The 107,885-nt window shown below is 37.6% G+C and overlaps 12 protein-coding genes, 2 long non-coding RNA genes and 2 pseudogenes across 15 annotated transcripts; 9 read left to right on the plus strand and 7 right to left on the minus strand.

The window, feature by feature from the left end:
- The first annotated feature begins 8,959 nt into the window (after nt 1-8,959).
- On the plus strand, nt 8,960-9,457 carry LOC121745968 (late embryogenesis abundant protein D-34-like). Its single transcript, XM_042139916.1, has 2 exons — nt 8,960-9,229; nt 9,302-9,457. Exons 1-2 carry the CDS (start codon nt 8,960-8,962, stop codon nt 9,455-9,457), a joined length of 426 nt encoding a protein of 141 aa, XP_041995850.1.
- A 4,153-nt stretch (nt 9,458-13,610) lies between these two features.
- LOC121745969 lies at nt 13,611-14,474 on the plus strand. The gene has a single exon (XM_042139917.1). It carries the CDS (start codon nt 13,611-13,613, stop codon nt 14,472-14,474), a length of 864 nt encoding a protein of 287 aa, XP_041995851.1.
- Nucleotides 14,475-19,678: 5,204 nt separating this feature from the next.
- LOC121743068 (40S ribosomal protein S18-like) lies at nt 19,679-21,692 on the minus strand. Its single transcript, XM_042136250.1, has 4 exons — nt 21,555-21,692; nt 21,308-21,468; nt 20,098-20,286; nt 19,679-20,012 (listed from the first exon to the last, which is right to left on the minus strand). Exons 1-4 carry the CDS (start codon nt 21,555-21,557, stop codon nt 19,907-19,909), a joined length of 459 nt encoding a protein of 152 aa, XP_041992184.1. The 5' UTR covers nt 21,558-21,692; the 3' UTR covers nt 19,679-19,906.
- Nucleotides 21,693-25,624: 3,932 nt separating this feature from the next.
- On the minus strand, nt 25,625-27,395 carry LOC121744405. The gene is made up of 3 exons (XR_006038594.1): nt 27,028-27,395; nt 26,829-26,881; nt 25,625-25,956 (listed from the first exon to the last, which is right to left on the minus strand). It is a non-coding gene; the product is annotated as an uncharacterized LOC121744405 (long non-coding RNA).
- A 7,906-nt stretch (nt 27,396-35,301) lies between these two features.
- LOC121745970 lies at nt 35,302-36,722 on the minus strand. Its single transcript, XM_042139919.1, has 2 exons — nt 35,907-36,722; nt 35,302-35,841 (listed from the first exon to the last, which is right to left on the minus strand). Exons 1-2 carry the CDS (start codon nt 36,720-36,722, stop codon nt 35,302-35,304), a joined length of 1,356 nt encoding a protein of 451 aa, XP_041995853.1.
- Nucleotides 36,723-40,003: 3,281 nt separating this feature from the next.
- LOC121743790 (N-terminal acetyltransferase B complex catalytic subunit NAA20-like) lies at nt 40,004-48,378 on the plus strand. Of its 2 annotated transcripts, XM_042137160.1 has the most exons (7): nt 40,004-40,176; nt 46,064-46,197; nt 46,296-46,386; nt 46,663-46,795; nt 47,721-47,790; nt 47,943-48,003; nt 48,105-48,378. In XM_042137160.1, exons 2-7 carry the CDS (start codon nt 46,120-46,122, stop codon nt 48,194-48,196), a joined length of 525 nt encoding a protein of 174 aa, XP_041993094.1. In that variant the 5' UTR covers nt 40,004-40,176; nt 46,064-46,119; the 3' UTR covers nt 48,197-48,378. The 2 variants fall into 2 exon arrangements, with proteins under 2 accessions (XP_041993094.1, XP_041993092.1); XM_042137158.1 differs by lacking the exon at nt 40,004-40,176 and having other exon boundaries at nt 46,005-46,197.
- LOC121743789 (pre-mRNA-splicing factor 18-like) lies at nt 42,708-45,479 on the minus strand. The gene is made up of 2 exons (XM_042137157.1): nt 44,506-45,479; nt 42,708-43,338 (listed from the first exon to the last, which is right to left on the minus strand). Exons 1-2 carry the CDS (start codon nt 45,340-45,342, stop codon nt 42,928-42,930), a joined length of 1,248 nt encoding a protein of 415 aa, XP_041993091.1. The 5' UTR covers nt 45,343-45,479; the 3' UTR covers nt 42,708-42,927.
- Nucleotides 48,379-48,505: 127 nt separating the features above from the next.
- Nucleotides 48,506-52,269, minus strand: LOC121743788 (annotated as a pseudogene).
- On the plus strand, nt 49,110-53,207 carry LOC121743791. The gene is made up of 2 exons (XR_006038327.1): nt 49,110-49,217; nt 52,263-53,207. It is a non-coding gene; the product is annotated as an uncharacterized LOC121743791 (long non-coding RNA).
- A 3,870-nt stretch (nt 53,208-57,077) lies between these two features.
- On the plus strand, nt 57,078-57,473 carry LOC121745971. Its single transcript, XM_042139920.1, has one exon. The coding sequence runs from the start codon at nt 57,078-57,080 to the stop codon at nt 57,471-57,473; it is 396 nt and encodes a 131-aa protein (XP_041995854.1).
- An 8,177-nt stretch (nt 57,474-65,650) lies between these two features.
- On the plus strand, nt 65,651-66,481 carry LOC121745972 (annotated as a pseudogene).
- A 20,397-nt stretch (nt 66,482-86,878) lies between these two features.
- On the minus strand, nt 86,879-91,735 carry LOC121745633 (BTB/POZ and MATH domain-containing protein 2-like). The gene is made up of 4 exons (XM_042139615.1): nt 91,042-91,735; nt 89,530-89,878; nt 88,042-88,318; nt 86,879-87,389 (listed from the first exon to the last, which is right to left on the minus strand). Exons 1-4 carry the CDS (start codon nt 91,437-91,439, stop codon nt 87,208-87,210), a joined length of 1,206 nt encoding a protein of 401 aa, XP_041995549.1. The 5' UTR covers nt 91,440-91,735; the 3' UTR covers nt 86,879-87,207.
- Nucleotides 91,736-92,660: 925 nt separating this feature from the next.
- Nucleotides 92,661-95,653, plus strand: LOC121745082. Its single transcript, XM_042138859.1, has 5 exons — nt 92,661-92,878; nt 93,638-93,809; nt 94,037-94,460; nt 94,847-94,915; nt 95,044-95,653. Exons 1-5 carry the CDS (start codon nt 92,789-92,791, stop codon nt 95,543-95,545), a joined length of 1,257 nt encoding a protein of 418 aa, XP_041994793.1. The 5' UTR covers nt 92,661-92,788; the 3' UTR covers nt 95,546-95,653.
- A 148-nt stretch (nt 95,654-95,801) lies between these two features.
- LOC121745083 (auxin-binding protein T85-like) lies at nt 95,802-97,843 on the minus strand. Its single transcript, XM_042138860.1, has 5 exons — nt 97,683-97,843; nt 97,498-97,604; nt 97,056-97,259; nt 96,506-96,573; nt 95,802-96,093 (listed from the first exon to the last, which is right to left on the minus strand). Exons 1-5 carry the CDS (start codon nt 97,762-97,764, stop codon nt 95,985-95,987), a joined length of 570 nt encoding a protein of 189 aa, XP_041994794.1. The 5' UTR covers nt 97,765-97,843; the 3' UTR covers nt 95,802-95,984.
- Nucleotides 97,844-100,141: 2,298 nt separating this feature from the next.
- On the plus strand, nt 100,142-102,119 carry LOC121745543 (membrane-anchored ubiquitin-fold protein 3-like). The gene is made up of 5 exons (XM_042139497.1): nt 100,142-100,346; nt 100,758-100,852; nt 100,987-101,207; nt 101,439-101,609; nt 101,837-102,119. Exons 3-5 carry the CDS (start codon nt 101,075-101,077, stop codon nt 101,902-101,904), a joined length of 372 nt encoding a protein of 123 aa, XP_041995431.1. The 5' UTR covers nt 100,142-100,346; nt 100,758-100,852; nt 100,987-101,074; the 3' UTR covers nt 101,905-102,119.
- A 148-nt stretch (nt 102,120-102,267) lies between these two features.
- On the plus strand, nt 102,268-105,070 carry LOC121745542. The gene is made up of 2 exons (XM_042139495.1): nt 102,268-104,150; nt 104,730-105,070. Exons 1-2 carry the CDS (start codon nt 103,911-103,913, stop codon nt 104,988-104,990), a joined length of 501 nt encoding a protein of 166 aa, XP_041995429.1. The 5' UTR covers nt 102,268-103,910; the 3' UTR covers nt 104,991-105,070.
- Nucleotides 105,071-107,885: the final 2,815 nt, after the last annotated feature.

Genomic DNA, 107,885 nt, shown 5'->3' on the forward strand with positions numbered 1-107,885 from the left:
AACCACTGCAATGAAAAGAATGCATGTATAATCCATATGCCCATTTAAAAATATGACAAAAATAACACAAAACTCTGTCCATGATTACCTGTAAACGGCCTTTTTTTTATGAAACCTGCCAAACAAAGAAATATAGTTTCTAGATATTGAGAGCCGCAGGAAAAGCTCACAAAAGATAACAGTGTCCATCAAACCCCAAGCATTAACGTTGACACGAGCAAACTCACTAGACCCAACTCCACATGGACCATGTCTAAGAACTAAGAGCGGAATGATACTCTAGTTTGATTTCCCTTCCCATTTTTCTATTCAAAAACCAGAAAATATAGCAAAGGGAAATCCACATCTTTGCAATGCAACAAAGAAGTCAGCAACTATTGTTAAGAAATAACAATAGATGGAAGAAAAAGTGATGATTAATTATAGATCTACATGAGACATAATTTAAGAGTTCAGCAGGTGAAAAGAGAAAGCTAACAAGATTAGGAGTAATGGCAAGGCTAATAACAGGCAGTATCGGGTGGAGGATATAGAGGTATATCCTAGAGAGCTTAACCAAGTAAGATCCTGAAATATATACAAGCTGCAGAAAGAAAGGACCCGAATGCAATGAGGTAATAGGTAGAGCGAGAATGAGCCAGCCCACATAGAGTTTGAGAGAGCTTTATAGCTAATCCAACAGCAACAAACATTCCTATGTCAAGATATATTCAACTGATCAAGTGCAATATCAACCACCATGTTAGAGCTATCCAATACCATGGCAGCATACGCTCACCCTTACCCTTACCCTTACCCTTACCTTTTCCTTCTACTAACAACTGTACAGGCAAAATATCCATTTCTGACCCACCAAATAGAAACAGAAACACCAACCAACCAAGCCCATCCAAACAGAATTACCAATATCCAGATAACTTCCCCGAAAGTCAACCAATCCAGCCGTCACATTTCTAGAACTTCACAAACGCCACCACTTCCAAACAAAAAGCAATCAAGGCAAGTTAGCCTACGGATAGACCTTATTCTTTATACCGAGTCTACAACTAACCACCTAAAACAGCAGATAAACTTCTTCCCTACTTACAGTTATACGTCATTCATCGGTAATATCAAGGTTGAGGATGTGACAAAGGTTCTTTGTCGCAGACTCAGTCCTGTCCAACAGATGGCCAAAAGAAGGGGGGTCAAATGTATCTCTGGGATAACTAGGTGAACTTCGATCATATTCATAAAGATCAGATGGACTACGGCCCCTGGTGGGCGAAGCAGGTGCAGATTTAGCAATTGGACGCATATTGATTTCTGATGCAAAGGTAGGTAATCAAGGGAAACCGTTCTTTTGGGGTGCACTGTGAGCATCCGCAATGGGCGGACGATGGTATGCCCGATGGCGCCATCTATCGTCCGCACCAATTGCGGGTGTGCGCCATAGGGCGCGGACGATAGTCGCGCCCTATACTTCGGTCGCAGAGGATAGTGCGGACGATGGCCATCGTCCATCGTCCGCGGCCATCGTCCGCGATAGACGATGGTCATCGTCCGCGCCATCGTCTGCCCATTGTGGAGGTCGCGGACGATCGACCGCGGACGATGGCACGCGGTTTCATTTTTTTATAAATACAGTTCATTTGTAACATTTCATTTCACGCGATTTCATTTTCGAAACTTACATTTACATAATTACTACGAAATGGATTCAAGCCCCAATAGTCCTACGTTTAGTGCAGGGGCGCATTGGCCGGGTACAGAACCCGGCGATTATCGTAGTTCGACACCAACACCCATTACGATCCCGATTTCAGTACGGAATCGTATGGGTTGTCTGACATGGAGCCGTCTCCGCACAGCCCGACCGCAGCGGCCGATCCCGACCCCGCCGCGACCGCTTCCGCCCCAGCCAGAAAGAAGCGGAACAGGCAGCGGGCGCAGAAGTTGTCGCCTCCCGGTGATTGCGATGAGTACGCCCCCGGCCGTACGAACTACAACGACGACGAAACTCTCACTTTGGCCCGGTGTTGGGTAGATATATCGGAAGATCCAATATTCGCGAACAACCAGCGAAAGATCGCGTACTGGGAACGCATCGCGGACCTCTACAATTCGGTCAAGCCGTCGACCGCGTACAAGCGCAAGCGTGAGCAACTCCGCAAGCACTGGGATCAAGTCAAGAAGCAAGTGAACTTGTACGCGGCGGAGTTCGAGAAGTTCACGCGGTCACAGGTGAGCGGCGAGAGCGCGAGCGACGTGCGCACTAAAGCGATGTTGTCGTTTTCAAGCACGAGGCCATCTGGGCGCTCTTGAGGGAGAAGCAGAAGTTCCAAGGTGGAATTCTGCACACTGGTGCGCCGAAGAGGACAAAGGTCACCGAAGTTGGTGACTACACGAGCAGCGGCAGCGGCAGTCACCCGGTTGACCTCAACCGGACGTACGTGGATGAAGGGAGTTGCGGCACACCGGTGTCCTTCCGGCGTCCTCCCGGCGTCAAGGCTGCGAAGGCCAAGGGGAAGGCGACCGCGACCTCATCGTCGAGCGCTGCAACCCAAGCTCCGGTCCCGGTAGAGCTCTCGACCCAGACGGCCACCGCGTTTGAGTCGTTAGCAACAGCGTCGATGGCAAGGACGATGTAGCAGACGCACAGGGCCCTCAAGAAGTGTACCGACCCCGACGAAACCGAATATCTCCGGGCGTTACTCGATGAGCTGCGTCGGAAGTTGGGAATTGGTCCGACTTAGTTTTTTTTTATTATTAGTTCAATGATGTAACTTTTTTTTATTAAAACTTCGCTGTTTGTTATTTAGACCGTTTTTTATTTACTCGTTACTTGTTTATTTGAAAACAGTTAAATTAATTAAACAAAACTATAAAATGATGATGTGGCGCGCCATAGGGCGCACCTTAGGGCGCCCCACTGCAAGTGGGGAGGTAGGAGGATAAAACTGCTGACGTGGCGCGCCATAGGGCGCCCCATTGCTAATGCCATGAGAAATTCGGTAAAGGCAATGAACTCGGTGGAGGGCATATAGCCGAACGTTCAGAGAAATGAATTTTCCCCACATCTTCAAATTTGATCTTAAATGGGATAGCAGCCAAACTGGTTTTGGCATTTGGTTTACGGTCCTTTTTGTTTTCACTAGAGGGGGTTCTGGGTGACAAGGGAGTAGATAAGGAATCCTTAGTTAAGGAGTGGGAGTAAGATCTCAAAAGGGGTTGGAAGTAACCCTTTCCCAGACTGAAATTTCGGGCAATTAATTCCCCTAAAATTATCAGAAGCCGCTGAACCAAATGAACCGAACTTTGACGAATCATGGCGACGATTCCTACCATAATATTGATGGTGATTCCTATGATGAGTAGCAATAACTAGAGTCTCCATCTCAAATCCACTCAATGAGTCAATTCAATTTTTCCCCCTTCTCTCCTAACTGTTCATAACCAAAACAAACTCCAATACGTACGAGACAACAATCACAGCTCCCGGAAACAATTAAATCGACCGTAAACTTCAGATCGCCTCCAAAACCACCCAAATCGGAGCAAATCAAAACCAATTTTCAGAAAACCATACACACGCAACAATCGCCTTCTCACACTTCAGTTTCTGCTTCAGATCTACACGCAACAAACAAGAGCAAACGCAGAGCGAAAATGACGACATAGAATTGAAAATAACATCGAAAACCAGAATTAAGGATAGAAGCTCAACACATAGGAACACGAAAGTAGAACTAGGGGTGGCACGGTACGGTATACCGCACTCAAAATGTCATACCGCATACCGTACCGCAAATTGTGGTATGGAAAAATATCATACCTATACCTTACCGAATTTTGTGGTATACCTCATTGCGGTATACCACAAAATTCGGTATGATTATTTTCGATACCGTTACCATACCGTCTATGCGGTATACCATACAGTGGACTTGATTTGCATCTTTGCATATGTATGTTTGGGGTTGGGGGCGGTTGAACTAAAATATGAAAGTATGGTTAGAGATTTTAACATATTAACTATTTTTTATATAAATTTTAAATACAACATATATATCAAATTTTTGGCAAATACCGTAAATGCGGTATGTTGCGGTATACCGCGGTATAGGAAAATCTATACATTTACCGTACCGATAGATATCGGTACAGTATCATAACGTACCGCAACTTGCGGTATACAGCAAATTCGGTATTTTCGGTATTTTTTCGGGACGATAAGTGCGCTATTTCGGTATTACGGTATATTTTGCCAGCCCTAATGTAAAACAATAAGCAGGAAATGGATCCAAATCGAGGAATAACTGATGGTTGGAGTGTAGCGAGGTCAATCAGAGTTAGATTTTTGTTTTTATCGCTCTACAGAATACAACAGTGTTTGCGTTTGCGTTTGCGAAGAGAGTGAAATATAGAAAGTGAATAATAGTGAGGGGAGAAATGGGAATCCACACAGATACAGATACAGATACAGATACAGGCGAGCTTTTGCTTTGAAATCAGAAAGGAGAAATCGCAGGATCTCAAAATTACTTTTAATTTGAATGCCAATTACTGACACCAAAGTACCTATAAAATCGTGGATGGATGATTCTGCCCTCAATCTAAATTCGATGTTGCAAAATCGATCCCATCCCATTTTCTTTTTTTCATATAGTATAAATTTTCAAGAGTAAAGGCCAAAATTGGTCCTGAACATATAGTCATTTTACGATTTTGGTCCTAAACATTATCTTTTGGATTTTTTGGTCCTGCACATATGGACATTTGATCATTTTGGTCCTCCGTCAATATTTCCGTTAAAAACTAACGGTCAACATTATCTTTTGGATTTTTTGGTCCTGCACATATGGACATTTGATCATTTTGGTCCTGCACAAAAATAATATTTTCTTAAAATCTAAGCATAATATTCTTAAAAAATTAATTAATATTTTTTAATTAATAAAATTAAAGTATAGTGGTATTTTTTAATTAATTTTTTCATGAATTTGAAGAAAATATTATGCTTAGATTTTATTAAAAATAATTTTTTAATTATTTAATTTTATTATATAGATTTAATATTAATATACTTTAATTTTATTATTTTGATTAAAAAATGATTATTTTAATTTGGTAATTTTTATTTTATTGTGTAATATCATGTTTAAATCGTATAATAACATCATGTTTTAGTCGTTATAATATTTTTAATCAACAAAAATAACTAAAAATTAAAGTTTTATAATTTTTTAATTAATAAAAAATAATTATTTTTTTTCTTAACGTGTAACCCAAACCCGACCCAAACACGACCCGACCCAACCCATTGTTTTAGTCAAAAATCGGCCGTTGACCGTTAGTTTTTAACGAAAATGTTGACGGAGGACCAAAATGATCAAAATTCCATATGTGCAGGACCAAAATGATCAAATATCCATATGTGCAGGACCAAAAAATCCAAAAGATAATGTTGACCGTTAGTTTTTAACGAAAATGTTGACGGGGGGACCAAAATGATCAAATTTCCATATGTGCAGGACCAAAATGATCAAATGTCCATATGTGCAGAACCAAAAAATCCAAAAGATAATGTTTAGGACCAAAATCGTAAAATGGCTATATGTTCAGGACCAATTTTGGCCTTTACTCAATTTTCAACTTAGAAAAAACTATCACGAACTTTATCCGATTTTGTTATTTTATACCAGCGTAAAAACTCAAGCTATGTTAACGGATTGAAGAACAATTTTGAAGGGCGTGCTTCAAAAAAAACTACTACTACTCAAAGATGGAAAAACTTGAAACTCTCGAAGTTGTTGAGAAATTAACAAAATAAATCTGTATCACGATATTATTTACCCGAATTTTTTGTCAATAAAAAATAACAAATTCAGATAAAGTTCGTGATGTTATTTGCTAAGTTAAAAATTTGCGGAAAAAATCCAACTTTTTTAAAGTTAGGGGCCAATATCCTTTTTTATCACAGGTATACCGAATCCACTTTCGGCGGAATCTGACCAATCTTGCTCAACCGAGTTTGCAGATTAAGGGCAAAAGTCTCCCGGTGGATGATGGGGTTTGAACCCGTGACCTTAAGGTCACCACAGCTCCGCATTGTCAATTGCGCTACAATCAGTTGGTCAGCTAATATCCTTCTTTCACATCATCATTTCTCCCAATATTTTCATCAAAATCCTTGAACCTTTATTCATGATATAGGATTTTAGGAAGTTTTGTATTGTTGTTAAATATAGATGGAGAGAGAGTATAAATTTTAGATTAATATGAGAATTTTTTTTCTAAAATTAGAAATGAATATTTTTAGTTGGAAAAACTAAAAGGGACAGAGAAACATTTTTTATGGGACTGAATAAAGTATAAATAATAATATTAAAAAGTAAAATTCCGAAAAGTTAAAAGTCCTAATATGTAAGATAAAATGACTTCGACTTCTTTAGAGCGTCCACTATAACGTGGACGCGGCTATAGCCGCGAGCGGAGCGGAAGCGGGGCGGCTTATAGTGTGAAGGGTGTCCGCCGCGGGGGTGGACGCGGCGGGTGGAGGGAGGGGCGGCGGACGCGGAATCGCCGGGTGCGGGGCGAGGACGCGGCGGGGGGCTATAGCCGCGCCTATAGGCGCGGCGCCTATAGTGGGGGGAGGGAGGCCGCGGCGGCTGCTAAGAAAAAAGAAGAAAGTCTTATTCTTTTGGCTGACGATTTTGTTTATTTAGCATTTGACACTTTGTTTATAGTTTTAGACAATGTATTGGCACTTGTATCAAGATTTTATGTTCACTGTATGCTTCTCCAATCCTTTTGTGGATATCTACTAGAAAATCTATTGACTCATTGATAAAATTCTTCTCTCAGTAGTCAGCTTATGGTTGCTTGTTTTTTTAACAACAATCTTGTTTTTTAGTTTTATTCGTATAGTCGGCTTCTTCTAACTACGTATAGCCCGATAAATTTGTTCATAATTACTTGAAATATTATAAAATGAATGTTGATTATAAAATTTGGGGGCTATTGGAGGTGTCCACTATAGTGCCGGACACAAATATTTGGGGCTATGGACAAAAAATTGGGGCTATGGACAAAAAACTGGGGCGGGGCTATTAGGCGTGTCCACCTTATAGTGGACACCCTTAGGCACCGTTCGGTTGCCCCGATACAACCCGACTACCCCTGACAAACCATACAATCTGCCGTTTGGTTTGCGAGATTCATTCTTGTTAAGGCCCGCAACTGTATACAAGACCCGTTACTAACGCACGACTCCAGGTCCGGCTCCCTCCCCTGCGACAAATATTATCTTGGCTAAAGACAATCTTCTCCTTCATTTTTTTACCTTTGCTTTCGCCACTTTCTCTCACCAATAGAGAAAATTAGGTATATAATGATATAAGAAAAAAAAATTAGTGTTGGCACGTATATGATTTTTTGTATCCCCTCATCTTTTATTTTCTGTGCATGTTAAAGCTTTGGAGGGTGTTTTGTGTTTATGGTTTTATGAAGGGGATGATGATGATGGAAATTTATTTTCGAAAAAGAAAATGGGGAAGATGGTGGAAAGAGAAAATGACGGTGGAAAGAGAAAATGAATAAATTAAAATTAGGAGACAACGTGTGCGATGGAAGAAAAATAGTATATTGTGAGTGAGTCATCGATGGATACAATAGTGATGTTTGGATACAATAGTGATGTAATGAAGAGGTTTTTTAATTATTACTAATATAATGTGCTGGCGCAGCTAAGGTTATTTTAGTAAATTCGCAAATTTGGGTATGTATGTTAAAAATTAGCTGATTAACCGAACACCTTTCTTTTTTGCATGATTTAATCTTTCCTTATCCAATATTGACTCTAGGTATAATTCTATCTAAATAACCGAACATGACCTTAGGGTATAATTCTTCAATCCATCCATCCCCAGTAGGCAATTTCTCGCCCTTCATGTGTTGTTGTGAAAGTTCAATTTCGTCGACTCCATAATAGTCGATATTCACCATTGACGACAAATCCGTTAATAAATAAGCAGGCACATTATCCGTTTCGATGTTCCAGCTAGCCAAAAAAACTCCAGAGGTCGTTGGAGCATATCAAGTGAAGCGACGTTTTCAACGTATCCGGCCCGGCCATTAATGGTGGTCCCGCCAAGTCTTGCAACTTTAACAATTGTCGGATACCATCGCGGAAGCCAATTTTGGCAGGTATCAATTTTAAGTTTTTAACGGAAGGTTGTTAGTGGATGACAAGTAAGTCTATATAATTATTTGAAAAAAAAGTAAGCCACTATAATTATCTATTCCACAATTATTTATGCAGATTTGAAATATTTTGTGGGCGTTCGGTTTGCAAGATTGTATCCCGAGATTAAATATGTAGCGTGTTTGGTTCATGAGATTCAACACCACAACTCAATCCTAGATGGATAATCATGGGATAATTAGTCATAGCTAACCCTCTATGGGGGTGTTCGGTTTGCAAGATTGTATCTCGGGATTAAATATGTAATATGTTTGGTTCAAGATATTCAATCCCACAACTCAATCCTAGATAGATAATCATGATATAATTAGTCATAGCTAATCCCCTATGACTAAAATAATGTAACAACTTAATCATAAATTATATTTTTGTATTATTTTATCTTGAAAACCGAACACCACATATGATAAAAATAATCTCACAACTCTATTATAGATTGTCTCTTGGTACTATTTTATCAAGTAAACCAAACACCACCTTTATTTGCTAATTTAGTCTTAGAGTCATCTTTAATAATAGACAACGAATTGTATTAAAAATTATACACATCGAAAATCATGCATCGTTTAACCACATGTGCTTGAATATGTGTATTGAGAGGTTTTATAGGAAAACAATATAAAACCAAAGCATGCACACTAATTTAAATTAAGATTATTTACATAGAAAATAAAACTACAGATTTGATCTAGTTTATAAATACGAGCGGTGGAGATGGAAATCGATCGGACTAAATCTGCGGGTGATGACGACGACGACGACGCGGTCACAATTGGCGAGGCTTTGGAAGCGACAGCCCTCTCCGCGGGAAACAAGGTGATTGACAAGAGTGACGTTGCCGCGATACAAGCGGCAGAGGATCGCGCGACCGGGCTCGGCCACCTTGTGCCTGGTGGCATCGGCGCAGAAGCCGAATCTGCGGCCGCACACAACATGAAGGCCACGAGGGATGATGAGAAGACCACGCTTGCCGACGTTTTGACCGTAAATAATTATTTTGAAATTTGAAAATGTCATGGATTTGTTGTTTATATTTATGTGTGATTGATTTTGTAGGATGCTAGTGAGAAATTGGTGGCCGATAAGGCGGTGACGAGGGAAGATGCGCAGAGGGTGATGTATGCGGAGCTGAGGAACAACGATGATCAACCCACGAACCCGGGTGGTGTAGCTGCTAACGTTGCGGCCGCGGCCATGCTTAATCAGAAGTGACGCAGTGTTAGTTTGTTATTTGAAAATGAATTGAAATTTAAAGCACGGTGAAATCAAGCTACTTTACCACTAGGTCAATTCACACACACGACAAACATGTTTTTTATATGTAAAGTAGTCGTTAGTTAAACGCTCTAAATACCTTCTTCTGTGTGTACTGTGTAGGAGTTGTAGCCCCTACAATCATACTAGGATTGTTTAGGATCGCATTCTCGATGAGTGTATTAATTTGATGTTCTTGGTGACAAATTTGTTCTTCCCATAGGGTGGTGGTATATGAATTATCCGAGTTTGAGTCAGCTGATAGTAAAGATTTGTCGTTCAAAGATATATTCTCAAGTAGAATGAGCAAACTCAGAATTTTGTGTTATACCTTGAAAAGTATTTTATCAGCTATTTATAAAACTATACCCATACATGTTATCTAGTGTATCAAAAATAGAAATACCAAGAAGCGACACTTGCATGTGAATGAGATGATAAAGACGTATGCATGTTAGTCATTGACGGATCCAGAAATCTTAATTCGAGATCGAATACAATAAATAAATAAATAAATAAAATATGTAGATAATAAAATGTGATAAAAATATATACTTAAGTAGCACTATCTATGATTGTGCGTGGTAGAGGATATCCATATCTCAAAAAATACCTTTCCATTAATTATAAAAGTTTACAAGAATCCAACATTAAAAAGAAAGAAATATTCAAGAATTATATTTCAAGATCAACTACTGTGTAAGTCTACATAATCAAGATTCATTAATGAAATACATACTATAATTTAAAATTTTAAAATATATGATATAGCTATTTATGTTAATTAACTTTTAAATTTATTATTAGTAATCAATCGTGGAACACACGATTCAATTTATAATTAAATATATCAAAAATCAAAGACAATAATATAGAACAATTTAAATAATCCAAAGAATAAAGGTTCAGTAATAAAATTATACAAATAAATTAAACACATACTACTATTAATAGATAAATATGATAAAACAATAAAGTTAAATAATTTTAATAGTTTAGTACTTGAAAATTTGTTTTAATTGATACAGCGGCCGACCCAATAGTAAGAATACAATATACTTTAACTTTACTATTGAGTTTAGGAATAGTAGAGTGTCCTATTTTCAAATAGGGAAACTAATAAAATGTACTCCCTTCGTTCTATAATAGGAGTCATATTTAGTATAGACATAGATTTTAAGAAATATAAAGAATAGTAGATTGAAAAAGTTAGTGGAATATAGTCTCGACTTTTTTATATTGATTTTATAATATAATGTGAGTGAAATGAGTTAGTGAAATGTGAGATGTACTAACCATTTATGGTAAAAATGAAAGGTAACTTTTATTGTGTGATGGATCGAAATGACAAAGTATGCTCTTATTGTGACGAATGAAGTAGAATTTACATGGGCAATTGGCCCAAGAGCCAATTTTTTTTATTTTTAATAATCTAAATCCCAACCCCGAGTAGATATATTTCCTCACTTTTTTTCATTTATTTAACTTTTACATAGCATAGCATAGCATAGCATAAGATGAGAGTTAAAACTCAAGATTGTTCATCTTCTCGTAGCAATAGACGGCCAACGTCTTCTCCTTGCAAGGTTGCAACATAGAAACAGTGTAGTGAAGTGGGGTCGAATAGGAGCCATCATGATGGTCGACGGCCGACTCTAGTGGTATTGCATGTGATAGGAATCCAATGCAATCAAATACTTTGTGAGATAAGTGTTTTGCAACAAACTTATATTACATGACTTAATTATTAAAATTAATATTACATTAATAAAAACACATCAAACTAAGCCGCATAAGCGAAAGTTGCAAGTTAATACTCACTCCGTCCTTTTATAATTGAGTCGTATTCCTTTTTTTAGTTGTCCCGCTATAGCTGAGCCATTTTTTATGGCAAAAAGCAACATATTTCTTCTCTCTTACATTACTCTCTTTTACTTTATTATCTCTTCATCTCTTTACCTTATTCTTTTCCAACTTTATTTTCCCTTCACTTAACTCACTTTTAACACAATTTCTTAAATCTCATACCGAAAAGAAACATCTCTACCACAGAGGAACGGAGAGAGTATTACATAACTAAAGACAAACAAAACTAACTCCAAACTAAGTTGCATAAGCTAAAATTACAAAGCAAATATTAAATTTGTTTTCCAAATACAATTTTCGTTAGTGTTCGTCTCAGATTCATCAACAAGAATTAAGTGATCTCTCTCCAACAGCTTAATCAACATTTTTGCATCTTTTTTACGCTCTAACTCCATTCGAGTCTTCACTAGCTCAATCTCGCTATCTTTGGTTAACCTTAACGCGCGAATTTCTGCAGCAAAAACGTTATTAGCATAATCAGATTGTGTTGCCTTTACTTTCCTTTTTCTTTTTGCCTTGTCTCAAGCCATAGACCATGAAGTAGTTGGATTTCCCGATAAGGGAGTTTTTGGATTTAAAGGGATAGAAAAATCTTCAGATTCAGAAGTCGTTGTCATTTTTTAGTTGTTGCCATTTTGTGATCATCAACCTTGTAGCATGAAGAACATGTGTATTATCATGAATGCTCCATTTGGGATGTTTGCGCATATCTTTATTAAAAACTATCAAATCTTGAAATTTATTGTCGCATGCTCTCTAGATGCTAACAGCTTCTTTCTCAACACCATGATTGCTCATTACACTCATCTTTCGTATGTTTGTTTCCTTGCAAGTTTGCATTTTCTTTAAATTGTTTCCATTGACATTTTCAAAGATTCCATGTTTCTTATGTGGATCTGAATTGTATTTTCTGGAAAATTCGGAAATTTAAGGAGCCAGGATTTTTGGATGAGTGTTGCTATTTTTGAGGATTCTGATAATTTTGAAACCAAATATTATAGTATATAATTTGGTTCATTTGGATCCGTAAATTTTTATGATGCAAAGTATGTGAAAATAACAATGCAAAAAACATTGATGGGAGAAAAAAAGTACTCCATCCGTCTCACCAAATATGACTCACTTTCCTTTTTAGTTTGTTCATCCAAGATGACTCATTACTGAAAATAGAAACATTTTTATCTCTACTTTATTCATCTCTACTTAACATATAAAATAAAACTTCATACATTCTCGTGTCACCCAAGGAATGAGCCATCTTCCTTAGAACGAAGGGGGTACTAACTTGGATTTGAAATGGTAAGACATTAGTAAGGATAAATATAGTAAAAAATAAAAAAAATATATAATAGATAAATAAATATATTATGAAATAAAAAGCTCATAAAATAATACTCCCTCCGTCCCACAATAATTGTCACGACCGCCCTTTAGGGTTATTAAATGCGGCGATCGCGACCTAACAAGACTTAAATGCAATCAAAGAAAAGGGACTAGGGTTTTATAAAAGGGGTTTGACTAAGGTAATTAATGAACAATAATCAAAAGGAAAAGGGTCAGGGTGACGTTTTCACAGATAGACCAAATAGAGAAAACAATCATCATCATTGATATTCAAAATAACAAGGGTTCGACGTACTCAAAAACATATCATGCCTTTAGATTCTAAACGGAAAATCAAAATAGTTTCAAGATCAACTAAAAAAATAAGTAAAACAGGTTTCAGCGGAAGCATCCAAGAGAAGAGTGAAGTCGTGTAAGAAGACACGACGACACTCGGAGTTTCAAGACAATACTATCAATTATTTTAATTTGCTCAACACCGCCAACCGCTCGTCGCCGCTCAACCCGCACATAAGGAAAACACATGCAGGGCTGAGTACTATAAAAATACTCAGTGGACTTATGCCGAAAACATTTTCATAAAGATCATTATTTATTATGCCATACGTAAGTAACCCTTCAAATCATAATTCATCAAATTAGCTTGAAATATGTTCACCATACACAATTCAGTCACTGCTATTGATTCAAAGTACAAAGAGGGAAAGCTAAAAATCAAATTTCCCTCTACAAAAAAAATGAGGGAAATTTGAACTCCTAAAAGTACAACTTCAAAGCTGCTATTAATACCTCACCTACACTCATTTACTCCACTTCTAACCACCTCAATCTGAAAAACTCCCAAAAAAAGCTCCCAACAGTTTTGTTGATGTAAATCCCTCAGAAAAAATTCATCATATGGATGGATATTGGGCAGCGGCCAACAAAACACTTGAATAGCAGCATCAAGAACAACATGGTGCAGTTTCTACTCAAGCACAGCCATGATGGAGTGCTCGCAAGAGGGGCTGTTATGGAAGCAGCAGATGCATTTGAAGTTAGTAGGAAAACCGTGTACAGGGTATGGAAGGCAGCCAAGGAGCTGATGCAAAGGGGAGAACCTGCAATTATGCAAGGAAAGATTAAAGGATACCATCATGCTGATCAATTAAAAATTGATGAAGAAAAGGTTAGAAACTTATCTACTCTTGAGAGAGCTTCACTGAGAAAAATGGCGGTCAAATTAAATGTTAGCAAGAGCACATTAGGTCAGTGGGTAAAGCATGGTAAACTAAGGCCACATACAAATGCAATCAAACCTGCACTCACCAATGTCAATAAGATAGCAAGGGTTAGATGGAGTCTTAGTCAACTTCAGCCACAAATTACTCAAGGTAGAGTTCCATATCAAAGCATGCACAATGTAGTGCATATAGATGAAAAATGGTTCTATATGACCAAGGCCTCAGACAGGTACTACCTCTTGCCGGATGAGGATGAGCCATATAGGGCATGCAAATCAAAGAGATTCATAACCAAAGTTATGTTTATGTGTGCTGTCAGTAGACCACATTTTGGTATGGATGGGCAGCCAACATATGATGGTAAGGTGGGAATATTTCCCTTCACTGTAAGTAATGCCAGCATAGAGGAGATCAAAGAACAGGCCCAAAGGGACCATGAAAACCAAGGCAGTCCATTCAGTAACAAAGGAAGTGATGAGGGACTGCCTGATCAACAAGGTATATCCAACTTTTTCATGCTATCAGATCTTAACAACTCATGAAAGATCATCATTTAGCTAACCATAATGTTCTCCATGACAGATTATACCTGCAATAAAGGCCAGGTGGCCTGTTTGGGCAAGTAAAGACATCTACATTCAGCAAGATAATGCAACCCCACACATAACAGCCATGGATCCAGAGTTTCAAGCTGTTGCCAATTCAGATGGATTTAGAATCCAACTGATTTGTCAACCAACTAATTCCCCTAACACTAACATCTTAGACTTGGGTTTTTTTAGAGCAATTCAGTCACTGCAGTATGAGAAACCATGCAAGACTGTGGATGAACTTGTGGGGAATGTGTGTAGCTCTTTTGCAGAGCTTTCACCACAAACACTCAACAGAGTATTCCTAAGTTTGCAGGCTTGTCTCACTGAAATCCTCAGGTGTAGGGGTGGAAATGGCTACAAAGTTTCACACATCAACAAAGATAGGCTACAAAGAACAGTGGGACTGCCCAATCAGCTTGAGGTGGAGGAGGATGTTGTGAGAGAGGTGCTACAATGGCTACAAATGCCAGAGAACAATTATGGGTCAGTGTATGATATAGGCCACCTGTCAAGTGCATTTGGCATCTAAGTAAGCCAAAGTGATTGTCACGACCGCACTTCCTAAGGATAGAAAGCACGGTGGATCGCGACTAATGGGGGAATTAAGAAGCGGGGAAGAAGGGGAAACGATCAAGAGGAGTACGACATATCGATCAAAATACGAAATTTCATTTATCACCAAGGTTTCAAATCCCGAAGGTACATAACGTGAATGACATAGTTTGACAATTCAAAGGAATTAAAAGAAATTCTTAAAACTTGACGTAGCGGAAGCATTTTGAGAGTTAGCTACTATTATGTATGAAGACACAATAGCAACCGGATCATTTATTGAATACTGTCTCTGTCCAATGCTCAACATCCTCCGTCCCCCGTCCACGCTCAACCTGCACATAGGGAAAACATATGCAGGGCTGAGTACTTGATGCACTCAGTGGACAAATGCCAAAACAGTTATATCATGCCACCATTGAGTGACCTCGGGGTTTTAACTTGAAAAGGCCCGAGACACTAAAAATATCTCAATCACAACCTTTCAACTCATCCTCAAATCATTTTTCCTCATCATTTCAAAACACAACCATTTCTTCTTGATTTATTTAAGAAACTGCCATATCTGTTCTTTAGGGTGCCGTGTAAGGGGCCACTTTCCACGAGCACGAAAACCGGCCAACCCATTCGATGACTCACGGTCCTCATCGTGTACACTAGTCCGAGTAGTGACGTACCCTTGCTAGGACCCGAATTCGATTAAACGCATAGTAGGGACTCACTCCCCACTAAGCAATCATCAACATCATCATCAATCTCATCAACATCAATCTCATCAACATCAACATCCTGTGAACGAGAATGTGGCCGCAAACTCGATCACTGGACCGGCCGACCCAAAAGACGGCTCACGATCCCCATTGGTGTACACTAGCCTGAGTAGGGACTCACTCCCTAGTCAGACCCGAATTCGATTTCAATAGGTCTAGTAGGGACAACTCCCTTGCTAAACAAACAGATAGGCATTTCTCAAAACAAAACATGGCATGATATTCCTTTTACAAACTTTATTTTCCTCAAAAACGTATTTGAAACATAAATCACTTTTCTGTTAAGGTCGAGCATCAATTCACATCACATCAACAAGTCGAGCATTTCACTACCACTTAAAAAGCTACACAGCGCAACACTTGACAATCACTTTCACTTTAAGCACATAAATCACATAATCATGTAATAATCGCAATCACAGGCATTTCGTCACATAAAATGATGCTCGAATCAATATATTAAAACTAAAGCTCTTGAAAGTATTAGTTCGAAAGCCCACCTCGATCGTTTAAAGCTTTAACTTGTGCTTCATTCCATCTTTGAAAAGCGTGCGTGAAAAGCCTTCGTCATCATGAGTGTTTCCCTTAGCCTATCTCTTTTAATTTGTAATCTGGCCCAAATTAATTTTCTTCTTGGCCACCTTAATTCTCCACCAAATTAATTTTCTTCTGAGGCCCAAACAAAAGTGGCCCAACATCATTTCCTCTTCACCATCGGTATTTCGCCTCTTCCTCCATTTTAAATTCTTCCCAAAAAAAAAAAAGAATTTCCCAAAGTCTGCGCCGCATCAGTTTGCAAAGGCACAATGAATTCCTTGCATAATTTCCAATTTCCTCATCAATTGGAATCTTCCCCAAATCATCTCCTCTTTCTCACGTGACTTACATTGCTGCAACTCTTTCTCTCCATCTAATTATCTCTCAATTTTGACAGCAACTCTCCCACTCTATCCCTCCGTTCTCGGCCTCTCTTTCAACCTCGTCACTTCTCATTCTAACTCGCCGCTGCCTTTGCTTCGCGGCGCTGTTGCTGTCTCGGTTGGCCGTCATCGCCGAGCAGCCGCTGCTGCGGTGGCTCTTTGTCACCACGTTCCATCCGTGAGTCCATCGCCGTCACGATCAGCCCTTGCTGCCCGTTGTTGCTGCTGTCCGTTGGTTGCGAGGCTGCTGTTCGGAGTAGGAGTCGTCGCCGTCCAGTCCTCCATCGCCGCCTCTGTCCAGCGCCGCGTCAGCCACTGTTCGTCGCTGTTACAGTGCAGCCCGTGCTGCTGCTGTCTGCCGTTCGTGTGGCAGCTGATCGGAGCAGAAGTCGTTGCCGTCATCCCGATCAGCGCCAATCTCTTCTTACAATAGGCCATATGCTTTCACCTTAACTCTTCCTTCTGTTTTGATTGGAATGGCTAAAGATTGTGAAGAGTGAAGGGGTTGATATAATTAAATTGTGTGACCCTTGGCCTGTAGGATTAATGAGGAAGATGGAAGGTTTGAAAGGCGGAGGGTCTACATGAACAAAGGAACCGGCCGAGAGGGAAGGAAAAAGAAGAAAGAAGAAGAGTTCTTGGGCTTACCCCATTTTCTTGGAGAGATATTGGGCTCCAAATAAATTAAAAGGTCTTGGGCTCAATTTAATTTGGAAGCCCAAGTTAGTAATACTATTATTATTTGGTGGATTTATCATAATTAGGATCCAAGCTATTTTGTAGGTAATTGGACTCTAATTTATTTTGAAAAGCCCAAATAAATTCATACTTTATGTTTTCATATTTTCCTTCGACAATTAAAACTCACGGGACTTTATTAAATTTTGTTATCTCGTTCTTCACAAACAAAAATTAAAGAACGCTTAACGGCACGACTTATATTTGGTGTTGTTCCAAATATAATTCCTTCAACCATTAATCGATTTACGCGCGTCGTCTTCCAAAAAAAAATATATATATCCATCTCCACGTATTTCATCCGTCTTGCCAAAAATAGCAACTTCATCGTCATTCTTTCAACGAGTCCTTCAAACACGTCTCCTAGAAAACTCCATTATTTAACTAAAAGAGACGTCCTTACTTCACGACATATTTTAATTAGTACTTAAAAAGTACGGGCGTTACAGTGATGTTTTTGGAATATGGTAGTCTGATTTTTTTAGTGTGTTGGTCAGCCCCTATTATTTTTGGGTTAGGGTCTGCTGTTTTTGTTTTTTTGGTGTATAGACATAGTGCAAACCTAATGTAATGCACATAGAATGATGATACAAGACCCTTAGAAAAATTTCATCATAGGGTATGGACACAAGCCTCCAAACCTATTAAAGGGGTGGCTTTTAACTTAACCATATTGAACACATACAAACCCCATCATCACAGAGACTACAAACAGCATATTCCACCAAGTATAGCCACAATTCCAATCAGATTAGCAACTCAGAATAATTTCATCATATTGCAGCAAGTAAAGCCTCCAAACCTATTAAAGTGGCGGCTTTTAACTTAACCATATTGAACACATACAAACCCCATCATCACAGAGACTACAAACAGCATATTCCACCAAGTATAGCCACAATTCACCATCATATTAGCAACTCAGAATAATTTCATCATAGTTCAGCAAGTAAAGCCTCCAAACCTAACCAAGGGGTGGCTTTTCACTCACAATAACCAGCACATACATCATCATAAAAGCAGCAGAGACTAATTTTCGAAATTCCATCACATATCAGTAGATTCAGCCTCCTAACCCAAACTGGGGGTGGCTTAAACAGAATACAATAACCAAGAACAGCCCAATGCACAAATTCCACCAACAAACATTCAATTCCACCAACAAACCTAATTTCAGCACATAGGGCAAGATCAAACCTCCTAACCCAAAATGGGGGTGGCTTAAACAGCAACAACTCAAAATAACCCTACAGAAACCCCCAAAATCAGACCAAACGAGAATCTCCAAACCCTAGATAGGGGGTGATTCTTAAAAACTCACAACATTAGAGGAGGTCTTTCATGCCAGGCAAGAGAATCTCCTTGAACCACTCCTCTTCCTCAACAGGCATCGTCGCCTCTTTACCCGCGGTGTTTCAGGCACCACGGTGGAGTCATCAACACCATAACCCGGCGTATCAGGGACGATGAGCTCCGAATCGAGCCAAGCATCGGGCGTATCAGGGACGTGTAGCTCCGAATCGAGCATGGTCTCCGGCGTATCAGTGACGACTAGCTCCGAATCGAGCTTACATTCCAGATCTGGGGTTTCAACGGACATAGATGGCTTAGAATCGGTCGAATCGACCTTCGATTCCACCATCGGAGTTTCATCAACCACAGTGGACATCGAATCGAACGAATCGAACCCATTGATGGGGGATAGGGTTTCAGAGGGTACATAGTCCATTTAGGCTAGAGTGAAGAGGAGGAGGAGGCGGCGAGTAGATCTAGGGTTTTGGAATAGAGAGAGGGTGAGAGACCGAGCGAGCGAGAGATAAAATGAGGTTGAATGAGAGTGAGAGTGAGAGAGAGTGAGGGAAAAAATTAGATTTTGGGTGGGTGTTTTAATTAATGGCATATAGTGTAATTTGTTGAGAAGGGTGGGGATAATTAAATTGTCCAAATATGGTAAGTAGAACCGGGACTCCTATTGCCGGACGGACAAAAACAGAAAAACGGGACTTCTATTCGCGGACGGAAGGAGTATATCCCACTTCAAAACTTGAACTAATACATGGAAACCGAACACCTCTGGAAAGGTTTAATTATGTGGGCCCAAAAGCCACAACTATTATCAGCTTTAATTTCCAATAAACCATCTCAAGCTTTCATTTCTAATAAAACCATCTCAAGCAAAGTAAACACACACTTAAAATTTCATATTCTTTTCGGCGGTAATAGTTATACAAGACCAGTTATTACAAAATTGAAAAATCAAAAGCTCGCACAATTGATTAAGACAGAATCTGGAACAAAACTGAAGCAGAATCCAAAATTCAAATCTTCAACAATAAAAAAACTCAAGACATATATAAGTGATTGAAAGCCTAGATATCCATAAGACAGAGAAACAAGATTCTCATCGCTTCTTTGAGACACCGACAGTCTTTCCCCTGCGACCAGTAGTCTTGGTGTGCTGACCACGCACACGAAGGCCCCAATAGTGACGCAGACCACGGTGGTTCCTGCAGGTATCAAATACAAGATACAAACATAAGGTGAAGAACAACTTGTTAATACAAAAACACGGGAATGTTTAAAGAATCTGACCTGATCTTCTTCAAGCGTTCAAGGTCATCCCTGAGCTTCATGTCCAAGGCATTGGACGTCACTTGGGAGAACTTCCCGTCCTTGTAATCCTTCTTCCTATTCAGAAACCAGTCTGGGATCTTGAATTGGCGGGGATTTGCCACGATCACCATCAAGCTATCTAACTCAGCAGCGGTCAGCTCACCAGCCCTGTACAAGCCATAACAAACAACTCTTACACATTTTCCTACAAAGCACTCACACCTAGCAAGAATTCATATCCATAAAAGTAAAAAGTAATTAAATTCAACAAGATGCAACATGAATCTAACACCGGATGACTTAGATATAAATCATAATTCATTATCCTTTAGATAAAAATACAATTATTTCAAAAATTCTTACTGTATAAGCACTGAATCAAAGAACCTGACTGTTTTAAAATACAAATTTTGTGCTCAAAATGAAAGTTTGTTATGTTAAGAAGAGCAAAGAAAAATCTGTCCAGTGCAGGTTAGGTGAGTGGGCTTTCGATTGAAGGCAAAGGATTTCCAAAGCTAGACAGCAGAGTTGTACTTCATATTTGGATGAATAAAACACAGGAAATAAAACAGTGACCAAAGACATGATAAGGAATCTAAAAAATGCGTGAAATTCAGTCCGAAGTGCAGAGTTTACCTAGTAAACCAACATCTAAGGTACCGTTAGATATGGCTCATTATCAGTATGATTATCCATTTAAATTTGACAGGTGGTTATGACTCATTATGCATGTTCAAATAATCTTTCAAACCAAAAGGACCCTAGAGAGACTATTTCTATCTTATATAAGAAGACACGATAAAAGCTACTCCATATTTTCCTCCATTTCATATAAATAGAGATTCAAATTGTTTCCTAAAATCAGAAACTCTCCATTTTAGAAAATGACCCAACAATGCACTGACACTAATTACACTACTTTTTTTCTCTCTCTTTTTTACTTTATCCTTTATTCATTTTTTCTCATCTGTCTCTCTAACTTAACCAATTTCCGTGCCATTTCCAAAGATTTATTTTTAGGAAACGGAGGGAGTAACAGATTTTTTTAATCAAATTAGATCAAACCTAGCAAGCAACCTACGAAATTAGGAGTACAAATAAAGCGAACAATAACCCGTGGCACACTGCAAATCTAGTGAATGAGAAGCAAAATCGAAAAATTGAATTGGAGTGTGAGAGAGAGTGAAACCTCTTGTTCATGTCGATATCAGCTTTCTTACAAACAATGTTGGAGAAACGGCGACCGATACCCTTAATCGAGGTCATGGCGAACATGATCTTCTGCTTGCCATCGACATTTGTGTTCTGCACACGCAGAATGTGCTGGAAATCCTCGTTTGCAACAAGCGACTGCAAAATTGAACATACAAATTAATCAATAACCAGAGATGAACATATCGCAGAAATCACAAGGTAATAATTTTAAAGAGACGAACCATTGCTCTGGACTAGGGTTCCCTGAGCCGTCGAAACACTGATGAAGAAATTTACAAAACCCAGATAAGATGCAATATTGCATACCCTGATTTATACGAACCCTAAGCCCATAAGTTTGGGCTCGTAATAAATTGGGCCGAAATTTGAGAAAAGTATCAATAATCGATTATGAAATTTCGTTGGTCGACTAATTTTTTGAAAAAATAATTAAATAAGCTATTACTTGTATAAAAGCCGTATGTTGGAAAAATTTATAGCAATATCAATTCGTTACATTCCACATAATGTCAAGTTAAAAACACGATTATGTTCTGGTATCAAAATAAAGAAGGAAATTGTTACTTGTTTTAGGGTATTATTTCAAAGCATTGGTGAAAAAATGTAGTAAATAGGTGTTTTTTTTTTCAATAAAAAACGCCCTTTATGAGGCGGAGGGTTTAGGCAGACCCTCAACCCGTAAATAAGATCAAAATATAATGTAGCCCAAAAGTGACTAAGATCGAAAATAAGAACATGAAAATGTAAATCAGGGGTCCCACAAGCCGGGATCCTCCATCATATCAAGACGCAAAGAAATGCTCGTGAGCTCACGCTCAATCCACATCTCTAGGTCGGAAACGGAAGTTAGGATATCCCAGCTGGTTAATCCTAACAAGCGCCTTCAAGTACCGAGGCGCAGAGATAGGGTCAAAGTATGTAAGTGCAGGGATCTGGACCCCCCCCCACCTGCCAGAAAGTCGGCAGCCAGGTTCCGTGTGAGAAGCGAACGTGCCGCTGAGATGTCATGCTCCGGATCAAAGCCATATGATGTCTAAATCTACGGAGTCAAGATGTCCAGATGATAACAACCTAACCAGAGCCGCTGAGTCCAGCTCTATCCAAATGTGAGTAGAGAGCTCCATAGCCATCTCCAAACCCCGAATCAGAGCCAATAGCTCCGCTTCAAAGCTCAATGATGCAGCAACCGGAGCACAGAAGGCCCGCAGAAGGCCTCCATCAGAATCACGAACCAATCCTCACTCCCCCGCCTCCAGTGTCGATGTAGAGAAGGCACCGTCTGTGTTCAGCTTCACCCAAGGTGCATCAGGGGGATGCCATAGAACCATGAGCGACCGCAGAACACGCTGTCTGGGGGTGAAGGGCATGAAATGTCACACCTCAACCCCTCTGACGTATACTCTTATAATAAATAAATCCCTTATCATAAAAGCAATCAATACAGTGTCTAATTCATAGAACACCCATATTATATAAGTTCAAACCAACACTTATTCGATACATATTTCAAAATATCTTGTAAAGTAGTAGAACCCTCTCACCACTCTATATACTATACATTTATCTACATGCAAAATGATGAGGAGGAGAAGGTTGCCAATATGCGTCAGCCGCCGAACCTGATAACACGTGGAGTTCCTATGACCCATGTCAGTCAAAACTTTACTGTTATCTTATTCAGAAAGCTCTGACTTCCAATCCACGGCCCTCCATCCCTTGAATAATTTTCTTTTTCTTCAACTGTTTTTTTTATATTGCCACTCTTTTCTTTTTCTACTGATTCTTTATTTCGATTTTTTTTTTACAACTAACCCTCGATAATTCCCTTCCTCTCTTTTTTTTCCTTCACCGAAATAGGCATATATATATTTATAGGATCGGTGGAAATTTTTAAAATTAAACCGACCTCAGACTAAGCAAAAATATTGATGTGTATACACGACACGTATTTCTTAGCATTACACTTGTGAAGTTTTTATCATCTCTATATATGTGTTGTGTCTCATACACAACACCTACGTGTCTCACTCCCATAATATTACACATACTATTAAACACACACACATTATTACACATACTAATTTATAACTATAATTAGTTGTGCATGGCTATACGTAGCCATATACACACATTGCTATTGGACACATACTTATTTATATATATATATATATATATATATATATATATATATATATATATAGGGATGTATTCATATCCTTTTCTCATATATTCTTCTTTTTCCTTCTTAATCTCAACCTTTAATTTTATAAATCGGATGGCTGAAATTAATCACTGATTCCATTAAATTATAATACCTTAATAAACGATTAAGGGTAGATTTGGTACATGATTATTTGATAGTTATGGAAATCCCATGATTCTCTCATGGGAATATACGGCAGTTTTTTTCCAAAAAACACGTCGATGAAGGAAGGTAATGTTGCGGTGTATATGATTTCGAATCTCTATTTTTTTCCAAGGTTTCAATTATCACAATTCTCAAATCTTTGCTCAATTAATCCTCGGGAGTGTAAGGTTGTCTAATTGGCGTTGGATCTACAGCTTTCGTTTCTAATCAATGGAAGAAGGTAAATCTCGAAGCTTCACGATTCTGTTTTTATTGCGGATGTTTCTGTCTCAATTTGTAGCAGTTTGATTATCTGATTTTTAACCAGCAATAATTAAGTGTATTGTGTTGCCATGGTATAACATGAGCGCTTGCTCTGAAACCTTCCTTCATGGATTCGCTCTCGGCATGTCGAAGGTATTAGGTTGAAACGAGACATATAATGCACATCTAGATGAAGCATAATGAACTTATGATCATATGTAATGCATAATTCTTTGAACTGCTATGTTTTCGGGGTAAAACGGTTTTTTCTGGTTTGCGATGTGTGGCGCACGTTGCTTTTTTCCCCGTAAGGGTTTAATAATCCTAGGGGCTAGGGTATAGTATGTAAACATTAATAATAACATTTAACAAAGCTTTGTGTCTGACCCAGTAATAAATTACGTAGGTCTATAACGTACATAGTTTAATGGATAAAGTTTTTAACAATAATGCATCAACTGATTAACCGTAATGCACTATATTGTTTGTATAATGCATAATATATTATTTGGAATGTGTATGTTGTACGAATTAAAACAGGTATGATTTTATGTGCATTATTACTGGATGTTACTGCTTTACGCATTGCCGCAAGTTGCATTATGATATGTTTACGCTACTGAAGAAATATATATAGTATGCATTATTAATTGATGTAAGTGCATTACGAATTACAATATGTTGCATTATGATATATTTTAGATTCTGACTGCAGGTAATTGTCATGTATGCAGGTATTGTATGATCTTCACTCCTTTCACTGGAAAGGATAATCATGGTAGTCCTGTGACATTTGCAGCGGGGCTGGTTTGCAGCGAGAAAACAGGGGCTTTTGCTTGGCTGTTCAGACATTTTGTAGATTGTATGGGTGTAGCACCCAGGATGATTGTGACCGATCAAGATTTGGGTATGCGATCAGCGATTGAAGAGGTCCTAGTCGGCACACGTCACCGTTGGTGTATGTGGCATATTATGCATAAATTGGCAGTCAAGGTACCAAACAGATTATTGCGGGACGACAATTTCAAAAAGGAGTTTAACGCTTGTGTTTGGTCGGACCTATTAGAGCCGGACGAATTCGAGGAGGAGTGGAATAGATTGATCGTACATCATCAGCTAGAGGACGTCGAATGGTTCAAAACATTGTATACATATAGGGAGGTTACCATTGCATTACACATTAGGGGTGGTGCATTATTTGGTTAAAATTCACAAACAACGTTTAACAATGCATTACGTAGTACGAATACTTACATTATATGTAGATATGACGCACATAAAACTGAGGCGTACCTTATATGTTGCTTAATAAATGTAATGTAAAATATACAAATGCATTATGTGGAGGTGCCATTGCATTATTCCTACGCATTGGTGCATTATTTGGTTAAAATTCACAAACAACGTTTAATAATGCATTACGTATTACGAATACTTACATTATATGCAGATATGATGCACACAAAATTGAGGCGTACTATATACGGCTCAGTATATTAGGTGTACAATATACACAAGCATTATTTGGTTATGCCTTTGCATTACGCATAAGGTTTGGTGCATTATTTGGTATATGTTGGTCATTATGAGAGTACATCGTCCACCTAAACAGACCAAAAAAACATAACACAAACAAGCAAATAACATAATACATCCATTAATGGTCGCCAGAGTTTCACATGATAGAAATCAAAAAATGCTATTTTAAAAAACATTGTTCAGTGTATTCAAGCTTGCAAAAAGGAAATAAAGTGCAAATTCTTCCAACAAATACTAGAAATAATCACGCCCTACAACCCATAATTTTCTACCCACTTTTCGAAATTGAAAATTTTAGGTTTATCTCTCCAGAACTTGGTTGCCTTTTTTTGGTTTGCGGCACCGCGGACATTGTAGGGAGAAGTCAGTAGCACCCTTGCAAATTTGATTCGAAACATTTCAAGACTTTTGCTTCCCTTTACCGGAATCAAATCATCGACTGCATCATCGAGTTCTGATCTTACTCGTTTTTTCTGAAATTGCACAAACAAAGAATCAAATTCAAACCTTTTCCATACAGTAGAGTACGATATGTGTAATGATGTGTTCGTCATAATGTGTTCATATTAATGCAACCGGCATACTTAATCAGATCACATGAATGATTGCGTAACACATTCGCATAATGCATTAAACATCCCTGATAATGCACTAATAATCACTGATAATGCACTCAATATTACTGGTAATGCCAGTAGATACCACTGACAATGCAATCAATAATAATGATAATGCATTAGATAATACTGATGATGCACTAAATATTACTTAAAATGCATAAAATACTACTGATAATTGACAAAATATTACTGATAATTCATTACATACTCCTGATAATGCGTTATTATTTCATCGGACTACACATTTTTTCACAGAACCTCTGTACTGCATATTTTATGAAACACAATTCATACATTATGTTCGGAAATTCAAATGACCTTATCACGCATTTCATCCAAAATGCAAATGTACTTGTGTTACCAACAAATTGTAATACAAAACACACAATTTCAGTTCGACAATTAATCTGTAATGCACGTTTTGATAAACATAATGCATAACATATGTTACATAATGCTTAGTTCATATGAATTAAACTCCATATAAAAAAAGTATTTTTCAATTTGTAACTAATATACCACAAATAATGCACATAATAACTCCAAAAACCCATGCTTATAGTTCCACAAATCATTGAATATATCTGAAATTATGAACCGTGTGAAGTATTTAGTCATCACACCACACAACATGTATACTGGGGATTTAACAGAATTGCTAAAACCATCACTCACAATATGAAAAAACAAATATTGATTTGAAGCAGGACGATGTAAAATTATACCTGCAGCCTCTGTTACTTGCGATAGCGGACGACCCCTCTTCGGCATTTTCGATCTGGCAAAACCAACAAACACGTATCATGGTATTGGAATTCATCATTATATAACCGAACCCAAAAACGGGTCTGCGAAATCACGAAACCACCGCTTTGGTCTGCAAAATCACAAAAAAAAGACACGTAAATCACTCTTGAAACATACCTATTGGAAATTAGTCGGGGTTTCCGAGTCGATTTCAGCGTTGAAAGCTAATTCCCTCGGAAAATTTGGTCGAGAAAATCAAAAATCTCCAAAAGCGGCGCTGGGGATGTTGAAATATAGGGTTTTCGTAGTGGAGAGAGTGGGAGTAGATGTAAGGGTTGTGGGATTAATGACTGATGGAAGAAGGAGAATTGTTGCGTTCGAAATCCCGTAAAATTAGCAGTTTCCAAGATTTGGCGGTTCAGCTTCTGTCAAATGGCCAAATTACCCCTATACTGCATTACGCCAACTTCTATAATGCAACGCGGATGAAAATTTAGGCACACAATCCAATCCGTCGATTCCCTAGATCTAATGGTTATTATTAAGAAGGAAAAAGGATGTAAGAGTGGAAAAGGAGAATAAGGCCCCCCTATATATATATATATATATATATATATATATATATATATATATATATATATATATATATATATATATATATATATATATATACTACTACTACTACTACTTTAAATCCCATGCACACACAACTACTTTAATTCAATGATTTAATATACTAAACAAATTTATATTATACATAATATATTCATTATTTATTTTGAAATACGGAATAAAATATGCAATGATGCAAAATGATGTACGTTTCGGGTTAGGGATGTCACAATTCTTCCCCTCTTAAAGAATTTTGTCCGCAAAATTCGCTTTCCCCCTGAGCTAATGCATCCAATAAAATCACTAACCCGTAAACAGATGTGGATAGTTCTTTCTCATTTTTTCTTCAGTTTCCCAAGTAGCCTCTTCGACTCTGTGATTCCGCCAACTAACTTTAACCATTGGGATCTCTTTTCTTCGTAATTGTTTAACTTGTCGGTCTACAATATTAACTGGTTCCTCTATGTTACTCAGATTCTCAGAAATCTGTATATCAGGATCTCTCAGAACATGTGATAGACCAGATCGATAACGTCGAGGCATACTGACGTGGAAAACATTATGAATTTGTTCTAACTCTGAAGGTAATGCTAACCTGTACGCTAACGGTCCAACTCTTTCGACAATATCATATGGCCCAATATAACGAGGACTCAACTTACTTTTATAACTCTTCGGTCTATCCCATGTCGCTTTCAATCTGCTTTTAATAATGTCAATCTTGGACAGTTTCTCGAATAATCTCTGACATTTCTAGAATCTCTATATATTGCACTTCTACATTTTCTACTATACAATGTCTCATATTCAACTCCTTCTAACTCATCAAATATTTCAATCTGTTATGATCGGCCGAAATTCAAAAAGTCTCTCCATGCAGATAAGGATGCCAAATCTTCGAAGGAACACAACACTGCTAAATCCAGATCAGAAATAGAATAAGAAGCTTCATGTACTCGTGATTATCCTTGATGCATAAGCAATAAACTTTCCATTTTTTTAATAGAAGAAAAACCAAATCCATGTTGCAGTGCATTACTGTAAATAACATAATATCATATACCTGTGGAAATAACCAATATAGACGACATAGTCAATCAATGCTTCAACTCATCAAAACTGTTTTGACATGCTTCACTCCATATAAGAGGAGAACTCTTCCGTAATAACATCTTCACCAATTCAACCATAATCGAGAATCCTAACCTTGCAATAAGATGTTTATCTCTCAAACTTGTAATGCTTACTGCAAGTGATTAACATGCTCATCTGTACTTCGTGAAATATACTAGTAAGTCAATAAAAATAATCACTAAGTGATATAGGAATGGTTGAGAGACTTCGTTCATCAATGCCATAAATAATTGTAGGTGCAATAGTTAATTTGAAAGACATAACCAAAACTCATAATAGTCGTACTGAGTTTAAAATGGTGTCTCTCAAGATTCTCTTTAGCTATCTTTAACTGATGGTATCTTGATCGAAAATCAGTACTCGAAAACAGTTGCATACCTTGAAATTGATCAAATAAGTCTTCTATTCTCGGCAATAGATATTTATTCTTCACAGTCACTTGATTCGACTTCCAATAGTGTATATAATGCCGCAGTGTGTCGTCTTTCTTCTTCAAAAATAATATTGGTGCTAGTAAAACATTGAGTCATACATATCTCTTGTCTGACAACTCTTGTAACTATTTTTTTTAACTCTTGAAACTCTAATCAAGACATTTGATAAGGATGAGTAGAAATAGATACAGTACCTGGTAGTAACTCAATAGTGGAGTTTGTCTCTTGATCAGGTGATAACCCAGAGAGATTTCCACTTCGAATAAATTGAAAAGTCGATGTAGCTAATATAAGACAAGTTGCAATTGGTCGATACCATTAAATATCATTCGATCTCGTCTCGATGATTATATTACCATTTCTTTAACATGACAAGCTGCCTTAGTTCGATGAAGTGACAACCAATTTATACCCGTGATAATATCAAATTTGTGTATGAACAAGAAAATCAATATTCGCTAGCAGCTCAACTGAATTAACTCGCACCACGTAGTCTAGATAAACCGTGTATACTGAAACAATGTCAGCTCGTAATCAATAACAAACATAGTTCCTTGTAAAGACAAAAACTCTCTTTACTTCCATCACACACTTCTTGTATATATTTATCATTAAATTCTCTAGGAAAATCGTCTGAACTGAGTACCAGAGGTTGTATCATAGATTGTGGGACTGTTTATCACCAATAGTAAGTATTGCTCCAAAAAAAAGTGACACTGTATAATCAAAACACTCATCTGACATACAACTCATCTGATTGAACACATGTTCTATCCTTTTCAACCATATCTCGTACTCAGCCGGATCAGTAGTCTCATAAAGTCAACAATTCCATTTTTCGGTGCTATTTAATATTTCTACCTCTTTGACTCATCATTGGTCCATGTATTTACTGGAAATCACCATATAATGCAATATGTATGTGAGATGTTTCTATAATTAATTGATGATGCAGGGCGGCTGACCCTTCTCTCCTCAGTGAGATATGTTTATGACAATACAAATGCAAATGATACTTATAACCAATACGTATCATATGCAATGCATGGATGCAATGTCCCAGCGGGATCCTTATCCCTGCTCTGATACCACCTAAACTGTCACACCTCAACCCCTCTAACGTATACTCTTATAATAAATAAATCCCTTATCATAAAAGCAATCAATACAGTGTCTAATTCATAGAACACCCATATTATATAAGTTCAAACCAACACTTATTCGATACATATTTCAAAATATCTTGTAAAGTAGTAGAACCCTCTCACCACTCTATATACTATACATTTATCTACATGCAAAATGATGAGGAGGAGAAGGTTTCCAATATGCGTCAGCCGCCGAACCTGATAACACGTGGAGTTCCTATGACCCATGTCAGTCAAAACTTTACTGTTATCTTATTCAGAAAGCTCTGACTTCCAATCCACGGCCCTCCATCCCTTGAATAATTTTCTTTTTCTTCAACTGTTTTTTTTATATTGCCACTCTTTTCTTTTTCTACTGATTCTTTATTTTGATTTTTTTTACAACTAACCCTCGATAATTCCCTTCCTCTCTTTTTTTTCCTTCACCGAAATAGGCATATATATATTTATAGGATCGGTGGAAATTTTTAAAATTAAACCGACCTCAGACTAAGCAAAAATATTGATGTGTATACACGACACGTATTTCTTAGCATTACACTTGTGAAGTTTTTATCATCTCTATATATGTGTTGTGTCTCATACACAACACCTACGTGTCTCACTCCCATAATATTACACATACTATTAAACACACACACATTATTACACATACTAATTTATAACTATAATTAGTTGTGCATGGCTATACGTAGCCATATACACACATTGCTATTGGACACATACTTATTTATATATATATATATATATATATATATATATATATATATATATATATATACTACTACTACTTTAAATCCCATGCACACACAACTACTTTAATTCAATGATTTAATATACTAAACAAATTTATATTATACATAATATATTCATTATTTATGTTGAAATACGGAATAAAATATGCAATGATGCAAAATGATGTACGTTTCGGGTTAGGGATGTCACATGAAATCAACTGACGGTGCGCATCCCCTCCAATGCTTCGGGGCAAGCTTGCCGGCCAGAACAAGCACATGCATGTGATGAGTGACCTGCCAAATAACATGTGAGTGACGAAAAGGACGACCACCATGTTTGCAGTCGTTCCTCTCCGTCGAAAGAAACCAAGCAATCAAACAAGGAACCAGAAAACTAATATGCATGGTGGAAGCCCTCTGAAAAGAGGACCTACGCCAGTGACCTAATCTAAGTGCAATATCAGTCCTCGTGTTGATCGGTGTGTGCGAGGAAGGAAACCAGGCATCGAAATACTCCCATGCAAAAACCGCCGACTAACTCGAGAAGAAAACATGACTAAGAGACTCGACCGAAGGAGACCTACAACACTGACACCTAGACGCTAACTCAATCCCCCTTCTCTGCAACCTCTCATCCACCGGCAACCTACCAAATAAAAGCCTCCAAAAGAACACCGAGATGGTAGAAGTCAACCCCTGATTCCAAATAAGGCTAAAAATCTCCCTCTTCGGCAACCTAGTCCGGATGCTCTCCCAGACTGAGGTCACAGAGAACTCGCCATGGCTAGTCAGACTCCACCGGCTCACATCCTTCCCCCCCAACTCGATTGGCGTGGCTCTAATCTGGTCTATCACATCAAGAGGTACGCCAAACCTGAAAGATAAACTATGCAGCATATCCCCATCCCATGCATAATCATGCCAATATGATGCAACGGCCTGAGATTGGGAGGATCATTTCCCGGGATGCACATACTCCAGATGGGGCTAGTCCCAAGCCAGACATCATCCCAGAAGCTGATCTTCCCCTCACCCAAGGACCAATGAATATACTCATGCATGTATGACCAAATACGACGCAAACTAGGTGTTGAACCAAAGAAGACTCCTAGACTGGCTTCTAAGAGAAAAAATTCCCTAGTGTAGAAATACCAAATGGCATAATGAGTTAGTATGTCCAACAAATAGTTATTTGACAAATGGAACTCTAAAAAAGCCATATTCCAACTATACATATGTATACATAGAAATTAATTGATTTAAATCTAAATTCAATTATTACTTTAAATTATGGAAATTTCTCCAAAATATTTTGGACCATCATATACGTACTCCCAATTGCATATTGCATATTGTAACTAATGTGAGTAATATATGCGTACAAATGTACAATCATAAATTTTTACATGCTATCAATTTTTTTTTAAAAGCTGAAAATAATTTTTGCATGCTGTCAAAAAAAGTTTAAAAAAAACTCAAAATAATTAATAATTATATCAACAAAATTTAAATTAATAGCCAAAATAAAATTTTGTTGACATATTATTAATTATTTTCAAATTTTACTAGGTTTTTTATGACATGTAAAATTCAAGAAATTTGAAAATAAAAAAATAAAATAGCAAAGGCACTTATAATTGCACGATCCCATTAGATTCAATATGCAGTCGGAGTGTATGTAAGGGATGGTTTAATATATTTTGTAGAAATCTCCATATTTGAAAAGAATGAATGAGATTAGGATTTATATTCATTAGTTTCCATGTATAGGTATGTATAGTCGGAATATGACTTTTTTGGAGTTCCATTTGTCTAAGTAACTACTTGTTGGACATACCCACTCATCATGACATTTGGAGAATTTTTTTCTTGACTTCTAAACTAAGCTAAAAAGATGGATAACAATAATTAAATTGAAACAACGATAAGTTCAAGCATATGAAAACTAAGGGGGGAAAACCTAGTTGACAAGAAATAGTGTGATAGCTTGTAGTCAGACTTAAACTTAAATTAATTTAACTAATTATATTAAGGATCGTATTTGTTTTATATTCATCACAATTGATAAAATTGTAGTACTGTGAAGTTTGCGGCTCTTTTCAGGAAACCCAACCACATTTTAAGTTCGGGTCCAATATCAATATCCACTTCCACTTGGTGGTGGCCCTATTTCGATACGTGTCAACTTCTGAGTGGTTTGAGCTCCCTGACTCCTTTTAGCCTTGGTGACCTCTCTCATTATTCTCATTCACTCATTTTTCACCCTTTGCCTCCTTTACATTGTTTCTCCTTCTTTGCGAGTGTGAGGGATTGTGATTGTGGTGAGAGGCTGTTGCAATAACCTCTAGTATTAGGGTTGACCGATTATTGGTTCTTGGGTTGTCTGAATATTATAGTAGTGGTTTGAGAGTTCATTTGTTTGGTTTCAAGTGTGAATGTGGATCTAGGGTTCGATGTGCCAAGCTTGACAGATTGTGGTCTGCCTGTGTATTCCCTTAGTGCAAATCGGAGTTGCCTGGATATTGTGGGTCGGATATCAAAGGATCCGTGCAATTGTACTTGGTGCAACTTGAGCCACTTTGATATTAAGTTTAGCTTTGTTCCGGTTCCTATATGATTTATATTTTTTGTGTCTTGACATTACTAACAATTTACTTTGTGTTTCAAGCTAATTTCCTTGAGAATTGCTAACATTTCAATGCGATGTTATAACAGTTAGTAATTCTTGTATTAATCTAATGAGCGCAGCGGAAATAACTTACAAGAATAACATATCTAGATTCATAATAGATATTCGACGTTGAGCAGCAATCAGATATACTTACTTGTTGTGTATTTGTTTCCACGATTGATTGATTCCTGCTGATTGAATCCACTACTATCGAGGTCCACGTGTATTCCAATCCGATACAGGAACAATTCCCAGTACAATTGCTCAACCGATGAAAGCTAGGAAATCCTCTATCAAGCTTTAACGTAATCTATGACTGTGACTTTTCTGTTCTCTTTGATGTGTTCTTTCACGTTCTCCACAAAGAAGAATATAAACAAAAAATGGGAAGATGAATAGCCACATGGGCTTTGGGCCAATGAGCTTGTGAATAAATATAATTATTGCCGAACTATAATTATATAACTCATATTAATCTAATTCTAGCCCATTTCCGTTCAATAATATATTTTGGTCTTATTTTATACTCCCTCCGTCCACAAAAAATAGAACACAGTTTCCTTTTTTGGACGTCCACCAAAATTAGAACACAATCAAAAATGGAAAGTTTTCAACTACACTATAACCCCACACATCATTTTATTTACCACTTATGCCATTAGAATTAAAACTTAATTTTCTATTTAGCCTCATAATTTCTGACTCGTAAACTAATTACCCCAACTAATTAATTACCCCAACCCACCCAATTCCTAAACCTAAATTAATCGTGCCCTATCTAAAATTGAGATTGAAACATCTTCATCTTCGTCTTCATCTACATCTTCATCCTTCACGTCGCTCTCATCCTCCCTCTTCTGCTCGATCCATCTTCTCAATGGAGTCCGAAATGGAAACCGTCGTTCCGGATACACCCCCTAGTCGGCAGCGCAGCCGTAGCCCTCAGCAACGATTCCATCGAAATGTAAATCGAAGTTTGTTTCGAAGACCTGCTGTAAACCCTAGTCACGCTCGTGAACGTTTCGAGTCAGATCCAAACGGTGGTGGTGCCGGAGACGAGTTGGAAACGGTGGTGCAGGAAACGGTCCTTCCGTGCGACGAATTGAACGCGGTGGTGCCGGAGATGAGTCATCTGCTTGACGACTCTGACATGGTGGTGCCGGAGTTGGTGGTGTCGTTTGACGAATCTGAGACATTATCCTCCACATCCGAGACTGTAATCCTTGATTCTCGGCCGAGAACAGTGCGCCCTAAGTCGGATAAAGTTTTCCTCGAACTTCTGGCGATATTTTGTCCGGCAGTTTTGACACTTGATCTCTAATCAGGTGACTATCTTGCTATATCTGTCGATATATTGTCCTTGGTGTGCAATGCTGGTTGTATTTAATGTGTTGCGTCTGAATGTGACTGTCCTATGAATGTGTTACATTTGTTGGATGAATGTTTTGCATTTGTTGGATCATTGTGTTGGGGCAGAATCTGAATTTGAATGTCAATGATGCAATTCTGTATGAATATCTTGTGTTGTCTAATTTAGAAGTCACCCTGTGGAATTACATTTCATTCCATATGTTTGGAGGCTTGCAAATAAGCATCACACTAGTTGACAAACATGTACAAAAAGCTGAGACATTACATGCTTACCAAAATGTACAAAAAACTTTAACTTGACAACCTTACCAAAATGCACAAAAAGCCTACACTTCTAATGCTAACTATATCTGGAAATAGTCATTCAGAAATGACAGATCAATATCGGCACCAGCATCATTTTCAGGCAGCAGTAGGTAGTTCAAGCTGTCCCGAATCAAATCCTTGTCCACTTCAAGAAACATTGGTAGAAGCCCTAGATTTCTCAACCGTTGCTTGTTCATATGTGGAATCTTGTAGTTATTCCCACCTTTTACTCTCAATATCTCTGTCAAGCAACTTTGTAAGGTGAGGAAGACACTATCAAGAGTGTGTGGTGACAGTTCATCAAATGAAGCCACCACATTCTTCAAAAGGTCATCCACATTCTTGGTTGATTTGTCATCTTGTAATGACTGGATGGCCCTAAAGAAACATAAGTCATTAACATTTGTGTCTGGAGAGTTAGGTGGCTGACAAACTATCTTAATATTGAAACCATCCGTATTTGCTGCTTCCTTGAATTCTTGATCATTTGGCATTATATGTGGTTTCGCATTATCTTGTTGGATGATAATATCCTTGCATGAGCTAGCTGGCCATTTTGCTTTTATGGCTGGAACAATCTGATAAATAAATGATAAATGTATTAATACTGAAAAATTGAATAAACTTATACTCCTATACATACCTGATTAATGATGCAGTCTTTCATGATTTCTTTGTTCACTGAATTGATTGGCTTAGTCTCTAATGTACCCCTAACTCTATTCTTGGAGTTTCGTTGTGCTGCCACTTGAGTAGTAAATGGAAAAATTCCATACTTCCCATCAAATAGCAATTCACCATTACTATCAAAGTGTGGCCTGCTTACGGCACACATGAACATAACTTTATTGATGAACCTTTTTGATTGGATGGACCTATAGGGCTCAATTTTATCGGGGAGAAGGTAGTATCTATCTGATGCTTTGGTCATGTAAAACCACTTCTCGTCAATATGAACTACGTTTTGCATGCTGTTGTAAAACATCTTATCCAAATTATTGTCTAACCTCAGCTGACTCAAACTCCATTTCATCCTAGCAATCTTATTTGCTTCTGAAAGTTGAGATTTAATTGCATTTGTGTGTGGCCTTAGTTTTCCCTGTTTAATCCATACACCTACAAGTGATTTACTGACCTCAAGCTTTGAAGCCATCTTTCTTATGGTTGTTCTTTCTAACACTGACAGAGACCTGAATTTAGCTTCATCAATCAATAGTAAATCTGCATGTTGTTTGCCTTTCTTATTTGACTTGAATTGTATTGGCTCTCCTTTTGCAACCTGCTCCATTGCTGCTGCCCAAATGCGACGAACTGTCATGTAGCTGACTCCAAATGTTGTTGCTGCCTTCTTCTTTGATCCAAAAGGAAGATTTCCCTCAATGGTACATTGTAGAAGAAACTGGGCGATTAAATTTTTTTGGTCCACGGTGGTATCAAGGGTGTCTTTCTGTTTTACCATCTTGGGAGTATGGAATGTGTAGTTTTTTGTTTTGAAATGGCAGTTCTCTGTAATGAATGCTAATGAATGACTGGCCTTATGTATTTAAATGACTAGTTAATGCAACAAACTTTAATTCTGGAGGGAAATTTTCCCTCCGTCAAATTTAGCTGATTTCAAATTTTCCCTCTTTTCTTTTCATTGTAGGCGGTAATAAATGTGTTGAATTGGCTTACAATTTAATGCAATAATCATTATTGATTTACAAATTAATTCAATGCACTATTTGATGCATTAATCACCATAAATAATACAGAAACAATTTTCCGTACCAATTAATGCATAAACAATGTTCCATATTGACTTACTGCAATCAATTTCGTACTTTATTGATTTGGTTTGTGTAAACAATTTAAGAACAATTTCTCATACTCATTTCAAACATTAAATCCAAATCCATTAATTACGTCAATTTCCAAAATGAAATGAAAATTTCAAACCATCTTCAATTTTCCATAAGAAACTACTTTATGCAAATTTCCAACCATTAGTGCAATTTCCCAACCGTTAAAGCAGTTTTCCAACCCTGGATACAATTTTCCATTTCCAAAAATGAAAATTTGAAGTTAATTTGTTGAATTTAATTATAGTCATTGATCCTAGTTCCTAATTAAATATACTTGTGTTACCTAACACAATTAAACACTACTAATAATATGGACCCCACATTCCACTAACACTACTTCTCTCTTACTTTTTCTCCTTCTCTCTTATTTTTTTCCCTTCTCTCTTACTTTACCAATTCTACATTAAAACCCGTGCCGTTTACAAAGTGTTCTATTTTTAAAGGACGGAGGGAGTATATGATAATACAAATTTGAAGAAATTTATAGAAATGTGGAGTGAATAAAATAATCAACTAAATTTTGTTGAATGAGGTAATTGTTAAAAAATATTATGATAAATTTCTCATATCGTATACATAAGGTACTCTAACTATTACAATTAAAAACAAAATGACAAGAATAACTGAATCGGAAACTACAACGGAAATAGTAAAATAAACCAAACTATAAATTAAGTCGAGGAAAATGCTCTTTCCGCAAGACAAATTACGCCTCGGCTAATGCTCACGAATTGGCGTATTGACCCTAAAGATAAAACGACTTCCTCCTAGCGTGTAGCACTTCAAACCCACTAGGAACCGACGAACATGATGGAGTTCCGAGAATTAAGTTAGACAATGCTCATAAAATGCATACTATGATGTAGAGAGCTAGAAATAGTAGAGAATGTTTGTTGTGGTGTTTGTCACGCTGCAAGTCAATATCTTTATAGGCGCAAAAAGAGAATAAAGGTTTTAGACTTAAAATATAATAAATCATTATATTAAAATAAATATAATGGAAGTTAAAAGAAGTGGAAAGGCCAAATGTCTCTATTTTAATTCTCACGTATCCAACAGTAATGTAAATATGTAATAGTATGACATCTATTAGTATCATAGAAATGTGACTTGAATCTAGTTTAGCCAATAATTCATAATTTTATTAGCGATTTCCCCATTTTTGTTTATTAAAAATGCACAATCTCCATCAGACTTGCATTTCACAATTAAAATGTTAGGAGTGTCCACGGTTCGTAAACCGCCGGTTCCGGTTTTGAGAAAGGCGGAACCGGAACCGAACCGTGAGGCTATTTCACGGTTCCGGTCCCGGTTACGGTTCCGAACCGCCAGTTTTCGGACAGTTCTCACGGTTTTGGCAGTTTTGGCGGTTTTTTTTGCTATGTAATTTGAAATTTGGACTTATACAATAAATTGGAACAAGACAATGGATAATTAAAATTGAAATAAAACGAATAAGGTGAAAATCATATCAATTTTATTGAATTTGAGTTGTAACGGATAATGATACATTACAATTTACAATACATATACAAGTATACAACAATGTGATATAATTTACAAGTGTCGTCGGAACATAAATAAAAAAACATGAAATAGGGGGAAAAAGGAAAAAATTGAAAAGGGCTTGAGCTCAACTTAAACTTTCAAAGTTAAAACTTTTCAAATTTAAGTTAAGTTGCCTACGTATCCACAATTTTATTGAGAAATCAAAGCCCACGTAGTTCTCTTACCTTGCTTACCTTTTTGGTCGGTCGTGCTCGTCATTCACCACCCCCCCCCCCCCCGTCATTGATATTGTTGAGCACCCTCGCTTTCGACCTCGTCATCGGTGGAAAAGTCTTCACCATCACTCTCTACGTGGAAGTCGAAATCCGGCTCTTGTGCTCTCATGTCCGCCTTTGCCCAATCATCAAGTAACATAGTGGCTCCCATGTTTTTGGCGGAGAGATTGCTCCTTTTATCGTTTAGGACACAACCGCCGATACTAAAAGCTTCCTCAACGGCGACGGTGGAAGCGGGAATGGCGAAAATCTCCTTAGCCATTATCGAGAGTATCGGAAACTCTCGATAGCCGATCAGTTCCCAAGAATAGATACGTAAGGTTGCTTTTACGTTTTACCAGTGTTATCTTGTCTCATAAATCCAAATCAAATAGTCAAATCCAAACCGCAGGTTCCGGTTATAACCGCAGGTTCCGGTTATAACCGCAGGTTAAATTGATTTTTTTTATCAACGGTCATTTTAAAAAGGTACATTACTGATTCCCCTTCTCTCTCACCATAAATACAGTCGTTTCATTACTTAAATTCAGCCGATTCTGAACTACACTCACCTTCTTCACTTTTTCAAACCACCATTCCCTTCACAATCCTTCTTTTATTTGCTCAATCTTAGCTATGTCTAGTGTAGGAAGTGAGAAGAGAAAATGTAAGAAGCTGCGGGCGGTGCCACCACCCAAAGGCTACACTCAATTCGAAAAGCTAGTAGATCCGATCGCCGGAGATCTCAAAAATGGGGGGAAATGGATCAATTTGAATTCAAAATCAGAATAAAAAAAAATTGAAAATCGGCCGCTGTTTTGGGGTAAAACCGGCAGAACCGCCGGTTTCACGGTTAACCGCCGGTTCCAGTCAAAAAACCACCTGAAAAAGCTGCCAACAGCTGATGCCTCGGATACCTCGCCGGAACCGGCGGTTCAGTGACGGTTTCGTTTCGTAAAATCTGGAACCGGAACCGGCCCGTGGTTATACGACGGTTCCGGTTCGTAAAAATTGTCATGGTTCCGGTTCGGCGGTTAACCGCCGGAACCGAAAACCGTGGGCACCTCTAGGTAGGAGTATCTCTGTTCTAGAGCCATTCTCCCATTGTTCTCAACTTATCTTCTTCATTTTATCCCTCACAATTTCCAGCTCAAAGCTCTCTTGGGTTTTCAAGAATTCCCACAAAAGCAGAAGCCAAACAACCATTAGGAGGAGCGAGTTTGGCGATGGAGTCGACCCAGTTCAAGAACCCTCCTTCTTAATACAGGACATGGATGGCTATCTCAATTATCTCTCCACCTTCCTGGTAAAGCCTATTTCCCCTTTCTCTCATACAATAATATATATGTAAAAAATCAGCCTTTTCATTCCTTTTACCTGTTACTATTGTTTTTTTGAAATTTTATTTTTTTCCCCTCAGAAGATGATTTTAATTTACATTTCGTTTGCTTATTGTGCAACTGGTATTTGGTAGTTTGAAATTGAATGTTATTTAAACTATTTCAATTTTATTCATCCATGATTACTGAAAACCATGAAATGCATAAGTGACTTAATGCCAGTTACTCATAAATTAATGATACCAACCAAAATTTTGTGTTTGATATTGCTGTTAAGTTGAGTTATTCTAACCACGAGTCTTGTAGCATAGCAAATAGCTTTACCACTTAATGTGTATTTACCACTAATTAAGCTATATGAAGTAACAGACTCTTTGGAATAATCTTAAATATCAAATGAATATTTTGACAACCTTTCTCTAGATGGATATACCCAAGACTGCATTTTTGAAGCAGTTTGGACTTCCTCTAATATGATAGTCTTTTCTCTGCCTTGATGCACGGCATCTTTGTGCTGGTTATAGCGCTTCGGAAGAATGATCGCCTTGTTCTCATCCTCTAAGCCGACATCTATATTTTCAAGATCGTCAATAAATTAACTCAATTCGTCCAACTGCTCACTTATCCCTTTGTCAACTCCCTTTTCTTGGATGGGGATTGCTCATTTCCTTCTTCCTTCATCATTGGATCCACTATCAAAGCCTCAGCCAACCTTGTTGAATTAGCACGGCCTTCGTCTTTATCCTCCACAAACCGAAGTTGTTCTTGCCAAGGGTATTTCAGCCTCAAACCTTGCAGTTGCCATATAAATTTTTAAGGGCAAATTGTCCGTAAAGTCATCAACTTTCAAAAAAATTTAGTTTTTCCTGTGAACTTTAATAAGCCATGAACTTTAAACCCGTGCTCCGATTTCCCAAGTTGGGTTCCGGCTAAGTAGTGTGCTGATGTGGAAGATGATGTGGACGCTGAGTGTGTGATGACATGACATTTTTTTTAAATCCTGGATTACCACTTGAGAAACTCGCCACCTCAGAAAAAGATGTGAAATTGCGTATATCACCACATAAGAATGAAAGCCGTATTCAGCACATAAGAGTGAAATCGCGTAATTAGCACACGAGAATGAAATCCTAATTTTAATTTAATTCAACATGCATATAACGACGACGTCGTTTTATGTACTGTTGACGATTTGCCAAGTCACACATCCGACGTGCCACATAGGATAAGTTTGTGCCGAAATGAAATTTACACAGTCCGCTAAAGTTCATGACTTTTCATGCAACATTTAATGTTAACGGAAAAAACCAAACTTTTTTTTAAAAGTTCATAACTTTACATGCAATTTACCCAATTTTTAATTGTATGATCGACAAAATGCAATGCAAATCGAGGAAAGAACACAAATGAGTTTTACGTCGTTCGATTGTAAGATATACGTTCAGGGACAAAGGATGATGATATTTTGTTCAACAACAGTCAACAAACCACATATCTTGGTTACATAAAATGTAACTAGAACTGGCATCAAGATAATCCAAAACCCCAACAAGGATTTCTGCTCTCTTTACTCTCTTCTGTTTCTAGCTAAAAGAGTAAATGAATTACGTCTGCTTCTCATAGCTATGTCCTATATATATGGGCTGTGATATTAACTGCTCAGCCGGTCACCTTTTTTCAGCAGATTAACGTTTAACAGCTTCCATATGTAACACTTTAGTCTTTCTATTGCTAGTTGCACAGCCGTAACATCAATACTTGTTGTGTGGTCATGAAGAGCCATTGGTTCCCTCTCTCAACGAATTTACAGCTATTTGGCTTTCCTTTGTGACGGTGGCATCTTCCAATTTGGGCGGCACCTCCTATCCTATCCCATCCCCAAATCCTTCATCACCATATACTACTTTGCAAAACCCCAGCCCAAAAACAACTCCATCATGTCTTCGCACTGCCTGATTTGATTGGAGAACCTCGCTCAGCCCAATCACGTTTCCCCCTTCCCTGATTTGGTTGGAGATCAAACAACGACCTCAGCCATTCCATTCCATCACCTCAGTGTCTCCGCCGACGAAAATCGCGAATTTTCTGGTGTAGCACCGATGTTGCCGCCAAACCTCCTCATCGATAGAGTAACAGTGTTTGTTGCGGGTGAGATCTGGATCTGTGTATGGTTGATAATGAAGAGGAGAAAGGATGTGGGCAAAAATGGAACCAAATATTTTATCCATCCCAGATAATATCATGGATTATATAGTCATTCAATTTTCCTAACCGAACATAGGATTAATTTTATACATGATTCAGTTTCACCAACCAAACGCCCACGAAATATACTGTGTATTATATTAAATGTCGCACACTATCACTGCAAACCACCATACTTTTAGATTTATTTTTCCCAATATACTTTTATGCTTACACATTTCATGATCTATTTAATGAAGCATCATATTATTTCGTGTTCGAATAAAATAAAAGATTTTATGAAAATTACCTGTAAATAACAATTTAGGCCATAATCACTCAACACACATGCAATGTAAAAATGTCACCAAGGAATGAACAGCCAGAGTTAAAATACATCTGTATCGTTACACTTTTACAGATACGTGCGTACACCTAGTTTATAATCGAAGGAGACGGTAACACGGGGATTTGAATCCGAGACCTCTTCCTTTGACAAAGATCCTGTCTTTACATTTCGAAACATGCTAAACTTAGTCATCCTTGGGGGCAGCCGTCAATAGAAGCCTCTCTTCAGCCTGTTTCCCTTCAGAAGACATCTCCTCAGCTAGCAGCGACTGCAGATCACTACCGTTGGCCAGGCTGTTGAACTCGACAGCTTTGGAAGGCATTGTTGGATAGCGTCGTTGGGCGAAAGTCATCAGCCTTTTGATAGATTGTAAATACTTACGGGTAGTCTCATCGTTCATGATGTGTGCCACACTGTTCGTGTAGATCTTCTCACGGGCAGAACGTTCGTGGATACCAACCATAGTAACTCCAATGGGCCAGGGAGCATTCCCGATGGCCATTTTAATGTAGTGATCCATCGCAGCTAGGTAGTCCCGTTTCATACAGCACTTGACAACAATCATCAATGCCTGCCGGATATCATCAGGAAGAACCTAGAAACGAACAAAGGCAAACATAAGTCCTAAGTTTGTCTGCGCCTTGAAAATAAATCACTTGTATGGGCAGCAATATAGACAAAGAACATATATTTGCTTATTATTTTTCAACCTCTCTCATCAATAATTTTTATCCTTAACTATACAGTTCAATGATAAATCACATATCACTAAAATTATAATGCATCAAAATGAAGAAACAATATTTTCTCTTACACTAAATTTAAAATTGTAATGCATCAAAATATTGTGATTATCTTTTTTTTAGAATCAAATTTGCCATTTGTTATACAAGCATTACTTTATGCATTACTGAAGCAGACTCAAAAAAAACTCAGGCTTTTCTTTCAGCCACATTGGTCAGAACTTCGTAAAATAATTATTTGCCAGAATCCCTCAAACAAACCTCGACTACCTAACATCTCTAAGCAAGAGAAAAGATGCTTTATCCATGTATAGCTGCTAGTGAAAGCTTTTACAAGTTAGTTGCACATGAATGGAAATATGACATCTGGTTTTGCTTTAGTCACCTACATGACTGAAAACATATATCAAGTGTTATGTCATCCTAAACTGAATTCCTCATAAACAAAACTCCAACCGGCATTGATGTCCGTCCCTATAGATAAACTGAAACAATCTAGCCCGAGCATAAATAAAAACTCAAATGCATAAAAAGATAGCAAGTGTTATCTATCCCATCCTAATCAACATTGCCTAAATTCATCACCATGGCACATGATACTGATGGTAATTGACAAAGTTTAGAGATAGTAAAAAGTTATCAAGCCTACATTGTTTGCACTACATTTGGAGGTAGAAAAATACAAAGTCTTTTTGCTTGTACCAACATTCCTACACCTGTTATGCGCTACTACTGACACCTTTTCGGCTCACACTTTTCTACGAATTGTGAAACTGGGATGGTGGTTGTAGCAATGAATTTATCTAACAAGGTTGAAAATAGCTAGCAAATATTGACCATATACCTAAATTTGAAACTTTTGATTCATCAATTGAAGCTAAATCCAACACCACTTGCTCTAGATTAATCTTTCACTCAACACTCCAATAAACCATCAATTCAATTGTATATAAACAGAGACATCGTTTAAAGATGAAAGTAAAATCAGAAGAGTGAAAGAAATTAATCAACCAACTCACCTTCTTTCTGCAGAACTTGAACAATGGGCTCAAATACCGAGCACATTGCTTAAACGTTGCCACCATCGACTTCCCTTTGGCGGTCCTCTTTTCCGTCTCACTCATCTCATCAAGCTCCTGATTCCACTCATTCAACAACTTCTTGAAAAACACCAGAATCTTATCTTCGTCGCACAACTCCTCAAAATTCGCCTTCATTCTCTTAATATCCTTGTCGTGATCAACCCCCGAGGATGCCCCGTCGCCGCTGTGATCCTTATCCCCATCCCCACCGTCCTCATCCTCGCCTCGATCCTCCCTCGACTTCCTCTTCCTGTCGCTCACAATCCCCGACTTTTGCCGCTTCTTCAGCTCCACAATATCCCGCAGGAAGTCATTCGTCTGCCCTTCCGTCATATCGTCGTCTACCTCGAACAGCCCGGCCTTCAGCACGTACTTGAGGCGGTCGAGCCTCGCCTCATCGTCTTCGCCGAAGAGCGTCACCGGCTGTTTGAGGAAGCGGAGGCGGCGGATCACCTCCTGCTTCGGTAGATTGAGATTGTCGATGTTCTGCTCCTCGACTAGGGATTTGGACGAAGACGATTCGGGCTTGGATTTGGAGTTTTCGGTGTTGGAATTTGGGGCTGAGGAGGATTTCTTATCCTTACTCTGGTGATCTTGCTGCAGCTGCAGCTGCTTCTTGAGGAGGGCTTTGGCCTCGGATTCCCGCTTCTCCTCCTCGCGCAGCCGCTGGAGGCGTTTCTGCTCGATTTCCGAACGCTTGAAGAACTTCTTTCCGCCGACGTCCTGCTCCAGACTCTGCCGTTTCTTCAGCATTTCCTGCTTAAGAATGTCCATCGTCTCGATTCAATTACGGCGAAGATTGTTCGATTCAAGAGTAGTGAGCTGAGGATTGGGGATCTGTGGCTAGGGTTTTCTTCTGGTTTCGGTATTGGCTTTGTTGAAGAAGGGTATTTTCGTTAATAAATAACGGTCTAATTCGGATTCCTGTAATATTTTGATTTGAAAAAAATGAAAACCAAAAAGTTAAGTCATTACTATTTCAAAATTTCATTTTGATTTGTAAACTTCTTTAAAAATAAAAATAAAATAAATAAAAAAATTAATACTAGAATATCAGTGCTATTTTTATATCTACGTTATAAAAAATATGAATGGATTATATAGTGAAATGTAAAATTTATCAAATAAGATTTTAAATCATTATGGTGTATAGTGAAATTTAAAATTTATTAAATGAGATTTTAAATCATAAAAAATAATATGCCGTGAACTCCAGTTACATATACATTCATTGTTTTATTTTATAAGTTCAGTTTATTTCTAATACATTAAAAATTATTAATAACTTTTTTTAAATATATAAAATTTATAAAAATAAAAAATAAATTTATTATTTTATTTATTTAATTTCTATTAAATATATACAATTAAATATTTTAATAATATTTTTTAATATGTTAAAAATAAACTTAAGGAGTAACATTAAAACACACAACACGCGTTTCATATTTGCCTCTTCTTTTTCTTTTACCGTTCGATTGCTCTTGTGCCCCAGTGTCTGTTATTCTGTTCAGAAAATTCAAATCCAATCAATATCGCGAATCGGCGGATATGACGACGATCCGGAGGTTTTGCTGCAACGATCTCCTCCGCTTCGCATCGGTGAACCTCGACCATCTCACTGAAACAGTTACTTCTCTCTATCATCTCTTAATTTAATCCAATTTCTTGCTGCAAGCGTTAACGTAATTCCGCCCCTAATTACCGCCGTCAATTGAATTTTTCAGTTCAACATGTCGTTCTATATGACCTACTTGGCGCGGTGGCCGGATTATTTCCACGTTGCCGACGCTCCTGGAAACCGAGTTATGGGCTACAGTAAGTTCCAATCTGTAGAGTATTAGTAATTTTTTGGTTGATTGTTTGGGCTAATTTTGGAATTCACGTTTGTCGATTCCCGAAGCGATAGGATATTAGTATTTGTTTCTACAATCTGAAGAAATTTGTGTGGATTTAAGTCAGCATGAGAGCACATAGATATCTATACATCATAATCTAGCGAAGTAGTGGAAATGTCAACAGATTGTGAGTGTTTTAGGTTTTCTTCAATTTTTTTTTCGTTTGAGGTGTGAGTGCAATGCTTGGATCATGCAGTTATGGGCAAGGTTGAGGGGCAAGGAGAGTCATGGCATGGTCATGTCACTGCAGTAACTGTAGATCCTGAATATCGGAGGCAACAATTGGCAAAGAAACTCATGAACCTACTCGAGGAAATCAGCGACAAAATGTGAGAATGCTACTCTCCCTTATTAGCTCTATTAACCGCAGTAGGGGTTTATAATGCACCAGCTATCATCTTATAAGTTGTTCAAGAGCAAAGTGTTTATAAAATTTTTAAGATACTACTGCTGACAATTTTGTAACCTAAGAGTCATATCTAAACATTTCTAAGGCTAAAAAGAAATAATTTAAGGACTTGTTAGGTTTTTATAGGATATCGAGGTCCTAAGATCTTTTCTGAAGCTTACATGACCATTTCCAAAGTCCAAACTGAATCTATAAAACTCCAGCAAAAGATATTTTATAAGCTGTCAAACATATACATAGCTTGAATTCTCAGTAAAAGCTCCATCTTTCGTAGAAAGTTAGAAGATCTTATGGATTCTGGAAAGCCAGGGCGCATCAATGGGTTTGATTGCAATTATCAAAGATGTTCTCTTTTATAGAGAAATTACCAGTTTTATTCTCTATCACATGTCTCAATGCCTAGACCCTTTTCTCTCTTCTCTTTTTTGATGCTCTGGTTATGTTTGTCAAACTTTGGTCTAAAGTATATCCTACGCTGTTTTTACATTGAGCTCTTTTTCCAGACTTTGCTTTAAATCTTGTTCTCAGTTTTGGTCCTCGATTAAATTTCAAAGCATTTTCTCACTTTTTTATTATGTTTTATTTCATTTCTTCTTTTTTCAGGGTCTAAAGTGTATTATACTTATGAAACTGAAGCATTAAAATTATGATATGTGCTTTGTGAGGTTCCTAATTATTAGTGCAGTAGTTTCAAATTTGATTACTTCTTTGTATCTCAATGTGAATACTTAATTATGAGTCTGGCCACGGTAATGTTGGTGAAAAAACTCTTCTGCAAGCTAGCAAACATTAAATTTTGTACGATTTTCAGTTACAATATGCTAAAGTAAGCTTAATTTTTGAAGTGACAAAGCTTATTTTGTGGATCTTTTTGTGAGAGCTTCAAATACACCTGCCATCAAGATGTATGAGAAGGTATGTGTATGTCAGAGTAACTTTTCACTTCTTGGTTTTTTCCCCTTCATTATCGGTTCGTCTAATAATTAATATCTGTTGAAGCATGTAGATAATCTTTATATGTATTCACATAAGCTGTGATACTCATTTTGTTGTTTTTTTCCCTTCAGCTTGACTACGTTGTTTATAGACGTGTACTTCGGTATTACTCCGGAGAGGAAGATGGTTTGGGTATGTTGTAAAATGCATGACTCTAATAAGGTTATTTGTGTTTGGCCTTTCATTACTACCTCTTTTGATCCGTGTTCCTGATTTTTGTCTTTTCTTTTAAGATATGAGGAAGGCTTTATCAAGAGACGTGGAAAAGAAGTCTATTATTCCTCTCAAACGCCCGATCACTCCAGATGAACTGGAATATGATTAGCTGTGACTAATCATGAGGAACATTCGTTGATCAGGCATGCATGAAGCACCGGCCTTTGAATAATTTGGATAAACCTAAACTTTCTATTTTTAGAAACTTGACCTCTTTTATCAGACCATTGATTTGAAATTTTGATGTTAGAGAATGATTTTTACATCTATATACACATCTCTTTTGTTTCATATCATGAATCCTTCATTGCTGCATATCCCATGCTTTTTAACATACTTAAAAGATATAACATCAAACTTGTTTCATATCTTCCGTTCTAGTTTTTTACATTCCTTGTGCTGCTTCGCGACTTAGATCCATGTGTATATGATGTTATGTGTAAAATGTTCACTATCATGAATACGATTGACATAATGTATCCCAATCTTAATGTAATAGGAAAAGTGGGAAATAAAATTTGAAGTACGGAATGGTGTAGGAGACAATATCCATAGAGAAACTGCAGATTACTTAATAGTTTGTTATTGAAACTCTCTTGTGCAATGTATTTTTCGCTTATCATACACATGATTTATTCGGGCTCTCTCCTGGAAATCTAGTCAACTTTTTCAAACAATTCTTTGTTCATGTGGGAGTCTATAGTGTCTGTATGACAATAGGCAGTGTAATAGAAACTTCTAGCAACACTGAAAAAGCTTTGCTTGGTAGCAGAAGGCAAATCTTCCAACGTTTTTGTGAAAACTAATTTCACTAGTTCTTGCATGCCTGCTTCTATTTGGAAAGTTGTCCCAGTTACCAGTCGGCTTGTAGACCCTTGTGCATCATACACCTGCTTGGATGTGGATGTATTATCTTAGTATAATTGCTTGGAGGGAAAACTCCAAAAATTTCAAGTGTAAAAGGTAACTTTTCCTCTAACCTTTACATTCTGGAATACGCGAAGCTGGTGGCAGACTTTGCTTGTTGCCTCCAAGAGCTGCTGATATTTTGGATGGGAAAATGATGATTCATCCAATCCGGAGCTCAAATGAGTCGTGTGCAGGAGAAGCCGTGCTTCTGCTTCCCCCAGGTCACCTCCTTCTTCCCATGTCTTCAGCCATTTTTTCCACTGAATATATCATGTAGGGTACACGAGTCTGCTGAGTTGTAATCTTATGTTTGTATAGAACGTAATCTTGAATTAGTATGAGAGTTCTAGAGTTACCGCATTAGACAACTGCTCATATGTGCCTCTGCCTTCTGCCACCAGGGTTACATTGTTGATCAAAACTTCAACCAATCTGTTTACCTGTTTATGTCTGGTAATTGATATACATATGCAGATATGGGCATTTTCTTTCATTAGAAGCATTCTTGAAAGTTTACTTATACATTTATTAGAAATAAGTTGAGAGAGGTTACATTGTTGATCAAAACTTCAACCAATCTGTTTACCGGTTTATGTCTGGTAATTGATATACATATGCAGATATGGGCATTTTCTTTCATTAGAAGCATTCTTGAAAGTTTACTTATACATTTATTAGAAATAAGTTAAGAGACATGTTCCCACCTTCCTCCATTTTGGTTATTAATGATGCTTCCGTTTTCAAATTCATCAACAAACTCTCTCTTTTGTTCATCGGAGAGTTTTTGGTTGTTTCAACTAAAATTGTTGTTATAGCCCAAGCTAGCCTCTCACTTGATTTTTCCAGCTCAAATGCAGTTGAGGCTGCTATGTAGTAAGCTTGGAGAAGGCTTCTTTCGCTCAACCCAAACTCCCCTAGGTTGCAATCTCTATACCATCTACAACCACATCAAAGAAAGATTTATGTATTTATTACATTTTGATTATCCCAAAATGTTTTCTTACGTTTGCATGCTATTCCACTCCAACTGATGCACATACTGACAATGTTTGTAATCTAATTTTGCCAGCTCAAGGTATGTGTTGGAGTTCACATATAACATCCTGTGAATGAATAACAAGATGGTTAGTATCCCATGACTTGGACCGAGTTAGGTTGACCTTGCCATTTTTATTGCTTATGCCCCGAAAGACCCCGAATTTTGAAATGTTTATACCTCCCCCAAAATAACCTGATATATATTGAACCCATCCCGAAAAAGGTCGATACATATTTACTAGGATTGCAAATGAAATGATAGAGAATAAATTAATTACCTGTACAAAGTTTTCCCAATCCAAACATCATAATCACCCCCATATTGTTCTAAGAAGAATCGTGCTTCCAGCCGTGGCAGACTAGCGTAGAATGGGACATCCAATGCATATGCCACCTATTAGAATTATAGATAGTACTAATTTCTTATGCAAAACAACTTTAATTAGGGAAGGACTGCTAGATGAACTGATAAAATAGAACATAATTCAAATAGAATCTGGAGCATCCGTAGACCACCTCACCGGGAAGGTCTTTGGTAATGATCCACTTGTCTACTATTGAGTTAGTAGGTCTTTTTTGATGCAGTAAGTTAGCTGTGAAGTTTCTGGCATCAAGAAGTATGTGTTCTTGAGGGAACATAAGTTGAGAAGCTCTATACAAATTGTACAATCCCGTAACAGCATGGGTCATATCTCCTGGTAAGCTGTAGAATTCTCCAGCTTCCTCGAATGGTTTGAAAGCATCTGTTTGGATAAAAGGGAAAAAGAGAGCTGTGAGTGAAATAAAATGTTGGTATACTTTGTTGTTCGAGTTTGGGGGAGGGGTTAGCAGTGAACATTTTGTGTACCTATAGAAACATTGAAACCGTACAGCCTTAACAGCCTGAATCCCATTGAAATTCCTTCTGTCCAGTATCTGTAGCATCTCATACATATCAAATAACTAGATATAGTGTATACCAAATTGGTGAAATATCAATCAAATCATTTTTAAAACAATTATGGGGCTTATATTCGTTAATCTATATTAGTGCTCTAACTAGTACCTGTAAACATAGTCAAGGCATTCTTCAATTTCAACCTGAAAAAATCGAGAAATTCCTAATCTCCGCAAGCGATCCACAGACCATAGATGCTCAAACATGTCGACAGGGCATTATTTGTAAGTAGGTTTTCAATGTTGCGAAAAAAGAAGAGAGAAGCATACTTGTACCTCTGCCATTGAATATCTTGACAGTCTTGAGCAGAAACTCAAGGCATAACTCGTATTTGGTATGTTGGAGAGCGTAGGTAGTGATTGCCGGCGGGCGAAAGAAACGCACCCTGGCTTCGCAAATCCAATAGTTTGTCCCAGTTAAGGCTGAAGAGCAGTGTTGTTTGCGATCACCCCACTATCCATCATCCAACTGGTTGTTAGAAATCCAGTCTAGGCTCGTTCGAAACTGTGGCCTTCCACGAGCGCTACCCATGCTGTGTCGTATGGTGACACACACACAGTTATCTCGCCATCGTCCATGTCTTGGAACATCAAACCAATCATTTCAATCAACCGTATCTTCTCCGATTCTATCTTCTTTTGATACATATATTTGGTGTCAGAACCAAAAACGAATTCAGAATCAAACCTCGATATAGGACAAATGAATATTTTGTTCAAATCAGGATTACTACAAGATATAGGACAACGCTTGTGGTAACTTGGAATCTATTTCGTCAGTCTTGAACAAATGAATATTTTGTTGACTAGTAGTATGTTGTTAGTTGGATCGGGTCTTATTAGATCGAGCGACTCAATGAACAAATGGAGATTTATTTTGAGAGTAATTAATGTTTCTTACACATAGTTCCGGGGTGCTGTTAGCTTGATAACTTTCTTAAATTGGTAACTGACAACTATCTCAACAACCTACACGAAGATATTTGTATGTTAACTAATATAGTTATTTAGTTAACATACATGTCTTCTGTTGACATCAATATTTATATGAACAGAAGACATAGCTAAGGGATATTATCAAGATAGGGCCCGATGTAGATTAATGTCCTAGTTGTGGAACAAAATGACTTTGGTTCCATGTGTTTGATAAACTAGGTAAATAATTCTATATCAGCCACCCATATTTGATAGGAAATTTTCATATTAAGATAATAATATATATTTACATATTTGTCCTTCTGAATGTTTATAATCCCCAACTGACTCTGAGTAATGCATACCCACGCCCACAGATTAAAGTCAGTTGTCTCATTGTAGAGCTTCTTGGCAATGGCGGTCTTGTGTGACCCTCCCATTCCCCAGACTGATATAATTCAATCCTCTATATCTTTCCCTAGGTAATGAACAAGCTACTCTACCTCATCCTCCATGCCTAGGAATCAATCTGCCATCTCCAAATTGGGGAAAGTCTTCTTGGACATCTTGTTTCCAGCCGAGCTTTCCCCTTCTCTATTTGGATTGATGATTATGCTTCTTTTTATGATGTTTCCTCTCCAGATTCGATGTAATTTGTGAAATCTCGGAGCCTAATTGATGGAGTGAGCTGCAATCTGTCAAAATGCAGGAATATTTGTGAATGAACTGTGTGAGGCCTCTTCTCCTTGAAGAGACTTGATAAGCTGCGTATATTTCAATGGCGGATTCGGATCTGTAGATGAGATCTCTGATCTCTGAGATCCAATTGGAGATTGTTCTGTTTTTATGTCGTCTTTTGTCAGCATCTAGGAGGAAACACTTCATCTCTTTGAGCTGCCTCTCGAGCTCCTTGACTTGATCGACCGCACCAGCTAAAGAAACTTTCGTAGTTGCTGGTATGATTTTCTTGGAGAAGAGTTGGGGATGAAAGAAGGTTGAATGACAAAGGGTATGAAAGGTATAGTTTTCTATTTCTAGGTACACAATACAAGTCGGGATTGCTATCCCACAAAAATTGTAAGATACAAACCCACACATTTCCAGCCTATTTCAGCGGGCCTAGATAGGCCATATCAATAAACAAGGGATGGTGTGGTGGGCTAAATAGGTTATCAAACAGATGGAAATATGGAGATACATATTTATTTCTAGGCATTACTTAGTTATCAAACGAGACCTAAATGTCTTTGTGTTGACATATATAACATAAGTTGTTGAAATAGTTGTTAGTTTATAAATTTTAAAAAGTTATCAATCGATCATATCCCTATAGTTCTTCCTGAATTATGATGAAACACTGTTGAATTTGTATGGTTATTTCCCTACAACTAGTAAATTGAGGTTCTAGTTATTCATTGAGTGAGCACGAGTGTGTGTGTATGTATTATAACTAAAAATACATAATTACCAAAACACAATAAGAAATATTCGAAATATGGTTAATTATGTGATAGCACTATGAGATTTGTGAGGCCATCTCTAACCATTTATACTAAACTCATCCATTTTTGAGTATATGTCATACCAATAACTAGTTTTACTCACCATTTACACCATATTCAAATTTTACATAAATTTTGAGTATTTCTCTCATAAAATTTTTGCAGTAACACAATATTTGGTGCTAGGCCATCTCCAATCACGCACCAAAGCTCATTTTTTGTGTAGACAATTTTTCCTACCATACACTAAACTCAAATCCATTTTTGGAGTTTTCAATGGAATAACACCAAATATGGTGTTTACTACAAAATTTTTATGAGACAAATACTCAAAAATGATGTAAAACTTAAATCTAATGCAAATGGTTGGGGTAAAATTTGTAGTTTTCAAATATAAGGTGAGCTTATACACCACAAAAAGAAATTATAAAGCTCACCAGATTAATTGGAGTTTGACCGTCCGAATTTCTTGATGCTGCTAATTGACATCTGCAAATTCCCTCTGCGTATTTTATGCTTCCTGTGGACGCGCGTTCGGTTTAATAGAAAAAATAGTATTTCCTTTGTTTCAACTAAGTTGAGTTGTATTATTTTTTGTGTTTAAAGCTTTAGGATGTTTTTTAGGAAAAAGAAAATAGTTTGTTTTAATCTCTTTGTATAAGGATTGACCTTATTACCATTTTCAACTTATTCAATAATGCTTCAATAAAGAATAAACTAATTCATTTTCAATTTATTTAATATTTTTTTAGTTAAAAATATAATTCACTTGACATTATATAAAACATTAATATTCACAACACACACACATTAATATTAAAAGACATTGCATAAATATAATTTAATCCCTTTATATAAGGATTGACATTATTACCAAAACTAATAGGAGAATTGGAATTAATACCCTAGAAAGTTACTAAGTAAATGTTTACAATGCAAAGAATAAAAGACAGTATTGTGAGTACAAGAAGTTGGATAAAAATATAAATAAAAAATGGTTATATTAAGTGTGAAATTTTACCATAACATCGGCTACTAGGCTTTGGTTTGATTTGCTTAATGGGTGCGGGATAAAGAGCTTGTGTTGTCAAATTTTGGTGAAAAGGAATGCGAGAGAGAGGGAGAAATACGGCAGTGATGATGGCAAATGACATGTTTGCTTCAATGCTCACTATTTTTTCACACTGATTTAGAGATGAGATGGCTTGGCTTATTTATAGGTGATTTGGGTGGGATATTACTTGCTATTTGAGGAAATTGAGTATTTCATTTTTTAATCAATTTTTGCCTTTGAACACATGGTATTTTAAACGAATAGATATGCATTATATTTATTTTTTGATGATCTAAATATTCTTCCTCGATTGAGCTTTTATTCGAGAATCAAACAACAAACCTATTCATCGACAAACTTTGAGACGATGCATCAAAAACAGTGTCCATTTCGGCAACAAATTACAGACGAATGATGTCGTTAGGAATCGTCTTTGGCATTTACCAATAGACAATGTGGTCGTCATTACTACATCGGTTGTTTGAACTAATAGTAGTACTTGATATCAAACTATTGTTATTGTGACTTTGTTGATTATTATTGTTGCTTGTTTTCCTCTTATTGTTGTCAAAACTAGGTTATAAACACCTATCAGTTGGTAAACATGCGTAACAGACATCTCAAGATGGTCCTCCGATAAACTCAATTCATCGGTAAATTTTTATGGACGATGCTTTTTATGTCACTGTGCTATCCAACTCAAATATGTTGGTATTTGGTAAAATACATTACTAACAGAATTTTTAGGCTTACTAAAGGAAAATCAGTTGGTAATCTTTGCTCTATAATAGTTTGTCATTAAGAAATAAATATATTACTCCCTCCAAGATTTCTGGCCAAAAGCTAGTGACTTGACATGATGCGGTTGGGCTGACAATGAGACAAGATCGACAAGCTAATATGCAAGGGGAATTTAGCTACACAAGCTCACTAGTATATTGCCACATTAGAACATTATTTCATTAGGACATTCACTTAAATTTTGAACTACATTCACTTAAATGAAAAGGTCAATGAGACTAGGGTGTTGTGACTTGTGAGTGACTGAGAGAATAAAGAGAAGTATTGGTAGAACGATAGGGATTCTTAAACAAAGACTCTGGGGACAATGTCTGCTTGTTTGATGGAAACTAAAAATGTTAGGTATTAGGGAAAATGATTTCTGTCAATTTTATTTTTCCATGGTCTGAATTGCAAAGATTCTAGAAATTCTACTACTCATTTGGTTTTAATACGATACAAAGGATGATAATATAATTAATTTATAGTATTTTCTCTGTCCCTATCGAGTCAAAAATTTTGGGGGCAAGATTAAAAAAAATTGTGTTGAAAAATAGAAGAGTGGAATAAAATATGAAATATAAAGAAAGAGTAAATGAGGTTATCGAATAAAGTAAGACCAATTAGATGTTTTGTTTTTTTGTCAAAAAATGAAATGACTCCACTTAGTTGGAATCCCTCAACCAAAAATATGATTTAACTTAGTTGGGATGAAGAAAGTAATAAACAAGTACCAAACGTATAGATTATCACATCATCCGTTCTCTAATGCACAATACTAATTACGATTATGATAATTTTAGTATATTTATTATTTTAGTACTTAAAAATTTTTACTTCCTCCATCCATCAAGAATATGCACTATTTCCTTTTTAGTCCGTCCCACAAGAATATGCACTTTCTAATTTTGGAAAGTTTTTTTTTCTCTCTAATGAGGTGGGACTCATTCTCCACTAACAATACTTTGTTTACTTTTTCTCTCTATCTGTCTCTTACTTCACCAATTTTACATTAAAACTCGTGTAAACCCCAAAGTACATATTCTTTGGGGACGGAGGGAGTATTATTTACAAAATTCTATTACATCTGTTCACAAGAAATAGACTAATTTTACCATTTTTGCACCAAAATTAGATATGAAAGCATGTTAACAAATACTAACCTACAATCATTATAAATATAGATACAACAATCCACTAACACTACTTATACCACCTTTTTCCTCATTCTCTTACTTTACTAAATACACATTAAAACTCATTCCATTTACAACTTTGTCTATTTTTCATGGACGGATGTAGTAATAAATTACAAATATATACAAAATACATCAAAAAATGTTATATAAAATACTACTGAGTGTATTTAATTAAAATAGCAAAGTGTGTAAATAAGCTACAAATAATCTTTAAATATTCAATAAAAACAAAATATAAAAGTTAGACATGGAGCACATAAATTAAAGTAACATTATCTTAATAATTCTATTAAAATATACTCTCTCAATTCCATCATAGTTGAGTTATTTTACCATTTCAAAAATTCCTTCATAATTATGTCATTTCTCTATATGGCTGTTTGATTGCTTGGTTTCTTTGGACGGAGAGGAACGGCTGCAAGCATGGCGGTCGTCCTTTTCGTCACTCTCATGTTATTTAGCAGGTCACTCACCACCTGCACGTGCTTGTCTTGGCCGGCAAGATCACCCCGACCCACTGGAGGGGATGCTCGCCGTCGGTTGATTTCATGCCTTTCTCCCCCATACAGCGTGTTCTGCGGTCACTCATAGTCCTATAGCATCCCCTGATGCCCCTCGGGTGAAGCTAAACACTGACGATGCCTTCTTACATCAACAATGGAGGCGGGGGAGGGAGGATTGGTTCGAGGCTCTGATGGAGGACTTTTGCGTGCCTTCTGTGCTCCAATAGCCGCATCATCGAGCTTTAAGGCGGAGCTGTTGGCTCTGATTCGGGGGTTCGAGATGGCTATGGAGCTTTCGACACACATCTGGATTGAGCTTGACTCAGCGGCTCTGGTTACATTGTTGTCATCTAGACAGCTTGGCGCTGCGGATTTCAGACATCACATGGCTTTGATCCGGAGTATGACTTCTCAGCGACATGTTCGGTTCTCACACATCTACAGAGAAGGGAACCGAGCTGCTGAATTTCTTGCAGGTAGGGGGTTCAGACCCCTGCCCTTACTTACTATGATCAAATCTCTGCGCCTCGGTTCTGAAGGCGCTCGTTAGGATGGACCAGCTGGGATATCCTAACTTCCGTTTCCGACGTAGAGATGTGGGTTGATCCAGCTTCTTTGGTGGCTGGTTTTGATAATTTTTCGTTTCTCCCTCGTATATATATAGTCAGTTTTTTTTCCACTTGATAGTACGGAGGATCTCGACTTGTGGGACCTCTACTTGACTTCTTCATGTTCTTGTTTAGATCCTAGTCACTTTTGGGCTAAGATCATGTTGTTAGAACATTTTATCTTGATATTATTTACGGGTTGGAGGTCTGCCTAAACCTCCCGCCCACAAAGGGCGTTTTTTATTATTATAATAATAATAATAATAATAATAATAATAATAACAATAATAATAATAATAATAATAATAATAATAATAATAATAATAATAATAATAATAATAATAATAATAATAATAATGAACTCACTTCATTCTCTCCACTTTATTCATTTTTCTACTTTTTCATCTCTCTTACTTTTCACTCCCCCCATTTAACACAATAAATATTTTTTTTGTTAAACTTCGTGCCAAAAAGAAATGCCTCAACTATGGCGGAACGGAGGGAGTATTTTTCTTTAATGCCTAAACATTTTTTCATTTTGAATAGAATATACTCCCTCCGTCCCATTACAAGTGATGGATTTCTTTTGGACACGAGAATTAAGAAAATGATATGTATTTAGTTAAAGTGGAGAGAGTAAAGTACGAGAGAGAAAAAATAAGAGAGATATAGAGAGAATAAAGTAAGAAAGAGAGAATAAAGTAAGAGATAGTTGATGTTTTGTTTTTAGCTAAAAAAGGAAATTGATCACTTGTGGTGGGACAACTCAAAATGGAAAATTAATCACTTGTGGTGGGACGGAGGGAGTATGTAATGTTAAGAGAGTAACTACTTCTAAAATCCTCTTATTCAATATATAATCCGTTCGTCCCAAGGTAGTTGATTCGTTCTTCTATTGCACTCGTTTTGAGAAAATGGTACTAATAAATAGTTAATGTCGAGAGAGAATAATGTAAGAGAGTGAGTAATGTAAATAAGAGTTACGCTACTTTCTTTGGACTTTAATTATTTATTAGGAGTATCATTTTTTAAGACGGGTGTAAAAAAAAACAACTCAATCAACTTGGGACGGAGGGAGTGTGAACAAAAGGCTAGCTCAGTAGAAACAAATAGAGGCATCGTGTATTGTGCCCCTATTTATATATGATTATAAATGCAATAAGTAGGCCCGCAGGGGCATAGCGCAGTTGGCAACGGAGGGGCAGATCTTGCTGCAATGAGCCGGAGTTCAAATCTCACTGTTATCGTGCAGTTACTTCCATCTCTCAGGCACAAGTGTGAGGCCTTGGGAGATGGGCTTCTGGCAGCCAGTGGGTTAAGGCCTCCCCTTTAACGGGCTACTGTGTACCCTGATTTACCCCCATAACTAGATTTAATAATTCCTTTAGATGTCATTAGGTTGTTATGACTCATTATCATATGATTATCCATACAAGATTAAAATGTGGGATTTTAGTTGGAGGGGTGACTATGAATCATTATCATATGATCATGATAAGTTATAGGAGTAATATTCAATCTCATAAATCAAACATAATACTTATTTAATTATGAGATATAATATTTCAAACTGAATTTGTGTTAAATGAAAATAAAAAAAAATAAAAAGAATGTGAAAATATAGTAATAATATTTTCAAAAAAAAATAGACACGAAAACAAATCTTAAAAAACTATCAGGTTGTGTAACAAATCATAAATTTGCTAATGAATCCAAAATCTTACTTCCACCATCAAGCTCAAAATGGCAACATTCTTGATTGGCACGATGTTTTAAGTGAAATAGTTGTTTGTGATAAAATAGAGTGTAAAAGTGGTTGAATATTTTAATGGGGAGAGAGGAGAGAGGGATTTAATCCAAAATATAGAAAATGAACATCTTGAATTGGACAAACAAAAAAGGAAAGGTGGAAATCTTGAATGAGACGAATGGAGCACTTTGTTAATAGAGATGGTCAAATGATTTCAATGATACATGGAACATGAAGGGGAGAGATGTCCATAAAAAGGAGAGAATTAGAGGAAATAAGAAGAGAAATTTGTGCATGGGAAGAGCTATTGCTCTCCAATAGTCTTCCCACAACTCTCCCAAAAATACCCCCTTCCACATCATTAAGTCCTCCCAAAAGTACCCACAGCCCTACAATGGCCTTCAGCCCTCCCATTTTAGTTCATTTTAATTTGTTGGTATTTCATCAAATATTTAAAACAATGATTGCGAAATTAATTGGACATAATAAGAAGGAAATACAATCATACTACAATAAAATTTTAAACAAAAATTGTAAATTACTAGAACGAGAAGTGTGAATAAAATGAAGTGCAACAACGTGAATATATAGAGTTCAAATTAAAAAAAATCAAAATCGAACGGCGGTCGAATTGCGCGCAATAGGCGCTGAGCCACCGACGAAGTCACGGCGCCCCTCCCCACCCCTTTTTTGGCACGGCGCGCGCAGTGGCACCGTCCCCGACCGTCGAGCCACACGGCGGTGGCACGGTTGGTGACACGGGCCATTGTGAATGCTCTTAGACGATTGCGCCAACTAGGGGAAGACCGAGTAACAACTTTTTGTTACAATAATGGGAGTTAACGAAATGTTAAACAAGCTAATGATATTTGAATTTTAATTGCATAATTGTAATAGGCGTAGTTTAAATAGGGAATAAGCCCTTCATTTGTAGCATGACATTTATCAATTTAAATAATATCTCTCTTTCTCCATCCCAATCATCGTCTTCTGCAAATAGAACAATTCAATTCAGTCGGATCTCGGTTGCCTTTCACGACGCCGACGACCCTAGTTTCGTACCATTGAGGCGAGATACAAGTCAAAAATTGATAGTGAGAAAAAGGAAAAGAAATCTACAACATAAATAAATAGAAGTGAGAGAGATAATGTACTTTCCCGTTTCTTATTACTATAATTTTAAAATCAGAGACAAAGAATACCTTAGTTGTACTAAGAAGTCACAATCTTGAAATGTTATGTTAACAAACTTTTTTACTTTTAGAGATTTAATTACTTTCCTTTATTATTCACCCATATGAAGAAATTTAATAATTGAGAAATAGATTCCTTTCCTGTACAAACAAATATATACCTTTAAGTAGAATAGTTAATACTCCTTCCATCCTTAAAAAAATAAGGATATTTGGGACAACATGGAAGTTAATGTATAATTGATAAAGTAAGAGAAATCAAAAGAATGGTTAAAATAGTTTTAGTGAATAGTAGGACTCACATTATAATTACTCCCTCCGTCTCATAATAGATGTCACATTTTCCTTTTAGTTTATCTCATAAAAGATATCACATTTCCTTTTATAGAAAAATCACTCTCTCACATTAATATAAATATAATATTTCTTCTCTCCACCTAACCCAAAAAATAATACTCCCTCCGTCCCGGGCTACTCGCTCATTTCCTTTTCGGCTCGGAGATTAAGGAATGAGTGTATAGGAAAGTCAAAAATGACGGCTGTAGGTGAAATTTTTTACTAAAAATGGAAAGAGTGCAAGTAACTTGGGACGCCCAAAAAGGAAATAAGTGCGAGTAGTGCGGGACGGAGGGAGTATTTCCTAAAACCACGTGTCATTCTCCAAGTATGTCATCTATTATGGGACGGAGGGAATAGTATTTAATGGTGGACACGAGTGATATAAATTGTAAATAAATTGATGTATATAGTTAATGAGTTTTGGAGAAGTTTATAAAGTTTCTATAAATGAAATGAGATATTTTTATAAGATTGACGAAAAAAGAAAGTGACCTTATTTTTATGGGACGAATGGAGTAGCGTTGAACGATTGAAACAAAGATTGTGTCGAACTTTATATATCCTTGTCAAAAAGTCAAAATCAATTTTTTCGTTTTGTTTTTAGAAGTGTTAAACTAAATATTTTTGTCTATCATTTTCGGCTATTTTAGCATAATAAAACAATAAAAATTCCTGAATCGTTGTTACAACATTTAAAAAGGTTATCACAATTATCTAAACTTAATTTTCCTAAAGAAACATATATTCTCCAATTAAAGTAAAAACTAAGGTGGAATTGCATGTTAATTAACATAAATTTTTATACTAATTTCAGTCAAAAGGACAAAGTTGATTCCAAAATCAAATTTTCGTGCGAAATATGTCAAATAGAAAAACAAATCCGTGTCATTTAACAACTACTATATACTCCATATTTTAAAATGAGTGAACTACGTATTTAGTTCCCGAATTATGTGTTAATAGTCCCTAAATTTTAAAAATATAATCATAAATCCCTTGATTTTGCTTTAATCACGCTGGTGGTCCTTTTTCACTGCTCATAATGATTTTGCCTAAATTTTGTAGTTGGAGGACATATTTTATAGTATAATATTTTCTCTAGTATTGGATTTGACATATTTTTTTTTTATAATTTAAATGTCTGAAATGATATTATGGTTTACTTTGTTGGCATTTGGTTAGTTAGACAAGATAATATGCAATTATGAGATTAGCTACAATATGATTAAATTAGTCAAAAGGTGAATATAAGATGGTTAGTTATGAGATAACGAAGGCGTCACGGGTGGATCTTTTGAGAAAAACACAACAGAACAAGAGATAAGATTGGTCATGATCTTTAATCACAAACAATCATGATAATTGAACTGCTCCATTTGTGTTCTTGCACAATTTTCTTATAATATATTTAGAGGATTCAAAAATTAATAAAGAGCCAAAACTGAAGAGAAAATAATCGATAGATAGTTGATAGTGAGGACAAAATTCTATAAATGGGTGATTCGGGAAAAATGCTTCCATAAATCGGTTGTTTTTTTATTATATCAATGGGTATTACGCATTCTTAGAATGTGTATCTCAATTGAAAATTTAAAACCGCAGCAAACACGAACGAAACTCTGACTCGCCATTTTTTACACACACACACACATACATCGGAGTTCGTGATACATTTGGCAAGCTAACTAGCCCTTCCCAACCCTCGTGGCTCGTGAACTAGCCTCCCTCCAACCGGATTCGGTCTCGTGAACTAGCCTTGGTCAAGCTCGTAGACCAACCACCCTCCGACGGGTTCGTCCCGTAGACCAGCGCTGTCCCGGACGGGTCAAGGCTCATCAGCTTGCCAAGCCCCAAGGCAACAAGCCTTGTAAAGGCCCACAGGGGAAATTAATCTCAGGTTACACCATCCAGGATTCGAACTTAAGACCTCTTGGATGGGTGGTATCCTTGCCTCCATTCTCAACCAGTTGAGCTAGGAGTCATGGATACTCTGACTCGCCATTATGAACCTCCACTGTTGTTCTGGACTCTTTTGCCGCCGCCGTCGTTCCCTCCCCTCACGATATGTATCTCTCTCTATCCCTGTTGCCTTTTGCCTAAGGTTTGTGCACTCTTCTGTACTCCATCCGTCCCACAATATGAGTCACTCTTATTGTGGGTAGGGGTTTTAAGAAAATATAAAGAATAGTGGGTTGGAAAAGTTAGTGGTGTATGATTGATAAGTCTCGTTTCATACTTTGGTTCGTGAGTGAATTTACGTGCTTGTTGAGTAGATAATCTTTGGGATATGTATCTCTCTCTATCCCTGTTGCCTTTTGCCCAAGGTTTGTACACTCTTTTGTACTCCATTCATCCCACAATAGGAGTCATTCTTATTGTAGGTAGGGTTTTAAGAAAATGTAAAGAATAGTGGGTTGGAAAAGTTAGTGGTGTATGATTGATAAGTTTCCTATACTTGCAACCGCATCACATAAATGAAAGCATAATCTCTGGGATTAATACCAACACCTTCCAACCCACGCAAATTGGATAATAATATTTTTCAAGCTCCTATGCATGATCGAGTGTTGGGGCATATAGAACGAATTGGATTCGGTGGCATGTACCACAGTGGAAAGCCGAAGATGTTGGACGCTTCACTTATTGGCGCATTGATTGAGAGGTGGCGTCCCGAGACACACACGTTTCACCTTCCAGTTGGTGAAGCTACAGTGATCCTTCAAGATATCGAGGCGCTTTAGGGTTTAAGGGTCGATGGTGAACCTGTAATCCTTCCACAAGTGAACCACCCGAGGCAGTATTGGGTGGATACGTGTTTGTCGTTTTAGGGTATAGAACCTAGTCAGGTTGAATTGAAGTTGGGAAAATTTTATGCCACTACACTGAAGGATGTCGTTAGCCGCCGTCTTGACGACGATCTACCTAAGCATCATTACATGCAGCATGCACGTATATTCGTGCTACTCCTATTAGGTTGTTTGATCATCTCAGACACTTCGGGGAGAAAAATTCCCTTCTACCACATTCTATTACTAGTTAACAAGAATCAGTGTTCACAACTTAGCTGGGGTGCAGCAGCGTTCGCCATTTTATATCACTACCTTTGTGAAGCTTCATGTCAAAAGAGGAAAGATATCGGTGGCACATTGGCCCTGCTACAGATGTGGGCATGGGAGATGATACCTAGTATTCGACCGAGGTGGTTGATAGGGTAGAGTATGATGGTATGACATCGTGTGCAATAATGTAAGTTAAACCTTTATTCTTTCTCATTAACTTATGTATATCGTGTGTTTACAGGGATTTCAATTGTTTCTTAATTCTAATAATACAAAATGAAACTCTAATTAAAATGTTTTAATCTTCCACAATTTGCCAAACAAAATTAATTTTTATAAGTTGATATATTCAATTAATTGGTCAATCAGTTGATATACTTAATTGAGAATTCTAACTCTTCGATTAAATCTCATCAAATTTTCTAATTAGTAGTAAATAAAGTTCACATACAAACCAACATCATAGAGTATTAATGTTCAGCTACAAACCAACATCAAATAGTAAAAATTGTCCTACTTGTCCAAAGTTCAAGTACAGTCCACCATCAAATAGTAAATAAAGTTCAACTACAAACCAGCATAAAATAGTAATAATGTTCAACAACAAACCACAATCAAACTACAAACAATCACACAATGCGCCCTGTTGTGCAGTTACGCCTGTCGTGCCCTACTTGCCCACAGTTCTTGCAACTCCTCTGTCGCCTTGGCTGATCATGTTCATTTTCATCCATCTGGTTCAGTATCCTTGGTCTTCTATATCGACCGCGAGAATAAAGAACAAGTTTCCCTATTAAACACTCCAATGTCCATGGTGGTACCTCCCTGGGTGTCTATCAGATATGATGCAAACGTTTCCATTGCCTTTCATTACATGAAGTTTGATTAACTTCATAAACCAATTCCAACTATCACTAGTCTCAATATCAACAATGGCGTAAGCAACAGATAAGCACTTCTTGTTTGCATCAAACCCAACAGCGCAAAGAAGTTTACCTTTGAGCCTTCCATGCAAATGAGTTCTGTAAACTATTAGCACTGGCTTGCAAAGCTAAAAAGCCTCCTCACACGGCCCGAATGCCCAAAATACATACTTGAACAACTTTCGTGTCTCGGTACTATGTCTTTCACCATGATGTCACTCAGCAATTGTTCCACGGGTGCACTTTTGTAACTCAATCATATAACTAGGCAAATCTTCGAATGATGACTCTCATCCACCAAAACAAGCTCTATAGCATTCCTCCGAGCATACCATGATTTCTTGTAGGATATTTCAACATGATACATTTGCTTCACATCCTCAATAATGGAGTTAGGGTACTCGGGGTCCTTTAGAATATGATGCTTAATGCACACAACCACCATTGCTGATGAAACTTTGGCGTGGTCCATGGAGTTAGGATTACCTACAAAAGTGTGTCTATCAACCCATTGTCTGATTTCCCATTTGTGGTCGTGCTTCCTCAGTGTAGCTCGGAGCTTCCAAATACAAACTGTCTGGTTCCGTCGTCACCCTCCCCCCTCTTTTGAATTTTTGCATGCCACATTCCACTTTGTTGGTTTACTTTCCACCACTTTATATTCTTTTGTGGATGATTCCAAATGCCACAAAGTAAAAGCAGTCTTCAATTGTAGTTTGGTATCAAATTTTGTTCCTAACCCAATCCGTGTAGGATTCTTCTCATCCTAAAACCAACTGCTTGATTTTGAATAATCATTGTTATTTCCGTAGTAATTACCTTATGTCGTCGGAAGAGTATGAAAGTAAGGTAACCATGGATGCTCATACTCCTGCTATTTTCGCTCTTCAGGGACTACTAGGACATACCCATGAGGCACATTCAATGTCTCACATCCGCGTAAACCTGGTCGTCCACCTGGGCGGCCAGTACTTATTGGTCGATTGCGATAACAACTACACTTCATCCACCTATAGGCCCGCCGGCTGTCGCTCGGCCCAGTGCTCACTGGCCAGAGCCACAGGGTGCGGGGACTGTTTCAACGGGCCTCGGCCCCTGGGTACAACAACAACACCTGCAGCCTCACCCCCGACAACCCCTTTACCCGCACTTCCAAGGGCAGGGAGCAGGCCGAGGACGTCGTCTCGGCCCGGTCAACCGACGGGTCAAACCCGGGCCATAACGTCACGGTCCCCAGATTTTTATTTGTTTACGGGCCGACTTTCCTGACCCAGGGCATGGCGGGATCGGCCTCGGTCGGGATGCCGTCGCTATTCTCCGCGGCGTTTAATTTTCGCCGCAAGTTCGCTATCTGTCTGTCCGAGTCAGTGACCTCGGACGACGTGATTTTGTTCGGCGACAGTCCGTACAACTTCATCCGCGGGGGCATCCCTGGCATACACGCCACTGTTCATGAACCCGGTAAGCACGGCGGGGGCGTTTTCCCAGGAGGAGGCCTCGACCGAGTACTTCATCAATATCAGATCCAAATTGACGCTCCTCGAGATCAACGCCGAGGGGAATGGAGGGGCCAAGATAAGGACAGTCAACCAGTACACTCTGCTCGAGACCTCGATCTACAGAGCAGTAGTGGACGCTTTCTCCAGAGCCACTGCTGGGATCGGAGGGTTTATTCTGCGACCTTGATTATTCTTGGGTTTATTCCTTTCATGAATTGCTTGATCACCACTTGATTGTGTAGGATTAATTAGATTAATCGGGAGAAGAAATAATTAATCTAGAAATAAGAATAATTGGCACCTTAATATAATAGAACTCGGGAGAGTTGGGGTTTTGAGTGAGGTCTTTGATCTTATCGTGCTTTTGGGAGTTTGGGGTTTAGGATTAGAAGGGGACTTCAATTCTAGAACCTATTCTACAGGTTTCTCATCTCGGGAGGGGGTTTAATCTATAATTGCTAACGACTTAATAACTCTAGGGATACCAAAAGTTAAGGCAAATAGATTGGATAAGAGCTTGGAATTGTACAATCGAATCCTTGAGTTCTACAATTTTCTCCATATTATCTTTTCACATCCTGTTTACTTGTTCTTATTTGTTTACTTACTTATTATATGCTTTTATTAGTGTTAAAACAAATTAAACGTTTCCCTATTGTCTAGATAGTAGTTAACATTTGTTCGTGGTAGTTAAGTTGGTACAAATTTGTCTCTGTGGAATACGATACTCTTGCTTGTTAATTACTACACTAGCTCCATACACTTCCTGGTATTACTTGTGTTAAAATAAGTTGAGTCAGCTAGTCTTGCTTGTATCAAAATAGTAGCAACACAAATTTTGTTTTTGTTGCTTGAATTAAGCACGTGTAAGGTTGTTCATCTTTGTGTAACCTGAGTGAAAATGAAATGGATGTTATTTCTAATGCGTGAGAAATAGTCTGTAGTATCTCTGTTCGTGAAAAATAGATCCAAAAATTGGATTAAGTAAGGGAAAAAAGATGAATAAGGTATGAGAGAATTTTCTATTTTTGAAATTAGACTTTTTTTGTATGAATTTTAAATGAGAAAATTAGACTATTTTTTAAAGATCGAATGAAATATATAGAGTAAATATAATTATAATGAAAAGGCACAACTAATGTTAGCTTCTTTTTAAGTGAAAATACCATCCCCTAGGTAATTGAGGAGTTTCTTATTGGCACTAAATAAAAAGAGAGTGCTTAGTTAGTTCATTGGAGTGAGAATAAAGTCTAATGAAATAAAGAAAAGAATACAGTAGGACAGTAGGAGAAAATAACATATGTAATTGGAGTGAAAGAAAGTAAAAGAGAGAATAAAGTAAGAGAAATTAATTGTGTTAGTTTTTTATGTAAAATAAAATGACTCAATTATAGTCAGACAAATAAACAAGAGTACTCTCTCGTACCTTAAAAATATGAACTATTTTCATTTTAGTATGTCCCTTAAAATTATGAACTTTCTATTTTAGAAATCAATTGTCTTTTTTAATAGGGTGAGATCCATCCTCCACTAATTATATTTCAATAATTTTTCATTTTATATATTTTTCTTTTACTTTATCAATTGCGTATTAAAACATTTCCTCTTTAAAGGTTAACATATTTTCAAGGGACAAATAGAGTATTATAAATAAATGCTAAATCAAGTTGTGTTATAGGTTTAGTTCCAATGAAAGAGAAGACTATAAACAAAATGGAAGAAAGTGCAAATCCCTAAACACATCTTATCTCGAAGAATAAATGACTGTTGGTTATCTCTACAAAGCATGCATATCCTTATAAAAGAAAGTGCAAATCCCTAAACATTTTTCTTTCAATTGTTCATTCTTTGTAGGACCTCCTTCAGGCTTTGATGCTTCACCATAATAAGCATACCATTTAATTAATCAACCATAATTGGGGTAATGAAGACTACTTATAAAAGATGTCGGGGGATGAGAATATGCCATTTATATCCTTGTATTACCTTCACAAAAGGGATATACTTCGTAGAAATAAATTGTAGTAACAAATTAATAAACTTATTAAGTTACGTTCCACTATATTTGAATCTTTTTTTTTAATTTTGGGACATTCTACAATAATAGAGTCATTTCCTATTTTAGTAAAAAGTAAATTATTTTCTCTTTCTTATTTTATTTTCTCTCAAACTTTATTCTCTTCTTTTTTTCATTTTCTACTTTATTATCTCTTCATTTAATATATTTAATACTCCTGCCGTCCCACTTTAGGAGTTTCAGTTTACCATTTTTTGGTGTCCCACTTTAGGAGTCTCGGTTCGAATATTCTATAAATGGTAATAGGTCTCACATTCACTAACATTTCTGCAGATACTCGAACCCAAAAAAACTTTAATATTTCATTATCCGATCCCGACCCATTTAGTTAAACAGGCATCCCAATACCCGGATAGGGTTTCCCAAACCCGCCGTTGCAGGTACCCGAACCCGTTGGGTGCATGCAGCGGCGTATCCAATAAGGAACAAGGGGGTACAACTGTACCCCCAAAATTTTATAACTAGTATATTGAAATCTTAAATAAGTATATGTAATCAAAATGGTGCGGCGGTTGGAGTCTCCAGTGTTATGGTTGAATGCTTTTGCATGCCAGCTGTTTTATTATTCATCTTTCTTTCTTACTCTCTTACATGAAACTATGTTTTAATTATTACTCTTTCACTTTATGTTTTAATTATTACTCTTTGTTTAATATCATTTAGAATTAAATCAACTTTCTTTCAATTTTCATATTTTAATCACTTGATTTTTTGTTTTCGGCACACTTCTTTTATAGTACACTTTTCTTTCTTACACTCATTTGTAGCTCTCTTATGGCTTTGTTTTCTTCAATTTTTACTTTTTGTTGAAGAATATATATTTTAAAATCAAACATTTCCGGCAAAACACATTCATAGATCCTTATACTTTAATCAAAATGTTCATTGGATCCTCGTACAATTTTTTCGTTTTAATAGGTCCTTATACCTTTCTCATAAATTTCATCACATCCTCGTACAATTTTTTCGTTTTAGTAGGTCCTTATACTTTGATTATCACTTTTATTAGGACCTATTATGAAAATATTATGAAAAGTATAAGGACCTATTAAAACAAAAAAATTGTACAAGGACCTAATGAACATTTTGACTAAAGTATAAGGACGTAAGAATGTATTTTGCCAACATTTCCTCAATGCTCGTTTATGATCATACATAAAATATGAAAAATATATTTGACGTAAAACATGAGAAATAAATTATATAGAAAATGGTAAGGATGCATTATGTCGTTTTTTTAAGTAATTGAAGTTTTTGCCTAAAATAAGTCAAAAGATGATTTTTAATTAAAAAATACATTCTGCAAAATTTATTTTAATTTTTTCTTTAATCCATTTTTTATATATGATGAACTTTCTTAAGAAAAAGATTAAACATACAGATTTTGTTCAAAATCAAAATAAAGAGAAGAAAATTGATTTTTCGGATTTTAAAATTCTATATTGTGGTGATAATTTACGCACCCCAAATCAAAAATCTTGAATTCGCCACTGGGTGCATGCAATACGACACTGGCAACTACTGTACAATATTTATAGATGTCGCCAAGTCATCTTTCATTCATCATCGATGTGAGAATTATTTTTCAATCTTGAAATACAAATTGACATATTCAAGTGGGACTAACATATAAACATTGTGAGAGTTGTGTACATTTCATAAAATCCACTAAATTAAAATATTATTATTTAAATATAGTATTAGATACTAGTATATGATTAAAGTAAGCTTTAATTATTTTCTAAATTAAATATGAAAAATAATGGTATCAGCTTTATTTTTAGCACTATACCTTCAATAATAACGATACCCCACTCCCCAGTAGAAATCCTAATACAATATTTCAATAAATAAATATTGTAAATATATGTTCTATGGAAAAGTAATTTTCATAAAATATTGCCAATAAGATATCCAAATATTTTACAAATTTCAAAGCTAAACAACAAATATTCTTAATTAATTTGGTTTACTGTACCATGCCGCTTTTCTATTTGTTTATTTATTTTCCTTTTAATTAGAGAAGCCATACCTTTAGTGTGTTTATAACTTTAATTGCCAATTTTGATTTAATTTATTGTGTATATATGAAATCAATGGATCGGGTATACCCGATACCCGATGTTTAGCTACTTTTAATACCTGCACCCGACCTCGATCCCAACTTTTGCGGGTAGCGGGTATCCAATATCCGGTGGGTATCAGGTCAGGTCAGGAATTACTTGATACCCGCTACCTGTTTTGACACCCCTAAACCATTATATAAAAGTAGGACTCACATTCCACTCTCTTTTTTTACTATCTTTCCTTCATATTTCTTAAAACTCGTGTCGAACTCAAATGAGACTCCTAAAGTGGGACGGGGGGAGTATTTTTTTTTAATCTCTGCGTCAGATAGAAATGACTCTACTACCGTTGAACAGAGGGAGTGTTTGTTTTGTCTTATAAAATAAAACGTGTAACTACCTTTTTTTCTTTTTCGGGACATACCCCTCCGGTCTCCATTAAATGTTTTCATATTTGACTAATCCGAGTTTTAAGAAATTATTTGATTTTGTGAAGAAAAAAGTTTGTGGAATGTAGATCCAAGTTTTATATACTCCCTCCTCCCAAATTAGGCCAAGTCAAAATATGGAAATTTTTTAACCAATTACATACCACTAATTATATAGACTCAACAATCCACTAGCACTACTTCTATTATCTTTATCCACTCTCTTATTTCACCAATTGCATATTAAAACTCGTGTTATATATAAGTTTGTCTATTTTTTTTAAGAATGAGACAATATTAATTTTATAATAATTATAAATAGAATGAAGTAGTGGAATGTAACGTCCATTTACTAAAATTAATAAAAGTAAAATGAAATATTTATTAGGCACCATTCAAATAAAAAAATATGAGAAAAGTGATAGAACGAGTATTGTTTATAAAGAAAAAACAGGTCTCGCCAAATTATGTTTTTTGAGACACAATCTTACTAAAAAGAAGTGAGATCCAACCGCTCATTTCAAACATCCCAACCACAATCAGTAATCTCTTTAATCATTTGATTTATCCATCTCTTTTCATATTTTAATATCACTCTCACATTTTTGGTCAAATAACTTTAAACACTTTAGAATAGTAAAAACTTTGGCTTATTGACCAGTTTTACTATCACCGAATAATAAAAACTTTTCTCAAACCTCTCCAAGGGATATTATAATACCACACATGCACATAATTTAATGTAATAACATATCTTATATTCCCTCAATCCTATTAAATATGAAACATTTAGGAATCAAACACGAGATTCCTATTAAATATGAAACATTTAGGAATCAAACACGAGATTTTATGTAATGTTGTTTTGTGAGTTAATAAAAAAGGTAGAGATAGAGTTGTTTCCGTTTTAGAAAAATTTTATTTTTAATAGGACAAATCCGAAAAGGAAAATGTTTCGTTTTTAATTGGACAAAAAGAGTATATACTAGTCATCAATTACTACTATCTAAAATATCATGTTTATTAGTTTATCAAAAATCCGCATATATTGATAATTGATAAATCCAAGTATCATATGATTAAATGACAAATGTCATATGTTATATACAAATGTTATACTCCCTCCGTCCACTAATAAAGGGGGTGTTTTGATCCAACACGTGTTTTAAAAAATGTAGTACTTAGAAAGTTATTTGAAAAGATTAGTGGAAGGTGTGTCTTACTTTTATATTTCCTTCATCAACGAAAAATAGACCACATTATGAATGGCACGAGTTTTAATGTGGAATTGGTAAGTAAGAGAGAAGTAGTGTTAGTGGAATGTGAGGTCCATATTATTAGTAGTGTTTAATTGTGTTAGGTAGCAAATGTGGGGTCCTTTTCCAAACTTGGTCTATTTTTCGTGGACAACTAAAAATGACATATGTGGTCTATTTTTCGTGGACGGAGGCAATATTTAGTTTTATAATAAATGTGAATAAAGTAAAGTTAGTGGGATATAAAGTTCTTTACCAAAAGTAGTAAAAAGTAGTAGTAAATGAGAAGTTTAATGGTTGATGGAGGTAGTACTAGACTTCTGAAATTATATCTTTCAGTAGTGATGCACTTTTTATTAGCACTATAAATAACTGCAAATATACAGAGTAGGAATAGTATAGCTAAAGGTTAGTATCAGATATCGATCACGGGGAAAACAAACACAGACCGTCTATCTTCTACTAAAACTCTGATAAGGCTAATTTCATGCATAGGTCTAGGGGATAAATTCGTGAATTTGCTGGGTCTAACACATGTTTTAAGCAGGTGTATAGAGGAAATTCACCAGGTCCAGGAAAAGAAGGAGGTAATCACACGCCCGAGGAAACTGGCGAATAAGTGAACATTGTGAAAGAAATTGCAAGACGGAGTAAATCTCAGAACTGGAGGGTAGAATGGAGATTTCTACGAAGGTTCTAGAAGATTATGTCAGTGTCTATAAAAGGAAGGTTGCATGCATTCTGGAGGGATCTTCTCGGGGTGGAGACCTCACTAACAGTCTGCAGCTAGTTCACTTTTCTATACACTTGGGTTCTTAGAGGGAAATTCAGGGGGTTTCGCGCTTGGTTTCATTTTCCGCTTTCTCGTATTTTCAAGTTGGGTTGTAACACCGTCCTGTTGAGGGTGAAGAAACAAGTTTCTGTTTGCTCGTATTTTGTGGATTTCACCGAGCTTCGCTGCTCGAAGCTCGGCACTCTGTTTTATCGACTATTCCGTGTTTTATGCAAGTTTAATTTTCTGTTATGTCGATGTTTGATTTTGCTGTTGTGATTTTCTGGAGTTTGAGCTAGCTTACTTGTTTTGGATGCGTTTCGCAATTGTTTACTGAATCTATGCAGAGTAATGGCTGGATCGGAGTGATCGGAGTTTGTTGGTGAATGAATCGGAGGTTTGAATTTGGTTTTGTAGCTTGATTGTGGAAACGTTTAAATTCGGAGTTGATCGGAGTAGATCTGTTAGATCGGAAGTTATGGAGTGGAATCTAGTTGTTGTTGGTTTCGGATTGCTTGGATCCGAAGTGGATTAAGCGTTCAACGTGAGATCTGAGCAGAGTTGGTTTATTTTGATGCCTAGTCTTCGTGTTTTCATTTCGCTTCGTCTAGTATATGTAGATCTGAGTTATTTCCGGTTATTCGTAAGTTTCCGACGACCAAACTTTTACATTCTGTTCGAATCTGGGAATGTGCTCTGTTTCCTTCATCTTCGTGTTTAATTCCGTTGAAGAAATGCATGCCGTTGTGAGTTGAATGCTCAGTTAGTTATTTGCAGCTTTTCTGCCGCACTTGCTATTTCTGGGTCATGGTCCCCACTGTTAATTGTTTTCTGTCTAGCTAAATTAGGTAGTCGTTTACACGGTCTAGGAAGTAAGCTTAATATACCGAAGTCTTGATGATGTTTGATCTCAGCATGTTTACAGCTTTCTAGGTCTAGCGTTTATATTTCCTGCCTAGGTCTAGTAGTAGTTATACCTCAACCCTGTTTGCGTGGCAGCAGCCGCTTAGTCAAGAGTCTCTAAATACTCTCTTACGTGTCCATCTTCGTGGGATCGACCCCTGCTTCTCTATACTAATTTATAGTATTCGGGTTGAGGGATCTTTGAAGGAGAGTTTTGTGTGTACAACGACAGAGTATTCCGTGTTCCCTTGAGTTCCTAGACCAAGTGATCTAGTGGATTCACAGGACTTGGTGTCTCGACCTCACAACATATAAACACACGCTACTCTTAAACTCGAGACTTCAAATGGCGCCGTTGCCGGGGATGGATTGCGTATTTTGTGATTGTTTTTAGAGATTTTTGGCGTACATAGTTTTGATTTATTTTTCTTTTCTTTTCAGTTTATGAGCAGAGGCTCGCGGACTGGATTTTGGAGTAACTCATCTGGGTGGAGGGACGATAGATTTATTTGGCAGATCAAGGATACAGAATCCACGGTCACCACCAGATCAGGGTTATCTATGGGAGATCCATTTCCGTTCGGTTCGGAAAGTGAAGAGGATTGGAGTTCATCCGGAAGGGAGGATCCCAAGTCACCAACAGAGTCGGAAACAGAGTCAGAAACAGATGAAGTAGTTATGGCGCAAGTAGTAGATCCAGATCCAGAGATCGGTTCATTAACTGCCCATTTAGATGGAGAACCAGCTCAAGCTATAGTGATGAATCCACGCCAGAGGACTATTGAGATCAAGACAAACGTACTCGGCATCTTGCCAACGTTCTCTGGGCGTAGAAATGAGTGTCCGTACGAGTTCTTAAATGAATTCAGTAAGTTGTGTGGTATTCAGAAGAGGCCGAATGGTGCAACAGAGGAGGATTATCGCCTACGTGTAATTCCGTTTACCTTAAAGGGGGAAGCCAACATGTGGTTATTGAGGTTGCCCCCGGATTCTATCCGCACATGGAGGAATTTCAAGTTAGAATTCTTAGATTATTTCTTCCCATCCAACAAGACGAATGCACTGAAAAAAGAAATATTAGAGTGTAAGCAGGATTACGACGAATCTTTGAGTCAGTATTGGTCGAGATTCAAGGGGTTGTTGGATGCATGCCCGAATCACCGAATGATAGAGGCAGAGACCTACTCTCTATTTTACGAAGGGGCGACTCCTGAGTCGAAGGACTTAATGAATTCCTCGAGTGTGGGGAATTTCACAAGAAAGGGGGGAAGTGAAGCAAGAGAAATACTGGGGAAGTTGATCGATGCTAAGAAGGCATACGATAACCCTAGGAATGCAGTGAGGAGAGGATCGGTGAATGCCATAAGAGAGCAAGAAGATGATAAAGTAGAAGCAAGGATTGACAGGCTCGAGAAGGCTCTTTTGAACGCGATTGAAAAGACAATTCCACTAGCTTCACAAGGGAAGGAGAAATCTCCTGGTCCAGGAGATAATCAAATTCAACAATATTACGGGGACCCAGGAAGGAGATTATCAGGCCCAAGTCAATGCAATGGGAAGTTGGAATCCCGACGGGAGCTGGAATTCAAGGAGACAGAGAGATGCACCCTGGAGGAACCATCCAAATTTCAGATGGACCGACAACGAACAGAACCAGCCAGCACCACAACAGAATCAGCAGTTTGCACCTCAGCCCGAGAGACAAGGTAACTGGTCAGGAAGGAACCAAGAGGGGCAGGGCAACTGGATCAATCGGAAACAAGGAGACCACTCGAGCTGGGGAAACAGAAATCAGAACAATCAAGGGAACTCTTATGTACCACCGCACCAAAGGAATTTTCAAAACAATTACCAGGGTCCAGGAAATCAGTACAACAACTCTTCGGAGGTCAAGGAAACGCTCGTCATAATCAAGTGAGTGGACCGACTCTGAGTATAGGGCCAGGGCCCAGTCAGCCACCTAAGAGTATCGATGATATGGTGCACGACCTCGTCAGTTCTCAGCAACATATGCAAAACAACCTGCAATCGAACAATGACGTAGTGCACAAGCTTCAAGACGCTCAGCAGGAGCAAAAGGCAGCAATGGATATGCTAGCAAAGCAATTATCCCAGATAGCCACCTCTCTGAGTGATATGAGGGGGAATGAAGGAAAGATTCCCGCCTCAGTAAGGCCACCTGATAGAGCGAATAAGTCAGATTACCTTGAGATCCGGGAAGGGATATGAGGGGCCAGTGGTAAGAACGAAGGAAGCGACAGATCCCAAGGAAGGCAACAGGAACTTGGAGGGCTATAATTCCTTGCTCAAGGATGACCTTATGGCACGAGACTTGGAGAGATCCTTGCCTAGGTCAACTGAACCATTCTTCCTCAATTCAGAGCCGGAGTTGGAGAACGAGGCAGTAGGGGAGGAAACTGGAGAGTTCACGGCTGAAAGTTCTAAAGGAGCAGGGAAGCGACTGAAGCCTTTCCCAAGCCGGAGGGAAGCCAAGAAGAAGAAGGAAGAGCCGGTAGATTTCATGGATATTTTTGGGAAGCTGGAGATTAATCTACCATTCTTACAGGCTTTGAAATTGCCGGTGTTTAGCAAGTTCATCAAGGAATTTATAGCTGGGAAGGCTAGACCCAGTGGAAAATTTTGATAGGTGAGAACGTATGCGCAGTGATTCAAAAGCGGAGGATGCCTTCGAAGTGCAATGATCCAGGTATGTTTACTTTGTCCATCTCTATTGGTGATGTAAAAATCGAGCATGCTATGTGTGACTTGGGTGCATCCATAAATGTGTTACCACTGTCTATATACAAGAAGTTAGTAGGGGTAGGCATGGTGGACACGAAAGTTGTGATCCAATTGGCAGACAGGTCATGCATTTGTCCTGAATGAGTGCTTGAAAACGTGATAGTGAAGGTACATGACTTCTTGTACCCAGCTGATTTTCATGTGATTAAAATGAGTGATAGTGAGTCCGTAGAGTCTGGCGGAGTACTTTTAGGGAGACCTTTCCTACGTACCGCCAAGACTATCATTGATGTCTTTGATGGCACCATCTGCCTTGATTACAATTGGGAGAAATATACATTCAGCATCGATGAGGCAATGAAGAAAGACGTTAAAAATTTGCATGCTATAGATGTTATTAACCCCTTGGTCCAGGAGTATCTTGAGACAGAATTAATGCAGGTACAGATCGAGAATTCCGAGATGAGTCATGCCATTGATAGAGAAGTAGCCAGTTGGTGTGAAGCCATGAAGACGAGTGAGTTATCAGATGATGAACTAGCTGAAGCGATTCTGGAATTCTGCACGAACCCGGAGCTAGCTAGATCAAGGAGGACACCTTATGTGGCGAGCATGGAAATTCTACTGAGTCTACGAATGGAATAACAACTTAGTCGACATAGAAAAATCTCTTACCCCAGGAAAAGGATGTCCCCAAGAAAGAGTTGAAAACACTTCCACCTGGGCTCAAGTATGCTTATCTAGAGGAGAATGAAAATTTCCCGGTGATTATTAACAGTAGCTTGACCGAGGGACAAGAAGAGGAATTGTTGAAGGTAATTCGGAGGAACAAAAAGGCTATTGGGTGGACACTATCTGACTTGGTAGGAATCAGTCCAGATCTGTGCATGCATCATATTAGGCTAGAAGAAGGAGCAAAAGCCTGTGGGGACCCGCAACGCAAGTTGAATCCGAACATGAGGGAAGAGGTGCTGAATGAAGTATTAAAGCTACTATCCCTAGAAATCATTTATTCCATACCAGACAGTGAATGGGTTAGTCCAGTACATATGGTACCAAAGAAATCGGGAATACAGGTGGTCAAGAACGATAAGAATGAGTTGGTCCCCACTCGACTTGTTACTGGGTGGAGGATGTGTATTGGCTACCGGAAGCTGAACGAGGCTACTAAGAAGGATCACTTCCCGTTACCTTTCATTGACCAGATGTTGGAGAGGTTGGCGGGCAAGCAATATTTCTGTTTCCTGGACGGATATAGTGGGTATTTTCAAATCTACGTGGATCCCGAGGACCAGGAGAAGACAACTTTCACGTGTCCCTTTGGAACGTATGCTTACAGAAGAATGTCGTTTGGTCTGTGCAATGCGCCAGGCACTTTTCAGTGGTGTATGATGAGTATCTTCTCGGACCTCCTGGAGGATTGCATCGAGATTTTTATGGACGACTTCACTGTGTACGAGAATTCATTTGACTCATGTTTGGCAAGTTTGGATATAGTGCTGAGGAGGTGCCAGGAAAAGCATTTGGTTTTGAATTTCGAGAAATGCCACTTTATGGTCCCTGAGGGAATTGTCCTAGGGCATGTGGTATCAGAAAGAGTCATACAGGTAGATCAAGCAAAAATCGATGTTATCTCAAAACTGCCTTACCCGACGAATCAGAAAGAAGTGAGAGGATTCCTCGGGCACGCAGGATCTATAGAAGGTTTATAAAGGATTTCGCAAGGATTGCTCAACTACTCACTCACTTGTTGCATAACGCTGTTGATTTTGTATTCGATGAGGAGTGCAAGAAAGCTTTTCAGTTGTTGAAGGATCGATTAGTTTCTGCTCCCATTATCAGAGCACCAGATTGGAGTTTGCCATTTGAAATAAAGTGCGACGCAAGTGACTACGCAGTGGGAGCAGTGCTAGGTCAAAGAGTGGATGGGAAAAGCTACGTAATTTTCTATGCTTCGAAAACGCTCAATCAAGCAAAGAAGAACTACGACACCACTGAAAAGGAGATGCTGGCGGTAGTGTACTCATTTGAGAAGTTTCGCCCGTACTTGCTGGGGTCGAAGGTGATCGTTTTCACAGACCACGCAGCTATTAAGTACCTGCTAGCAAAGAAGGAGTCTAAACCGAGGTTAATCCGTTGGGTGTTACTTTTACAAGAATTTGATTGGGAGGTTAAAGACAAGAAAGGGACTGAGAACAAGGTGGCTTACCACCTGAGTCGTATTTTTCAAGGTGAGACCGACGAAGCTATACATAATGCGTTTTCAGAAGAGCATCTGTACTATGTAGGGAAATTTCCTAGACCTGTCAGTTGGGAAAAGATCATGGTGTTAACAGGTCCAGGAGATTCTGTGAAGGGAAAATGTCATCTAAACGATGAGCCATGGTTCGCAGACCTGGCAAATTACTTGGTCACTGGAGAGGTGCCCAGTTCGCAGGAAATTTCCCGGGCCCAGAAGATGAAGCTCAAGAGCGAAGCCAAGTATTATTTCTGGGACGACCCGTATTTGTGGAGAATGGGAGCTGACCAGGTAATCCGGAGGTGTATCTCAGAGTGGGAACAGAGGGATGTGCTGAATCATTGCCATGCCCTAGCTTGTGGAGGTCATTTTGGACCTAGGAAAACTGCAAGGAAAGTGTTAGATAGTGGTTTTTACTGGCCTACATTGCATAAGGATGCTTTCGAGTTTTGTCAGAACTGTGAGAGGTGCCAACAGACAGGGGGAATCTCCAGGAGAGACGAAATGCCGCAAGTCCCAGTGATTGTCTGTGAGATCTTCGATGTCTGGAGGATGGACTTCATGGGTCCATTTTCGTCTTCATACGGGAATGCATACATACTTGTGGTAGTTGATTATGTTTCGAAATGGATAGAGGCCAAGGCGACCACATCTTGTGAAACTAAAGAGGTAGCGAAATTTCTTAGAGCTAACATCTTTAATAGGTACGGAGCGCCCAGAGCTATAATATCTGACAATGGGACGCATTTCCGTAACCGGACTATTGAAGCTCTAATGAGAAAGTACGGAGTTCACCAACGTCTTTCCACACCGTACCATCCTCAATCAAATGGGCAAGCGGAGGTTTCCAACAGGGAGATAAAGGCGATACTGGAGAAGACGGTTAATCAGTCTAGGAAGGACTGGAGTAAGAGGCTTGGAGATACACTATGGGCTTACAGGACAGCATACAAGACGCCTATTGGGATGTCACCCTACAGGCTTGTGTTTGGCAAAATGTGTCACTTGCCCGTGGGAGTAGAACACCGAGCATATTGGGCGGTCAAGGAGATCAACATGAGACCCCAACCCTGCGAAGGAGAGAGAAAATTGCAGCTACAGGAGTTGGAGGAGCTAAGGCTGGAGTCATATGAATCGGCAATGTGGTACAAAGAAAAGACGAGACTCTGGTATGACAAGAATCTCCGGACCAAGGAACTGCAAGTTGGGCAGAAAGTTCTCCTGTTCCAATCCCGGCTCAAGTTAATGCCTGGTAAGCTGAAGTCCAAATGGATTGGACCGTACACTGTTGTGAGTCTTCGTGCAAATGGAGCAGTAGAGATCCAGGGAAATGCTTCAAACTCTACCCCTTTTCTTGTCAATGGTCATAGGGTGAAGGTATTTAGGGATAACTCGGAGATATGTGTAGTGGACGACGTGCCGCTACGTGCACTCCCTGATATCGCCTAACCGGTCTGGGAAGAAAGTGTTCTCAGAGAATTCCTGGGGTCAGGTGACTAAGAAGGTTTTATATATACCTTGACCTTAGGAATCTTGAGGGCACTTGGAAACAAAATTTGTAAATATTTAATCGATTTCTTTAAATCAAGGAAACCCAAACAAATCAGAAAAAAATAATCTTCCAAAAATATTTTTCGGAATACCAAACTCCTAAGAGGAATTTTTATACTGTCATATCCTTGACCTGGGAGTCTGGCGTTTCATTTTTAGTTTGACGTTTTTCTAAGTATGATATTGCAGAGATATTCACATGTGGCAGAGAGTTGAGGAGTAAAATTTTGGAGAGAGTTAGCACCGGTTCGAATTTCAAAAGGTAACTTTATGGGGAGGCGTACGGTTGCTAGCGTCACACCTGCAACTGCCTGCAACCCGTCCTCTCTCATACCCACAGGCTATAACCGTGCTTTAGCCTTTATTTTCCATATCATATTCACTCTCTCTACAAAAAAATTCCCCAACTTCTCTCTCAAACCCTATTTTTCTCTAACCCTAATCGGAGCAATTTTCTTCCGAGTTCTTGTTAAAATTCTACAGAATCTACCATGGACAACACAAAGAACACAGGAAGCACCTCTGGAACCGCCGAATCTAACGCGGCGGCGTTCATGGTCGACCTATTACAGAAGCTTGGGGGGCCAGAGGAGGCGATGAAGGCGTTCGCCATGTTCACCACTATGATGGGGACGACTACCACTGCTCCACCGCCACAAGTTACAGAGACGGAGAGACCCCAACCGGAGGCCATTTATTCGAAGGCCGAACCAGCCGCCATCGTAGCAGAAACAACCGCCGCGGACAAACCTGAGGAGGAGGCAGATCTGGCTGCGGGTTTGGAGCTCTTGACTGTAAGCGTACCAAGGTTAGACTCTGTTATGGAGGGGGAAACCCCTGTTTTGGCTGATAAATCTGTTGGTGTGTCTGTGGGGGAAACCCCGATGGATGTTATTTCTGTGGTTATTGCTAATATTTCTGAGAGGGAAACCTCTGTTACTAGGGAGTTGGAAGAGGGGGAAACCCCTGGTGTTGGTGAGAATGTTGTGGGAGGAGAAACCCTAGAAGAATTTGGGGGCGATGAGGCCCAAGTTTCTTAGAAGAATGTTGGTGAGGGGAGGACCCCTGAAAGAGTCGTGGGTACTGAAGCCAACAATGAAGGAGATTTGGCTGGGGTGGAAACCCCTGTTTATATCACAGGGGAAACCCCTTTGATGTCTGAGGAGGGAGAAGCCCTCGTTACTGAAAATGTACAAGACCCTGTTGGTGACAGGGTAAAGTTAATCGTGGATTTGACAGATGTCCCAGAGGCGACAATTTCACCGGTAAATGCAAGGGATGCCCATAGACGAGCCCGCCGGAGCTTGTTAGATGAAGTTGACGATACGGGAAGGGAAGCGCTGGGTCATGAGGCCGCAGCGGAGGAAAAAGACAACTCTCCCAGACCCGGTGGTGGGGAGGGTGACGAAGAAGGACGCAGCCAGGCGGCAGACAGAAAAAGGAAGGGAAAGCAGGCCGCTACTTCCTTGACCAAGCGAGCGAAAGGGAAATCTGTTGAAGCTTCTATCCCTCCACCCGCAAAGGTTCCTTATGCTGCCGAATCTGATAGCCCTGCCGAGTCTAGCGACTCCGAAGAGGAACCTGACGAGGAGCTCAATTTCGACCCTACGGAAGTTTGGTTGACCAAGGAACTACTGGATTCCATGAGGAAATTCTCGGACCCCAGGCGTGCAGCAACGTTTAAAGAAAAGAGTGCCCAGGGTAAGCTTGCGAAGTCCGGGAAAAGATATGATCCCGCGGAGCTAAAGGAGATTGCTTCCGATGCCGAATTCTGGGAGTATATCGACGCAATCGGGTTCGACTAGTTACTGAAACACAGCTCTTTCGAAGTCCCGACAGCAGCAGCGCGTGAGTTCTTTTCAACCTTTCGATTGAAGTCTACGAATGATTTGGATGCCGACTCTATTACTTTCCGCCTCTTCAATGAAGAGCACGAAATGAGCATTCACGAGTGGACGCTCCGCATGAGGCTGTTGTCACGCACGCAGGACGATGAAGGACTGTGGAATGACAGGATGGTAGGTCCACCGAAGTTTACTCCAGGTTTCCGTCCACAGAGCGCCTGGGAGTTTATAACCCACCCGAAGGTGGGTAAGTTTAAGACAAGTTGTTCAAAGGCTTCCCACATTGCCAATCAGATCCTGCGATTCGCTCAGACGTTCATCAGTTATAACTTGATGGGAACTGCGAGCGCTGCTTTGACCACGCCCGACCTATACTTCACTTGGTGTATGGACAAGGGAGTCCGTATGCACCTGGGCTACTGGCTAGCCTAGGCTTGCCATCAAATGGCCGCAAATCCTTCCAGACATATGTACACATGCCACATCCTAGGGGCATACCTGCAACACAACGTAATATTGAAGATAGCCAAGTCGTGCCGGGATGTGGAGATGTGCATGCCCCCAGAGGTTTTCAATATCGACTATTTCTTCAATAAGGGGCTTCTATACATGTCTGGGAAGGAGGTATGCTTTTATGAGGTCGGCGGGTCGGACATCCAGGTGAAACATGAAATAGCAAGTATGGGGGCAGGAGCCAAGGTTGAAGTTGAAGAAATGAGGAAGGAGGTTGGATGGATGAGGTCAGAAATCAAGATGGTTAGAGAAGAGATTGTCTACGGGGTAAAGGAAGAGACAGTGTCGATTTTGAGAGAGTACGGAAAGAGGTCGCAGGAGTGAGAACGGAGGTAGACGAGATGAGAATGGAAGTCGGGAAGGTCAGAGAGGAGGTCGTGGCCCTCAAGGGACGTCTCACCGACCTTGTGGCAGCGTCAACAAGGCACACTGATAGGTTGGCAGAAGGCGTCTCGCTGATGATGATAATGACGAAGTGGCTCAGAGCGAAGTTTCCCGAGGCGCCGGAATCTCTTCCTGGCCCTGGCAGCGTTTCTAAACCATCAGGGCAACGTCTATCTCTCCAGAAGCCTCCCCAGGAGACGAGGCCTCTAACTGCCTCGTCCGCGACTAAGCCCTTGACCATAAGAAAGGCAGTGCCGGGACAGCGTGACGAGATGACAGAGACGCTGGATTCGCCGGCAAAGAAGAAAGCTAAAGTGACCCAACCGTCCGCCCCACTCAAGGCTGGCTCCCGCGGGGGCCAGACCCCGAATTGATTTCCCCCCAAACCAAGTAACTTTTACTCTTCCATTTCTTTTAGGTTTTTTTTTTGCTTTCTGTTTGTGTTAATCTGTGCCAGCATGCTCTGTTCTGTATATACGTGTTGTACCTTCCCACACTTAGCCCAATCATTGGTCTAAGTGTGAGAAGGGGTTGTTCTGTTTTTTTTTTTTTGCATGTTTGGTTTTGTTTGTGTGCCTTCTCCCACTTAGCCCGATGTATGGTCTAAGTGTGAGAAGTTTGTTTTGTTCGTCCTTCCCTATTTCCCCACTTCACCAGGATAGCTTGGGGACAAGCTTGAGTGAAGCGGGAGGGGGAGGGAGTAAGTGCATTATTTGTATTTGAATATGAGTCTTAATATCTCTAGGTTTTTATGTTTGTGTGTTGCATGAGGTAGTGGATATAATAAGGCAAAAATTCCCTTAGTGAGAGCGATTGAAGAAAGGATACACGTCAACTTTGATGCCTTTTTCCTTAATAAACTAAAAGCGGTCTGAATGAAGTAAGGACGATAGAAAATGTCTTAGATAACTTAGCTGTGCAGCCCTACTATAAAAGCAAGTTATAAGCCTAAACACTTTGAGCTAACATGTAAAAAAAACTGGGCTGCCACTTGATGCTTAGGGAGTAGAGTCTAAAGGAGAAAAAATGGGTTATGGAGGAATAAGCTGGACGAAGTCCAGAAGTGGTGGTGTAAGCTGGAACTAGTTCATGTTTGTGTGTTGTTTCTCTTTGTGTGTTGTTTTCTTTTATGAATCTGTAATTGTCTAGGTCTATGGGTCTGTTTTTGTGTTAGTGTTTTGTTTGTAGAGTCGTTCTTGGGAACCGTGCATTGAAATTCGCCTTATTCCTTTTTCTTGTCTTTCATGCTTGAGGACAAGCATGGTTTAAGTGTGAGCAGTTTGATAAGGCTAATTTCATGCATAGGTCTAGGGGATAAATTCGTGAATTTGCTGAGTCTAACACATGTTTTAAGCCAGGTGTATAGAGGAAATTCGCCAGGTCTAGGAAAAGAAGGAGGCAATCACGCGCCCGAGGAAACTGGCGAATAAGTAAACATTGTGAAAGAAATTGCAAGACGGAGTAAATCTCAGAACTGGAGGGTAGAATGGAGATTTCTACGAAGGTTCTAGAAGATTATGTTTGTTTCTATAAAAGGAAGGTTGCATGCATTCTGGAGGGATCTTCTCGAGGTGGAGACCTCACTAACAGTCTGCAGCTAGTTCACTTTTCTATACACTTGGGTTCTTAGAGGGAAATTCAGGGGGTTTCGCGCTTGGGTTCATTTTGCGCTTTCTCGTATTTTCAAGTTGGGTTGTAACACCGTCCTATTGAGGGCGAAGAAACATGTTTCCGTTTATTTTGCTCGTATTTTGTGGATTTCACCGAGCTTCGCTGCTCGAAGCTCGGCACTCTGTTTTATCGACTATTCCGTGTTTTATGCAAGTTTAATTTTCTGTTATGTCGATGTCTGATTTTGCTGTTGTGATTTTCTGGAGTTTGAGCTAGCTTACTTGTTTTGGATGCGTTTCGCAATTGTTTACTGAATCTGTGCAGAGTAATGGCTGGATCAGAGTGATCGGAGTTTGTTGGTGAATGAATCGGAGGTTTGAATTTGGTTTTGTAGCTTGATTGTGGAAACGTTTAAATTCGGAGTTGATCGGAGTAGATCTGTTAGATCGGGAGTTATGGAGTGGAATCTAGTTGTTGTTGGTTTCGGATTGCTTGGATCCGAAGTGGATTAAGCGTTCGACGTGAGATCTTAGCAGAGTTGGTTTATTTTGATGCCTAGTCTTCGTGTTCTCATTTCGCTTCGTCTAGTATATGTAGATCTGAGTTATTTCCGGTTATTCGTAAGTTTCCGACGACCAAACTTTTACATTCTGTTCGAATCTGGGAATGTGCTCTGTTTCCTTCATCTTCGTGTTTAATTCCGTTGAAGAAATGCATGTCGTTGTGAGTTGAATGCTCAGTTAGTTATTTGCAGCTTTTCTACCGTACTTGCTATTTCTGGGTCATGGTCCCCACTGTTAATTGTTTTCTGTCTAGCTAAATTAGGTAGTCGTTTACACGGTCTAGGAAGTAAGCTTAATATACCGAAGTCTTGATGATGTTTGATCTCAGCATGTTTACAGCTTTCTAGGTCTAGCGTTTATATTTCCTGCCTAGGTCTAGTAGTAGTTATACCTCAACCATGTTTGCGTGGCAGGAGCCGCTTAGTCAAGAGTCTCTAAATGCTCTCTTACGTGTCCATCTTCGTGGGATCGACCCCTGCTTCTCTATACTAATTTATAGTATTCGGGTTGAGGGATCTTTGAAGGGGAGTTTTGTGTGTACAACGACAGAGTATTCCGTGTTCCCTTGAGTTCCTAGACCAAGTGATCTAGTGGATTCATAGGACTTGGTGTCTCGACCTCACAACATATAAACCCACGCTACTCTTAAACTCGCAACTTCAAACTCAATCACTATTTGGAAAACCGAAAGTTTTGAGAATTTTTGAAAACAAAAAACTTTCAAAAGCAAAGAAACAACTAATTGCAAATAACCACGGAGATAAAAGTATAGAGATAAGGGAATTCTAGGGATGTGATTTCACAATTATGGTTATACAAATTCCAACTACAACACTCTAGCACAGTTCTTACTTTGATAGAACGAGTCATCTAGTTTATGCTCATGCGATACAAACGTTGATTACAAGCATTAGGGTTGTTAATCCTAAATACGTAACTCCTAAAAGCTCCTAAGACCCTTAAAAAAATTTCACTCTCAATTAACAGTGTCATTTTAAAGGAAGCTAATTGTAGTGTCTATTAAGTGAATCTAACTCACCAACCTCCTCTCACGATTATGTAGCAAGTTATATTAAATCATCAGTGAATGTGTCACTCGTGATACGTAATGTGTCTTCATTTTCTATCTTAATTTTAATAATGATAATATGTACCTAGAAATATGATAGACAACTCCAAGCACCGGCTAATCGATCACTAGAAATAAAACTAATTGTGGAAAACAATTATTTGTGGTTTTATATTCCAATTTTAAGGAATGGAAATGACATAAGTCAACAAAGAAAACGGAACATAATTCAAATGACAATTATTCCTCAAATTTAACTGGCATAAATAACTGCAAGATCGCGCATAGCAAATTTTGGGCCTAACACAATTATGTGAAATGAAATGAATAACCATATTTAAATTTTAAAGACTTTGTAGTCATGTCACTATCATATTATTTATCTACAGGAACCTAATGTAATAGTAACAAATAAAATATAGCTGGATTTTGTCGCAAGTGGAAAAAATTCAAGTTCATAATACTATATGCCAATTTGTGAAAAAAAACCAATTTTTTTTTGAAAAATTTCATAATATTAGATGTCATATAGCTTATTTATACACAGCAAGTAAGACAGAGACAAATTACAATCAAAAGTTGGCATAGTCTTGCTGCTAATTACAAACAATCAAAAGTTGGCACAGTCCTTTGCTGCTAATTACAAACACAGTTAGTTAATGTCCCACCTTCATAATTAATTGGAACAAAGCACAAATTACGAACAGATATAAGACTCTAAAACCACCCTTTATAGACCACACGAAGGGAGAAGATATGAAATCATAACATTTACAGCTTGCATCAAACTAGATACAGATGCCGCAGCAAGAAACTGATGCTAATTAACCCTAATGAAAAACCTATGCCAATTTCTCTCATCTGAGCTATTTGAACCTACCTGGTAAATCGCAACTTATGTTAGCCTTTGCTTAACACGTCTGCCATTGGCATCACTTCCGTCCAGGATATCTTCAGTTCCTCGCTTGCCCGAGGCTATTGAGTGTTCATTGATCCCCGCAACATATTCCAATAAATCAGTTAGAACATTAGGACAGCTTTCCTTCAGGTACTCAAACCCATCTGTCTGCATTACAGCTGCATTGAAGGGACACCAGCCTGTTAGTTACATTAAATAGAAGAATACCCAAACTCAACTGAATCACGCACTAGGTTTCAATATCTTGATGACTGACTATGCCTATAAGAGCTATAACAACCCAACAAGATGAGGTTTATCATTTAATGCACACAATATCCAACTCAATTCCTTCAAAGACTATTTATGTTTTATGAGAATAATGAAGTGGAACCTGCGGGCTAGTAAATCGATGCAATGTGTCAATAAACAGTGATCCTAGTGACTAATGATTATAGAACTCAGCCAACCACTATCAAAAAGTTCCTACCAGCAAAAGGAATAATATCTTTTCTTCATTCCACATATATAGGATACTCACAGCTTACAAGTGAAATAATACATACAGCTCAAATTGATTCACAATTAAGACTCGCATGTTCAGAGCATAACAAAAAAAGGCAAGGCAATTAAAAATTGACACCAGAAGAAGACCAAACATCAGCAATTAGAACCATTATAGTAAATTAGCAATGCTCCTGCACTAATTAATCTGGGAAACTAGCATGCACTTCCTTAGGCTTAGACGCGACACTAATTAGTAGTATAAACTACAAATAAGCATTTTCACTCATGTATAAAGCTAAAAGCAAATGCATGGGAAATACATACCTCTAAGATTTTCAGGCAATGCCACAAATTTGAGACAGACGGCTTTTAGCTGGAAACAATGGTGCTGTTCTGCCAGTGCCAATGTTGTTGCAACAGTATTAATTGCTACATCCTCACAGAGTTTAGCCTCGCAGAGCAACCTGAGCCTATCTAAACCATACCGATCAGCAGCAGCAAGTAGGTGCTGAGACATCAAGGTTGAAGCCCATTTTGGGTTCATTCCAGTAAGCTCTTCCATATCAGGTAGTGAGTCCCAGTACATAAAATGAAGCAACGCCTGCAAGGTAGAATGACATAGGGGTTACAGCATAAGGACAATTAACACGAGGAGCACATACCCAGCTCAAATGCTAGTTAATTAAGTTCATTTTCAAGATCTGGCAGAAAACACGATGCAAATACCCAAAATATCATGTTAATCAGAAACACAGTCCACAAGTATCCTCAAAGTTCTTACTATCTTCATAAGGATACATTCTCTCAGGCCAAAAAGAAGCAAATCAAGTAATTTACCCATTGCATGAACTGCCTCACAAAAACATATTGAAGCAATTTGCAAATAGAAGAGCTTCATAGGCATGTAGAGAAAGATAAGTTACTGTCACAGACAGTGTTGACAAAATGTCGTTCGGGTCGCCTGGGTCGAGACCATCACCGCCCCAATATGGGTGGGTTGATCAAGATACAGGGTCGCCGCTGGGTCGCCTGGGTCGAGTGGGTCGCCTGGGTCGAGTGAGTCGCCTGGGTCGCCCTAAGGCCTAAACACATGCTATCTCCGATTTCTCAAATCTCTCACATGTTTTCTGACTCTCTCAATCACAATTCTCTATATATATGCATGCACCACATCAAACTTTTCAAACCTACTTTCTACACTTTAGAATTCGGCCTCTTCACTCCTAAACAAATAAACAATTCAAACATCTTTTGCTGCCACCCTTCATATATTCCTTTGTTTTGATATTTTCAGACAATGGTTTCAATTATTTATTGTGTTATGACTTATGAATTGTTTTGATATTTTGATCATTTCTATTTTCCATTTTATCTCTATTCACATGAATTGCGTCTACATTTATATTATTTGATATATTATAAACATTAGAGCAATATATTTATTTTATTTAATATTAAAAGGCAAAAAAATTAACCTAGCTTTGTGGGTCTCTCGACCCCGTCGACTCGTCGACCCGCGACCCGAATTTTCACCTCATCGACCCGGTGCGCCCCTCGACCCTAACAATACTGGTCACAGATTCTACACATCTATAGTGTTAACAAATATAACTGCAAAAAAATTAGAACTGCAGCACCTCAAATCAAGATGAATACAAATAAATAAACAGATAGAAAGTCTAGTTAATAGCTATAATGAAGATTTAGTATATGAAGCCTCATATGACAAAATTTGAAGTAGACAAATATATGGAAACCCATTAACATAAAGACATTGAACAGTTTTTGGGTGTGGGAGAAGTAGCAAACTACCTTAAAAACTGATGCCTTCATGTCCTCAACTTTTATACATCGTGTGTTCAGATCTTTCATTGGACCATATAATTGAGCCCTGAATACCGGAGACCGGCCTGCAAGTACTAATTTGTGAGCGGAAAAGGTTTCTCCGTCGACTTCAAAATTTACATCAGTTCCTTTTCCACTTTTAAGCAGCTTCCCGAATTGCTGACCAATGTCTGACGGGGGTAACGGGATACAGTAGATCTTAGGTCCCTCTGTGCGAGACTTGACAACACCAACACAACAACGAATTTGAAGACAATCATCTTTAAGGTAGTCAGAAGTTTCCAGAGCATTTCTTTTGAAAAAGCGCTTATAACCCCTGCACCCAAAGTTATAAATGTATGTTAGACTGACCATTTATTTCACTCATTACTATTCAATTTGAGTTTAGAACAAGAAAGTTACATACATACAACAGAGAAAATATGCAAGAGGAGGGAATTCAATTACAGCTTTGCATAAGATACTTAACTAGAAGATGCTTGTCTGATAGAAAACCAGATCAGACAACTTATGACTCTTCTCCAGGTGTGCCCCATAGCTGCGAGCAACAGCTTGAGCAAAGTAAATACAAAATAAAAAGAACTATACAAAGAAGACTATGCTAAATAAAGCATCAATAGAAACATAGGCAACTATGCTTAGATAGACCGCAGAGACATAACAGCAAAGAACAATGAATGTAAGGCTATGAAACTCACAGACTGAAACCTTGCATCCCTCAGTTATAATTTCACCAATAATCAGACAGAACAATACACTAAGCAACTGCATCTAAGGTATATTCTGGTAAAAATTCTTAAGCGCTAAGTGCTACAAATGTGTTCTTCTTTTCAAGGCGACTTGCACCACGAAGTTTCATACTCCCTTCGTCCCATAAATATATGTGCACTTTCCATTCCCGTCTGTCCCATAAAATTATGAGCATTTCCATTTATGGAAAGTTGTCCCAACTCATTACCAATATACATCAACTTATTTACAACTTATACCATTATAGCCCACCATTACACTCATTATCCACTTATTAATAATGTGGGTCTCACTATCCACTAAAACTATTTTAACTACCCTTCTCCTCCACTATCTTACTTTACCAATTGTGCATTAATTCCCATGCCATTTCAAATGCACATATTTTTATGGCACGGAGGAAGTATTTTCAGTAAAAGGCCTTACAGAAAAACCTCCACGTGTTGCTTCCAGCCCCACATCAATGAGAGGACACATGTTCAACATTTTCCTCCAAGGCAAGACCTTTCACAAGAAAACAAATTGACACCCCGAAATAAGGAGAAAACGTTGAAATTAAACCACCAACCATACATAACACCAACATCTATGTATATCCGGAAGTAATGTCGAACTCCTATTCTAACAGTCTAAGCTAACATCAGTACGACTACACAATCGAACGTATTCAACAAGACAATTAAGCCAATGGAAATAAACCAAACGCGAGAAATAGGAAAGAAAACCCACCACATGCTGCCTCGATATTTAAGTGTGTAAGGCCCGCTCTCCAACGCCCTGCTAAAATGGCTATGCACCTTGTGCCTCTCCCTTCCACTCTGATCGAGCAGACTAAGCTCAAAAAGCGCCCTAACATCGGTCCCCTCACTCGCCAAAGCGATGAAAAGCGAGACGTAGGTAGAATTATCCTCCGCGCTCTTCCCATCGGGGTAGAAATAAATCGACCAATCGTATCCGCCAACCATAAACGTATCCGACGCTACGTACTTCCCAATCCCGATCCCCTTCGACAGCGAGTACCCCGCGATCATGAACTCGTGGGACCCGTTAACGGTTTCCGTTCTCGACGTTGACGTGGTCAAAGCCGGATCCGACGGTTTCGATACCTCCAGAGTAAACCTTCCCATTCCAAATAGGTAGAAGAGGGATGAAGTAATCGGGGAACTTTGGGTTGAATGAGAATTGTCGGAAAAAAAACAATTTGGGGGAATTAGGACAGATCTGAGCTAAATTCGGATGATTTAAACAGCGCTTGGACTAAATTGGTGGATATGGATGAGGTAAGTGAGGAGGGAGACGATTGCGCGTGAATCTAGCGTCTTGATCGTTGGAATTTAATTGGAATTTGAGAATTCAGATAGGTAGAGGATGAAATTCTAGGGTTTTGGGGAGCTTATAGAGAGAGAAGATTTAGGTGATGAGCGCATGCCAGAGTATATATAGTTGCGTAACTAGACGTATAAATTTCACTTTGTTTCCGTTTTTTATACATTTGTACTTAAAAATTTGTATAAAAAAACTTATAAAGAAATGCATAATGGATAAAGTAAGATAAAATATAAAAAAATATATTACTCTTAATTTTTAAATTTACTTGAATTAAATTAAAAGTTACTTTTGTTATATTACTCTCTTGTCTCATTAAATATGAAATATTTCCATTTTTAGATTATCTCATTAAAAATGAAACATTTTCTAAAATGGAAACAATATCGTCTTTACATTTTTTTATCTCTCTAACTTTATTTTTTTCTCATTAAATCACAAAAAATACTATATAAAATCTCGAGCCGAAAAGTAAATGTTTCATTTTCAATGAGACGGGAAGAGTATTATGCAGCGATAAGAAAGAAATGATATGAAGACTTTATGTCAAATTTTAACATGATTTCAAGCTTAATTCAAATGTATATAATATTTAGTAAGAATATATATTTTTTAAGTAGCAAATATTGAAGTTAAAATTTCATTATTTTTAAGTGGTTGCAAATTGTTTAGTATGTAATATATTTTAAATCAATTATTATTATAAAATCGACTGTTAATCTAAAATGTTTTACAAAGTTTGATTATGCAGCACAATTTATGTACATTTATTACTATTTTTTATTAATTAATCTCAACCATAATATTATCGTTCTACATTACTAAAACATCAAACAATTTTTATTCTTTTTTTTTTGGTAATTACTTTTTTGTTCTTAATTTAATACACCAAATAAATTTACTCAAAATTCCATATTTTCCAAGAAATTGATTAGGTAATAATCATAATTAACTCTCATAATTAGAAGATTCCAGAACCAGAGTAACGACAAAATCTGAATTTCCACGAATCACAGCCACATGAAAATTGAAACGTGAAATCACATCAAACTAACCCTAGATTTTCTCGGTGACGAACAGATATTTGGAAATTTGACCCTTTGAACAAAAATGGAGAAACAAAATTCTGATTTTTGAAATCAAAGAATAGATGGATTTGGGCTTGATGGTTTCACACAGTTGCCCTCATGGATTGGGGGCTGTTTTCAATCCTGAACATCCGTCCACCAGGCTGCCGAAGGTATACACAATTTCCATTTACTATCTTTACTACCTTATTACTTTCAATCCATAGTTCAGGATTTTTTTTTCTGTGTTTTGAGCTAGAAAGAAATGAAATTGCATGAATTCCATGAATTTGATGCGGTAAAGATTATATTTTTGTGTGTTTAGTGTGTCTAAAATGATGGGGGTTTTGCTGAATTTCAGTTTTAGGGGAAGCTTTTGAGTTTGGATGAAATGGGGTGACTCAGATTAAGTGATTGGTGGGATTCTTCGATTGGGAAGATTAGAGAAAGGACTGAAACTGATATTGTATTTGATTTTGATCCAATAATTAAGCTTCAAGATAAATGAACAATGACTACTGATGATCATCATGCAATTGCATTTGTTTGAATGAATTGGGCGACTATGCTTTGACTTGCTCAGGGTTGAGCTTTTAGATTCATACAAGTGATCATCGTTTCTATAGTCGGCTTGTTTCCTGGTTCGACCTGGCTTCCCTTACCTGCAAAAGTTTTTTAAAAAAGACCAATCTTGCTAGGCTTACCGTATATTTTGGTTCTTGTTGTTATTTTCAGTTCACTATTTTAAGTCATTTCTATATTGGAAGATGGCATGATTCGCTATATTACATATATTCCATGCACACAAGATATAGCAATAGTGCAATACACTACCGAACACGTGAAGTGAATATTTTTTCTGATTCCTTGTGATGTTTGTTTCCGAAGAGATGGAATTTTGACAGATCCCCTTTTACCTTTTCTTGTTTCAGGAGTTGCACCGTTTTCTCCAATATCGCAGTCCAAATCAAGACCTTGTAAATTCTAAGTCCTTCAGTTTATGCCCGCAGCAGAAGGATGAATTGAAATTATCAGGTGGACTATTGGACTGTAACGACTCAGCCTTGAAAAACTCTATAAGGTCAACACTCATTGATGTTCAAGGTTCGCGGCTCTCAGATTCTCTGCTTCAGCACTCATACAATTTTAAAGTTCATAAAATAATCAACTCGTCTTTTCTTAAGCCTTATATTAATTTTTTTCCATTATATTACTACTTAGCATGCTTCGTTGCTCCATCAGAATATTAATAGAATACGGTTCATCTATTAGTTTGTCGAATCAATAGATGGGACATATTAGTAGTACTGAATTGATCTATTTCGAAGCAGATGTTCATCCAGAGTCACTACTCTTGGGCTTCGGAATTGCTGAACAATGCACAAGACATGAGAAAATATTGGAGTTACTTGCATCGGGGTCAATTGAAGTAGAGAATGGTTTACTAGATCTGTCCATGCTCTATGATATGATGGGGCCTCGAAACCTCATAACTGATTCAGCTCAGCAACCATTGACATCTTGTGGTGAACGGTGTCTTTGTGCTGCTGAGTCTCTTGTTTACCCATCAAGAGAACTGTACATGAAGGAACCAGTATTGAATGTAGTTGGAGACAGGAGCAGTTGTAGAGAGCATACATTGCAGCATATGGGGGAGGATATGACTCATGTGGTTCCTGTCATTTCTCACCTTCATTTCTCGAAGAACACAGTTACGTCTAGACGAAGAGCAATGCTGGTCCCTTATTTTGAATGGTACCCCCCTCATTTCTTTACTTGGCCCTGCGTAACTTTGTGTTTGCACATACATTTTATTGGGCTGGTTTGTAGGTTAGGAGAAATTGAAGCATAATTTGTATAAATAGTTAAATACCGATCGATGCCTTGAAGTACAGAACTTAAACTCTAGAGGAAGACAACTTTGAGTTAATCAACTATGACTTTGAATTCCTTGTTTGTTTGCCTTCCCTAGTGAGTTCAAACAACGTACTAACCAACTTGATATCTTAAAGGATTTAGGCCTTTATTCTCTTCATCTTGTAATGAGTTGATTATCGGGATTTTGAAGTGCTTGTTTTATTTTACTAATAAAATATATGTAGACAAAATTTCCTTAATTCTTGCATTCAATTTTTTTCTAGGCGGAGAAGAGGGCGTTCTAATATGGATCCATCAAAGCTTGCAACAGAGAAAGTTGAACCGCTCAATAGGTAAGAACATGCTTTTATCTGAATTTGTGTTTGTTCAAGGACGTATATTTTATGAATGTAAACGAACGACAAAACAGCAGCATATATATTACAATTCGTGTATGAAAGCTTTTTTCTTGTGTGGTCAGTCATGTAAAAGAGAAGGTGAAGACCTCACAGAAGAGAAAGGCAAGTCCCAAAACGATGAAGGAGAGAGACATCTCATGCAACAGCTACCTTTACGCGTGTGAAAGTCTGCTCTCCATAATTGTCAACAGGAAGCAGCAGGGCAGGAATGAAATCGCCTCGTTGAAGAAATCTGGTCCTCAGCTCAATGATCTTCTGACCGGTTTTTCTGCCAGCATTGCTGGAACTGGTGTTGCTGTTGTCCTAGGTGTTGTCTGCAGAGTTTTGTGCAACCAGGTGCCATTCTGCACGTCAAAACTTTTGAGCACCGGATTCGGTTTAGGGCTGGTTTGGCTTTCTTCAGCTGTGAATAGATTAAGGAACACGGTTATCTCTATCAGCAAATCTTCTGGGAAGTTGGGTGCTCACGAAGAGGAAATGATGGATCGACTGGATAGAAATTTGAAGGATGTTTGGTTCCGAGTAGCTGCAGTGATGACGGTTGCAGTGCTGCAGTTGGCCTGATCAGGAAAGGCTCTGTATATTGCTTTGATGGACTTATGCGTGTACTAATAGCTTGAACTTGAATTGGTTGACAATATATATCGAGAAACGCTAGCCTTTCCTTGTGTAGTCGGGTCACGGTAACTATTTGCGATTATAAGAGTTATATGCTGCATAACAATAAAACAACATACTAGCTTTACAAAAATAACATTGGCAGTTGTTGATATGCTTCCATAACAAGAATTTTATTTTTGTACTAAAATGGCTATATATCTTGAAACAAAACCACATCAACAAGAATTGGAATATAACAGTAGCAACTGTAAGCTTTATAAACATATGCAAGTATCTATCCGTAATCAGCGTGTGATACAACAGAAGACCGAAATATACAGTATGCGGAGCTTCGAATAGGCAAAACTTCAAGACTCTAGAAATAAAATCTCACAACCGAAGATCAAAGCTCATCTTTTGTTGGAGATGTTTGATAACAAGCTTCATCCCAGTAGTAGGGGAACTTTAACCTCGTAGCTGTGTGTGGCATATTCCAATCATCGTATATGAACCTAAAACCAAAAATCATAAACCGTCAAAACACAAACTACAGGGCGCAGCAGATTAACATCTCATTATAACCACATTATAAGAGTATTATGTTCCCGCAGCTTGTCTGATTTGCCTCATAAGAAATATCTCAGGCGAGCACATAGAGGCCCAACAAGAGTCGGGGGAAAGATCACTTCTGTGAAGATGCCTAACTTTAGAAACAGGCTGCTCTGCCCAATACATCAAAATCGATTATTTCTTGATGATAGTGTAACCAGGGGTTAATACTCCAACGCATGAAGTATATCTTCACAAAGTAATGACAGTTGAACATACTTGATGGACTGATGGAGTTCTAGAAGTCCAAAAATCTAATGCAGCGAGTAGTGAGGCCTATCTATTGGCAATGAGACAGAGTACATTGTAACTTACACTTTAACCGGAGGTCTAGATATAACAACAAGAACTTGCAAATCCTCGTGTTCATCCGTGTTCCACACCTGCATATAATCACAGTCGGGAGAAAACGAGAAGGTATTTTATTCAAAGTGGGCAAGGGCCAATCAGCATTATTAAAGTCAGTTATTGAAGAGCTATTGAAATTTTAATCAATATTTCAGTGGACGGGAGAAAAAAACAGATCAACATTCAGTGAAGTCAGGACCCCAAATGCATATTTTATCATAAGTTAAATAATATTGTACATGAAAGAAAGATTCCTAGTCCTAACAGATGCCAAGCCACAATAGGTTTCATAAATATTTATCTTCTCAGCATCAACTCATCACCCCTGACTAGCTAATCAAACCAACACTGATCCAATATCTTCGATTCTTCTATATTCCTCCCACTATGATTCGATCCACAACGCACAACTCCAAAAAACACACCCTGCTGCTTTAGCATATCACGTGTAACAATCATCACCTAAATCTACGAGGACAAAATTCAAGACAACAGAAAACCAAACAAGCCAAAATACCTGATGAGCATCATTCACAGGAACAAAAAATGTACTATTCTTGAAAATCGGAAATTCCTGAGGACTGCCTGGATAATTTTTGTGTGAATTTGAGGCAAGGTAGAGTGTGCCACTCCCTTTCAGAACAACAAAGATTTCCTCACATGAATGCCGATGAATCGGTGTACGAGCACCCGGAGCAAATGTCTGAAGCCAAACCTCAATCTGCCAAAGGCATCATTCAAACAAAGCACACCTATTTCAAATGTGAAAATTTAAATAACTAGAAACTGAAGAATCCTCATTTAAACAAAGCACTGAAATCATCATACTATAAAACTCAACTAAGCTGGGAATTAGAAAAACCCTAGCTCAATCAAAGCACTAAGACCAGAATTACTCAATAGAATTCAAAATTGAGAAAACACAAAGCGTAAAAAGGAATTAATTGAGCTATAATTACCTCCTTAAAACCGTGCAATGCAGAACCGGCAACGGTGATGTGAGATAAACCCTGCCTACCATAGTTATCCTGAGGAATTTCACTTATGTTTCGGACTATGGGAAATCCTGCAATTCAACGATATGATTTATAAGTTGTTGATTAAATTGATGCACGCAATCTGTGTGACGAAATGAAGCGCTTACCATTGACTGCACAGGAAGAACTTTCGACAGTGGTAGAGAAGTGAAGTGCGATGAAGAAAGGAATCCAAAGAAAAGCCATCATTTTTCGAGATTCTTCGGCTTCAATTTGCAAATTTATACTCCAGTTTTGAAGGAAACATGGAAATTATAATTATTGTTTAATACTCATCTCTTAAATATAGTGGAGTATAAATTAGAGTATTTCTTTTTTCATTTGTCACAATACCAAACTTCTCACTTGTAATAGTAGTAGTAGTAAATTTTACACAATAAATCGTTCGGCAAATAAAAATTTATGTATTTTGTTATAGGCATATGATTTAAACAAGAATGCATTTAAATACAAAAATAAGACTCAAATCTTGGTCCAAGAATTAAGTGAATTAGTGGTCAATAATTAACCAAAAACACGGAGGATCATTATTATACAGTTTTAGGTCATATTATAAAATTTGGGTTTGATGTTATATTAAGATCATTTTAGGTCATCCTTTGTTAGAATGGCCTAAAAATAAACTAACAATGACCTAAAAATGCTATACGTATGATTCTATTTTGCGTTCTGTTACTTCTGTAATTAAATCTAGTTTTGCATAGATCTAACCTCATTACAACACTATAAATTTGTTTTATAAACTACGTTGTTTAAGGGTGTCCACTATAGGAGGACAACCGCCTCCCACCACCGCCCCCCTTCTCGCACAGCCGTTTCATAGCCGCGGCTCACCGTTTCCACGCAATAGGGCGCCGCGGCCCTCGCCCCACCCCTTCTTCCTCAGCTGTGTCCTTGGCGACTCGGCGCCGAACGCCCTTCCGCCCCCGATTTTTTGTCCACTTCGGGGTGGACGCCCTACCCACTATAGACAGGCGCGACTTTGCCGGGGCGGCCGGCGTGCCGCCCCTATAGTGGACACTCTAAAAGGAACCAACGATTAGATGACGTAGACATTAAATTCCACATTTACTTTCAACAATGTGAGACTTGTGACATGTGATGTGTGACATATGTTGTGCGTCGTGGTACGGGCGACATGAATTATGGATCAAGATCTTAGCAATCGATTTTTTAGTTGTCTTTAGGCCAGTTTGGTGGGGGGTTTTTCTACCCCAATTTAATACTTCTGGACCACAATAACATCCTCCCTTCCTCCAATGACCACCTTTCTTTTTTTGTTTGTCCTAATTAAGATGGTCATATTCCAATTTTGAAAATAACCTCATCTCTCCTCTCTCCTCATTAAAATATTCAACTACCTCTTTCCTCTCCGCTTTATTCCACCTAACAACACCTCCTAAAATCTCATGTCACTCAAGAATGTGTCCATCTTGGGAGTACCAATAAGACATGACACAGTTTCTGCATTGGGCTCATGCATGCATATAGCCTATAGGGTATTTTAGGGGCGTCTCTCGGAACGACCAACGATGTAAACGTCAATCTAGGTATGTCTGTCAAATGGCCAATGTCATGAACACATGTCCAGATGCATCTCTAGTCAATCAAAAATAGACATATAGTTTTGTATGAGACAGATTTTAATGTGCAATTGATAAAGTAGTAATATATAGGGGAAAAAAGTAAGAGAGTTGTAATGTTAGTGTATCGTAGGTCCAGTAGTATTTAAATATTTTAAACTTTTTATATTTAAAAATTAGTGTAATCTTGGTGAATGAATCAAAATGGTAAAACTGGTCTATTTTGTATGGAGGGTGCTAATATTTTCCAAGTTGTTCTAATTTCAATCTTTTCTTAGAGCATCTCCAGTGGTTCTGGACATGCAATAGCCCTCCCATAGCCTTGCCACTGTCACATCATCAGCACTAAAATCCTCCCGCCACATCATCTGGACATGTAACAGAACATGCAATAGCCCTCCCATAGCCTATCCACATCACTAATAACAATTATATAATTTAATTTACAATCGTAGCAACATACGGAATTTAATTTACGAGACAAATACAGAAAAATTGAATAATACTATTAAAATTTCACAAAGTACAATAATTTAAAAAAAAGTACATTAATTTTAAAAAAAGTACAAAAATTTAAAAGTACAATAACAAAATTTACATAAAAAATCACTCATCGTCGCCGTCCTCGCCTCCGTCGTCGCCCAACCCTTCGTCGTATATATAGTGTTTCGAAAATTTTTTAAAAAAATTAAAAATCTGACGCCGGTCTGACACCGATCTGGGGCCTACAATGGCGCCGTGAGGATCGGTGTCAGCCCAAGAATCGGCGTGAGCACGCCGATTTCGCCGACGCCGGCTGCAATGGTTCGGCGTCAGCACCGGCGTCCGCGAAAAATCGGCGTGCCGGTGCCGACGCTGCCATTGGAGATGCTCCTACTTCCCTGTAAATAGATACTATACCAATTACTCCTAATAAATCGTGTATAATTAATTATGTTGGCAAAATATAGAGATTCTAAAATAGAAATGGAGACGATATTTTGAATTTTTGTTTTGGCCCTAAAGAAAGAAAAGCAGTGAAGTTGACAACAACAAAAAAAATTGATAAACACCACCGTTTTCTCTCTCTAATCGCTCCTCCTAATCTTTGGTGGTCGTTCCGGGTCTCCGGAGGTGTATCATAGTCTCATTTTCCCGGAAATTTTCCCCCTTCACTCGCCGATCTCTCGCTAATGGGGTCTTGATCAGGTTATTCCACACTTTACCTTTCCTCTTCGTTTTCGGTTTTATTGATTTCTACGCCTTCTTATTCATTCTAATTGGAAGAATTTCTGTGTGATTTTGTTATTAGAATATATTGCAGCGATCAAGGTTATTTTTTTCTGTTAATTGCCGTTGCTTCTCAAATTAATTAAATTTTACGAACTAGGGTTTTGATCCTTACAAAGGAAGTGTGTAATTGGGCATCAAGATTCAATTTCAATTCGAATTTCTGGTAGCTGGTTGTGTGTGTTTGGATTCGAATACAATTGCGCCAAAGATCTCTGCAACTGAAGTTTATATGATTCCTTCCTTCCTTGAAGTTATGAAATTCTTGAAATTGGAGTTGTATGTGTGTGTAAAGGGAGCTGCAACGGATGAACATGCTATTTGATGCAGGGTCCTCTTTGAGTTTCCGTGATAAGAGTAGCTGTTGGATCGATCATATGAGGTGCTTACTCGGTTCATTGGGCGATTCAGATGTACAACTGCTGGTGTGTTTTTACTTTTCTTGAATTTGCTTAGTTTCGAGTTCAATTGCTGAGTTTGCTTACAAGCTTTAGCTTCAATTTTTGTTTTATTTGGAGTCGTGAATGATTAATCTTCTATCTGAATTCCTATTGGACAGGTGAATTTCGGTGAATTGAATTCTTTCACGCATAAGCTTGTCGAATTATCATATTGGAGTTCTAGTAATATAGTAGAGGGAGGGTATTATGGCTGAGGGAGTCGAGCAACTTGAACTTAAGTTCAGAATCTTCGATGGGACAGATATCGGTCATGGTTCTTATTCGTCATCCATCACAGTTGCAACTCTTAAGCAAAGGCTTCTTTCCGAGTGGCCTCAAGGTTTTCTTCTCTTTATGATTTCGTTTGTGTTACTTGACTTTCTCTACATAAGTGGTTCTCTTTCCTAATCAATTCTGAGGATTCCATTTTGCAGTTTCATTGTTAGGATGAGTAGTTTCTAGGATGGACCAGTGTCGATTGTTTGATAATATGGGATTTACAACTTTTATGTCTGTTTCACCAACTTTTATCGGAGATTTTGATCAAGCCTATTCTCTTCTGCATCAACAGATAAATCAGTAGTCCCAAAGTCAGTAAATGATATGAAAATAATCCATGCTGGGAAGGTTTTGGAGAATGCCAAAACAGTTGCTGAATCTAGAGCGCACGTAGGCGACCATCCCAGTGGAGTTATTACAATGCATGTTGTTGTACAGCCAGCTGTTGTTAAGAAAAAGACAGGTTCGTTTCGCTTGACTTGGCATTAAAAGTTTCCCATGTTATTTGCTGCAATACTAATATCATTTGGCTGCGTTGGACTAAAGCCGCCGCTTGCAAATCATATCCCAATTTTCAATGTGATGGCAGTAGATAGATATCAGCATAGTAAAGCTTGTGTTCTTAATCACGATTTACTTGTTGCACCATAAGGTCTAAAGTCGAGCAATCGTCTTGTAATTTCAATGCAGATAAGAATCTATCCGGGAAACAAAAACAGGGCTCGTGTTCCTGCACTTTTTCCTGCACTATCCTTTAGGGGCCTGCCTGTAAAGAGCATCAAAATGGTGAGGCCATCTTTTCGTGCCCTTTTTTGTTTTTGTTTTTGTTTTGTAGTTTTTACTTTCATTGAAATATAATATAGTGCACCGTAGCATCAACGATGAAAGGCTCTTTGAGAAACTAAATGAATTGGCCTCTATAATTTGAAACATTGCGTTCATACATGTAATCATCAATCTTTGTGGATCTAAATTTGTGCACTTCTTGTTTTCTGGTCTCAAATCAACTATGATGAGATAAAATTGAAAGAGAAAAAAACTTAGCTTCTTCTTTTGTGAATGTAATAATGGTCTTTAATTTTGAAGCTCAATTGTTTAATTGCCCACTTAAATTACTCCATAACTCAGCAAGGCAACCTATCCTAGAATAGGTCGATTTGTTTGATTTATTGGAGTGTTTATTTGCTCAAGAATATACACATGTTATTCAGAAGTTCACCATATCCATATCTAATGTTTGTGTTTTTGCATACATGATAAATCTAGTTTGAGTTTTGGTTTAGTTGAAGAAAATCTTGTGTTTTGTTTCTTCTGTTTGAAAGGCTTATTTTTATCTAGAAATATAAGATGAGATTATCTTGTGAAAAGTTCGTTGAGCTGGTTCGTTTTACCAAAAATGCTGAGTTTTTCCTTGTTATTCAAAAAATAAAGAAATAAAGCAAATTACAAGAAAAACCATCATAACTTGGTGAAATTCTGGGCGATTTCTACAACTTTAAAAAAATGGTCAATTACTGCATGTTATAATTTTGACATTTTTTTCAACCTAATCTCATATTTGAGAGAAATTATATTTGATGTGGCAAACAGAAATGTTAACTAAATGTTGCTTTTTAATACACTTAGTAAGTCACATATTTAATTTTTATAAATGTAAATGCCATGTTAATAAATTCATAAAGACGTTATAAAAAATTTCAGCAGAAGGGGGTATCACTCAAAAGTATCCACAACTTGGTTTGAGTTCAGTAGTATCAATATGAATGCATATATTTCATTGCAATGCTTTTGCTTTTACTTTTACTTTTACTTTAGTTTCAATGGATTCAGTTAGTGGTTACTTGTTTTGCAAAAATAAAATACTTAAACAAGCTACAAAAAATTGTTGGCGAAAATGAACCCCCCATGGCTCTTTCTATTTGAAAATAGGAAAAAAAAATTAAGGATCTTATCACCTTTGATTCAATTTCTCTTTTAATATGAAGAATTTATGCTCATGGAGTTTTAAAGGCCAAAATACCAAATTTATCAAGAACATTTTTACATCATCACAACTCATCAGGTCGGAATCAGAAATGAAATTGGGAGTAGTATCCAATAATGGAATAAAACCAATATAATACGTGTTCTAGAGTGGTAGTTTGAAGTTTGTATAAGAGAAGGAAAACAATGAGCCTCCCAAAGAATTGTTACACAATTAAGCCCAGATTTTAAACCTAATATATATGAAACAAAAATTTATTTTACACCATTTAAACTTGATTTACAAGAAATTAAAGAATTAAAGTACTATTTTCGTCCCACTCAAAATGTCCACATTATTGAGTGACACATGATTCTAGGAGAAGTTGTTAGATGGAGTAAGTAGAAAGAAAAATGTAGAATATTTTAATGGCGAGAGATAAGAGAATGATTTAATTCTAAATATAGAAAGTGAACATATTGAGTGAGACAAATTAAAAAGGAAAAAAAATGGACACTTGAATGAGACGGAAGGAGTAAAACATACTCCTTCGGTGCACGTTACTTGAGTCACTTTTTTTTACATTTGTTTTGTAAAAATTAAAATATTAAAGTGAAGAGAAAGTAAAGTAAAGTAAAAGAGAGAATTGTGTTACTATTTCTAAGATTTTCTTATTTTACCAAAAAATATAGTAGTATCTGTTAGTATTTACAAAAAGGATGATTTCTTCATGAAATAAAAAGAGGAATTATTAGTACGCATAAATAGAAACGACGACGACACATCTTATCCTCGGAGAAGATGGGAATAAATGTGTTGAGCTTGGCGACACCAACAATCGTAAACCCAATAATCAACAACGGGATGCATAAATTCGCCAAGATCGAGTCACCAAACAACAAGCTTCAACTCCGCCGCGCCGGATTTCCCAACACTAGAACTAGAAGACTCCGTTGCTCGATTCGCGACGAACAACACCTGGATTCACCTCAAGAACTCAGGGTTCCTAGCCATTGGTTGGAGCCTCGTAGAGCCGCTGAGGTTAATCTAATTTTCTTATTAATTATTTTTATTTCTATTTCTATTTTTCAGATCAATTTTACCATTTTAGAAAACAATTTAGGTTGTAATAAATTTAAGCATACGTATGGTGAGACGTAGATCAGATTGATTCATTGATTGTGGGTAGTTTACATAATTTGCAGGGCTTAAGCCCCTCCCCGTTTCATTTAGGGTCCGTTAATGTTTGAAGTAAAAAAGATCTACGATTCTAGTCCACTGTGAAGCGGTTTTTAAAAAATTTTACTATATCCGTCCTATAAAAATATATGCACAATTAATGCACAATTGATAAATTAAGAGAATGAAGGATTTCAAGGTAGTGGAAACCTACATTATTATGGTATTAGTGTTTAGAATACGTGCATTAGTGTTTAATAAGTTATAATGATTTGTTATAGTTGTATAAGTTGTAAATAAATTGATATATATATATGAGTAAATGGAAATGTCATATTTTTATAAGACTGACAAAATGGAAATCACACATATTTTGTGGAACGGAGGGACTAGGGAGTATAAATATACCTAAAAACCCGTAAAATTGATTGTGATGAGCAGGAATCGGCATGGCTAAGAGAGACGCTGCAGAAGTGGTTGGACGAGGAGTACTGCCCTGAGGCGACGAACGTAGAAATAAGCAAGATTGCGGGTGATTCACTGTACAAATCGTTGGTGGAAAAACGAGCTGATTTGGGAGAGATCCTCTTGAAAATGGCTCTTGAACTGGAGTCCATATCCTACCAAGATAGCTTCCATGGAGCCTTCTCCTCAGCAAATGCAGCTGTTAATCTTATTGTTCAGCGAATATTGCAGGACTAATCTATCAATATATGTATATATTGCTTAGAATCTATGGAGTGGAAATTATTGTTGATGGATTCAATTCTCATGTTTTGTCATCCAAATCTTGCAACAACTCCTACTTTACTTTTCTTATTACTCCCCCCACCCCGTTTCTTATAAATAGGGCCTACCTGGATGGCTCGGGTTTATTAGTAAAGTATGCAAGAGAAAGAGAAAATCATGTTAGTGACAATAGAAAGTGAGCTAATTTTATTGGATGACTAAAGTAACAAAACAAGACTGTATTTTGGTAGGAGTATAATAATAAGGGTCGTCCGCCATGCCATTATATGTCTCATTTTTCCTTTTTCGTCTGTTCACAATAAATGTCATATTTCACTTTTACTATATTCGGTAAGTAGACCTTACATTCCACGTGGACAAAGGGTACTATAATTAGAAAAATAAAATAACCACAAAAAGGGGCATTCCAAGAATTGAACTCGGGAGCTCTCACACCCTAAGCAAGAATCATACCACTAGGCCAAAAGTCCATTTATGTCAACGAGTCATTTTCTTTATTTAACTAGAAGGGGGAGGGGGGGGGGGGGGGGACTTGCAATGATCTTCTGTCATTATCTATTGTCACAGATCACAATCCTTCCTTTCCAAGAAATACAAGTGAGAACGGAATAGAAAATCTTTACTTCCAAATGGATTGTTATATTTTTTTTATCAAACTCCTCATCTATTGGTGTTTTTATCTAGCATACGGAAATAGATAAGACTTGAGCAAAATCATGCTGTCATTTTTGCTTGCAACTAATGCAAATGCAAATGTTTGTCGTCAACAATTGGGTTGCTTCAATTTTCTACAAAGACATTACAAAGAGTCTAACTATCGAGAAGCTAGTATATTTGAAATCGGACAAAGAAAACAACTTTTCTCCTATACATCAAAAATTCTTTGTGTAAATTCTCATCACCTACGTTATTATCAAAATATTTTAAGGATTCATTTTAGTACATAAACTATATGATGAATGAACATAGGAATAGAAAAGATATTTTAAGAATTCATTTCAATATTAAGATGTATTATGAATCAACATATAAAACAACGATATTTTAAATGTACATTTTGGTGCATACGGAATAAGATATACTATTAAGAATCAACACCAAAATAAAACAAAGAAAGATGACATAATTAAGACTTGAACAAAGATTTCATGTTTCAAAGACTAACAATTTTATGATGTATATTGACCAACAACTTATTTGTACAAATGAGGGGAGCCATCATGCCATAGTATTTTCCGACTCGATAATAATGGACCATTAAGCTCTTCGGACAGGCCAACCAGTTAAATATCGAACCTAAAAGAAAGTAAACCAGACCAATATGTTTATTATCATACCTATGATTTGTTTTCTCATGATATTTTCTTAGGAGTGTTACTAGAATTATGACCCAATCTCTTATTGTAAATTGAATCCGGAATTATTTAGTTAAGTTTATGGTTTAGCATCGCTCCTATAGACATATATACACATCATACGGTACTGGTTAAACTATTCTTGTGTTCATAATGAAAATGTTTTATGAAAGATGAATATATTACAAAAGAATATTTGAACATCACTACGCTGAGAAAAGATATGCTTAAAAATGCTGATAAATCAGTTTTATGTATATAAATGTTAAAAATTCTTAATTCTTATCCCACGGAGTGACTTGGTGATGATCCTAGCTCCTCTATATAAGTGTGGATAACCCTCCTCTTTATAAGGTTTTTTAAGGGGTGAGTGATTCGTTTCTTAAGTGGTCCATTTCTAATAACAAACAAGATAGTATTAATTAAATACATCATCTGTAGTGGGATTTGATTTGATTTCAAAGTTACACTGTCTTTGCTTCGAATTCGATATGTGTGCTTATATTAAAATTATTACTATTACTATACAATTTTATTTTATTTTTTTTGTTTGACCACATGTGTACCGAACCCGCCTTTTGGCGGAATCCGACTAATTCTGTTCGACCGGGTTTGCAGATTAAGGCCGAAAGTCTCCCAACGGGTGGCTATACAATTTTTTTAATACAACTATACAATTATTTTGTTCACTCAATGATGAGATTCTATCCAGCTAGTCTGCCTATATAGTTTTGTTTTAATATTGATGAACACTGTATTAAAACAGAAATTCACAATTGCTATATTGAATAAACATTGGTATCATGCGATATCTGCAACTTATACATGAGATATGAACAGCACATAGAGTTTTGAAAATATTTGTTTTTATTTCTTTCTAGCTTCATCTTAATTTTATCAAATAAATAAATAATTATGAGTATAAAGGCCTAATAGTCTATAATTTTTATTATATTTTATATCTGTCGTATCTAAATATTTGAAACCAGCAACTAAAGGTCTACAGTTAATAATGTTACGAAGGCTAAAATGTGAAAAAATTGCATTATGCTCAGTGTGGATACTGTAATATTTATTAATTGGATGTTGATATGCACAGTTTTATCTTTTACAAGTGATTATATAGAAATTCAGTTTCATGGAGAACATTTATAGACTTAGTTATAATACTCCAGCCGTCCGTCCTAACTAAATTGAGTCAAATATTTTTGGTGTAGAAATTAAGAAATTATGTTGAAAAGTAGGAGAGGAGAATAAAGTATGAAAGATAAAGAGAGAGTAAAATAGGTGATGAAATAAAGTAAAATCGATTGAATGTTTTGTTTTATGTTAAAAAAAAGAAATAACTCAACTTAGTTGAGACATCCCACAAAAGAATACGACTCAACTTAGTTTGGACGAAGAGGGTATTACAGCTCCTTTCTAAGTCAGTATCAACTACTCCTACTTATGTATATATATATATGGCCATGTTATATAGACAATTGTCCCA

This window comes from Salvia splendens, chromosome 8, assembly GCF_004379255.2.
Source record: "Salvia splendens isolate huo1 chromosome 8, SspV2, whole genome shotgun sequence".
NCBI classification, from domain to species: Eukaryota; Viridiplantae; Streptophyta; class Magnoliopsida; order Lamiales; family Lamiaceae; genus Salvia; species Salvia splendens.

Coding starts and splice junctions, on each gene's coding strand:
- LOC121745968 (XM_042139916.1), top strand. CDS start 8,960: ATGGAAATCGATCGGACTAAATCTGCGGGTGATGACGACGACGACGAC. Junction 9,230..9,301: donor CGCTTGCCGACGTTTTGACC/GTAAATAATTAT, acceptor TTGATTTTGTAG/GATGCTAGTGAGAAATTGGT.
- LOC121745969 (XM_042139917.1), top strand. CDS start 13,611: ATGGATATTGGGCAGCGGCCAACAAAACACTTGAATAGCAGCATCAAG.
- LOC121743068 (XM_042136250.1), bottom strand. Junction 20,287..21,307: donor GATATCGACATGAACAAGAG/GTTTCACTCTCT, acceptor TGGCTTGTACAG/GGCTGGTGAGCTGACCGCTG. Junction 20,013..20,097: donor GAACGCTTGAAGAAGATCAG/GTCAGATTCTTT, acceptor TGATACCTGCAG/GAACCACCGTGGTCTGCGTC.
- LOC121745970 (XM_042139919.1), bottom strand. CDS start 36,722: ATGGTAAAACAGAAAGACACCCTTGATACCACCGTGGACCAAAAAAAT. Junction 35,842..35,906: donor AAGACTGCATCATTAATCAG/GTATGTATAGGA, acceptor TTTATTTATCAG/ATTGTTCCAGCCATAAAAGC.
- LOC121743789 (XM_042137157.1), bottom strand. CDS start 45,342: ATGGACATTCTTAAGCAGGAAATGCTGAAGAAACGGCAGAGTCTGGAG. Junction 43,339..44,505: donor TCAAGTTCTGCAGAAAGAAG/GTGAGTTGGTTG, acceptor GTTCGTTTCTAG/GTTCTTCCTGATGATATCCG.
- LOC121743790 (XM_042137160.1), top strand. CDS start 46,120: ATGACGACGATCCGGAGGTTTTGCTGCAACGATCTCCTCCGCTTCGCA. Junction 46,387..46,662: donor AAACCGAGTTATGGGCTACA/GTAAGTTCCAAT, acceptor TGGATCATGCAG/TTATGGGCAAGGTTGAGGGG. Junction 48,004..48,104: donor CGGAGAGGAAGATGGTTTGG/GTATGTTGTAAA, acceptor TTTTCTTTTAAG/ATATGAGGAAGGCTTTATCA.
- LOC121745971 (XM_042139920.1), top strand. CDS start 57,078: ATGGAGGCGGGGGAGGGAGGATTGGTTCGAGGCTCTGATGGAGGACTT.
- LOC121745633 (XM_042139615.1), bottom strand. CDS start 91,439: ATGGGAAGGTTTACTCTGGAGGTATCGAAACCGTCGGATCCGGCTTTG. Junction 89,879..91,041: donor AAATATCGAGGCAGCATGTG/GTGGGTTTTCTT, acceptor CTTTGGGTGCAG/GGGTTATAAGCGCTTTTTCA. Junction 88,319..89,529: donor TGAAGGCATCAGTTTTTAAG/GTAGTTTGCTAC, acceptor TCTACCTTGCAG/GCGTTGCTTCATTTTATGTA.
- LOC121745082 (XM_042138859.1), top strand. CDS start 92,789: ATGGATTTGGGCTTGATGGTTTCACACAGTTGCCCTCATGGATTGGGG. Junction 94,461..94,846: donor CTGGTCCCTTATTTTGAATG/GTACCCCCCTCA, acceptor ATTTTTTTCTAG/GCGGAGAAGAGGGCGTTCTA. Junction 94,916..95,043: donor AAAGTTGAACCGCTCAATAG/GTAAGAACATGC, acceptor TTGTGTGGTCAG/TCATGTAAAAGAGAAGGTGA.
- LOC121745083 (XM_042138860.1), bottom strand. CDS start 97,764: ATGATGGCTTTTCTTTGGATTCCTTTCTTCATCGCACTTCACTTCTCT. Junction 97,260..97,497: donor CATTGCACGGTTTTAAGGAG/GTAATTATAGCT, acceptor TGCCTTTGGCAG/ATTGAGGTTTGGCTTCAGAC. Junction 96,094..96,505: donor TCTAGACCTCCGGTTAAAGT/GTAAGTTACAAT, acceptor TTTTGGTTTTAG/GTTCATATACGATGATTGGA.
- LOC121745543 (XM_042139497.1), top strand. CDS start 101,075: ATGGCTGAGGGAGTCGAGCAACTTGAACTTAAGTTCAGAATCTTCGAT. Junction 101,208..101,438: donor TCTTTCCGAGTGGCCTCAAG/GTTTTCTTCTCT, acceptor CTGCATCAACAG/ATAAATCAGTAGTCCCAAAG. Junction 101,610..101,836: donor TGTTGTTAAGAAAAAGACAG/GTTCGTTTCGCT, acceptor ATTTCAATGCAG/ATAAGAATCTATCCGGGAAA.
- LOC121745542 (XM_042139495.1), top strand. CDS start 103,911: ATGGGAATAAATGTGTTGAGCTTGGCGACACCAACAATCGTAAACCCA. Junction 104,151..104,729: donor AGCCTCGTAGAGCCGCTGAG/GTTAATCTAATT, acceptor TGTGATGAGCAG/GAATCGGCATGGCTAAGAGA.